The sequence below is a fragment of the Aphelocoma coerulescens genome, chromosome 1 (genome assembly GCF_041296385.1).
Source record: "Aphelocoma coerulescens isolate FSJ_1873_10779 chromosome 1, UR_Acoe_1.0, whole genome shotgun sequence".
In the NCBI taxonomy this organism is placed as follows: Eukaryota; Metazoa; Chordata; class Aves; order Passeriformes; family Corvidae; genus Aphelocoma; species Aphelocoma coerulescens.
The window spans coordinates 111956695-112100873 of NC_091013.1; positions in this window are offsets into that span (position 1 = coordinate 111956695).

The window sequence follows — 144179 nt, forward strand, 5'->3', positions numbered from 1 at the left end:
CCTGCTGCTTTTTTGAGAAAATTGATTAAATCTTACTGAGTTAAAGCACTCAGAAAAAAAAAAAAAAAAAAAAAAAAAAATTAAAAGGCACCTCAACTTTTCAGACAGATCTGTTAATAAATAACCTGAATTGCATTGGAAGTGGTTTTTATTCTCATGTAAATAGCAGTGAACAGTCTTTTTCAGAGAAAAAAGACTCTTATGAATAAAGGACTCTCTAAGATCCTGCAAACCAAAATAAGTGTGAAATTAGCATTATAGCAGCCTTTCAGGACCTAAAGGGGGCCTACAAGATGGAGGGAGACTTTTTCCAGGGGCAAGTAGGGACTGGACAAGAGGGGATGACTTTAAGCTGAAGGAGGGTATGTTTAAATTAGATATCAGGAAGAAATTCTTTACTGTGAGGGTGGTGAGATACTGGAACAAGATGCCAAGGGAAGTCATGGATGCCTCATCCCTGGAAGTGTTCAAGGCCAGGTTGGATGGGTCTTTGAGCAACCTGGGCTAGTGGAAGGTGTCCCTGCCCATGGCAGGGCATTGGAATGAGATGAGTCTTTATTTACAGTCCCTTCCAAACCAGACCACTCTATGATTCTATGATTCTGACATGACCAATTAAGTTTAACTTTTAGTCTAACTTTTTCCTTTTGCCAAAAGCTTTGCTAACAAAATGAACCCACCATTGCCAACATCCTCTGAATTACTGTAGGTAGTGTACACATATACTTGCACACTTCTACACTTGGATATTTTCAATTACCCGATCTGTACTTCAGCTTTTTGACACACCTACCTTATTTTTCATGGATAAAAATAATTATGAAATTATTAAGAGAGCTCACACAGAAAGGACTGCCAATCAAAATGTAACATATTGAAAAGGTCAAGTACTTCACTTTAATACATTCAGAGTCAGAGCTCTCTTTGTTCTTCAGTTTCTTCAATGCTACAATTAATTCAATTAAAGTAACTTTAAAGCTAAGAAGTGTTGTCATAGATCATAACCTTTAGAAATGTCTGCATTCTTTCTTACACGTTTATCTTACTTAGCATATTTTAATGATATCTCAAGGAAGAGCTGTGTTAAGTGCTCCTGGCTTCTAAAATAAAAAGGTAAAATTAATAAATAAGGAAGCTGTCAAAAGCATACAGAAAGATTTAGAGGTATTATATTTAAAGATCAATACCCATTCGTACAGTGAACTGGACACAGAAAGATAGAGAGATAGGAAAAAATACAGTATTGGGAAAAAATTAATACAGTAAAATGTTTACTATATCTTCCATCAGCATCCCTGCACTTTCTGTCAAGAGAGGATGATGGCTGTAGGGTGGGTTAAAGGAGATAACAGGATGAAAAGAAGGGAGGAGGAAGCATACACCTGGAAATTTGGGTGACTGCCCTATGTGAGGAGCTGAGCAGCTGACCTCCTAACTTTGGTCTGGGTGATCTGTCAAAACATCTGAGGAAAATAACGTTGGGTCGTTCCATCATTTTGAACAAGACTGGCATGGGAATGTTGTATGACAATCAGCACCAAAAAAAGTGGTAGAATACCCTGTTAGGCAGGCAATGTGTCTGTCCTGATCCCTTTACCCTTATGGAGCTATCTCAGGAAACAGGAATTCAGCTGCCATCCACTCTGCAGGAGGACCAAACTGGTTCCAATGGATCAAACCATCTCCAACTGGCCTAAACCAGATCAAATCAGTCCCAACCTGTTCCAACAGGTTCAAACACATTTAAAACAGATCAAATCAAATAAAACCAGTTCAAATGTTCCCAACTGGTTCAAACCATTTGAAACTGGTTCCAACCAGAACAGGCCAGTTTAAAATGGACTAAATTCATTCCAACTGGATAAGCCAGTTTCAACCAGCTTAAACCAAATACAACCAGTTTCAACTGGATTAAACCAGTTCAGATGGGTTCCAACCAGTCCTAACTCATTTAAACCAGATTAAACTGGTTCCAACCAGTTCCAGCCGGTTCAAACTGGATCAAATAATCTACAACCAGTTTTAACTGGTTTAAAACATTTCTAACCAGTTGAAACTGGATTAACCTGGTTCCAACTGAATCAAACAGGTTCCAAACAGTTTAAATCCGATAAAACCAGTTCAAACCTGTTCCAAACTGTTGTAACCGGTTTAAAAAGGGCTAAAATGTTTCCAACCAGTTCTGCTTTAAACTAGATCAAAACAGTTCTAGCCAAATTAAACCAGACTAAACTGGCTCTGACTGGTTCAAACCAATTTCAACCAGATCAAATCAGATAAAACTGGTTCAAACCAGTTCCATTCAGTTCAAGCCATGCTACACTTGACTAAACTGGTTCCAACCATCCACCTTGGTGACCTCCAAATCTGGGAAGCAAAAAAAACCTAAACCAGCCAGAAAAGCCAACCCCCTCTACCTCCTGTCACTAAAACCAAGCTACTTCCAGGAATCCAAGGCTGTTACCCGTGAAAGAATTTTCAGCCAGGAAACAGTCACTGCTTTCCTCAGCTCCCTTGAATGAACAGAACAACTGGAAACAGATGCAACATTTTCCAGCCTTTTATCATCCCCTTGATCCCTCAGAGGGGATGGCAATTTCCAGACTGAAAAACACTGGTCCAAAGAATTTTTTTTTCAGATTATTTGCAAGAAGAACTTAAGAATGACAGTCAAATACTTTATAAACCAGGGTTCATCTGCCTCTTTTTTGACCCCACACATTACTGGCTTGTGCTAAACAAGAAGGTAGAAGGTAAAAAAACTCTCTTCTCATATGTGGACTCCTCCAATCAAGTATTACTTGGTAGGTTATGTTCTGCAGGTTAGGAAATGCAAGTATAAAACAAAGTGGATTTTTATGTTCCTTGTACCATCCTGGGACAGTCTTCCCTGCCATGTTGAAAGGAGTGGAATAAAAAGACCCACCTCAAAAAGGAGTCATTCCTTTCACCAAAGTACTGATGCATTTCTTAGGCAAGAATTACACCCAGTTGTATTTAGATAGAGAAATACTTTTCCCTTCCCTCCTCTGTGTCAAAGTCTATAACACCCCTGAATACCAAAATAAAACAGCAAAACAAAATATGGATTATTTGTGTTCACACTCTCTATTGTTTAGAAGCAAAAGTATTTTTCTGCGGACCCTTTTTTTTGGTGCAATTACTAATAAAATTTGCAATTTACACAAATATACTACTGTTTGTTCAAACAGGGCATCTCTGGAAGGCATTAGTTCAAAGACACTGTATTGATTTAAATTGAAATTAATTACCTTTCAGGGAAAATGCATTAACTTCAGTGGAGAGACATGGCAGTGAATATAAATGAAAAAAAAATTATTTCACTAGACTATTTTGGCCTCTGTTCACATGATTTTTTCTTCTTTTTTTTTTTTTTTTCCTTTAGAAAAATAAATTGAATCCAAATCAACACTAGCTTGTGACATTGTATATGTATGACTTTCAACAAGGATGAAAAAAAGATGGAGAAATAGAAGAGGTATGAAATATGAATCAGATGGCCTTAAGGTCCTTCATTTCCCCAAGGATTTTGCTTACCTACCCTTATTTATTGTCTGATTTAATAGACACTTGAGGAATTTTATTTTATTATTTTGGGGGAGGGAAGAGTAAATCAATTTAAGCACTTAATGGGATTTCTGCTTTAAATAGTCCTGTGAGCAGACTGATTAATGTATTTTATTTTGTGTATCTTCCAGAGCAATGAAGCCATGTGATTTTTGTCCCACATTGCTTCTCATACATAATATTTTTATGAGAGTCCCTTCTAAAGAATATATACTTCAAGTCAGAATTTTTCTCTACTTCCTGAAATTGAATTTGCATCTTAATCTTGCAAATAAGACTTGGTGTACCAGAGCTAATAATTTGTATTCTGAGGATCACATAACAAGAAGATGAACAACAACCACAAAAAAAGTATGTAAGTGTGCATGTATATATATATATACCTATATGTATTTATATAATCGTTTTAGGTAAATCTGTTTTACTCACAAATGTGAAGTTATTATAATACATGGGAAAATGTGTACTAGTCAAGTAAGATGTCAGCATTAAAAGCTTTCATCAAACTGAAGGGAGGAGCTGACATCTTTTCTACAACTCAGGTCAGTATTATACAGCCCCTGCATTAAACTGCACTTGTATTAAATTGTGACTTTAACTGGAATTTTTGTATCAGTATATTTAAATTCAAACAAACTCCATTCATTATTCCCTCTGTGCTTCTCGGCTACCATTTTGGCAATATTGTGATGAGTTGGAATTCTGTGGTTCCTCTTTGGTCAACAGTAACTTACTTTTTTATTGATTTCATTTTGAGTCTTTATTCTCCAGCTAATCTTTCTTGGAGGTCATCCCAACAAGTGGACTCAAGCCTTGAAGCAGGGAACAAGCTCTGCTGTGACATGGGAAAAGGACAGTGAGTGATTGCGTTAGTTTTGAGAGTCCAAGGGTAGCAAAGTGAAGGAAGAGCTGACTGTAGGAAAGACAGTGGAGAAGCCATCCCATTAGGAAAGTGAATGTAAAAACAAGCTGGTAAAGAAAATGCAGTCACTGGAGATTCTTAAAGTGTATGTCTTCATACTCATGAACCAGTCATGGTATGGAAAGGGTTGAAAGTGGAAATTCTGACAGCAGAGAATTTTGAAGAAACCAGCCTACTGTAGAACAAACTGAACTTCATTTGTTACCTTGATGAGGCTGTGTCCATTAAACCAGAAGATGCAATTAAAGCTGTAGGTATTAACTTGTTAACTCAATCACAAAAATCCTATCAGAAGATAATTCTGAGCCTCTCTATTTTCCTAATGAGTGCACAGCCGCTGACTGAGTCACCCAGAAATGTTTTAGCACAAGGTAAAAGAGAAGAGTTTGGGTGATTTTGTATTGAGCACTGTTTTTCGTCTCAGCATCAGTCTCTTGCCTTTGAACTCTGTCTCAAGAATGAAATACAATGGTTTGATTTTCATTAATGGCATTTAATGATACACACCCTGATGATACACCTAAAATTAAGATTTCAACCCATCACATGGAACTAACTGGAAGTTCACTCATATTTCAAAGAGGGGAAATTACTTAATGGTAGTTCCCCATTGGTTTCTTCTCCAATGTCTGGAGCATATATCCATATATTTGTAAGGATCGTATAGCCAGCCACTTGATGTCACCATAACTCCACAGAAATAGTGCTCTTCATGCACTAACAGGGTGCAAATAAGTGGCTGAAATAGAAATGTGCTGGGAATTAATGTTTCTGTCACTAGACATATGAGGTAGATAGACGATGTGCATCGCCACATTTATTCTCCTCTGCACAAAGAGAAAGGGTAGCTAAAGAAAAACTCCTTTTTGTGTTTGCACTAAAGATTACTTCTAATTAGGAAACTTGTCTGAGAGGAATTAGATTTTTTTTTTTTTTTAAAGAATGAAAATTATTGGTGAGGAAAGAATACTGGCAAAACCAGTAACACTGTAATAAACTGAAAAAGTTAAGAGTCTTCTTTGGGTCAGAAATATTTGTTGTTGCTGAGTACAATTTTTCTTTGTTGTTATTAGAGACTGAAAAAAATATATTTTGGACTTTTCTGGAAATCCTTTGTATATGTGAAAAACCCCAGGTTTTTGAATCCAATGTCAGGATTCAGTTTAGCAAAATGATTTATGCCTTTAAGTATTGCAACAAAGGCCAGAATCATACCTTACTTGAAAATTGCATTTATTAAAAATGTGATTTTTCATGGGTTTTATTCAGTTTATGATGCAAAAGTGCAACTGATGCACTCAAGATAATTCATCTTTAGGTCCTTTATAAAGGAAAAGTAAAAGGCAGTCTTTTAACCTGAAATTTTAATAAATTAAGGGTAAGCAGTGGATGTGCTTGGTAATATCCAGCCATCTACCATAAAATAAAGTCAATTTGAGCCATATCAGTTTCTACTCAGCTGGTAACTTGCTTTTCTCTCCAATATTTATGTTATGTTTCTACAAACAATATATTTAAGCAATAAAAGCAGAGGAACAGAGCTTTTTCTGAGAATTAACAACCTCCTGGGAGCCAATGATCCACAACCCTGGAGAGTGTCATTAAACCCCAAAGAAATGTTCAGTGCTGAAGTTGTTATTGATATGAGCTGAAAATGTGTGTATTTATCTGCAGAAAAGAACAGGGCAGGCAGAGTATTTGGAATTTATATTTCTACATGTGACAATGTCTTTAGCAAACCAAGTAAATTATGCTACTATAATAAGACGAATGTCATTGGTAACTGTCCATTCCAGAAATTTCAGTCCTTGGTTGAGCATGATGAAATGTATTTGGTTATGTGGTTCTTGGAAGAGTCTACTAACATGACACTCAGAAAAGACTGATAAATTGTTCTGAGGGAAGAGAATAAACAAGCAAAACCAAAAGGATTATAAAGCTGCCTGATAAACTGAGGAGTCAAGGGCAGAAGAAAAAAGAATCAGGGGAAGAATAAATTAGAGGCAGCAAAAAAGTTGGAGAACAGGAATAAAATAAATCTGGTTTCACATTTTGGTAGTTTTCTCTATAGATTTGTGTGCAAAACTAGAACTACTCTAACACCAAGATATAGAATTGCCTAATGGATATATTTCAGATGAAGTTTCTTTTTGGATGACTGACTCTATTCCAACATTATCCATGTGGATAAATTTAATATGTTGTTTATTTATTTATTTTCCCCCAAGAGTGGTGTTCTATCTTGGATAAGCAGAAATTCAGCAATTTCTACAAGAAATTGGAAACTACGTTAGACTTCATGGATCATTGACTTGAAGAGGCTAAGCAGAGTAACAATATGCTTTGTAAAGGACAGGGCACTTTCAGAGGTATGGTTTTCCTTCTTTTTCTGATTTATGTCTCTTCTCCCAGCATCTGAGGGGCTTTTTAGGCATTCAGCTGCAACTACTTTCTCTCTACATCGGATAACTGGGTTTTGGAATTTAAAAAGTACTAAACTTGTTTTCTAAACAGAAGTTATGTCTTGAAAAAAGGATTTAATTTTAATTGTTGATAATATTAAATCTCTTGACAGAGATCATGACAGGATATTCTGGTGCAGAATAAGGAGCTAACATGGTTTTATTAATTAAATCTCCCTTGGCAGCTATGGGGTACTGCTTCACCTATCCAGACCAGATTTAACTTCTTTGAGGACTTCTTTAACTTCTTTAGGGCTTTCTTTCAAATATTACTGAACTTCAAATCTTAGGAGCTTGGGTCTTCTCTAGTCTTGAAGTATATCAGGTACTGGATGCCAAGGCAAGCTACCCAATATTAGAGAAAAGCCTGACCTTGGATTTTTCATTCAGCCTAGGGCTATCTGAAGGTGGAAAAGAAGGCTCTGAGACTAGATGGAGATGTAACAGAAGCTGTTAAAAAAAACCCTGGCAAAACATTATGTTCAATATTCTGAAATCCAAGTCCTTAACATAAAGCTTGAAAAAGATGCAGCAGGGAAGAAGCTATACAAATGGCAAATGTATTCCTCTATACATCAGAAATATGGGCATTGAAAGTGACTGGTTTTTTATGCATTCTATGCACTACTGTAGCAAAACATATGATATTGGGGTAACATATTTTACAGTCAAATCTTTTTCATTCAGCCTCATACAGGGTTATGACCATCAGTACACATATATATGGCTATAAAAGTGTCCTGTAAATAAATTGTAGTTTTAATTTCTATTCATGGTAAGAGCAACATATATTTTAACTAATATATAAAATACCAAGCCTTGGAGACACTATAAAGGACGTTAGAAAAAGATAAGCTGTTCAAAATCCTGAGTTTTTTATGGTTAATCATAAACCATGAATAAGTGCATTCATGTATATTTCACATTGCTTATTGCTGCCTCACTACTGTTATCAGTTAAAGTTTCATATCAGCAAAACCATAAACATAATTCAAAAAGAATAATCAGGAATTTATTGCCACCAATAAAAAAAATTCAAAACAGAAAATGCAATTTTCTATGATGTCTCACAGTGCTTATAATTAATTTGAGATAGAAATTAAAATTAAATTACACATTATATGCAATAGAGGCTTTTTGGGGAACCCATCAATAGGTCATTTTTCTGAAGGGTATGTTTACAATTGCACGTTGATGAAACACATGCATTAGAATGCAAATGCAAGGAAGAGAGTCTGGAAAAACATGCAAGGGCCATGTTCCCCTCATGGTAAGAGTACTCTGAATTTTGTGCATATTTTTAATCTTTCTGGCATCTCCTTCCTGAAAACATAATTCCACGTGCATTAAAGCTCTTGGCAAGATTATAATTACCATCAATGGTTTTCAAGAAGGCCCCCAGATACTAATAGATTCTTCTATTAGCAGGTGTGAACGACTCTTCCCATCCTATTTGCTCTAATTTTACAGAATAGTTAATAACTTGAGGCATAATCAAATATAATTTTTCCTGATTTTACACTTGAATCTAATCCCACTGACTTGAGTGGAGCAGATCCTGATCTATGCTCCTGTGAAGGAAGTTATCAAAATCAGGTTCCAACCTTTTTGATAAGGTTTTTGCTTATGTCTCTACTACCAATTACCTTCTAGTTTTTCTTACCATATATTTTTCATTTCACAGTTGTACTAAAATTATCTAGTAAAATATTTACATTTATGAGAATATTAATTATGATCTTGTACTTTATTATTTTTAGAAGATACAAACACCCTTACGCTAATGTTTGTATTTTCTTTCTAAATAGAAATGCTTTCTTAAATATCATTCTTTAAGAAGTCTTTAAATTAGATTAGAGTCTACTCTTTTTAAAAAAGATTTAAAAAAAATGTTCAGAACTAAGGTTTTCTGAATTGCAAATTAGGGTCAGAACATTATAAATAACTGAGGTAGTATCTGTTTCAGTAGGTCTCCATGCTTTCTGTGCTGGAATTGCAGTGTACTCATCCCGGAAATTCTCACTTGTGTACCATCAATCTGCATAGTTCAGTCTGTTTTGAGAAATGGAGTCTCTACCGGTCCATCCATGTGTGTGTGTACTTTTATCTTCTGCAAGGAGACGTCTTGAGTGCCATGTAATCCTGATGCCTTTTCCTGGTCATAAAATCAAGAGTCAAACATGGTTAGAAGGGAAAAAGGGATTTCACCTTGGTATTTATTTTAGGTGCACACATCCAGGTTGAATGTGCCTCAATGCCCACCGCAATCCCACCCCCAAAAGATCTGGTATAACATTATAGGTTTTACTAATTAGCAGATCTATCAAAGATTCCCCAATGAGAGGTTCAAGTGAGCCCCCCCTCCCCAAGGAACCTTCCCCTGGATGGTTCTATCTTAGTTTACAGAATGTGTTCTGGAGAGGACCTTGGGGTCTGAGGCACACTAACCCCTACCTATGAAGTTTCTAAAATGTTTAGTCTCCTAGCTGAACAAACAAGTCCAAGAATGTAGGGAAAAAGCACTAAGAATACAGAAGTTATAAAAAGGTATAACAGGGGTATAAAAGAAAAGGCAAATAATCTTCATGGCATCAGTCCCACAAAAGTTAATTTTATGGTTCAATAAATTCTCAGGCCACATTCTTCCAGCCCTGCGAATAGCAGCTGGCCTGTTTGCATGAGCAGGAATTGTGCTTTCTAGAAAGGAAGTAGGTTTTTCATGACCAATTTAATCCCTCAATTTGGGGGAAATTGGGCCAAATTGACAGCTCTCCAAATTTCTGAGATTCTGAAGAGTTACAGAACTGCTGATTACTGCAGATCAAGTAACTTTCTTTAGCAGAGAAACTTCAATGGTCCATTCTGCCCCTGTGATTTTCTTCTAGTATTCCTTACCCACAGTCATCTGCTTGGCATTTCTTCTAGTTTTTTTACTGCTTATGTGCCTTTTCTCCTCATAGGAATAGCATCTTCACTTTTTCTGTTTAATGCCATTCTCATTACTAATCTAGCATCCTGGTTTGGAGGTCTTGCACATGATTAGATTTGGTGAGTAGGCACTTTACAAAAACGCTGTCCAAGTTCTGATAACATGAATCTCTTAAAATGTAACAGATTAAAAAGCATGCACTCCTACTCATTAATATAATGCTATTCCAGCAGAAAAGCTCTAAATTAACATTTTCTTAGGTTGTGCTAATCTGTGTAGTTTCAATGAAACTAATTCAATTACACCCTATGAGTATTTAATGGAATCTATTTTTCTAACATTCTTTTTATATTTTCCTCACTACTGCAGGTGTTAAGAAGACCTTAATATTTTTAAATATTTTTAAGAACGGATAAGTACTTTATTATGTGTGATGAGTACTACCTTTTCAACATGGGCATCTTTTAGGACATTTGTAGTGACAAATGCCACTTTCTGACAAATGTCAGAAATAGGAATAACAGCACTGTGGCTATTACCAACTCATACATGTAATGATAACATGCACAGAGATCCACAGAACAGCTTTTTCCTTCCTTCTAACTAACATTTATATAAAGGAGATAAAGACCTCCCTCAGGTCTCATTTTTCTCTTGAACACCTCCAAACTTCCAGTATTTAATTTTAAGCCATATTTTCTTGATCACTGATCAGCCTTTTTGCTATTCTCCTATCACTGACTGGCAGGTCCGAATTTTTATTCCAGTGCAGTCGCAGAGCCAAGGGCAGACAATTTATGATCTGCGTGGTGGAAAGGTTATGCTCCATGTTTTACTGACAAACTCACACTTTCTATCCCAGTAGCGTGCCAGTCTTTCTGAAAACAACATGACATTGTCACACTGAGTTTTCAATATATTCCCTTCCTACAGGTCTTTTGTGGACAGCCAGTAATTTTGAGGTGGTGCCCATTCACAATGTAAGAATTCAATACATGCCTACAAAAGGGGAGACTTTTTAAAATCGAACCATGTGCTTCTGGTTTTCTTTTTTTGACTAATTTCTCCAGACTCTCAGAATCATTTTACATTTGAACCAATCTCCTAAAGGACTGCCAGCTTTCCAGAATGGGTGGCATCTCTAAAGTGAATGTTCCTACTCTCTTCTACTGGTTGGCTCATTAAAAGAAAATAGTACAAGGCTCAGAACAAACTTTTCAGGAATTATTAACATATTATTCCAGTTTGGTAATGCATAATATTAAGTACCCCTTGAGTATGCTTTTCCATCTGTTTATTTTAGTACTTTCTACCTATTCTTTTTTTACCTATTTCCACACCTCACACTTTTCCCCTTTCTTGGTGTTGATAGTGTGCCTGACACAGAGGTGACCACTGAAGAAGTGTGATTCATTTTTGATTGATAATCTAATTTTCTGTTTATATTTTCTAGACAAAACTAATATGTTTATGAGATTGTTGATTTTAACTTTTACCCATAAATTTTAATGATTAAATAAATAGGACCACTGTACATATGGCATGATTTAATGTCAATTTTTGCTACTTAAAATATCAGAATGTTCTCCTAATTTAAACTTAATGAATGAGGAAAATCACACTTTTTGGACAAATGCAATTATTATTATTACTTTAATATGAATCACTTTTGAGACTAGCTTTTGGATATAATCTTTGGTTACTTAACAACTCTTTTTCAGTTCCAGCAGATATGGAAAGGTATTCTCCACTTATCTGCATCTAATATGGGTCTTAATACATTTTATTAAACCACCAGAAAGAAGAATCACACCAGTCCTCTTATCTGACTAAAATATTCTGCATCTACTTTGGCTGCTACTGCTAACAAAGATACAGTGGAGAATTTTCCATCCTTTTTTGTTCAAGCAGCACACAAAATTTGTAAACAATAAAACATGATTTAAACCTGAATTTTTTCCCCAGTTCTGCAATTCTACCAGAAAATATTTTATTAATCTATTTACCCTCTTTTTTCAGCCTCTTCTCAGCTTTCTCTTATTCTCTCATTTCTACTATGTCAATGTACTCCACCCTTGATAACAACTTTTTTTAAAAAATTCTGGTAACTTTTGATGAACTCACTGGAATGAAGTATTCATGTATTCAAGAAGGTGTCCTCCAAAATAAAAGATGCTCTGGTTTTGGTAAAAATAATTTCTGGTCCAGTAAAGACAATTTGATCTATTGTGCTTAATTTTTCATTCTAACCATAGAATCGCCTGGATTGGAAGGGACCATAAAGATCATCCAGTCCCAACCCCCCACCATGGGCAGGGACACCTTGTGCACTGTTCAGAGCTGCATCTGACCTAGCCTTGGACACTTCCAGGGATGGGGCATCTACAGCTTCTCTGGGAAACCTGTGCCAGGGCCTCATCACCCTCTTAGTAAAGAATTTTTTCCTAATATCTAATCTAAACCTACTCTCAGTTTGAAGCCATTCCCCATTGTCCTGTCACTCCAGGGCCTTGTAAATAACCTCTCTCAATCTCTCTTGTGGGCTCCCCTCAGGTACTGGAACGCTGCAATTAGGTCATTCTAAAGTCTTCTCTTTTCCAGGCTGAACAATCTCATTTTTCTCAGCCTTTCTTTGTAGGAAAGGTGCTCCATCTGCCCAATCAACTTGGGGCCTCCCCTGGGCTGGCTCCAGCAGGTCCCTGTGCTTCCTGTGCTGGGACCCCAGAGCTGGATGCAGCACTGCAGGTGGGGTCTCAGCAGAGCGGGGCAGAGGGGCAAAACCAGCTCCCTCGACCTGCTATTAATAATATGTCTTTTTAAAATTTAAATGTGGCAAATTGTATTCTCTTTCTTCCCACAACAATCACATTTATATTTTTTTTCTTCTACAAGTTATTCTAGCAGTGAAACATGATAACTTATCACTATTTCCTATGAAACTATATGGAATGGAAAGATACACCCACACTGCTACAAAGCTGCTGCAGAGCATGGGTGGCTCTCTGAGAAGTACCAGGCATGCAAATAGAACTGTTCATTTTTGGTTTGGATTACTGTAAGCCTTCCCAGACTCCAATAAAATGCCTTGAGGCAATTCTTTAGAAAACAGAATGGAAAAGACAAAAAAAAAAAAAAAAATTATAAAATATTTCCACAAATGTTGGAAAGTGAAATAAACTTGTCCAGCAAAAGCACTGAACAAACTCTGGACTGATCCACCACAGATCAGAAAACAAGAAGTCTGCCTCTCCCTCTCTCTGGTGCAGCCTAAATTTAAACTTGATAAAACTCTACTGAGGGTAGTAGCATTAAAGCAGAAATTTGTTCCAGTACTTTCAGTCTCCTTGAGAGAGAGGAACATTTCTCAAATGGCCAATCTATTTGAATTAAATTAGGTGAACTTAACATTCATTTCAAAACCTTTTGTTCCTCCTCTTGTCAGCCTTGCAACGCAGGGAGCATAACTCCTGTCTTTGGGGAGCTGTTGCTACCAATGTAATTTAGATCAGCCTAGGTGACTGCTGTTAAGATGCATAAATGAAGCTCAGCCAGCCCCAGGAATAAGGAATCAGACTGCTCCTTTCAGCACTTTGCCTCTTCTTCCTCCCTTATTATATTCTAAAATCCAATTTTAAAACACCAGATGCAGTAACTTTTATCATTTCTGGGGTTTTTATGACTATTCTACAGCCTCCATAGGCTTTCATTCTCAATTTTATGTATTTTCATAAATCCTCCTTTCCTCTGCTGTTTATGCTTTCAAGTCATTCACAAAACAGTCTCCTTCCATTTTGTTTCAAGTCCCTTCAAACACTGAATTTAAAGGTTCCTTCATCATCCTAGCCCCATTTTTACCCTTGGAAGCCTGTATGTAGTTTGCAGTTATGACAAGTGGCTCACTGTATGCATCATAATTTATTGTGAGTCACTTATATTGGATTTCAGAGTATTATTATACAATAAATTACAGGAAGTTCACAGACTGCTTGCAGAGGCAGGTGAGCTGTGGGCAGAAGGTCTCTCCTACCAGTTCTGCCACCAGCATGGTAATCTCCAGTGGAGCAGACTGATAGATATTTACCCTTAGCAGCTGGACCCAGATGCCCTGGAATTAATTTGTCAGAGTCCAGTTCTACATGAAAAGAACAAGATTTATACTGTGGGCTTCTGTGTGTAACAAATGGGAGGAGAGTTTCTGCAGTGTTCTGGAGAACTGGTTAATGATGACAAACAGAAAACAAAATGTCACCAAAGCACTATGCACAGAATTTTTCACCAATGTAGAAATGGTTCTGGATGTAGAAAACTATCTGGAATAAAGCAAAGTCTTTAATTTATCTGAGCAGTTAATTTAAGCTGTCATAATTAACACCTATTGTGTCTGAGAAATTTCTTTGCTCAGGGAGTCATACTTAAAAGTGCTTAGACAGCACAAGTTTAAAAGAGGAAAATTTGCTTGAAAAGATTTAGAGCTAGCTCTTTAGTTGTGACAGACTGGAACAGTTCCATTATTGCCTGTGGAGTTAGCTGGATTTATACCTGGCAAGGTTAGGGCTGACAGTGTCTAACACATCATTTTCCAAGACAAAATTGTGAATTGTGATCCCTGTCTTTTCCCACATTCCTTTTTCAATATCAGTCGTTTATTATTTCAAACTGCTATTTATTTTAATTGGCTTATGAGCTGCTTTTTTCTAAATCAATGCATTATTGTTACATTTTAAAAATCTTTTCAGAATATCTGTCATATGCAATTGCTTATCAAATCCATCCAAATACTCTAAAGCCAAATCAACTTGATGACTTAGATGAGTAGAAATAACCTGAATCATTTCCACAGCTACAAAGCTAGCACTTGAAGAAAACACCAAACCAATATTAGAAATAATTTATTTAAATATAAATTTTAATCACAAATGTTTTAGAAAGAATATTTGCATGTGTGTTTTCATACACATATAGGTAACTTCTATGCAACAAACAGGGAGGGGAATTTCACTGGCTTATTGATTTTAGCTCCATGGGACTCTGTTTGCTAAATGGATAGTTCTAATTAACTCCCATGCAAACATTACCTGTGGATGCTAACATAATCTTATAGATCAAAGTACATATTTAATCTTTATAGTGTCATATTTTATGCTATACCATAGATCCTGTTTCTTTATGGAAAATGTCCACAATATCCTCTACTTCAGCTTAAAGTTCAAAATCATTTAGTAGAAATCCTTCATAATAATCTGAGAGGAGTCCAAAGAGTGAATGAGTACAATCTTCAGGAAAGTCTTTGTGGTGAAAAGATAACTAATACTTTAAAAAAACATGTAAATCTGTTTCCTTTTTTAACAATGAAAAGTTTTAATGCGTTTTTAACTTATTTTTATTAGTTGAAGTCTAACATCATCATTACACTTTCTCTACTACAATAAAAACTTCCCTCCTGGTCCACAAGACACTGAAATGATTTTAACACTAAAAACATTGGGATACCATCAGCTTTGGCAAAGTGTTTTGCTAGAATGGCAAAGCTTTTTAAGGAAAAGGTAGAATTACTATGTGCTGTGCTACCATATCTAAAATGTTCATTGTAATTTTCTCAATTATGAAAGTAATTTCCCTTCCATGATGTGTTAGGTCTACAGATCTATCAGTTCAGGTGGAACAGAGAAAATCAGGCTAAAGACAAACCCAGATTTTATTTATAAACCCTAAGAGTGCTTTTCTCTTTCCCATACTTTAAGAAATGCAAACAATAGAGACCAGTAATTGCAAAAAAAGCCCCTAAAAACCCAAACAAAATGAAACAAAAACCCTCTCCTCTTGTCTGCCATTATATGCAAGAAACATCATCAAGCATTTTTTTTAAAATTATACCATTTTATGATATTGAATTTAGTTTAGGTTCTCCACTGAAAATCAGTGCCATCATATTGGTCATAATTTTTAACTGCTCTGATTCCTGTCATTTTAGACGGAGAACTGTTTAGAGAGAGAAAGCTGTTCCAGATGTAGCAGAACTTCAAGGTGAGGTTAGGCTAATTAATGACTAGTTTATTCATACACAGAAAGAAAAAAAAAGCCTAGATCTCAGATCTTGTATAAATATTTAAACATATGAACTAAATGGGTTTTTTTGCTTCTGATGTATTTATGTGTATGCATCGCATTTCGATATAGTTTGAAGTATACACAGCTTAATTTCCATTTTAAATGTCTGAAATATTCTGTGGTGGAAAATTTCAATATTGGAAATAATGTTTACCTTAAGTAGTTTCTTCCTGTACTGAGAGACAAAGAACTTCTTATTGATATGAACTTTACTTGTATAAACAAACCAAGAAAAATAATTAAAAGCCATATTGCAAGTACTGGACCAATACTGCCACACCATTTACTTCCCAAGGTTTTGCAAACCAAAATATGGTGTGCATGAGAAAGAATGTAAAAGAAATAATTAGATGCAAAGAAATAAATTGACCTGCTAAAAAAATGAGTGCCTAGCATATAAATACAAACCTCAGGAGTATATAATGGTCTTTCTTTCTTTTATTCTTTCTTTCCTGCAACAATCAAAAAGAATGTCATCATCTTAAATAAATTAAGCAAATGTTTTTAATGATATAGCTGTGCCTGAGAATGCTGAAATATATGGATAAAAAGATTCTATTCTAGTTTCTGAAAGGCCTGACATGAACTACCTTTAGGAACTACCTTTAAGTAGTAAGTCTGTTTATAACAGCCAGCAGGAGATAGAAAATTGATTAAATACATTTCAGGGCTTCAGTGATTCTTTATCTGCCTCAGCTGAGTTTAAATGTGTCTGTTTATAGAGAGAAGTGTCGTAAGTGACTATTTTTTTTTTGTTTTCTTTAGTTTTGCTTCTCTTTTAGCAGACCAATTATCTGAGAGATAATTATGCAATTTACAATCTGCGAGTTGCCTGTTTTCCCCACAGAAAAATCAATTTCACTGAACTCTATTGTTCAGGCAGCAATTTAAGTCTTATTCCACTGCTTCATAATCAAACATATTTATTGTCATATTCAAGTCAGAGGAATGTTAGACATTCATCCTTCTTGCCTCCAGCTCATCAGTAATAAGTTTTGGTCTTACAGCTATTTCTGGTAATGGTGCTTATTTCTTTTAAAGCTCCAGGTACGCTCTGCTATAAAAATCTCCTTATCACTGGCAAGTCTTGGAGTTTCTTATTTTTTTGAATACACATGTCAAATTGGATTCCTGACCTTGGGAGACATCCTCTCCAGCAGAGACCATCCAATATGTGCTACAATAAAAAAAAAAAAAAAAAAAAAAAAAAAAAGATGTGACCATGGTCCTCTCCTCACTTACAGGGTAAATTTTTAATAAGCTTTTCCAGCAAATCCCTGGGAACATCTTAGCATGTAATTGCCAGGTGGGCCAGCTGGCTGGAGGTAGGGAAGCTGCATCCACTTGGCTGCCAGCAAGATCTCTGGAGAAAAGTGCAAGCCAATTTTTCCACATGAAAATTCAGGCAACTTTTGTGGCTCATCCCTGGATATGAAACCAGCAAGTGGAGACTGCACAGCACTGCTGGCAAATCAGTGTGTTCTGCCAGATTTTAACTGAATTTAGGGATGCTTTTTGGATTGAGAATCTGAAACAAACCTCAAAGAGGAACTACTCCACATGGACCAATTTCTGTTTTTCTGCTTTCCTCTGAGTGACAGCTTATATATAATCCATGTAAATAAAAGAGTGAAAAAAAAATCTTGTTTCTTTACTAATTTCCTTCATTACTGTTTAGCCAATAAGTGGATAACTGACACAGACAGATTTTACTCTCATCTTCCCAGATGCAGGATAGACTGTTACTGAATCCAATGGAAAAGAACTTGTCCTTTAGGTTTAGCATTGCAGTTTCTGACTCTACTCTCAGGTAAGATATTAATCAAATATCAGTTTTGAGTGACTAGGGAAAAATCTGCAATGTGTAATTTGAAGAAACTAGCAGATCTTCTTCTAGCACTGTTTTACTTAATTAGAATATCTAGTTGGAGTTGATAACAGAAGTAAGGACACTTCCAATGAAATTCTATGTTTATAATCCTTTAAAAATACCAAAATTCAGAGGAACTTTCAATAGAAAAGGAGAAGAAGAGTTAAGATCTGTAACTGATGTACTAAATTCCAGAAGATGCTTCTCAAAAAGGTGCTTGCAATCCCATTCTCTGTATTCCTGACTGTAGAATAATCCAAGAAAACAGATTTGGAAATAACAAATAAACAACTTCCATAACGCAAGTGTAAAAAATTGCGCTTTTAGAAACCGGAATAACCACATTAATTGAACACCCAGAATTTGAAAATCACTTTTAGATTTGATGGGCAATTTGAACAGCACTGTTGACTCCTTATCCTTTAGTGAGTTCACATTATGAACAATTCATACAAGCCAAAAAATGTGGGCTGAGGCTCCTGGCTGAAACACTGTTGCAGTCAAGATTTCCTTTCTTATTCCCTCTGTCCTGAATTTCTTTCCCTATTGCACAAATTTTCCATGTTCCCCAAGATGCAGACAAAGCTTTGCACAGTTAAAGGGTCCATTACAATCCTGAGATGTTTGGGCCCATCAGTACTAAGGATTACACTTATACAGGGCTATGTCAGCATCACAAAAAGTAAGATTTGAAATAACTGGATGTGTTTCTCAAAAGTATTTATATAGGAACACAAGAAAATATCAACAAAAATTAGCAGAATTCTGTAGATTTGGAGGATGCTAAGTAAGAAAACAAATAGCCTTGAAAAGTTTCTGCTAAGGAATACAGATCCTTACTTTCTAGGGAGTTTTCTAATGAAATTTCTAAAGTCAGGTTATCCCTAAAAAAAGAAAAAATGAATCTTTTTAGCTACAACTGAAGAATTTATTCAGAGGATTTGGTCTCTTCAGGAATCTTATCAGGAAATAATGAGATGTAATACCTCATAAATTATAAAACAAGCATGTATTTTGAAGGGATGTGACTTTTGAAATGCTTGTAAGCTGTCAAAAAACCTTCCTAATTCTAATCATTTACAAGAAAAAAAAAAAAAAACAACCAAACCAAAACAAAACAACCCCAAAAAACTTAAACAAACAAAAAACCCACAAAAACCCACAAAAAAAACCCACCAAGGACCAAACTCACACTTCAGGAATCATTTATGAATAGAACATTTTTGTCCTGCGTGGAGGCACAGAGTTTTGCAGATCCAGGCAAAGACTAAGGGTGCTGTAGCTCTCAGCTATTAACATAATACTCCAGCCCTTTAGTCCAAAATTTCCAGATGTTCAGAAAGACTCTCAGGCTGCTCAAAGCCCTTCTGTCCTGAACAGATGGCAGAGTTTAAGTGCCCAGGGTATGCACAGAGACGTGCCAGAGTGCTCCCACTCCCCCGTGCAGCAGGGAGTGGCTCAGTGTATGATGGAGCCCCTTGAGTTGCACTGAAGATTACTTGTAGAGTCAATCTAAGATCAGGATGTGTCAGAGTCGCTGTGTTTGTGCTGGCTGCTTGCCCTGCACAGCTCTGGTATGTCTCTCCATGCCAGAGTGTGCTGGATTTCCCAAATGTGCAGGGTGGAAGCTGTCACCACACAGCCCCTCCAGCAAATCACGTGGCACTGGGGTTTTGTGCCACTGTTCAGGGCAGGGGTTGTCTGTGCCTTAGTATTTTCACTTTCATCTCTTCTGCCTCTGAATATAGAACCCTGAGGACTTCATCCATCTAGAGATAAGTGGATATTTTATTGCTACTTATTTATTGCTATCCTTTGACAGAGTAGTGCTAATTATGAAGGTATGTCAAGCTTAGAATAAGTAAAAGAAAATCCAAAAGCAATGGGCTAAATTAATATGGAAGTGAGGGCCATGGAGTTTATTTAACTTTTATGGACAATTAAGGACACGCCATTTTGAGCTGAGATCTGAGTAGAAAATCAAGCTTACAGCCAGGCTAACAAAAGAGCACAGTAAGATGAAAGAGGCCATGCTGCAACCACAGAAGAAATCTGAGGACCACTTGCAGTGTTTTAAAACTGCATCCAGGGATAGTGCCTTAAGAGTCAATTGATACCTGGAAAGATAAATATTGCCTTAGGTCAGTTATGTTTTGACTGTTCCTGCTAAAATGCTTTCAAATGAAATACTGATGCTTGTGTCCTGAGTAAATGAGTACATCATCCACTGCTCAGAGTTGCCAGTTCCATTTCCCTGTCTTGGAAAACTTTCTGTTTTGTTCAGCTTTCAGCTCATGAGAAAAGTTGAATTTTGGGCCTATAATGGAGCACACAGCCATGACAATGTGTGAATTTTCCAGATGTGGCACACACAGATAGCAAGTACACATGGGACATAACGGGCCTGCTTCTTTGTATAATGGTGTTTATGAAAAAAACTCCAACAATTAACATGCATGCTACTAAAACAACTTCAATGCCAACTCTGCAAGGTGAAGAAAGACCAAGACAAAAAGACCTGGAAGTTCTACAGATTAGATTGTCTAAGACTGAGCTGTTATTTGAACTGTAGTCTCCAGATACATAGAAACAATCTTTGTGTGCCTATTTTCTCTAAATAAATTAAGAAATTATTTTTTCAGAGCTTCTGTCCCAGGTTCTATAAGAGAAGGCTGCTAAAGCATGTGGTATCACGTGTATTTATCATACAGACAGAAAAATATGAATACTCATTTCTTATTGCAAAACTGCTAAATTTGTTTCCATAGTTTCTCAGTATAGAAATTGCATTGTTGTCTTGATGTTTGTTTTAAGTATGACCATTTCCTTTAGGAAAATCCCTATATGAAACTGTGTTTGTTTCTTTTTTCAGCCTTTTTTTTCTTCTCAAGCTTGTTTCCAAGCTACAGTTCAACAGACTATTCAGGAAAATATAGCCCACGCTACTAAAACTTATTGATTGATGCATCAATTATAAACTTACAGTCAGTTATCTGGTCTAACAGATTTCTCTTTTCCCTACCAGCTCAAGAAACACTAGGAAAAATACCATGTCTAGACTGTGTGGATCTCTGTGAGAGTGGGGTTTAATTTGGCAGAAGCTAAGTGTATGTGAAAGTACCATCTACAAGTAGAGAAAGAATAGTCTGCCCATGCATAATAAAGTTGGTCACCCAGATCCTATAGGGCAGCAAATATTTGTACCTCTGAAGAAGTAAATAGGGCTGAAAAAGCTTCTGAGAGAGGTTCCCTTGAATGGCACAATTATTTCTTCTTGCTCCTGTTTGTTCTGCATCCAAACCATACTTGGATTTTTGCACTCACTAGATGCTCAGCTGGTGTAGGTTCATCCCCTCAGTAGAATATTTGCATGTTGCATGCCCTCACTTTTCTGGCTTGTTTTTACTGCAGTGAAGCTGCATCTGATTTACAGTGTATGAGAGAAGGCAAAACAAGCACAGCACACACAACTTACTAAATGATTCATAATCACATGGCAGTGTTTTCTGCGTACGTAATACTGCTCTTTCAGAGTGCTCCATTCCAAGCAGAAAGAAAGAATTTATCTTCAGAAAGACACTCAATAGAACATGGTTTGCTCATTTGCCAGCAAGACTCTGGGCTGATCATGTACACAGACCTTCAAGTAATTTAATAGGAAGAGGGAAGACCTAAAACATGTTTTTTCCCCTTTGATTTCAGCAGCAGTTCAAGCAATATATAAATCAAGATTTGCTTTAGCCAGTTCCTGTTTGCTTTCTATTCTCTCTCTGAAAATTACTTTTTAGCTGTATATGTCCCTTTGGGTTCCGTTGTCAAAGTATGTCATTACAAAGGAAGAAATGCAACCAGTGGAAGGAAATACTCAGATGGCAAAATGATTTTGAAAGCACAGATTCAATATATGTAAACACAAATAGAAAATATTCCCCTGAATATCCCCCTGGAAACCTCCTGGAATTGGAGGCCAATCACCTGCTGGAACTGGAGCCTTGCAATGCTGTCATATCACAGAAAACAAACAAAAGAATAACCTACTCCCCAGTCTCTGAGACAAAACACAACTTAACAGAAAACTGTGTAAATATCTGGTGAAACTTTGCAGTCTTTTTCTCAATTTTCTATAAAGCTTCTTGACCTGCTAAATTGAGCCATAGGATTAAATGCATAACTGAATAAACACAGAAGAAAAGGGTCCACAAAGAAAAACAGAACTACTGTAGAATTCAACCTATTACTTTAAATGGCTCACTCTCCAATCTCAGATTAGCAGTTCTTTCATTGTGACATCTGTAATTTGCAACACTGGATCTGCAGAAGCAATGCTATAAGTTTTTAAAGAAATATTAGCAAATCTGAGCCAGACAGAGACTTTCTTTCCTTAAACAAGGGCTGCTTGGGTGCTATGGATTATCTGCTAACCCGAGGGTGCAACCAAAGGTGTTCAGGGTGCCTCAGGTGTGCTCAGTGTGGGACATGAGATCCCCATGTCCCTGGACTCTTGGAGAAGAGCCACCAAGGGCTGCTCTCCTTACACTGCTCCTGGGATGACTGCTGTGTGCCCATGGAAAACCTTGACCACTTTAACTCAACATCACCAAACTGCCAGGGGCCTAATGAGAGAAAAAGCTCACATGGTCAGAGGTAGGATATTTTTTCCAGCGGTTATTTTTGGAGCTGGGTATATCCCACATTCAAGATGCCCTTTGCCACTAACCCCAGGAACAGTCCTCTAATATTGCTTTAAGTAGAAAAAGGCACTGTGTCAGTGCATGTGCATCAAATAACACCCTGTTCTCATCACTCAAAAGGTGTGTATTACACCATAAAACGGCTGCAATACAGCATGAGAGTTCACAGCCACACACTGGTACTCTGTGTGGCAGTTTGTACTGCAGTTACTCAATTTATACATGATTCCACACAGTGCTAGCATCAGTCATTTCCTCCAACAATCACTAGCATAGGCTAGGAAGAATAATTCTTACCTCTCTGGAGATTCAAAATCTGAACTAGAATTGGTGGAGTGCCAGTGCCAAGAGAAAGCCTGACATTTGTTTATTCCATGTTATATTGGTTATATTGCATCTCACTACCTGTTCTAATTATTGTTCTATTGTGTGTTAATCCATTACTACTACTACTATTATTATTATTATTATTATTATTATTATTATTATTATATACTACATCTATTTTTATTATAGAATTTAGATTCCAATATATGTTTCAAGACACAGGTAAGTACTGCTAAGATGAAATAGGAAACAATCCTTCAATTATTAAAATGGGTACAATTACCTTATAAAAGATCATTATTTCACTATTTCACTGTCTTGGAGAATCTCCCCATGTTTTATACTTTGCTGGGGTTTTTTTTTTTTGCTTTTTTGTTTTGTTTTGCATTACTTTTTCTGCGTTACTGGTTTTATTACCAAAGTCTCTCATAAATTCTACTTTCCCATGGGCTTTTGAAGGTCCAGGTCAGTACTTCAAATTCTAAACCTGGTTAGATCAGGGTTATGTTAAGGGCATTGAACCATTCATTCCAACAGGATTAGGAAATGATTGCATATTTATGTAGAGGCCTAAACCAGGGCCTGTTAGCTTGAGTTGAAGTGCAACTGGTTATGGACATAATCCAGTGCTGTGCTGAACTGGGACTTTGTCAACTTCAATGATCAGAGGAGAAATGAAAACCAGAAAAAATGAAAACAGTGAATGATAACAATTATGTTGGGAATGTACCGTTAAGGAACTTGGAGTTATGCTCATCACAGAATACAGTATTTCTTATGAGAGTTAATTAGAGGTTGATCTGTAATTCTTCAAATCTCTCAAAATGTTAATATTTTATAGGGTTCTTTCCTACTGAAATGCCACAAACCCTTTTCACTATTATGCAAATTAAGAATATACAGATTTTCAGCAAGGAGGCAGCATACTGACTTTCATTCTGTGAGTCTATGGGGAAATAAAACCCCCAAATAATTATGTTGTGTATGGAAAAGAGGGTAAGCACAGAAACAAGCAAAAAAAAAAAAAAAAAAAACCAAAACAAAAAAAAACCAGCAAGGAAAATACCACTGGGTACTAAATAATTCCTTTTAACACTTTTATTTCTTAGAGAAAAAACTAACAGACTTAAACATTCACCCAACTGCAAGATGCACCTGATTTCTGCAAACACCTAAAAGCTAATACATTTCAGGTGAACATACTTATAAAGTACAAACACAACAAACAAAAATCAGATCCATACTCACAAGCTACTGCTAATATGCAAGCTGTTTGATCATATATTTCACTCAGGTCTTTGAGGCTTTACCTTTGCACAAGCAAGAGTTGTTGTCTTGACTTTAAAGCGACGATATGTTTAATCATGTTTACCTTGGTCTTTCTCCTGTTGTTTGTCCCTCCACCCATGCCCAGGACTGGCACCGTGATCTAACAGCCTTTTGGGGTTGAAAACCAAAATTGTAGCTTTCCAGCTGCACATGGAAGACCTGACTCCAGCCATTTTTCCAACAGTTATCAAATAACTGTGTGGTGCATGGCAGAAGGATAGAACTTCCAGGAAGGACAAATCTCTGTACCCACAGAGAAAAGAACAGTTTTCCCTTGTGCTGAGGGCTTAATGGTGCTTTTACTGCTACTTCCCATACATCTTTAGACTGCAGAATCACTCATCTGTATGAATAGATGATTTATTAAGACTGGGTTTTTTTGTTTTTGTTTTTTTTTTTTTTTTTACCAAGAAGCAACTTCTGCATTTACAAATGGTCTGAAAATATAGGTTATTTGAAAAACAAAAAATGTATTAAATTTCAGTGGTGACATAATGCACTGTAGAGTAATTCAAAAGATGTCTTACCTACAATGTGCAGGTAATAATGTCTGTACCACAGACGGAACCAGTCTGGATGTTCTTGAATGCACAGGGCATTGACCTTGACTCAGAAAATTACTTCAGTACATGCAGAACTAAACCACATGAATAAAACCTCTAGGAAACTAATCATAACTTTGAAATTAGACATCTATTTAAACTGCTAGTTGAGTCTCCCTAGAGAATTAAAAAAAAGGTTTTTTTCATCACTGCTTTTCTTATGTAATTACTGCACTTACAGAACAGGACATGAGTCTTTTAAGAATGATAATGTTTAAAAAAGTCTCTCTCCTTGCTTCTTTATTGTACAGTATAGATGCCAACATATTTAGTAAATTGAGATTAAAATCAAAACTCCTGGTGTTTCCATAACTATGTCTACCAGTATTTACCAGAATTTCTGTGCTTTTGCTAATGTTATGAAGCAGAATAATGGACAAGGATGTGGAATCAATTCTTTCTGAGCTGCAGCAGTGTGTATCTACTGAATAATTTGTTTAGGCCAGCTTTACTGGCAAGTCCTTCTCATTCTGCTCTTCATCCCCAAGGAAAATGAAACTGTTTCCACTTCAAAAAACTATGGAAGTCACTCCTGGTTTTGTAATTAATTTCTGGGTTTTGTTACACAAATCCCAAACTTTTTACCAGCTTTTCAAAAGCCAGATGTTCCTGGCAAAGGAGTGTGTTCTCTGAGCCCACAGCTGATTGAAGGCATGCCGGGATGTTATGATCCTGTTCTGGCTTGCTTTCCTAGCCAAAAGAACCCCAGAGTCACTAATTGTCCTGATAAATAGCTCTTCTGAAACTTTTATTATGAAAGCAAATAATAAATAAAAAATGACCTACCATCCTAAAGCATAAAACAATGTGCAATAGTGCTACTGCTCATTAAAATTCACTTTGGCTTAGATCAAATGATTAATCATTAAATACAGTTATATGACTGCATATAGATAAACAAAGTAAAGTTTGGAAAATACAGGGGGGAAACACTTTATTCTTAAAAACTAAAAGTGCAAGACTAAACCATTATCCAAGTAATACAGCAACTATAAACTTGCTCACCATAGATCTCTTCTGAAGACTTACATGGACAAAATATTTTTCATAGTATAGACACATTTACAGCCTAAAACAGGAATTGAAAATAATAGTTATCAAAAAGAAATATATCTTTTATAAAAAGTAGAAGCACATCTACTCTCTCATCAGGGATAGCATATCATGTATGTTGTTTTATGTGCACCTATTTCACTTGTAATTATAACTCACAGGTCTGCTTTCCCATTCATTTTGTATTGCTGCAGCTAAAGGTTCAGCCAGCCTGAATGTAAGTAAATAGAATTTATGCATATCTAATCTGGGTGATAACCGATTTTTCACTGGGGTGAATATCACACAGGTAAGTGCACCCACTTCTTTCTTTACCACTGTGTCAGTGGATATGACTATCAATTTAAATATTAATGAAATGAAAAAATAAAATGTATATAGTGAATAATGATTTTGTTAGTTTAGCAGTCTAACAGATCTGTGAAGCCGTAGGTGCCTTAAAGACACATAGATGTCTTAAAATGAGACAGTTCTCATGTATCAAATTAGTTGTGTCATGTCCTTGGCACTTCAAAAATCTTGGGATAGGGCTGCTGTCCTACAAATGCCAATGCAATAAGGGTAGCACTGACCTTCTGCATAAACCACGTCAGCAGAAGCGCGACGGCTTCGCGAGCGAACCCCGGGAGAGCCCTCCAGGGGTGATTAATACTGAGTCAGGAGCCATAACTCTGATGAGCCTTTAATACAGTAAACCAACAGAAGCAGTTAAGGGCATTGTCTGGGAGAAACAGAGAGGAATTTAATCAAGTTGCTAATATACTTTGACCAGGACTCTCAGGTGCTCTTAAATGGAAAGACAGTCTTAAAGGGATTGAGACATTTCAGCTCATGGCTCTTAGGGGGCCAGTTTCTCTTACAGCCCTGCTGAAAACAGAGAGCAGTGCCTCGGTAAGCATCCATCACTTCTGCAAGGCAAAATGATATTTTGCATTCACGTTATTCAGTTTGGGTTACATGGTGTGATCTGATGAAGGACAGAGGGCAGAAAGGCTGTATTCAGAAGACTAATGTAGTTTAGCAAAGTAAATTTCCCCTCCTACAGTCAGTATTCCCTGGAGAATCCTGTCCAGGGAATATTCAAGTTACAGCTTCCAGTCCCTATTGTTAAAAAATATTTTGCAACTGAACAAAAAATACCAAGAGGGACTGTGCAGGCAAAGCATTGCCTCCAACACTGAAAGCACTGGAATCCTGAAATGTGACAGCACTGCAAATCCAGAGCCCTGGCACTCATCTGGGTTGCCAAAAGCTTATGGGCTAAGATAATAGCTGCATCCATTTATACTTATTAACTAATTGTACTTGGATCTTAATGCCCAAAGATGAAATACTCTGATATTATTTCATGCTGGCAACAGCATAGTGGCACAGGAAAGGATTCAGATCTGTCAGGAGCACTGAATTACATTAAAACAGACATATTTTGTAAATCTACTGACATCTCTGCACTAATTCAATGAGAAAATGTACTCAGACATGCAAAAGCAGCCAGCAGTCATTCACTGATACTGGAAATATATGAACAACAGGCAAACCTAGAGACACTTTCTAGAGCATTCTATGCCTTTTTTAGAAGATGTTATTGATCTCAATGGACTGTAAATGAGAAGGGGATTTAAAAACAGTTCTATTTCTGTTCTTGGAGTAATTTGCTAATTAAATTGGTATGTCTTTAAAAAATTCTTTCATCCTCTTCTCCAACGAACACCCTGTTGGTATCCTTGGAGTGCCAGTGACTCACTTCTTTCTGAAGACAGCATTGTCTCAAAAAATAACTTTGCATATTGCACTACGAAAAATGTAATGAAGTCAGTAAGTCTTAAAGTCATTGGCAAAATTTTCCACTAAGATCTACATTAATTGAGCTCTGTGCAAGCAGTGACTTCCAAAATATTCCAATATTATTATAGAAAGAGCTAGACATTTGAAGTTACATGTGTGCTCAATACAGAGCTTTTCAATATGCAATTAATAGTGAAGAACTAACATTTGTAGTATTTTCCTAGTGAAGTAAACTGTATTCTGCACTATTCCATGGGAAATTTCTCGTCTTTCCTGAGGAGGATTTCCAGTTCTCAGTTGCAAGGAGATGAAGCTTAGCACTGCAAGAAGAAATAGTCTGGGACTGTGATGGATGACCTATTGAAACATCGGCAGATAATGGGTTTGTTCACCATGTAAGTCCAAGTCCTGAAAGCATTATATGAATATACAACTTCTCTAACACAGGCAGCCTCAGCTGCTGTAAAACAGGTGTTCACTGAGGTAAATCTAGACAGAGATAGAAATACTCGGGTGATTACACTCTGACAGACATGCTAAGTTTTGATGAATGTTTTCCATAGATGTGCCAGTGTAATAGATGTCTGTGTTGGCTCTAATGAGTGCTGACTTTTCAGTTTCAAATAGTTTTTAATGATATTTTATTTTTATGTTGAGCAATATGATGCATAAAATCAAAGTATCTGTGAGTGATTTCCTCTCATTTTGCATTAGGAAAGGGAGAGAAAGTATAGATCAGGTTGATAGGACCAGTAGTTTCTGTTCTGCAAAAAATGAATTAAAAATTGTTGAAATGAATTTTGGATTAAGTTCAGTGACTCCATAAACCATCAAAATGGCATGCAGCATCAGCAAGAATGATTTCTGCTGAGCAGACTGCTAAGAAATTAGCAGAGATTCTAGAACTATTTCTTTTCAAATATACCAAGATTAGAATGAAATCTGATTCCAGCTGCCTCTGTGCAGAAACAAAAGAGATTCTCTTTTCAACTCCATTAAATAAATAAGTCCATGAAAAATAATTTAGTTTGAATGCTTATCTTCCCACTGTCCACACAAATATTATCTACTTTGATTTTTAGAGGTAACAGGCTATCAGATTGTGTTTAAAGCATACGATTATTGCGAGGAAAAGCTAGACTGCAGCCAAAATGAATCATCTCTTAATCACACCTATCCAGGGGTATACAAATCATTTGCACATGGGTTCCTTGTTCTCAACACTGGAACCTGAGAGTAACATTATACATAATGGTATGCATCATATTTCTGTATGGGATTTCAGTTTCCTGAATTCCTTGATCACTTAAAATTTTGGTCCCACATCTGACTGTCCATCTGATTCCTTCTGTCACAGAAATGTATCATCATGCCCTATCTGAAGAAGCCCTGTACATCAGAGGAAAATAAAGAAGCCTCTAGAAGAACTCTGGTCTGAAAAGTAAGGAAGTCTAAGGACTGCAGCCACTGGTTTTGAAGTAGATAAATCCTAAGAGTGTGGTCTATGTCCTGAAGTTTGCTAAGACATGAACTTGAATGCAGTGGGACTCTCCAGTTGCTGGAGATGGATCTGCAATCCCTGCATCATCTGGAATGATTTAATGTGCTGCCTGGCCAGCCACTGTGGATCCTGCTGTGGCAGCAGCTGCTCACTCTTGTTGAGCAGGTTCTGCAGCCATGTCTAGGGGAATGCTGATCATGACAGCTCTGTCCCTGATGCCTGCCTGACCTCCTGCCTCTGGATTTTCCCTTCCTGGTCAATCCCATCACATTACTGCTCCACATCCCTGCATTCCCGTTGGACACCCATGAGGTTCTGGACTAATACTTCCTTAAGTCTTTGGGAAGACTGATTGGAAGCAAGTGAATGGAGAGTTCAACCATCTTTGATTATCCAAAGCAACTGGTGTTACTCAGTACTGCCAACATGGATTGGGATGTTTGTGTGGCCGGGTAGACAAACAGAAAGTTCACCATCATGTCAGTTTGATAAAATGGACAGCAATGTCCTTACAGCTCTTCCACTGTACTACATATGCTCTGCAAAAGGGAATCAGCATTCCCACGACCAGAAGAATAAAGGAAATGGATTAAAAGAGAAAAAAAAAACCCCTCAAACCTTCAATAAATATGGCCCATCATGAGGTTATAAATTCACAAGCATGCTAGCAATGCTCTTAGCATGCTCTGGAGCACTGACCTACAGCTTGCCTTCCCTCTAGTTTATTTTACCTAGATATTCAAAAGAATATCAATGTCTGGAAGCAAAAAATATATGAACCTGAAGAAAGTTATAGTATTCTGCTTAGCACAACACTCATGTTATGCTTAGTATGCAGATTAAAATAAATCTGCTCTTCAGTTTTATCAGTCACTTCAGGCATGACTTGTGTGAGAAACTCACTGAAATCAAACATAACATTTCATTATTTTTCAGCTGGCTGTGGTTAGGGAGTAATTCAAACATCACTAAAGACCTAAACAAAAAACCCCCCTTCAAACCAGCCAACCAATCAAATAAAGAAAAAAACCCCATACCCACCACATCCACCTACATGTTTATATGTATCCATATTTACATGTATGTATGGCTGTGTATTCAGAACCATGTCTATGAAACTAGATTTAAAATAAATATTTCCTCAGGCTATTGGAATCTGTAGCAATTAATTAGCTATAAAGCTCTCTAATCTTGCACAAAACAGGAAAAAATTATGAGCCAAGATGATTTGGACAACTAAGCCAAAAGAGACAGGGAGAAGAGAAATGCAATTGGCAGGACCTACATTTTAATTTTCTTGATACCATGAGTGAAATTTCCGCTCTAAAAAAAGAAAATAATTTTTTAAATGAGCTATTTAAATTAAAACACGGCTTGGTCAAGTACCAGTAACTAAATGAAAAATTAAGTGTGAGGGATCTGAGGAAAAGCCGTTTAAGTGACACAGTCTTGTTTCCTTATCACTTTTCCGGGCTGATAAAGGCACTGAGCATTTCAGACATTACAGAGCTTTTCCTTTTTGGTGAAGCTTTTGGGCACAGCTGCTGTCAGGTGCAATTTCCCTAACCCTTCAAACCTAAAATAGAAAATAATTACATAAAGAATGGAAATTAATTTCTGTCTTAAGTGCAAGTTTCTGCAGAATACTGAGCTCAGTTAGATTCTCACTGACCACGAGCATGAGCCATGAGGAACACAAGTAGTACAGAGACTGAAAACAGCATAACCAATATAGTGCATAGTGTGACAGATGTGGTTTGGACTTTTACTTTCCTAAACCACACGTGCATGCAAGTACAGGCATTTTTAATGAAGCAACACTTAAATGTCTAAAATACAGACATATATATATATATATATTTAGTTATATATATACATAAGATTCTTAATGTATTTACCTGTTAAAAATGGCTTTCAAGTTAACTATTAGTACTTAACTTCCACATATACACCTACTGATTTTGTAACTTTTTCACTCATTCATGTACTTATATTAACACTTCACATTTTCCGCCCCCCCCCCCCCCCCCCCATGCATTGGAGTGTTGTGACTTGAATACAAATCTTACCTTATCTTTGAAACAAAACAAGGATATTGTTCTTCTGACACTTCGATCATAATATTTCTCAGACTGGAGACACATATCTTTCCATATGATTAAAGATATGTGAACAACATTTATTTAAATGTTATCACTACATTAGGCTGACATCAGGATGATAGTTAGGTCTGATTTACAGAAGCATGACATACAACCTTTTTCAGGAAGAACTTTTCTCAGCAATACCATACAATACATCATTTTAATGCGTACAGTTCAGTATATCTATATATATCTATCCACCAACACCTTGATACTCTAGGTAGCTTATTGCTATTAATTCTACCTATTGTTAGGAACGATCATTAACTAATTTGCAACTTTCAGCTACTCAAATCTATTTTTATGTAACTCTTGTTACAGTATGAATAAAAAATTAAGCTGGATTCATGTAAAAATTTGCATAGAAAAAAGAGGAACAAAATTAACATCTAATTAAGGTAGACTTCTGAAGGAAAGAATGCCAACGTTTATACTTTAGTTTATTCTGAAGTCTTAATCTGTGCTCTAAGGCTGCTCTGAGGTCAGTAAATATACTTCCCTGTGTGTCCCAGTAATTGAATCCCCAGTTGTTTGGACAGGTGATATGGTGAGAGGTAGCTTTTTTCTCATCATTGAAAAAATGGGTGCTCTTCCATCAGCCACATTGGATATGACCCAAACAGTATCAGAGACCAAGCTGGTACTGCTCAATCAGAAGAAATAAATGCTTTATCCGTGTAGAAAGTAATAAATATTTTTCCTCTAGGTACTTTGGCAGTATTTCCTGGTTTTTCAGTTGGCTTATCTTCTATTCAAGCAATAATATTTGCAATCTTTATTTGTACAATGCCTGCTTAACACAGTGAAACGTTGCCCTTGGTTCTTCTGTCAGCAAAAAAAAAAAAAAACCAACATGATAATGGTGAACAATAATGAAATAATTAGCTTGTCTCTTGAATTGCAAGATAAAATACAGATGTGCCTCTCTTATTCCATCAGGACAAAGTTCAGAAAGATGTTTGGAAGTAAAAGGAACCAAGCTTTTTATTGTGTCTGTCTGATTAGAGACAGAAAAGTGAGAAGCTTCTGCAGTGAATCTTTACTAAGGAAGAGCCTGTCCTTTCTCCTTCCCCCTCCATCTACTGTCTAGGTGCAGGTTGGATAACATTAACATAGAAATCCAAAAGTCCACTTTCACTTCAATACAGGTGACTGGAAAAAGTTATGCTAGCCAGCAGAGCCGTGACAATGTGCTGCGCACAGAACATCTTCACAGAAGAAGAGAAAATTTGAATGTTCACTGCTGAGATGACTTAAGGAATACCTGAAAACACAAAGATGCTACTGGAAATTGCTTTTAGGCCTGTGGTTCCCAAAGTGGAAATGTATAAAAATAATATGAAGAAAATGAAGAATGTGAAGGAACAAGGAGATGAAACTGTGTCTGCTTACCCCCCACCAAAAAACCCCCAAACAGATTCGAAGTAAACGGCATGGCAACACTTGGCAGAAATATGGTTTAAGCACAACCCATATTCTGATAGGAACTAGAAACCCTGACTTTGCCTCTCATTCATGCAGAGAATGAATTCTGATGACTGACTGGTTTTTTGCGTTCCATTGATCATTTCAGGTCCATCTGTCTTTTCCCTCTCATCTGTGCAAAGCAGGGATTTTGCCATGCTTAGCAATTTCTTTAGTATACATTTACAAAGGCAGTGAGGGACTTCCCTACTGCCTGCCACTACACATCACTGACTTTTATCAGTCACATAAGCTTATTATCATCTTTGCCATTTTTTTTTCATAAAATGGAGCCTTCTCTGCAGCAGCATTCAAAGTGAATATTTGGTAGTTTATCATTTACTCCAAAATTTCCAGTTTTTATTTCTGGGGCAGCATCAGGCTATCCAAGCACTACTGCATATAACTTTTGCTCCTCAGACCAGATGGGCTTCTAATTAGGAGTCAGAAATTGCATTTTACCCATATTTCATATTCAGGTACATGGGAAGACTGTCTGCCATGTGAAGGACCCCAAACTGGAGCTGTAGGAAGGAGTGGCAGAGAGAAAGCATCATGAACTGACCTCCAGCCCCATTCCTCACACCTCTGTGCCTCTCAGAGGGGAGGAGGAAGAAGAATAGTAAGTGAAGTTGAGACTGAGAAGGAGCAGGGCTGGGGAGAAGGTGCTTTTAGCTTTGTTTTTATTTCTCACTCTTGCACCCTGTTATAAATTGGCAATGAATTAATTTTCCCAAATTGAATCTGTTTTGCCTGTGATGGTAGTTGGTAAGTGATCTCCCCGTTCTTGCTTTTATCCTTGAGGTTTTCCATCATATTTCTTCCCCATCTTGATGATGAGAGGGTGAGAAAGTCTTTGGCAGCCAGCTAAGGTCAAGTTGCCACAGCTGAGAAACATCAGGATCTGATTACAGTAAATGAAATTTCTGGAGACACCTAAACTTATGGTTGATGGAAAAACTGAGATCTGATGAGAAAAAAGTGTCTGAAAACTGTGTGAGAAAGCTTAGGTAAATTTGAGAATTGCTACTAGAATTTGCAAACAGGATGTCATAGAGAAGGAGTTTCCAAAATGGATTGTGAGGTTAGACTTTCTTCCTTCTTCTAAGGGGAAAACTGAGTAAATGCTGCAAATTCCCTGACTACCTCTTCAATTTGCAGTGTTTAAATGTGTAAGTTTTGCATGTCTGCTGCACTAGCCGGGTGGCTTTAATTGTAAAGGAAAGCTGACAGATATTTGCCACTCAGTCAAGGGGCTGTAAGGGCAGCAGGTATAAGCACACCACATTTCCAAACAAAGGAGTGACCGCAGATTTAACGGCTGAAATTCCTCAACTTCCCACTCGTGTCACTAATTTCTTTAAAATACAACCTTTACATGTTTAACAGTGTGATATTTGGGGTTTGCAAAGGAGTTTTCCACAACTTAAGCAATTCGCCGTTAATTCAGCAAGAGCAAGAGGTGCGCAGCATCCTCAGGATTTCACATTTCTTGGACTGGACTGTGGGGATTTGAGGCCCTGGATGGTCAGCTGTGGTCAAAAAAAAAAAGCTTTTTCCTGGTTGGCCAGTGAAATAAGGATCTGATTCAGCTGTAGGGAGAGCCCCTGGCTGGCTGGCTGGATGGTGACAGAAATGCACTAGACTATTTTTAGGAAAGGAAACCTGTTTCTTTAGCATTAACAGAAGCTCAGCTCATGCTATTTGACTTGTGCTGGTCTATGCCACATGTAAATGATTACATTTTATTCTTCAGAAGAAAATCCTAGAGAACTCTGAATACCACAAAATTTTAAAGCCTAGAAGGAATACACATGGTGCTTATGGACCATCCCATGGTTGATCGTGACTTACACACATTTTGAATTGTGAAGACTTTAGTCTTGCAGGTTGGGAGTGTCCCTTAAAATTAAACAAGAGTTGTATAGAACATTGTGGAATTCTTTAGACATTAGAGCAAGTACCTATAGATTATTTTGGTGGTTCTTGAGCTATTTTATGCCACTCAGTTTAAGATACAGGGAGCTATAACCTCAAACCTAATAAGGTCACTCGTATTGGTGGAAAAGCAGAGCTTCAATCTTGTATTTCATGAGAAGACAAATTCACCTCTGTGTGATAACAAGCCTGGTGGGCAAATTAGCTGATTGACCCTAAGTCACTTCTGACTTCTGTAAGAGTTAAAGACAGTGATCTCTCTCTTGAAGCCAACATTCAAAAATTTTCTTCTTTAATGTTTTTTTTTTCCTAGTAAAAATAGCTGTGACATGAGTCTTGTGTGTTGCAGATAAGCTGTGCTAAATACCAAATCCAAGTATGATGAAACAACATAGAAGAATCTTGTTTGCTTTAAGATTTATCAAAACAGGAACTTAAAATTGAGTTTAGTAAAAGCACCACCTAATTTTCAGTATTAAAAGGAGAAATCTTAGAGGCACACTAATTAGGCTTTAAGTCTCATCATATTATTCTTTAAAAACCCCCTATGCAAATAGACTGCTTTTTTCATCACCAGACATGCTACTGATTAAAACCAGGAATAGCACAGGAAGTACTATGTAAAAGCCTCTATTTCTCTGTAAGGCAACAGAAGTCTCTGGTCTGTCATAACTCAGAATATACAAATGTGAGCACTTGCAGCAAAGAACCTATTAACTGGCTTGAATTTCACCACAAAATTTGCTCAGCATTTAGGGGAGACTCTGAGATTTGGTTTTTTTCTCATCTACTCTCCCTTCCCCAATTTTAAAGAGATTAGCCAAAGGGTGGCATTTTACAATGGCAGTATTGACAAAGGTTGACTGTCTTGCTTTAGAACTCTTTAAATTTCTGTAATCTGTTTTTAAACAGTGGTTAAATAGGCAAGAATTTTAGTACAGATCTCCAGATATTTGATCATGCTTAAAGCCAATTAAACTGCACACTCAAGATATAAAACAGAAGTAATGTCATTAAATTCAAAGGGGAAAAAAATCTGATCTGCTCATCCCTGAATTGGTGAGACAGTTAGATTAGGTGACTACTGTAGGTCTTGTCCAGCCAAACTATCCTATCCTATCCTATCCTATCCTATCCTATCCTATCCTATCCTATCCTATCCTATCCTATCCTAATCCTCTCCCATCCTCTCCCTTCCTATCCTATCCTATCCTATCCTATCCTATCCTATCCTATCCTATCCTATCCTATCCTATCCTATCCTATCCTATCCTATCCTATCCTATCCTGTCCTGTCCTGTCCTGTCCTGTCCTGTCCTGTCCTGTCCTGTCCTGTCCTGTCCTATCCTATCCTATCTCACATAAAAGGTATGGTGGATTTTCACAAGTCTACATAAAATATCCTCATTGCAAATCTTTCCTAAAAAAAGTATTTCTATGATTAGTAAATTGCTGTTACAATTTTCAATTATACTACTGGAGTTTTGAATCATAAAATTAAGGCTGTTGTCTTCTCAAATGCATCAAGGTCAAGCATTATTTAAGAGTTTCAAAGAAGCTGCTACTCTAGGGGGGCAGTGCATAAAGAGATTCTGTAAGGTGTCAGACTACTTTTGTGAAGTCAGAAAACAATAATGGAATTTGTACTCTCTGTAAGGGCAATACAACTAAACTTTCTGAAAGTGTATCATTAAGAGTTTTGGACAATCATTCCAAATTGACTTTGACAACCTAAATAAGGCAACTTCATCTTTTAAAAGATTTCTAAATTGAGACCTACTTTTGTCTGCCTCCCTTTATTCATTAATTAAATGGTCTTGTATTTGATCTCAGGCCAGCTTAGCTGCTGTACCCAGTTTCCACAAAATGATGCTGAAATTTTATTTCTTTATTAATTTTATTGCTTAATGTGAGAACTTGCAACATGAAAACTTCTCTGCCTGAGACCTCAAGCAGCCACATTACTGTGGGGTGAGAAGTTACCATGTGCTGGCAAATCCACAATAAATATCTATTTGAATGCTCTTAGCCTGTGGCAAATGCAGTGTAATTTAAGTTAGCATGAAAGAAGGCTAAGCAAACTCAATTTATTTTACATTTGCCATGGGCAAAACGAATTCACAGTGGACAGTTGCTGTAGATCAGCTGTGGTATTTATGAAAGCAATTCTTTTGTCAGTAAGACTGGTGTGAAATCAGGGAACAATCAGGATAGAAACCTGTAATTCTGGTATTGCAGAATACAAGTATCCAGGTAGTCTATGAAGTCATCATTCCCTCAGTGTGAAATACTAGAACAAGTATATTTGATGGGAAGAAGGAGAGTTTTGGAGAAGTGGTGTTTGTGACAGGTATCATAAGGTTTTTAACTGGAGCCAGAATAGTTCTTTCATTGCCAAGCAGACATCAGAAAAAGAAAACCAAAACCAGAGACATCACTTTTGTCATTTCAAGTAAAATTACAGATTTAAAAGTATAATGAATGGAATTGTACAAAATACCAACTTTTCCTTCCTGGAAATGAATGGAAATGTGCCAGTGATTTTACTGGGAGCAAAGGTGTGTTCTGTTCTGTGTCTGTTTCTTGGCTTCTGTTAGCTTTGCTCAGTACTGTACAGCCACTCATTTTAAACATTGAAGCTGTAGCCTCCTGAAGTGTAAAAGTAGGACTGTCACCTTTCTTGCTGTCATGTAAACACCTTCTTAATGAACAGATTAGATAGACTATTCTGTAGAAAAATTCTACAATGTGAGGCAATGTAATTTTGTTTGTAGGAGGCCATGAAAATGCTCAGAGGGCTGGAGCACCTCTCCTGTGAGGACAGGCTGAGAGAGCTGGGATTGTTCAGCCTGGAAAGAAGAACATTCTGGAGAGATATTATGATGCCTTCCAGTACCTAAAGCAGGCCTACAAGAGAGCTGGAGAGGGATTTACTACAAGGGCATGTAGTCATAGGACAAGGGCTAACAGCTTTAATCTGAATGAGCAGATTTAGGTTAGTTATGAGGAAGAAATTCTTTGCTGTGAGGATGGTGAGGCCCTGGCACAGGTTGCCCAGAGATGTTGTGGGTGCCCCACCACTGGAAGTGTTCAAGGCCAGGTCGGATGGAGCTCTGAGCAACCTGGTCTAGTGAAAGGTGTCCATGCCCATGGCTGGGGGCTTGGAACTAGAGGATCTTTAAGGTCCCTTTAAACCCAAACCATTCAGTGGTTCTGTGATTCTACGATAATGAAAGAGATTTTGGTAAAAACCCCTTTGGCTTAACAGTTTTTCTCCTCATGTTTTTCATCTCCTTTCTCTAGTGTACTTGCAGTGAAACTTTCTCTGCTGCTTAAATGTGGATTGAATTTTCAAATTAACTGATAATGTTCATCTATCACAGCAGGCACATGCAACCCTTAGGTGTTGGTCTCCTTTATTGCCTCTATTGGAAATAGAGCATATTGTATACATACACTAGAAATTTAAGGAGGTTTTTACTATGAACAAAGAGCTGGTAGGGTTAGAGAGACAGATAGGTTAAGAACACGAGAGATGTCCCCCACTTTCTGCAAAGCTGGTAGGCAAATTCCTGCTGGACACCCCCACACACTGTTGTCTGTAAATTATGTTTGGATCAAAGGCATTTAAACTTCATCCAGCTTAGGGAGTGGGCAAAATCAGTTCAAACATCTGCATCTAGGATTTGTATCTACAGCATACTACTAATCTCTCTGTCTTTCAGTTTCCTACTCTGTAAAAAGATGGTATTACTTTCATTTAAAAAAAAAACAAAACAGAATATTTGCTATGAAAGAGCAAAATGTTCAATGAAAAAAGATGATCCTATTCAAGAATGAGAAGATAACTGCTAGGCTGTAGAGAAACAGTCATTTTTCTGTCTTTTTCTCCAGCTATTTATCATTCAGTGTGTGACAGCTTCAGCAGGACGTAGACAGTGCCCTCAAACTGCAACATCCATAAATGAATGTTTGCAGTACTTTCCTGGATACAAAGATTATCCTCGAGCAAGGAGAAATGATGACTGAGATAGCTCACCTCCCGATGTGAGTAAATAAGCTATTTGTCACTTGAAGCAAGGACTGGTTGGGAACATAATACAACAGCAGGGCTGGGGGTTGGGAATAGAGGGAAATGCCTTGCTACAATTAAATTACAAGTCCACAGAGCAGGGAAAAATCAAGTAAACCTGCCCATTTCAAATCTTCTCTTGGAAACCAGGAGGCTGTTTTCACCTGCTGCAGGTTGTATTTTGCAAATTCCTACTTCTTTACCTAAATCTTTTAAAATAGTCTTTAAAGGACTCATGGCATAAGTTTAGACATAGGATTTGAAGATAAGTTTGAGGACAGTCTAACTACCAGTTAATCATGATGATGTGGTGGCTGGAAAGTAGGAGAATATCTAAGCATTTGATATGTTTTACATGTATTTCTTCTGGTACAGCTTGCTAAAAGGCACTGGCAAAACCAGGATATTGGAAAAGATGATATTCAAGCTTGATTTTTTCTGTTTTTTCCCCACAGACTTCTCCAACATGAGTCCTTCCCACAGGCTACAGTTCTTCACAAACTGCTGTGATATACATCCTTTTCCTTGGGCCCCAGTCCTTCAGGAACACTCTGCTCCAGCATGGGTCTCCCATTTTTTCTGCCAGAAAACTTGCTCCTGTGTGGGCTCCTCTCCATGGGGTCCCCCTCAGGCTGCATCGTCCCTCAGTGCACATCCACCGTCTCTGGTGTGGGACCCACCAAAGGCTGTTTTATGGATATCTGCTCCACTGTGGTCCTCCACAGGCTGCAGGGAAGTGCCTTCTCCATCATGGTCTTCTCCTGGAGCCGCAGGGGAGCCCCTACTCTGGCACCTGGATCACCTTCTCTGTGTCCAGCACAGGTCAGCTCCGGCCACTTCTCAGAGACTGCCCGGCAGCCCCCACCAGACCCTGAGCACCTCACCCAGTACTCTGCCGTCCAATGATGCCCTGCCTTAACAGGTCGTCTGATTGAAAACCATGGAATACTTCTGAAATAGGTTTGGGTCTGCATTTCCAAATATATTTATACAGTAGATAATATAAATTCCACTCTTGAGAGTAACAGAGAAGAGCACTTTGCTGCAAGATAAATATCACTTAAGCCAATGTGATTATATTTTAAGATGAATAAAAGCAGCGAAATGTGGCCCTATACTAAATGAACAATTCTCTTGGATAAAACTATAAATATATTCTAGGGACAAATCTAGAAAACTCTTCACATTTTTCATCCTCCCCCACCTCAAGGCACAATCTACCTTTGGTGATCCTCACATGTTTATTGCACCTGATAGCGGTTCACTAAAAAGAAGATGATCATCTCTTTGGGACATGTGCCAGACTAGCAATATCCCAAAAACTTTAGTCCATAAGCTTTAAGAAGTGTTGCTGGCACTGGTGGCTGAGGCACTTAATTTAATGAGATGGGCTTGCCATTGCTGAAACTGCTAAATGTGTTTTCAGCAGAGCCAAGGAAAAATCTAATTCATTAGACCTCTGACTGTGTTCAACTATTGTCATTGTGCTGCAACATTTTGAATATAAATACAAAAGGCCCACAGAAAGCAGTATTTCACTGCTTGAATTTGCACATATTGCTGAAGGCCATTTCAGTTCTCCTGCTGATGTGTTGCATTGCCTTCCTGGCTGCCACAGCATAGCATATGATTATATACCTGATGCCTATAAAACTATGACAAAACACACAGTTGTTGGAGCATGTAACTATTGTCCTCTGTAATGACTAATGACAGCACACTTTTGCAGTAGGGTGGCTTGTCTCTGCTAATACAGACACTAACACAGTTATAAGAAAAAGAAAAGCAAAAATAATAGTGCCATCATTAATAATTGAGTCTGAAATAGGCAGAAAATTAGATCAGAGAACTTGCAAAAAAATTGTCAGTCCCCTAGCATGTTTTGCCTTTATTTCTTTCATAAGAATAAACAGATGTGAAGGAAAATTATGACTAAGACAATGAGGAATTAAAATCTGAATATTTCTGCTATTGAATATTAGCCTATAACACTTCTTGGTTAAGATATGGCATTTCTTAATATAGCAGTATAGCATTTCTCAAATAAAGTGAAGTGAAAATATGTATCTAGATTGAATTTCAGTAAAAAAAATGACATTTCTTACAGAATCCCGTAGCATCCCAGTCATAACTGATCATACCACCACCAACTTTACAGTAGTGAACTCTACCAGAAAAGAAGACGAATCATGTGAACTGTACCTGCAGCTTTCTCAGTTTCTGTCACATTCCAGTTTGTTATTCATTTGCATTTTATCTTTAGAAAGCTAAAGGTCAAAAGTTCAACATCTTGTATAAGGGGATGCAAGAGGTGTGCAGCTAGATTTCAGTAAAATCCAACCCCAGACCTCCTCCTTCTTCAGTGCTGGCAAAACTCCCATTCCTGCCCCTCTAACCTCTCTGATCTTGATTCTTTTCCTCCCTTGCACAAATGGTCCTTACCATAGCAGACACTTGACAGCTCTCTGGAAAGAGGCATCCCAGGATGCCTCCCAGAAGTTGTCACAAAACTCCAGATTATTGTGCAGCACCAAAATGTCGTAGTTATTGGAGCTCATTTCATTATTAACTGTGGGGAGAAATTGGTTGTTTCTTCCTTAAAATCCTCACGAATGGCTCATTTTCAAAACTGCATCTCTGCAAGCATTACAAACTTTGTATTTATAAGCTAAATTCTCACTTCTGTCTCAGACTATATGCAGGCTATGGTATATGTATATCATATAAAGCTTACTGTACTCTTTATTTCCTGTCCAGCTAAACTATTTAGAATAAAAATACAGAAAATAATAATAAAAAAAATTAATTTCCACGTTTCTGAGATCCTGTTACTGACACCCAACTTCATTTCTCTATGCTTGGTGATGTCTTTATTTTAACAGAGGCTATGGCACTGACTGTGGATGCCAGAAGTGGAACTGCATAATGTCTTTATGTTTCAGTGTGAATGGCCTTGTTAAAGAGTCCTATCAGTAACAGCCTTGTGATTTTTCCAGTGCATTATTTGCACAAAGTCCTCAAACAAATTCCCCAAAGGAGGTGCACTGTTCTTGAAGAGTTCCTGCCTTGTGTCTTCCCTTACTGCTTAGCTGCTTAAAAGCCAGTCCTACCTGGAAAGAATATCCTTTTCCCATTGCCACTGGAATCAGAGATCTCCTACAGATGCCACAAAGCTCTGAGAATTCTCTTATAATATCACCAGTGAGTAACACTGCAGAAGACACTTTGTGGCAACTTCTATGATTTTTCTCCCATTTTTGACATCTGCATTGTACTGTCTGTAATGTTGCCTTGAAATCTTAAAAGCTCCCTGATAGTTTTATTTTTCAAACCTCTCAGTCCAAATATATGTACATGCAAATCCAAAAGGTTTAAGCTCAGAACACTACATAGAAAGACCTTCAGATCTGGTTCGATGGTGAAACTCCTGACACTCCCACAATACTGAAATGATTACTTTCTCACTACTATACCATGGTGGTTTGTAGCTATTAAATATCTTCCTTGGAATGAACCTTTGAGATTCATACTCCCTCTCAGTCCCTGATTTAAAATATCATTGAGTTTCACTGTAATTTTTGAGATACACTAAAATGTTCTGCAGCAATTATGAGGGGCCAGAGTTGAACAAACCCATGGAATTTTAATGAGTTTCAGTGGTAATTATTTTTAATTGACTTCCATCTCATTAGAGTACCAGGTGGCAGCTATGTAACCTCACCATGGATGCTGATTGTCTACATGGCCACATATTTCTCTGCAGACACTAATGAACAGACATGTCCACAGCCTCTGTAGTGGTCTGCTAACAGCAATTTCCCTGCTCCTTTGAACAAGAGGAGTCTGACTCTGACCTCACCCACACTAAAATTAGCTGCAAGGATATAACTGCTTCATACAGCTTCCAGTACACCTTTTTTAACAACAATCAAAAATAACATACACAGGTGCAAATATATTAAGTTCTGTTTCTACTGTGAACTGATTAAACTTTTACTTACCACTTTAGAAACAGAGAATCATCCCAGTTTCCTGTTAATACAGCAATATAGCAAAAAAAAAGGAATGTTCCTCTACATTTCCCTCCCTTCTACAAGAAGTTTTTATTAAAATTATTAATTATTAATGACGGCTTTAAAAAAGAGTCAATTTATCATGTGATCAGAAGAGAGAATTTCAAATAGAAAAAAGCAATAACAACTGAGGTTTGCCCTATGTGTCTGTTGATTGCCAGAGGAATTCATATTTTGTTATTTACTGAGGAAAAAAACCCAAACCCAAGAGAAACCAAAACCAAACAACCTAGCTTTGGTTTAAGAAAGAAACATAACACTGTGAATTTAATTCCATAGTTATAGAAAAAGGTTCATCTTTGTAGGATCAGTACTTTTTAATATATGCAGATTAGAGACTTGCATGTAAAAGCATACACTACAGGAAAAAAAAATCTAATCTATAAAGTAACCTCTTCTTCTTACTTCTGTAACAAAATGATTGTTCCACCCTGTTATTAAGGCTGTTGAAGAGTTCTGGTGTTCCAGATGCCTGAAATCAAAATGATTTCTATTTAAATGACACATTACCAATGACAAAGTTCTAGCTGCTATCTAATAACTTTGCAATGTCTAACAGCCCGTGGTGAAATACATATAAAGTTTTTTAACTGCTGTTAAAAACTGCTATTAAAATCTGCTGGTTTTTAATAGAAAGAAGCTCTAGGAGGTAAGACATGTAATGAAGTATCATTAGGTTCTCTTCTTTCTGTCCAGACAAATGGTGACTTCTTTATACTTTCTCTTTTTTAAGAACTAAATTCTACAGAATAACTGATCAATGTATTTCATGTGTCTTTTTTCCTTACCTGTATATTTTACCTTCTTCTCAGGTATTTATTTCAGACCCTTCCACTAGAGAGTTAGAAAATGTATGCATTTTATGTTTCATATTAATAATACACATATATCTGGTGTTGGTTTTCTGCTCCTAATTGAGCCTTAAAGCCACTGTTTCTTTTAATTAAAATACCTTCTTCCTTTGGCACAAGGCAGTGAATAGCCCAAAGCATTGTCATCTCAGAAAATGTCTCTTACCCTAGATGTCATTAAGAAAATATGGATTTTATCATGACCTGGAGCATTTTGTCAGGCTCTAAACTGGTTATCTTTAACTATATTCTTTAGCCAAAAGTTCCTTCTGCCTTCGAGTTCCTGCACTATGACATGACAAAATAACCAATGGTCTTACTAAACCTACAAACCATGCTTCTGGAAATCAAGGTGTTGCAAGCTGGGTCTGTTACTGCTTGAAAACCTTGGATTAGAAAACTTGTTTTTTCTTTTTTCATATTGAAATTGTACAATTTTTACTCAAAAACCCTTTTAATTTCTGTATATGCTGGATTTTTTTTCACAACAGTCCTATTAGACAACTAACCATAATAAACTTTCTTGGTGCTTGACAACCATTCATGAGAGAGAACAGTTACGTTTTTTCCTTTTTACCCAAGAGCATAAAATAAGTACTGTGGATTAGATTAGTGCTCACAGCAACAATTTTTCCATTCATTTCTGAGGAGTTGGGATAATTAAGAGAAAAGAAGAGCAATAGGTGTCTGAACTACTGTTGGAGTCAAAGACAGACTATACAAGAAAGAGTCAGAAATGGATATTGCCTAAAAAATGCTAATGAATTCAACATCATGTCCTCTTTCCCCCATGTAACATGAGTGGATGACATTTAGTTGGTGTCTTCATGGTTTAGGAGAACAGCCTGGTCTATTCTTATGACCTACATCATCATCCAAACATAATTTATCAAAATCATTCATTTGCAGATACAGATCACAAATAACTCCAAACTCAAAGAAATGTTGCACTGCTCTTCAAGCCATACAAGCAAAAAAAAAAAGTAAATTTAGAAATAATCTCACTTTAAGTAAAACTGATTTTTATATGCATAAGGAGACTTAAAGCTTGCCCTGGAATAGTCTACGAAAGAAGTGTGGAAAATGCAGTAAAGCTTCTACATGAGAGGCTGCAGGTGAGTTTGCATTAATCAGGGAAGGTTTTGCAGTTCAAGCAGCACTCTCTCCTTTGCAAATGTGTATTTCTTCTGCTATTACCTTACAATTGTGTCAGGACTTTGTGTATCAGCACAGCTTGAACTCATCAGTAGCTAAGCTTGTTACGGATAATCTTATTTATTCTACCACCTCTCTGCAAGATAATCACATTATGGTTCTCTCAAGGGCTTATCACCTTGAATACACCCAGGACCTGAAACATGCACACAGAGGGAGAAAGAGATGCACAGATGAAAAACCCAGCTAAATGTCTTTTCTCTGCAGTGTTTGGAATGATTACATCCAGACTGAAAATTATTACTGCTACTATTAAGTCTTTCTGAAGAACAGAATTAATTGACATAAAAATGAAATATAAATGTTATGAATGACACTTTTGATAAGGAATGAACATTTACATTTTCTATTAAAAGTATAGAGAGCCTACTATATTAAAAAATGCTCTTATCTGTAATGATTTAACAATAATCCCAAAGACTACAGATATGATTTCTCTAAGAAGACCAAGATAATATTTGCCATTCAATAAGGCACTGTATAAAAGGGACACTTTCCTCCAACCTTTTAATAAAGGTATGAAAAAGTGCAATACATTTGTTGAGTAACTGAAAACTGGACATTGAAAGGAACTTAATGAAATTCTGCTAGACATTTTGCTCAATGCCCAAATATTTGAGGAGACAGAATTGCCTGTTATTTCATCACTTGGTGTTCTAATCTAGATTGGATTAAATGCTATTATGTATTGTGCTTAAATCGATCTTCCACTGGCAAAGAGATGTATTAGTATGTTCCTTTTTATAGAATCCAATATTATGCACAAAAATATAAGGATAATTGTTATGAATGTAACAGCTTTTTTTTCCAAAAGCATACCAAATAAAGGGATCAGAGCCTGTCCTTTAATATGCTTGGAAAACACTTCACAAACCAATTCATCCAGGGAATTCATATTATCCATTAGGACTTCCCTTTGAAGATGGACTTTGACCCTTTGAGTTGTTTGATCCTATTTGATCCAATATGATGACTAAATCAGTAAAATTAAGCAGCAACTCCGTGTCTTCATTGTGTTCTCAGACCAATTTTCCTCTCACTTGTGTCTATTAAGACTCTCTTAAATACATGAGTCTCGCTGCACACAGCTCAATATGTCCCCATTTTCATATGTTGCCAGTCAGCAGAAGTTCTGTGAAATATGGAACCAACTTCTGTCTCCAGAAGCACTTGTGTATTAGTAGAAATTTGGTGTCCCTGTGGGCAGAACATAACCCTAAATGCCAGGAGCTTTTTATTTGGCTGTAGTCTTGTGTGGCTCACGTGGGTATTAGTTTGTATTAGTAAACATCAAATACTTCATTCCCATCTATATAACTGCTCCTTACATAAGCACAAACGTTAGCACACCCTGTGCAGTGTGGAGGGTGATTAATTGTGAAGTGCTATTTTGAATTTCAAGTGGATCCTTCTGAATGAAGTACAACATGCTGTGCAAAGTAAAAAGATCCAAGTGTTTGATTGGGTCTTCCTTTCTTTTCTCCATAGAGAAGAATTCTCTGTGTTGGGAAAAGAAGACACTGACATGTCTTAAACCAGAAACAAAACCAAGCCACCGATTTTTTCAAAAGATATTTTGTGATTTAGATGTAATTCTTTTAAATGTTTGTTTGCACAGTAATGTTTTGTGACATAACTCTGCTGTGATACACAGCAGAAAAAACGTATGGCAATGAAATGAGATTGTTATGATCTACGTTTTTTCTAAATATTTTCCAAACATAGAAAAATATATCTAAAAATTCACCAAAAAATATAGTTTATTGAGGAAGATAAAGACACTTATTCACCGAAGCTAACAGGAGTAGTACCAGAAAAAAATCATGTTACAGTCAAGGAGCCAAAATGAGTCAAAGTTATGAGATTCCAGTATAACTTTACTTCACCCTCCTCATGGTCAAACATTATTAGACTTTATTTTCATAGGTAGAGTTCCATATTGTATTTTCCACATAACCCACCCTTCATTCACAATTTGGAAGGGGTTTTAAACACTGGCAAAGGGGATGGTCTAGGGACCAGGTCCTATTCATAAGGAAATTTAATATGTCTCTCCTGAAATTCCTAGAAGAGAATTACACAATGTTTCGTTCTCTAAATAACCTTTCTGGATCAGAAAGCTAAGTAGGACAAATGATGGCTTACTGGACAGCTAACAATCAAGCAAATTAGTTTTTTGTTTGCTTTATTTGTATGAGCTTGCTTTTAACCTCATTATAAATACCTGGGGTAGTGGTGAATGATGATAAAAGGAAAAATGCTAGAGACTGGGGGGAATATGGGAAGTGGGAGCCAGAGAAAGTACAACCATTTAGGCTGGAAAAGACCTCTGAGATCTTTAAGTCCAACTATTAACCCAGCACCACCATGTTCACCATGAGAGCTAGGGGTTATGAGGAAATCGATAAAGAATATTTTGGGCTTTGTTCTTATATTTTACCTATAATTCAATCATTCATAGATGCTTTAGCTGGGTCATTCACCGACTGTGCTATGGAAACCACCCAGAATGTCAGAGTGCTCAGCATGCTCAGTCCCACAGGACTGGCAACAGACCTGAGCTGGCTGCCTCAAGCATGGCATGGAGCAGTATTCCTGAACTGAAGCTTTCTAATTAATTTTTAATGGTCCCTGTGCATCTCACCTTACCCTCATCAAGGGCTTTTTTACTTGGTGTACCCCTGCTCCTTGTTAGTCCAAGAAGAGGAGGGCTGACCCATCATCAAATATTTATGTTTACAATCAGATGGTCAACAGCTTATTCGAGAAAAATGTCACTGACCCCTCTGCCCCTCCTGTGTGTACAGAAATCAGCGATCCCACACGCAGGTTACTGAACTTTTAAAGTGTGGCTGGTGACTTGCACATAGCACAACCTGTGAGAAGGTAGGAACTTAGCATCTTTTAGAAGACACATCTTGGCTTTTCATTGCAGAAGAGAGATTTCCTTTCTAGACTTCACTACTGAGAAATGAAAAGAGCAAATCTCATTCTCCAATTTCTCTCCCTGTGGCAGTATCTCACCAATTTTCCTGGATGAACTAGAAAGTCTTAGATGACTTCTAGGATTTCTAAGGAACCTTCTATTTTGTGTGCAGTGTAGTCACCTTTTTTCTAGATTTCAACTTTTTGCTTAGAAATAAGAATCCCAGAAATAATTCTAGTAAAGAAAGTGTGTTATTCATCAAACCATCAGTACAGCTCAAAACTAAACACAAATTGTTTTCTTTGCTTGGATCTCTCTGCTCACTGATTTAAACTGACCAGTTAAAACCAAGAGGTGTTTCAGGCCCTTGGTTCTTCAGTATTTAAGAATGTTGCTTCCTGTTGCTAATCTGTATATCCTGTAGCTTCTTTTAGTTACTGATCCCCTGTATCTGTAGCAAATGCAAAAGTTAATAAAATATTGCAGACAGATTTGCCTTGTAGCAAAGTCTGGACTGCTTATTTTGAATCCAACATTCTCACAAACTCAAACTTTTTATTTAGTGGCCATTTTTTATTTTTTTCCATACTGCAATCTTTATTAACACAAATCTCAAATATTGCCACTAAGTATACTTTGCTTATATGCTGATACACATTTCTGAAGAGAATACACAAAGATCAATAATTAAAAATAAAATGGTCTATTTTAACTTACAATACTCAAACTAAAAAGAAATTTATAAAATAAAAAGGGCAATTTTTACAGAGATTTTAACATATGGCATTCTATGATTTCAGATCTTTTACTTGAATATGCACTTTTGTATTTTAAAGGCCAGAACTTCTGCCAGTGTGAATAATAATAGTTCCCATACTTTGGGCATATGGTTTATTGGAATTAAGAGTCTGTGCTTATAAATTAAAATGATTCTTTAATGAAATTCAAAAGACTTATTTTTTCTTGGGTTTTTGTTTGTTTGTTTGCTTCTTTTTGTTTCGTTTTTTCTTTTTTTTTTTTTTAGTTCAGGTACACATGTGGCTGAAACATCTCTGCAAATATACATACACATCAGTGTTTACAGGCAATCCCAGGGAAGACCACTTAAAGAAATATCACTCTGTTAAGCCCCAGTTTCTGACACCCACAACTGAAAGTCTCCAAGAAGTAGCTCTCTGACAACCCCAGGAAACAACTGCAGTTGCTGCACTGTAATACACTCAAGCAAAATCAGTTAGAAGCTTCAAATATTTCTGTTCTCTCCTACAGATAGGAGAGCCTCCTGGCCCCTTCATGCAAACACTTTCACATAAAAACAAGCAATAGGGGTCACAGTTTAGTCTAGAAGCTGTGGATTTCTGATGGATTCTGGCTAAGAGAGACCAAACTCTCCTTTGCTTCCCTCTTCCCTTCAGACACCTTTGGATATCAGCTCTAAGGCTTGTCTCGTCCAGCCTTGTAAGGGTAGATATCCAGGTTCCAATTGATCAATCATCCCACATACTCCTGTAAATTCTGTGTCACCAGAATAACCACTACCTAAATAAAACAAATGAAATTCCCAGACTGTTGTTAAGGGGAACCTTCCTCTGGAGCTGCCCCTATGTACTGGTGGAGTCTCTGTGACTCTTAGACTCTCTTAAGGAAGGAATTGTGTCTTTCCTTTGCATCTTTATACAGCACTTAATACCCTATCAATGCTTGCTATGTAATTAATAGAAACATCAACTAATTAAATATCTTGATTGAATTTGTTATGCTAAATACATGGATAGAATGCTTTAACTGGTCACGCTGGATGGACGATGGGTGAGTGAATTTCCTACTTCGCAAGTTTCCACTTTGTCAAGACTGACAACAGTTTTTCTTGTCTTCAGAATTGAAGGTACTTAGAGAAGAAGTGCACTAAAGGCTGATATAGTAAATTCATTAAATTTATTATATCAATAATTTCAGTAGAAAACATTCATGAAAAATATATATTTTTCATACATTTATTCTTAACTGCACCACTCTGTCTCACCAATGAAAATTTTGCTGGGTAAATAATCACATTGTTTCTATGTGCCTGTATGCAAGTTACTCAGAGCATTATTTACAAATACTGAATGGTTTAAATAAAAAAGGCAAATCAAAGCCTACCAAAAAAAATCCAGGAGAAGAGACCAAGCTTTAAAATATCCCTTAAAATTCCACCCAGTAGGAGGCTGAAATTTCCACCTAGTATCAATGCTTCCATGCACATGTCTACATGTGTCAAAGCATACCAGAATGAAACATAAGAATGAAACATCCCTCAAGAGCAGTGCAGCCCTGAAATCCAGGGACAGATGCAGAAGAAAACAGAGTAATTCTGGCTGTGATCCTTGCTTCTCTGGGAAAATATTCCAGAGTCTCCTCTCTTGTTCCACTGCTCACTGCTGTCATGGAGGTAAACAAAAATGACTCCATGCAGATAACAAACTCAGACAAACTGTAATTCACATCCAAAACAAAAAGCAAAAATTAACAAACAGTGGGTTAACCACGGCAATGCTCCAGTGACATTTTATAGGATATAGGTCCACTGTTGCCAGTCAGGGACGTTATTCTGTTTGCTTCACCCAAAAGATTGAAGGATCACCCCAGGATGTCCAGCACAAAAATAGTCACTCACCTGAGCATGGGGGAATGGGAGGGTGGGGGGCACTCAGGCACAGGAAGTGTCCTTGGGGAGAATCCCAATTCCACGGGAGAGCTCCCAATCACAGAGCCACTGCTTCGAGGAAAACCACTTCAGGGGGTTTCTGCCAGGGGCATTGTGGTGTGCACGCCACAGCCAAGGTGAGACAATAAGGATGTGAAAGGCTGGTGGGCACCACGACTCTATAAGCTCCACAGTGGCCTGAAGGAAATAGTGCATGAATAAACTATTTAAAACTAATAATCAAATATTATTTAGATTGCTTTACAAATGTTGCAGTAAATGAAAGACCAGAATCCGTCAGAATTTGATAACAGTCTCAAAACTAGATCCACTATAGTCAAAAATTATGAAAGTCTTTAGTATGCACTAAAGGGTTTACCATCATGGATTATACCTCTTTTTTCCACTTTGATCCATTAGTAGTTTATTGTATCTGATCTTTTCATTCTCTGTGTTTTAGCTCTCCATGAATCTGCTGCTCAGGTCTGCTGGATGGCTGGGCTAACAAAGACTACAGGTATCAGTGTGTGAATTCCTAGCCTAGTTTCTAAAGGCATATTGCAAGACAAAATTTTAAATATTGTCTGTTTTGCAATTTCTTTGTTAGAGACATTTTTATACTATAGGCACCCATATACAAATGCATTAAAAATTTAATCTTTCATGAAATATTTTTTAAAGATAACTTCATGTTACAATATAATTAAATGCAGTTTTATAGAAGATAAACTGTATACAAACTGCTGCTTTTATGATTCTGTGACCTAGGACATAATCCAAGTTGCTTATTAAAGGGTGCTTATTGAAGCCTGAGCATTTATGTTGCCAATCTGCAGTTATTTCTTTATATTGTTAGTGAGAGAAAACTTGAAGATTGAAGAGGAACTGCAAACAAACAGGCAAACTAATAACAAATTGCAACTTAGGCTAAGCCTAAAAGGTTTGAAAGCTTTCAGTAACTTTTTTCGACAAACCCTACTGAGTCACAACCACCTACCCAAAGAATCCAAAATCTTTCACTAGAGCAGAAAAATATATCAACCAAAATTTTATTGCTGTTTATGACAATGGCTCACAGATTGAAGTAGTAACAATGAAAAAGAAACCTGAAGTGGTTACTTGCACAGCCTCCTAGGATAGATCCCTAACTAATATAAGCCAACATAAAACTGCTCACCAAAACAGGAACAGGCTGCTAGAGATCAGCCTCTGAGCTCAAAAGATTAGGGATTTTTTTTCTATATCTGTGATTTTTTTGGTACTGCTTACAAGCAAGCTTTGCACTTGTGAGGAAAAGTCTTGTAACTTGCACTTTATTGCTGTTTCTGCCAGGATGGGAATTTTGTAAAAGTCATTTGTACAGAGCCCTAACAGAAAAACCCATGCATCATTCAGCTTGCCTCATTCACAGAAGTAGTGCATTTACTATATTAAGATAACCTTTTAAGGAACGAACTAATTAAAAAAATTGAATGAAGGCAAAACAAATCACTGGCACTTTAATCTAATTGTAACAGAAAACACTGTGTTAACTGCTGATCCTCAGAGAAAACCAAAACCAGCAAGAGGAAAATATTACCACTCAATAAAAGTCTTGGCAACTTCCCACTGAGAACTGAAATACAATATATACACATCAAACACTCACCAACTTATTGGATCATTAGGTAAAAGCCAGAGTCGACTGAATAGAGCGCTGCTGTCTTTAAAGCTGAAATATTTCCTGGTACAATAAATAAAGCAGGCACAAATAACTCCACATAATGGGAATCATTAGGAATAACAAATATTAGAAAGGAATGTGCTAAACAATCTCGCTTTGGAAAGTGTCACTGTGAAGTTAACTTTTCTTTGTCATAATGTTCAAGAAATAATAGCAGTCCAAACAATGTTACTTTACTTCTGTAAACACAGAAACCAGAAGGTCAAGGACATGAAATTCAAATGTTTCTCAGTGGAACTGGAAGAATGCAGATGGAAAGGAAAATGGCATCTGAAAATGTTATGGCAAGTAACTCCCATTGCTTAAATGTAGAAATAATGGCAATAGTTTTTCTTAACATTCTGTTCTTTGAAAAATATTTTTTATCCCTCCCCTTAAACTATCTATCTATCTATCTATCTATCTATCTATCTATCTGTCTACCTATGTATCTTCCAGAAATCCTTCTGATTTTGCTCCATCCATACCTTCCAGAGCCCCTTGTTCTTACTTCCCTTCCCCTTTATAACAATTTAGCACATCTCACAGCAATTCTGTTTCTGCCTCCTTTAGGGAGCCCTCTCTTCGCACTTCACCATCAAACCGCCTTCCCTGACTAATCCCTCAGCTCTATTTCATGATCCTCTTCTCATGCCTCGTTTCTCAAGTCTCCTTTTCCCTCTTTTCCACATCCACCCTTCCTTTTCTCCTTGCTGTTTGTGACTGGGAGGTGAAGACAACCTCTGCACTGACCTAATGAAAATAACTCCTGAAGATCCTCTCCAAGAAGATGGGTATATTCCAACAAAGCAAATACTATCTCAATGGAGACAAATGCCCTTTTCCATTGCATTCACTTATTTTTTTTTCCCTTAAACTCTTTTAATGTTCCTGCTGGATATTTGCAAAAAAAAAAAAAAAACAAACCACAAACATTCTTGGAAAATTGTAAGAACTAGATTAATCAACTATTAGTGACTGAGAGTGAGTGAGGAGGTGTGAATTCCCCTGACTTCTGCAATGCACTGTCTAGGTCAGCTGCTATCAACAGCTGTAGATCTGTTGACAGGCAGGGACTTAGGAGGATTTATGCCATTTAGAGAACTACTCCAGAATTTGGAATGCAAGAAAAATTGTGAGCCCACCTGAGTCCTGTGTGGAGCCAAAGTCAAACAATTTATTTTCAAGCATTTGCTCATGACAAACCAGGAAAACAGACTTTTTTAGCAGCAATCAATTACATTTTATTTACAATCAAATACATTTTATTATTTTTTTTTCTTCTTATACAACAACCGAATGTGGTAAAGTTACATAGCTTTCATTTAACCGTTGTTTTTAAAAAGTACTTGAATAGTTTAAAATAGAATAAAAAGACACAATGAAAATACCATCTTGCATACATTTACTTTCTTTTGATAACAAAACCTATTTGTTGTTCAACCCTCTCTCACTGTTAAACTTGAAAGCCATAAGGCACAGGTGGCAGACAAGCTCTAATATTACAGCATTTGTAATTAATTAGATTTGCAGGACTTGGAAACAAAACAATAAAAGAAATGTGCAATATTGTCATTAACTATTAACTGGACTGTCTTTATGTACAACTGTGAGTATAGTTCTTTTCTGCTTTGTGTTCTGTCTTTTACATGAAGCCCTATTCAACAAAACCTCTGTCACGTACAAATGATGAAAAACAGTTTTCTTGCACTCAGTATTGTAGAAAATGTGTTCATCTTCTCATCCAGAATGAAAGTGTTGATGGGACATGAGGAAAAAATAATAGACTGCTTGGAAAAAAAAAAAATTTGTGGGAAATTTTCTTATCTAAGTTACAGTGGTTGTGTTCATGAGCTCCAGAGGGGGGGGCGGAATTCAGAGATAAGGAAAAGAGATTTGAGCAAGGTGACTTCTTGTATCTTTGAAGCCTGTAATATGCACAGCTCAAACTCAGAGACAGCAATGATTTTTGGATGGGAAATACTCTTTTTTTTTACAAATTGTTGTTTAGTTCAAGAAATCAGAGAGTAGCCTCTTGAAATAACTTAGGAAATATTGACTTCACGTCTTTATCCAGAATATACTACCAAAAAAATTATTTTAAAAAGTTAAGTACACTTGGAGACAAGATTTCAAGATAACACATTATGTTTCAGAAATCTGCTTTTCCACAAAAAAAAAAAAGAAAAACAAACAAAAAAGAGAAAACAAACAAAAAAACCCCAAACAACCAAAAAACAACCCCAAAACCCCAACAACCATGCTACTCAAAATCAACAGTCTCCTACATTTCAAAGGCTAAGCAGGGGTGGAAACATCCAAGCTTTAAGGTACCTTTTCTTAATAGGCAAAGTGTAGTTTTCTGTTCCATTTCTGCCTGTTTTCACCTGCTTGTAGGGCAATACTGTCTTTGTAACACAGTCAATTACACTCTGTAAGCATTCTCTGGGTGTTTCAGCCCAAATTCTTTTTGTTAAAAATGTGTTGTAGCGTTTCAGTGTCCCAGCACCTCCTGTAGGTGTTCAGGGTGGCAAGGATGGTTAGTATCCAGCAGAGCTACATAAAGGAAATTTCTCTGGAATGCTCTGGTTCTGGGTCTCCAGCAAGGAGATCAATAGACACAAACATTGCAGCCTCCTTGCCTTGGGGAAAAGGAAAAAATTCACATAAGCAGAATCAATGGCAATGTAATATGGATGGACAAGGATAAGATCAGAATACTTATGAAAGCTCACAGCCAAATGGATTTTGTTTATTCCTCCCACAATACAACATCACTCCCATTTTTACTGTGCAAAGTTATGGTTTTGATAAAATTTTCCTCCCCTCACCTAACAATCCAAAGAAAATCTATCTTCCTTATCAAACATTGGCATGTCAAAATCCTTATAAATTTATGGGTTATAAAACATGGATGTAAATTCATAGTTCAGAAAAATCAGACATTCCCAGAATGCTTTCTAGTTCCCCATCTGCAATATAAAGTCAGACTGATCTTTCTAAATCAAAATTGCATTTTTCTGACACTTCATCTCTTTGTCATGTTTTCTCCTCACAATATCTGTGCTACAAAACTCCCTTTCTTTATCCATTTATAGCATCGTAGGACACACATCAATTTTACAGGTAACAAGACTGATATATATGAAAAAAATCTTATAAATCACATTTGTGGAGAGGAAAACTGTGTTAAACACCACAGTCATTTAAAGAAAACCAATTTGTTTTACAATTTTTTTCAGCGGATGTGTAATATTTTGAAATCAGGCTCTGTCAGACATACTTATTGTGATGTTGTATATGATGTGCAATGCACATAAAGATGTGATAGGGTGTATTTTTCCTCAGGAAGGTAAACAGCCTGGCTATTCCAAAGTGCTGAAATACCTCTAAGTATTTTTCTTCTCTCTCATTATAAATTTTCTTACATGTTAAGCAACTGATTTGTCCCCTCTGACAACAGACAAAGGGTGAGTATCTTGCAATTCTGACAACTGCTTTCCTCCTCCAGTGAATTTGGTCCCAACAACCTTCCTAACTGGGCATAACATCATGAGTGAATGGGTCGCTCCAAACACACTCTGATCTCTTCCTGCTTTCTGCTAAACAACAAATGCTAGTTGTCTCTACATATCTCTACTGAATTTTAATAATCCAAAGGCAATAGTTTCAATGATTTTGAGAACTGTTCATTCAGAAAAATTTTCACCCCTCAGAAATGTTTGCTTGTACCATTATCATAAACAAACACATAAAATGGATTGTGGCAAAAAAAAAGGCTGGGGGTAAAATTAAAGAAAAATGGCAAGTTACAGACACAGTTATAACAGTACAGAAATTGTAGTGGGAAATGTGGTTGCTACTTCCTGGATGGAAAGTGTTCAGCATGACCAACTTCCCCACACAACACGAGTTAAGGGGGAATGAAGCAGAGGGGTGGAGCAGAGTGGAGACACTGTGGCCAGGCTCTGTTGAAATCCTTGCAGAGAACTCAGTGCTACCTTTTAGCTGACAAGCCACAGAGCGGCTGTGAACCAAGGGAGATAAAAGAAGATCAGCAAACGAGGCAAAATCACTCTCCTGGGATGTAATACTGATGCACATCTCCATCCCAAGGTTACCTGCCTCCAAGGGACAATCACACCTCACTGAGCATTATGTGTGACTAGAGTCACTCAAGCTCCACCTAATCTTAAAGAAACACTATAAAAGTAAGTTAAGAATGGAGAGGAGTCAGAGTAGACTCCTTCATAACTTCTGGGATCAAGCTGAATATGTCTTCTCCCTAATAATAGGGTTGCCTGTTGGGTAAGAACCATCCTCTATGAGCACTCAATGATTACCTGGAGCTAGATTTTGTTAGGGATTAGAGCTGGTCTGTGTGTTGCTTTGAATACATTTTTGCAATCAGATACCACCAGCAATCCTCAAACCTCAACCTGTCACAATGTTATTAATAAAGATCGCTCTTTCATGAGCCGTGAGTCCTTCAAGGGAGTTAGCACTTGTTGGCAGCTGGGAACATACACAAATAAAAATATGGAGAGAGAAGGGGGCCGCTTTAATGCTCTGTGTGTGTCCCTGAATAAGTCAGTGAAACTGCCCTCCTACTCAGTGGGCTGCTCAGTGAAGGGTCCCCAAAAGGGGACGCTGACAAGCTGATTGGCCACAAGGGGCTTGGCTTTCCTGGGGTGCTGACAGACTGATCAAACACAAAAGGTTTGGGGATCAAAATTTGCACTGTGTCTCGTTTATTTGTATGCTTAACTATATCCACAGAGATGACTGTGAGGTGGAGTTAGCATACAAAACAATCCATCCCTATTTCCAGAATATTTCAATTAGCTAAACTGTTTCATGTACTCAAGTGGTAGTTCCATCTGGATAATGATTCCACAGAATTAAGTATATTTTTAGATAAGTCCCTGGATTAATAAGAATGGGGAATAAAAACAACCCTTGACTATCAGCAGCCCATCCCAGATGAGAAAAGACAATTCTGTCCCTTTACATTTCAACAAAGCTTGATAGACTTGCATCTTGAAACATTTCATTATTCTTTTCAGGAGAAGCAATATCTTTGATTCCTTATTCAGTTTGACACTCAGCCTTTCATCCCTTATTCCCCAAGGCTTGCCTCAGAAAGATGAAGAGAATATTTTCCCATTCCAGTAATGACCAGCATAGTGTTAGACAAAATTCTCAGCAACAATTAAAGGAATATCAGGCTGGGGCTCGGGGTCTAGTAAATTCACCTGTTTCATTTCATTGTACCTAAGGTACCTCCTGCTTCTTTAACAACATTGCTTTGCATGAATCACAGATTTTTTAGGACTGAGAAGAACCTCTGGAGAACATCTGGTCCAACCCTTCTGCCAAGGCAGTCGCCCAGAGCAGGTGACACAGGAACGTGTCCAGGTGGGTTTGAATGTCTCCAGAGAGGGAGAATCCATGACCTCCCTGGGCAGCTGTTCCAATTCTCTGCCACCCTCAATGCAAAGAAGTTCTTCCTCTTGTTGAGGTGGAACGTCTTGTGTTTTATTTTATGCCATTGCCCCTCATCCTGTCACTGAGCACCACTTAAAAGAGTCTGGCACCATGCTCCTGACAACCACCTTTGGGGCATTTATATGCATTGATGAGACCCCCTCTCAGGCTTCTCTTCTCTAGATTAAACAAAAAAATATATATATAATGAAAGTATACGTGCTTTTTTAATCCCTGCTATTGCACCTCTGGAAATCCTACGCTGATATCAATCAGCAAAATGAGCAATTAAATTCTGTTATTAAGTAATTTCAGAAGCTGAGGATCTGTCTTTCTGAAGTGAGGGTGCTGCTGGTCTGGAGTTTTAACAAGAGTTTGCACTAACATGCAAGAAGTATGTCAGAACATTAATTTTAAAATGATGAAAACCCATAAAGGCTATTGAAAATGGAAATTTTATTCACACTCAAAGTCAATTTATGCTCTGAGTTAATAATGAAATCCAAAACCTGAAGAGTCTTCTGATGTTATAAGTACCCTTTAGATCTTTTTGTATAGCTGTTACATCCTGTGGAGGGGAAAACTATTTATTTTGATATAGGTGCACAGCAAAATAACACAGTTAACACAGTGCAGGAGTGGTACAGGGTCTTCTGAGTGATTCTCCACCCTTCTCAGACCAGCCTAACGCTATTGACATGCAGGTCATTAAAGTAAAATTCACACCCCTGCTCTCGGCGTGCACAGGCCTATGCATCACTTAAATCCCTCTTCAACTCCATAAATGGGGCTTTAAAAGGATTTATGGGGTGTGCAGCCTTAGGAGCCTTCCAGGCTGGCAGGTGAACGTCACCACTAATTTGCTTCACCTCTGCAAATGCTTGAAACAAAGTTTCAGCAACTTCCTTTGTTGTGTTCCCTGAAACAGGTTCAGCAAATCTTGGCAGGACTCTTTTGCTCCTGTCTGTGCTTGATCTCATTTCTGGATCCGGGCATGAAACTATGGTTCAGGCTTTATAAAAATTGCGAAAAATCAAGACCTAAAAGAGGTACAGGTCATTTTTAAACTTAAATAAATTAATTAAAAAGTCATTTGTGGATACTTATTTTACTACCATGCTCTTCAGCTTCTGAAGAAGAACTCTCCCAAATATTCTTAAAGATTACTAATTAGATTATACAGCATCATGCTTTTTTATTGTTTAGTCAGAATTTGTGGAATGCAGTAGCTTATGTAGTCTTTGCCAGTGGATGATGGTTTGGCCCTTTCTTTACATTTGCAAAGCTTGCAATCTTCCAAACTCATTTTATCGTGCTTTTCAGATTTTACATTGTTCTATGAACTTTTTGTTTAAATGCATCATTATCCTTGGATTCTGTCTTCCTTATTTCATACAAGACATGAACAGTCTGATGGGCAGTCATATCCTGTTTTGCAAGGGTAAGATAGACAAATATTTTTGAAATCTGCCTTGCCTAATTTAGTTTGTCTCATCTTGAATGTGACCTGACCCTATGCAACTAAATACCAATATTTAACACCTGTTTGAGTCATGCAATTTTGAATTGGCATATTTTGATCTGGCAAACTGTGAACTTTTATCCACAAGATTGTCAATTAACTTTTCCCTTTAGCAAATTATAAATTTTTAAAAAAAGTCCAAATAGTTCTTTCATAGGAAAACTTCAAAAAAAGAAAAAAATTAACCATTGGAGTGTCAGGTCAGATCATGACCCTTTATGCTGAGGAGCTGTTCTGCACCTTAGGTGCAGTTCCTAGAGGTCATTAGATCAATCTGTCAGTGCAGTTGTTATCAGTAACATGAATCAGAACCTGGCACTATCTAAGTGTGTCTATCTTTCTATACAGTATTTTGTGTGGACCTCTCTGCAGAAAATCAACCTCCACTGATAACTGAGTTTCCACTCTTTTCTGTATTCAGTCTTTCAAGAGTGTGATGCCACTAATCACTGGTTTCCAATAAAACTTAACGTCTAACCACTCTACTATTTACTTCCACCTCTTTTTAATGAAATGGCATCTGCAACAAGAAAGAGGATATTTCAGAGCTCGTTCTCTGAAAATATGATATTTATCAAGTGACAGATTAAAAAAGCTAATTTCATTCCTTCTTTTTTAATCACTGCTACTGGGACTCTGGACCATATCAAGAGGGATTCTGACAGCTTAGTATTAGTGGGAGAAGGAAGGAGAAAAATCTATCAGCAGTGAATGATTGTATTTAAGGTTGACAATGATGAAATAGTAGAGGCCATGCTACAATTTCTGCTCCTTCATTTGTCTTTGTTGATAAAATGAGCACTGTCAGAGGCTCAAGCTCACAACAAATTTAACGTGACTCTGTTTATTCCCGCGCTAAACAAGGTTTTCACATGATGAGATGATAAATGCAAAGCTCTGGGATAACCCTTCCTTCTGTTTAACAGAGACATGCAATTTTCTGACTTTATTTTTTTTCCCATTAAAGGAATGAAGATGGAAAATAGCTAAGTAGATTTTTTTCAGCAAGATATTTCATAAAATAGCATAAATTCTCTAAAAGTAATACTACTGTATAATATAGCCAGTCTTTGAACACCACTTTTCCAGAACAGTTTTCTGCCCTTGTTAAAAAAAAAAATATTCATTATTAATTCCTACTGTTTGATAGACTTCTCACCTTGTATTTCAAAGGTGCCTCTTCAAACTACAGGTTGAAAGAAGTTTGCTGAGAAAAATGAGAATGATAAATTGAGATGGAGCTGAAATAATGCAAGCCTGTTGAAACCACTTATGGGATTGAACTCAGGACAGCTTCCTCATCATACAATTAGCTTTTGTCCTGTGCAAAACTGATTTGCCAAATACCATTCTATACAAAAATACATCATACCTAAAAGATACACACCAAAAGGGCTGAAACACCAACCCACGTTCTATAAAACACATATATAAGAGCACACAGGGGATGCTATCCAGTTTCATTTTAAAAATAAGGATATAAACCTGATATATAGTCCTTATCAGATCTCTATGATATTCTGCAAACCTTCCTAGCTTTATGCTGATCAAACCATAGCATGAAGGTGACTTGACAGACTATTCAATAACCTCAAATCCATATTTCATACACTCAATGTCATTTTTTCCCAGCATTTTTCAATACCAGAACATGGTAAGAACTTTGCATCTGTCTCTCAGGTGATTTCTGGATATTATTTCAGTCAGCAACTGGTTTCCATGTAGTAGCAGTAGTAGTAGTAGTTCACTCATTGAAACTCCTCTGAACTCAAAGTCTCTTTTCTGCCTTTCAAGAGGGGTGTGATAACACGGGATTTAAAGTGGGGAAGTTCCTTGGTAAAAATTATTTAATATAGACCATTGCTTTTTATGATCAAAATTCCATTATATAAATTATTTACTTTCACAGTTTCATTCTGGGTGGAATTTCTGTAAGAACTTCTGAATTTGTACAGAGGTACAGGTGAGAAAAGAAGAATGAGAGAAAGTGCACTATGGTGTTTCTTTTTATCACGTTACATTGATGACAGGGGCCAGGGGATGAGGGAGCTGGGGAATAAAATTTGTATTTTCAGAAACTTTATTTTCTCACACACAATAAACTTTATATTAATATTTAAAGCAAGCCTGACAAAAATTGTGTTATGCATTATCTACCCTTTGTGGGAAGCTTAATTTTTTAACAAGGAACAATGCCCATTCTAGGTTGCCATTGAAAACATGACACGTTTCTAATTTTTTTATCTGATTATCTACTTCTTATAAATATTATCAAGTGTCTTGCTAAGGATTAAACATTGTCTTAAGTAGAAACAGAGTCCTTTTTGATGAACAGCAGTTTTCTAGCTATGTTTCTGAGCTGTGCTTTCTAGCCCCATAACCACACTCATAAAATACCTCAGGTTAAATTAATCTGTCGTTACCTTTTCTTTTTAGTGGATGTGTGGGCCAATCTATTTTTGGAGGTATTAAATTAAATATCAAATCTGACTAATCTGCATCCCTTTAAAAATATCCAGTACAAGTAGTTCATAAAGGAGTCTTTATAACTCTCTTTTTTTTTAAAAAAAAAAGTAATATTAAATTTAAAAAAAACCAGATAAGTAGTGTTTTGATGATGAGGGAAACATATTTACCCTCCAAACCGGTAAAACCACCACACTAATCTTTATCAGGAAGATGAAAACCAAACACCTAACCAAATAAAGAAACACCACTAAACAAACAAACAAACCACCATCAATTTATTACTCTTATTACTTCCAGTACCCTCTCAGCAATATTATTCCTGATGCAAGAAATAAAATTACTGTACGGCTTAGCTGGGCAAGTTTATTGGGAGATGCAAGTTTGAACAGAATAAAAATGTATACCCAACCACTGTGCTTCAATGACATTCTACCTACCAGTTTGGGCTGTGTGAGCCACCTTCCACAACCCATCCCAGCTCACCAGGCCTTTCACTGTGGGCAGCTGGTCTGTGCTAAGTCGGGTTGACTCCAACACTGAGCTGAGATACATCAATGATGAAGTTTGCCTGTGTTCTTCAAAGCCAGAAGCTGTTTCACCGTTCATTCACCATTTACTTTGTTGTGAAAAACACAGTTAATTGGGGGTGTGTGTGTTTATAATTACATATAGCAATACTCCTTTGATTTATAGGATTTATAGAGGCACATTTGAAGATGGGGATGAATTAAAGGACATATATAAACCATACATGTGTCCTTTGATTCATCTCCATCTGCAAATGTGCCTCTATATGTATGTATATATATACTGGGTTTGTAAGACAAAGCAATAAGTTGATCTCCCAGTTAAAGCTAACTTCCTAGGGTGACACACTGAGCACTGGAAATAAAACTAAAAAGAGAAGGGAAGCTCAGGACAGCTTCAATGGATGAAATTAAAGGAGGAATTCCAGGCATTTTCCTAACTAGGTGGGTGTTACAAACAGCACCCAAGGAAGGCTCCCGAGGGTGGATCCGTTCCTGGATTGCCACCCGGCATTCCCACCCGGACCCCTCCCACGATTCCCGTCCGGATCCCCCCCGGGATTCCCGCCCGGACACCTCCTGCGATTCCCGCCCGAATACCCCCCGCGATTCCCGCCCGGACCATTCCCGCGATTCCCGCCCGGATCCCCCCTGGAATTCCCGTCCGGATCCATCCCGGGATTCCCGTCCGGATCCATCCCGCGATTCACACCCGGACCCCTCCCGGGATTCCCGCCCGGATGTCCCCCGGGATTCCCTCCCGGACCCATTCCGGGATTCCCGTCCGGATCCATGCCGCAATTCCCGGCCGGATCCATCCCGGGATTCCCGTCCGGATCCATGCCGCGATTCCCGGCCGGATCCATGCCGCGATTCCCGGCCGGATCCATCCCGGGATTCCCGTCCGGATCCATGCCGCGATTCCCGGCCGGATCCATCCCGCGATTCCCGGCCGGATCCATCCCGGGATTCCCGCCCGCTCCCGCGGCGCCGCCGGCGCGAGCGCACAGCGCCACCTGGCGGGGCCCTCGGGCCCTTCCCGCCGCGAGTGTTTCTCGGGATAATTATTTTGTCTAAAATACCGATCTTCGGGCTGAGGAATATTTCTGCTCTTGGAGATGCCGTAGTTTTCCTGCTTTTTATGGGTGATACGTGTCTGTGCCAGCAAAGCCGACGAATGGAGTCATTTACTTCCTGAAGTTTTATCCGTGTAACACTGAAGGAAGGCTCATTACCTGCCTTTTCTGTTCTCTTAGAAAATTTAAAGAAGTCAAAAGGGCTCCCAGTTCACATAAAATGGTTTTGTGCACCCAAATGTTTTGGGCAAAGCAGGACCCAGCAGCAGCTCCATCCCTGGATGATGAGCAGGATTTGCTCCTGGAAAAAAAACATGTTTCTTTTGCTATACATCACCTTACCTATATGTTAATATTGCTTAGAGACCACAGAAAAATATCCAGCATAATTAAAGCTCACCTGTCAACTTTAAACTCTGGAAATTATCGCATTTCATTTCCAGCGTAATCAAAGGGATTTTTTTCCCAGGGTGAGTTGTCTGAGTTTTTGGTACTGCAGACAACTTTTGATTATGAGGGTAGCACGGTGTTTGAATTTAAAAAGCAAACACGAGATACAATCTGTGTTAAGCAACATCCTCTAAAGCAAATACAAACCAACCAGAACAAACAGCTTCAGGCAAATTAGCAAAGTAAACAACAGGAAGCAAAGAGAACAAGAGAAGACCAGAGAGAGGCTGTGTTGCACTTTCTTTGGAGGTCTTAAAGGGTTTCAGCAACTCCCAGCTCCATCTGTCTGCAGAAAATCAGGTTTTTGCCACTGGCACGAGTATTAAAATTCTGCCATGGGACTGGGAGAGATGATGCTCATGGTGCTTTGTAACTCCCTAATTAGTTTCTCTCCTGCCAAAGAACACAACATCAGCATATTTTAGTACAATAACTAGTCTCAGACAATTTCTCAATCACTCCTCAGGATGTGACTCTAACATGTAATCCACTGACACCAGCTCCTGAACTGTTGATTTCACTAGAGCTCCACGAGTGCAGAAATCATCATTCATTGATAGCTTTGCACAGCCAGAGTGTTCTGTCTAGACTTTGCTGTGCAGCCTTAATATTCCACAAAGTAATTTAACTCCTTCCACAGATATATTAGTATTGGTCTTATGTGCTTACCTAGCACTTACCTATCTATTAGTTAGATTTTTTATTGAGGCTCTGAATTATCAATTTTTACTTCATTATTGTCTTTTTTTTTTTTTTTGTCCAAATAAAAATTTAAGCCAAGATGAAAAGCTTTTTCAAAAGGTGAACTGCCTTGCTAATTACTTACAAGTACATACTGTTAAAGCACAGTTGTGAGTTAAACTGGATAATTCATGGGGGTTTTTTTTGTCTCTGAACACACTACTTCAGTTGTGAAGAATTGAGGGAGTAAGACACACTACCTCAATTCCCAAGAAATTTTGATGTAGGACCATTAGCTTTTTTAAAAAAAATCTTTAACAGGTACTGAAGAAAATGCTACTGACTGTACAAATTATATTTTAACAGAAGAATTGTAAGATGTAATTTTCTATGTGTGTTAATCTGAGTGATACTACAGGTAAGGATGCAATGTTCTTTAGTTCCAAGAGACACTCAGCATCTTTTAGAAACACAACCAATCCTGTAACAAAAGGCTCCATTATTTTTCTACTTTATGTATTTTCCTTTCAAATCTAATGATTTTCAGAAGTTGTTAGGGTTATGGGGTCAATAGACAGTGTAAGAGTCCATTAGGTGTATGAGAAAGCAGAGCTATGAAAAGCAGTCATGAGGAAGAGCATAAAAAACAATTGCCCAACAAATGTTGGAACTATAGTTATGTGTGGTTGTTGTTTCATAAAACAGGGCACTCAGACAAGGAAAAGCATCCTCAGGCTCTGCAATGGCCAGTCAGGACAATGTTTGTCCCTTTTAGGGCTGTGGGAGAAAGCTCAGTGCATGAATACCAAAGAAATCTCTTTACAATCAAAATTCAGAAGGTTTGTGAGAGCAGAACTAGGCTACAGCCGCTATTTCATATTGCTATTTTCTCTGGGCTCTGCAACCTGGCTTTAGAGCTTGCTTCTGTGATGGAGGTGCTTGGTGCTCTTCCTCACACCTGCAAATTGTTCTAGCTCTTTCCTATAGCTACGCACTATCCTTTACAATTAGAATTACAAATTATTTCCTCAGTGGAGGTGGGTTGTTCTTGGCCAGCTGCCAACTGCCCACCCAGTCACTTTCTCACCCCACTCCTCAACAGGATGGGGCAAAGGGGAGTAAGACTGACAAGCTCATGGGTCAAGATGAAGGCAGGGTGGTCACTGTCACAGACAAAGGCAGACTTGGCTTGAGGAAAAATAATTAATTTTATTGGTGGTTAAAATAGATTTCGATGGTGAGAAAAAAAGACAGAACTAAAACTCCTCAACTGCTTTCTCCCAGCCTCACCTTCATTCCTTCGTCACTGATCCTCAGCCTGTCTCACTGTGAGTGGTGTTGGGAGGACAGGGAATGAAGGCTATGACCAGTCCATGACAGCTCCTGTCCCGGTTTGAGACAAATCCAGAGGAACATCCGAAATGAAAGCCCGAAATGAACGTCCTCTGATAGAAGGCAGGTTACAGCCACCCCTCCCCCACCAGATTCAGAAAGAATCTTCATCAGAGGAAAGTGAAAAACGAGGTATTTCTTTCACAAGCAGAGTGCACGGTGGCACGGAAAAAGAATAATGCTAAGTAATAAAACCTCTCACTATGGAGAGAACCAGGGTAGATTTCAGAGTTCTTTGTGGGTGTGGCTTTCTCCTCTCCAGAGCTGGTGTTTGGTGTGGGCCCCTCTGGGCCAGTATGTAAGGCCTCCCAATGATGTTCTGGTGTTGCTGAACAATAGAGAAGAGAAGAAGAAGAAGAAGCCAAAGGTCCAGGGAAAATCTCTCTTGCCTCAGCTAGCAGACTAGCATAAAAGCAAAGGAGTTTAACTCTCCGTCTCTCTCCTGAGAAAAGGAGCCAAGAGCTGGCTAAAAGCTTCCTCTGCTCTGTAGCAGCAGGAATGCAGGTGGGTGTATATCTGTGTCCTTGAACACAAAACCACTCATTTGGGATTTTTTTTCTCCCTTTCTCTCAGACTCAGCCTAAAGACACAGGAAGGCACAGGATTCATGTCTGGCATAGGGCAGACAATAGGGAATGGAGTATCATACAGTCACCCCAAGACACGCCTCTCTGCCACTCCTTTCTCCTCGCACTTTTCTCCTGCTCCAACCTGGGTGCAGTGGGGATACCTGCTCGACCATGGTCTCTCCAGGGGCTGCAGGGTAACCCCTGCTCTGGGACCTGGATCACCTCCTCCTCCAGCTCACCCTGCTTCCTTGGGGCCCACAGGGATGTTTCTCACACCTTTCCCCTTGTTACCACACAGCATTTCTCTCCCCACACCTTCCCTGAGGTGTCACCGTCCTGGCTGTGGGGCTCAGTATTTCTCAACAGAAAGTGGTCAGAAATATTTCAAAGATGGTAAATCAGAATCAAAAAAGGCTGCACTTTAATAGTCTTTTCAGCAAGATGAACTGCATCAGTCAGATCACTTTTTTTATGGGACCAGCTTTAGACATTTCCAAACCTTTGAGCAGAGGGACTTGAGCAGGAATCCAAAGACTTGAGCAGTTTTCAACATACTTCCACCTCTGGAGCTGCCTGTGAGCTGAACCGAGGAGCTGGACAACTGGTGAGGAGAATTACTGGGGAGGAGAAATGTGTGGCCTTTTGGAGGTGACAAGGATTCTTGAGCTGCTTTTGCTGCAAAAGCCACTGATGTCTGAATCTTACAAATAATTTCAAGAAGAGTTTCCTAAAAATTATTCCTGGCCTAATGGGAAAGGACACAAAGCCATGGGGAGCCATTCGATGGCTCACTGCTGCTACTGGCTCCTCCCCTCTTCTTTTGCTCTCCTTGCTCTGGCCACTGCTCCTCCACATCCCTTGCCAGAGTTCTTCCCAAGCTGATTTGGATCATTGAAGATTGCAAAAAATTGTTTGAAAATTAGGCTGCTTTAATTTACTAGTTCAGAATAAAGACATCAGTTTATAGTATGGATGAAGGGAACATCAGATGCAGAGGAAAAAATGGGACAGGACTGCTACCAAAAATTTAGAAAATTACCTAAATTAGAATTGAGAGAAAGGCACAAAATGAAGGGAGAGAGCCTCCCCTTCTGGGGAGGAAGAGCCATTAGGCTGCCCATGCTGTCCAGAGATCACTTTTCTACTGTTCCTTGAGTTGGCAGCTGGATTTTAAAAATGCTTAGTCATTGCCAGCTTTGCAAATATATCACTTAATCCTTTTGTACACTAGACAGAAATTACTTCCCTGTAAAGAGACATTAAGATCTGTCTTCACTCACCAAGTCAGGTATCAGTAGCTGAAAAAGACAAGTTTTGCTTGGAATTTTCTCTTTTTCCTGTTTCAAGAAGTGCTGTTTTGTATTGATTTTGTGAAAAACAAGGTAGCATTCATTCAAAACAATGACTTGTCAAATAAATCTGAAATCACAGCAGCACACTTCTCAGACTGTCCTCTTCAGATTTCTACTCACACATTTGTGAACTTTGGTCATCCTGGAAATGCTGGAAAGTCAAACCCTAGACACAGTGCAGCTCCTGCTGGTGGCCCTGCCATTGTTAGCACTTCTGCACATACCTTGCACTGCTGTCTGTCAAAAGACAAGAGGCATATAAAGACATCAGATAAACAAGATGTTCAGCTTACCAGATGTAAATTCTATGTAAAAAAATAATTAGAAAAATAAAAACAAAAGCCAAATTCGAAATCTTTCTCTTCTTTTTTTGGCCATTTGTTATAATTTAAGTGAGATCTTTCTTTTTGTGAACTGATTACTGCTTTCCTGTACAATCCTCTCATGCCAAAATGACAACCAAGGATGGATGAATCCAAAGCAGTCATATTTTTTACATGCTTTAGCTTCAACAGGGCCAGATTTCTGAACATTAGGAATAAAAAATGAGAAGAGAAAAACAGACTTTTTCATTTTTGATAAATTATCAAAATGGACATCTGAGACAGTCCATTCATTCTAAAAATTCATTACCAAGTACTAAATTAATTCTCACTTAGAACTGAGAGGACCAATGCACACCAAACTCTCACCTGAATTTAAAGCTCTTTTTTTTTTTTAAAAATGCTCACCCTTTATTTTTCATTTCACTCGTGCTAGTTTTGCAGTGCTTAAAGCTCCTGGTGGCTCTGGAGCCTGAACACTGAAATACCATTGAGCAAATGGGTTTTTTTGTCTTTCTGGGCAGCTGGATGTAGGATTCACCTGAACAAATTCCTATAAAATACTGTATGTCCCAGGAGATTTATGTAGATTGGATAAGCTTCAGGTAAACTTTTGAACCAAATTTTAGGTCTTTAGAGGATTACCTGTAAGCTATTTTTAATTATTTCAGTGACATTATTATTAATGCATTTCATAACACAGTTAAGTTCTTTTGTACTTTTATAATGAAAAATGCCACAAATTGCTTCAGTTTTGGGGAATGTTGTGATTAACACAGAAGTATATATAGAAGAAAAAGTAGTATGCATTGCTATTTAAAACTGGCTCAACTATCAAACAATGGTATTTCAGATCACAGAATCAGACATTTCCCAAGCTTGGAAAATTTGAAATCTCAAATATTGACATTACTCTGATGTTCTCAAAAATTAAATAACAGGTTTCTCTTTCATTCCACTTTACTATTTTCTGCAAGTAATTAATATTCCAGGTAACTTCTGTCATGGGAAAGGTAGTAAGACCTTATGTTTCACCGTTATTGTGATGAAATTAATTTGAACAAGAGATGTCTTCAATGCTTGTGGTAAGGGTGACCATGGCATTTTAAATGCTTTGTGTGGCAGAAGAGAGGGTCCCAGCCTGTGGAATGAAGGTATATGTAAGAAACTGTAGTAATTCCTTATTAACCCCAGTGTTATTCTTGAAACTTGGAAAAGCCCAGATATTTCATCTGAAATTCTCTCTACTCAGTCTGTTTTCTGATCTACAAAAGAACAAACACTTTCTGACGAAGGGGGTTATGCACTTACATGTCACAGAGCATCTGCACCATGTTGCTGTGTCCAGAGCAGTGAGACAAACAGGTAAAAAAATCAGTGATGACCTTGGTTTTAGGGAATCTTGGCCAAGGGTATAAGGTGATTTCAATCATAGATTTCAGTATCTGAAGCACAAAAGGAGAAACTATGTAATATGCTAAAATGCCTGGATATTAGTCATGTCACACAGTTGAAAATCTCTGTCTTAACAACTCACTTCAATATGGGTAGTTAATTAGGTCAACAGTGTACTGTGTTTTCAAGTTAAGCACTTTGTAACTGGATAAAAAGGTGGCTTTGCCTGTGGGTTATGTTAGTTCCTGTTGCTATTCTAGAAAATAGTTAGATCAGAAAGCTGAATGCTTATCAGGCAGGATGCAATGTAGCCAGTTCAGCTCAGCTCAGCACCCAAAATATAAGGGCTGAATTTGAACAGTGTTTTACCCTTGAGAGCTTACAGCAGCAAAAGACAAGCAGCAAATGTCATCTTCCCACAGCAGCAAATATTTTCAAAAGGTCTTGTTCTAATTTTGATGACAAACCCTCTTTGAAAGCCCTGTTTCTTCGAAAAGTAGGTGCACTGAAGTAGGTTGATTTTTTTTTTTTCTCCCCTGAGCCAACAGCCAGAACATTCACACAAAAAAAGTTGGTCCAGATGTATTAGACATGTTTTTAGTCTGTTATACCTGCACAAAGATTTAAAGGAAGATGCTATTGTACTGTAAAAGAACTAGAGGGTAGCATTGTATAGTGTAGTGGAAGCTATCCTAACTAGAATGCTTCACATCCACTTATAGAGCTGCTGAACTTCAAAGAAATCAATTACAAGCCCAGGATTCCCATGGAAACCTAATGAAAACAAACACAAGATACAAAAGAAAATTAGGCTTGGAGGGATCAAAAGGAGAGCTCTAGTTATAAAAGCAACACGTCATTGGAGGGAGATGTTAAACTGTATAAAGAGTCAGCACCCACCTCGCGTGTCTCATGAAATGCTGCATTCTAAGGGGGAAGTTCAACAGTCAAACCTGCAGATGTGTGTCTCTAACAAGTGATTTAAGTAAAGCTCCTTGTGGTCTCTGAAACATTAAATGTATTCTCTTCGGGAATCTTTTAGGCTCCCAAGCATACTTACCTCCAGACACAGTATTCAGCTGGTGTGTCCTGGAGAGAGTGGAATTTGAGTTAAAAGTGTTATTTTAGCACGATTCTTCTTATTTTCCCCATCTGATCTCTTCCTCCCTTCACCTCTCCTGCTGTTCTTGCAGGAATAAAAGGAAGTGCAATAAACCAGGCTCCGTACTGGAGCAGCAATCCTATTGTGCTTTGGTTTTTAAAGCAGTTATATCCTGATATAACAGGAAAACCAGAGGGATACCAGAAGATGGAGATATATCATTTTAATGTAGAGAGAAACAAGAAGCGACATGATTTTACCAGATTTTAACAAAGACTCTCTCATTATAATGCTGAGAGATATTGGTTGTTTAGAATAAATCAGTTTTAAGTTGAAAGAGTTACACTGAATTATAATGCTGTGTGATATAGAATGTAGTAGCTAAAACTTCAGGCTGCAAGCTGAGAACTTACACCTAGGTATGTTTTCAGATAGAATAGAGTTAATTTTCTCAGTAGTTTTCCTAGAAGCTGGTGTAATGCTGTGTTTTGTCTTTAGTATGAGAAGAATATTGACAACACACTGATGTTTTTGTTGTTGCTAACATTTATCCTAAGCGTAGGGCTTCTTTAGTTTCCCGTGCTCTGCCGGCGGGCAGGTGCACTGGAACCACAGAGCAGAATAAAAGGAGGATACAGTTGTCAGCAGAAGTTGCAACTTGACAAGGTAATTACAATTAACGGCCAGCCTGCATGGACACAGAGAAAGAACCCAGTAAGGTGTTAGAAGATCTGAGGCTAAAAATTACCTCTGTGCCAAGAGGCACTTGAAGAGTGTGTGAGGGGCAGGTGTAGAAGTTTTAAGGGTATAATCGCCTAGGGATTTCTTTGTTCTGGGTCTCCCTCCAGAGGGACCCAGCTCAAGCTGATCTGCTGGTTGGAACAGTTTTGAACCAGTTGGAGCCAGTTGGAATCAGGCTGAACTGGTCAGAACTGGTCTAAATTGGTTTGATCCAATTTAATTCTGCGGTGAGCCAAGGACAGGTAGCAGAAACACGAGCACTCTTGGCAAGGGTGAGTGCACAAGGAGCAGATTGAGTATCTGATGTGTGCAGCACATCTGGGAAGAGGGGAATGAGTCAGAGAGACCTTGGCAAATTAGAGGGATGCTGTGGCCCTGAGGGGTGGCCAGAGTGAAAGGCCAGATTTGATGGACCCTAAAACTATGTGTGAGAAGGACTGCTCACCAGAGGTAAAGGGACAATGGGAAAAGTGAGAGGAAACTCAAAATAGTGATGGAATATAAACAACTGGGGGAAAGCCAATTCTGCCAAAGAATATTTAGCAATTTATGCCCCCAAAAAGGGAATGATAAACTGTTGCCCAAAATGCCAGAAGTTACCAAGTATCAGACTGAGCTCAGAGTTAGGAGGATGGCCAGGGACCTACTTCCCTTTTCAGTGACTGTACACAAACTCTGCAGACGTGCTACCTATGGCTGGGTTCAAACATTTACTGGTGATAGTAGAGCAGCTGTCAGGCTGGCTGAAGCCTTTCTAACAAGGAGGGCTGACACAAAAGCAATAGTAAAAGCCTTGCTAAAGGAATTCATACCTAGACATGAGGTTCCAGAGTCAACTGAATCAAACAGAGGCACTCATTTTGGAGGGAATATAATTGATTAGGTGTATAAGTTTTTGGGGACAGAGGAGCTCTTCAGAAGGCACCTACCAGGAACTTATATCCCAACTGAGGCCAGCTTATTGGATGGAGTTGAATGCTTGACCCACTATGAGTAGTGAATAACCAATAAGTTTGTAGTCACTTGTAGATACAAAAATGCTGCTAGCAAGGATTTTCTTGTTATTTTCTAAGTCCGTGAGAGACTTTTCTCTCTCGCAGAAGAGGTAGCAGGGAATGTAAACAACCAAGCCACCTGCAACCTTGAAGTCTTGTTTATGGTATAGTAGAAAAATATTTTGACAATGGATGTTTTAGGATTTTAGCCAATAACCCCCAAGGGGTGGCTGGTCCTTTGTCCAATTAGGCTATGAAGAAAAAAGTCTATAAAAGAGGTTGTAAAATAATTAAATAAACCAATCTTGCTGCACAATTCCTGCCTGCTGGATCATCTCTCCTCCTCCTCCCTATGGCTGTGGGACACGGTGATATACCCTAGGGCCCAGGCCTGCAGTAATATTTGGTGCTGCCTGACGTGATCTGCACTCTCTGGCGTGTCCTGCACGCTGCGAGCCAAGCCGAATTCCTCTAGAGGTACGCTGTTCCCCTTCCCCCCCAGGACTGGGAAGTCTGACAGGATTGAGAAATGGTGAACAGCGGCTCACAGAACGACGCTGTGGTACTGGTCTGGAAAGGCGTGTGGTGGCAGCTGCAGAGCGGTGCCCGCGGAGCGCGGCGCCGAACGTGGCCGGGGAGCGCGAAACAGGAGCAGTGACGAGCACGTCACCGAGCACGGCCGCGGAGCAAGAGACAAGTGCGGCGCCGAGCGCGGCCGTAGCCCCAGAGACAGTGGCAGCAGTTTCAGTACTGGCTCGGTCGGAACTGGCCGAGATGGCACCCTGTAAAGAAGCTGCTGTCCAAACTGCAGCGCAGACAGCTGCAGTCTGTGCTGTCTGTTCTGCCTCTAGCAAACTTAGCCAAAGTGCCACTCCCCGTCCATTTCTGTTCGCTCCCAGCACCTCAGAGTTGCCTTTGCCTGATGATTCCACGTCACGCAGTGAGGCAGATGAGGTTCTGGCCCCAGGTCGTCAGGCAGCTGTAGCCGCGCGGCGAAGAAAATGGCTGCGCCGGTCTCGCCCCTGGACCTTTCAGGACTGCACGGTAACAGTGCGTCCGACCCACTACAGCTGCTTCTTAGAGTCAGTTAAGATGTGAGCATTGGAGGAGGGTGACTGGAGGTTACTGGAAACACTTGGAATGCCAAATAGATCTGAGGATTCTGAGCGTAACCGTGAAGCTGTTAATCCACAGGTTCTGCCAGAAGTTCAGGATGGTAGTGACTCCCCAAATAGGGAGATCCAAGCTTTCCCAGTGTATAAGGCTCTCCCAAATTCAGGCGAGCATGATAAGCATGAGGTAATTGCTTGGAAAGTTGCCCAGGACCTCCAATCCAAGGTGGCACAATATGAGCTAGGTTCTGCTGAGGTTATGCAGATAATAAGGGTGATAAATACAGATTTGCTTTCTCCATTTTGTGAGAAATGAGACAACTCTTAGTTAAAATAAAAATTTAAATAATTTATTGAAAACAGAAAAGTGAAAAAATTACAGAAATTAGAAATATATAAAAATTTGAGATCCTATGGCTCGATAGATGGTATGCCCCAGGAGCGCAGGGATTTTAGATCTTCTGGCTGAAACAGCACTGTACCTCAGGTAGAGAAAAAGGACTTACAGTGCTAGGCTGGCTTTTGGCTGGTCCAAAAGCAAAAAAAATATTTCTAAAGGCTCCTTAAGAGGAGTAGGTTTTCCCAGCACTGACCTCCACCTCAGCAAGGCTGGAGGGAGAAAAGGGGCGTGTCCCTCACTGCCTCATTGTTTTATAGTGCCTTTGCTCTGCCCACAGCCCGCCCACAGCCCGCCCCTTCGGTTTGAAGTGATTGGTGCTTTCCCTTTGAGGGATTATCCCTGTCCACCAATAGCTCGTCGTTGTCAGGGGGGTAGTAACAGCTGAAGTAAGGGTGGTAACATGTCCTTATTAAGATTCAGGTTGCCATGGAGCTTGCCTGCAGAATAACAGCTATGGGGCTAAAAATAGCTGCTGGCTGTTAGAAACTGGAGTTTTGAAGTTGTTCCTGAGGCTAAAGTGCAAAGTAGAACCTTAAAAAAAGTATTAAAATACATCTAATACCTCTTAAAACACTTATAAAAGTAGACAATGAACATAGGAGAAACAACTCTTACAGTGTACAGTGGTTTAAAGTATGAAAAGGGATTTTTTAACTGGGGAACTTTTAACTGGGGGATTTTAGCTGGGACTGGTGCAAATAAACTGCTTTGAACAAGTGAAAACCATAATAATAAAACTTGATTTGTGTACCTGGGCTGATGGGTTAACTTTAGCACTCAATTAAAAAAATTGTTTAACTCAAAATTAACTAATTAAAGCACTTAACATGCAAAGACCAAGCTAATTAGGGATTTCATGTATGACACATTTGATATCAGACACTTAGGTCAAATTCTATTTCAACCTGTACAATTTACAGTTTTTGAGAAAACCTGGAGAAAGCTGGCCGACAAGGCTGCATTAGTGAATATGCAGCTCCCTGCTGCTGATCCTAGACGGGCAGCAGGAATGGATGCTTTGATGGGGACTGGTCCCTTCTCTGATCCCAGTCTACAGGGTAACTTGTCCTCTAGCGTCCTGCAGCAAGCTCAACAGGTCGGCATGGCTGCCCTGTTAAAAACCATAGAGTTGTCTGTGCCCAGAAAGCGATATACTGAAATAGTTCAAGGGAAATCAAAGTCATTCCTCTCTTTTGTAGAGAAAGTCGCTGCTTCTCTCGAGAAGCAGGTTGAGGATGACGGGTTAAGACAGATGTTGTTAAGGCAGTTAGTGAGAGATAACGCAAATGAAGAGTGCAGAAAAATCATAGATGCCTTACCAGAGGATCCTGAGGTAACAGACATGGTCGAGGCCTGTGCTAAGGTGGGATCTGGGAACCAGAAAAGGTCTGCTTTGGCTGCGTTCCTGCAGCCTGTTCACACATCTTCTGATCATGAACCAAAGCAACCAAAACAGGTGAAGAAACGGAAGTGGCCTAAGCCGAGCCAAAAAGAGAACACACCAATCCCCCAGTGCAAGAGGTGTGGCAGGCCAGGGCATTGCTCGGACTACTGTAGATCCCAGACTCATGCCGATGGTCGACCGTTGTCGGGAAACTTCCGCCGGGGTGCAAGGAGGGGGAATTGCTGTCCGATGCAGTCACTCCCCCAGAGAGTGGCACAGGTACAGGCACAGGCCTACCCAGCCACCCTAGAGACAGCACCCAGGGATCAGACGGCACCCAGGGATCAGACGGTTTTGATGGCCACACCAATTTACCCGGTTTTCGAACTGAAGGCAATGCCAGGGCTGACATGCTGGCCAACCCTGCGTGGGTAGGGCCCCAGCCTGACAAAATTGCACAAGCCAAGACATCGCATGGTTTCTTCCATCAAAGTGCACATACCCTGCTGAAGCAGTTTCATTTAACGCCAACCAAAGCACGCGACATTGTCAGCGCTTGTGCTGACTGTCATGGACTCGCTGCGCCTTTGCCAGAGGGGGTAAACCCCAGAGGGCTAAAAGCCTTGCAGATTTGGCAAACGGATGTAACTCATATCCCTGAATTTGATCAGCTAAAATATGTGCACGTGTCTATTGACACTTTCTCCTCGGCTATGTGGGCTACTGCTCACACTGGAGAGAAGAGCCGTGATGTCATTGCCCATTGGAAATTGGCTTTCTCAGTCCTGGGCGTGCCAGCTTCTGTGAAAACCGATAATGGTCCTGCCTACGCCTCGGAGAAGACACGGCAGTTTTTACACCTATGGGGTGTAGACCATACCTTTGGTATCCCACATTCTCCTACTGGCCAAGCCATTGTTGAACGTGCTCATGGTACCTTGAAGCGTGTTTTGGACAAACAGAAAAGGGGAATGCATGGAGAAACCCCACAGAGCTGACTAGCAAAAGCTTTGTATACAATTAATCACCTTACAGTACCACAAAATTCAAATAATCCTGTTATTCTGAATTATTTTCTCTCATTGCAGTCTGCAGGCGAGGCACAACTGCCCTGGGCAAAAGTCTGGGTGCGGAATTTACTCACAAACCAGTGGGAAGGCCTACATGAGCTCATCATTTGGGGTCGTGGGTATGCTTGCGTTTCCACAGATACTGGGGTACCGTGGCTACCTGCAAAATGCGTTCGCCCTGACCTACGGCACCAGAGGCAGAACAGGCAACCTCCAAATGATGACCAGAACGCCAATCATCCAAATGGCAACCAGAATGTAGATCATCAGCCTAATGACTCTTCTGATGATGACCAGGATGTCAACCATCAGGCAGATGGTCCTTCTACAAGCAGAGACTGGGATGGTCCTTCCACAAGCAGAGACTGAACTTTAAAATTCTTGTTATGGAGTCAGATAGTTAAAGCCTTAAGGACATATTTAGAATTAATAACTGAAGTAAATTTCTATTTAGGATTAACAATAGAGTTGTTATCTTATAAAACAAAAAGGGGGAATTGTAGATACAAAAATGCTGCTAGCAAGGATTTTCTTGCTATTTTCTAAGCCTGTGAGAGACTTTTCTCTCTCACAGAAGAGGTAGCAGAGTTATGTAAACAACCAAGCCACCTGCAACCTTGAAAAGTCTTGTTTATAGTACAGTAGAAAAATATTTTGACAATGGATGTTTTAGGATTTTAGCCAATCACCCCCAAGGGGTGGCTGGTCCTTTGTCCAATTAGGCTATGAAGAAAAAAGTCTATAAAAGAGTTTGTAAAATAATTAAATAAACCAATCTTGCTGCACAATTCCTGCCTGCTGGATCATCTCTCCTCCTCCTCCCTATGGCTGCGGGACACGGTGATATACCCTAGGAACCAGGCCTGCGGTAATAGTTACTGACTTGAGAATCCTTTGTGATTTTACATTGATAATAATTTCCCTCCCTTGACTATCTTGTTAGCCTTAATTCTGGAATAGTTTATTACTTGTAATAATGTATGTAAGGGAAGTGGTGAAATGCCTTGAAAAGTTTCTGTTTTCCCTTTTAGTGTGTTAGCAGGTGTGCTCAGTTAAAACAAAGGGAGAACTGTTGAACATTCGGTGCAGGTAGCTGGGGTAGCTGCAGATCAGACTGGGTGGGGGCCTGAGAAAAGAGGCTGTGAACCACCAACACTATGCATAGCAAAGGGCCTGGGAACAGGGGGACAGAGGGACACTGAGAGGCATGGCAGAAGCCAACTGTCCCCAAACTTTTGCACACTGAGGCCGTGAGGATTTAAAAGCCCAGAAGTTCTTTTGTTCCTTTGTTCAGGGTCCCTTTTCAGAGTCACCCAGCTCAGGTGGTATGGGTGTGACTGCCAGAGTGGCTCCAGCATGGTCGGATAGGGAAGTTTCCTTAACATAAAAAAAGATAAAAATTCTTTGAGTATATTATTCCCTACCTGTTATTCACTCAGTTTCACTTAATCATCCAGCCTCTGTAGGTGTCCAAGGCAACCCTTCAAAATTTGATTTATTTTTGGTCTCATTTAGAGGTTGTCATGCAGTTGAAATGTGTTAGTTCCAAATAGCAAGAGTTCCAGAAATGCACAGAACATAACGTATCAATTCAGTTGCTCTCTACTGGAAGAATAAAATACTCTAAAATGATATATTGTGATATGTTTGAAACATGAAAGACTGAACATGCTGGAAATAAATTAAATTCTTTAAAATATTCCTACTGTTCCAGCTCTCCAGTTCTTCTCTGATTCCCTGCATTTAGTCTTGTTAGGCATGAATGAGAATTCTTAAAATACCTAAGAATTTTAGTTCACTAAAGAAAGAGGTGTTTTTCCCCTTCATTGCTAAACTCTGTCCAAAATAATACTTTCAAACTTTTCCTCAGATGGAACAGCAACCCCATTTCAATGATACATAGAGGTTTTTTTTCAGTTTCTTCTCCCTTCTATCATCTCCACAACTTTTCATGCTACACTTATTAGCTGGAGTCACAGACCAGAGACAAGTAATTTAGGAAACACAGAGGGTCAGGATGTACCAATTGGACTGGGAGAATTCGGTCTAATGGGTGCAAATTTGCTTAAGCAACAAGGTCAGCAGATCTGATTTTTTTCCTGGGTTTTTGTGGGGTTTGTTTTTGTTTTTTTTTTTTTTTTTTTTTTTTTTTTTTTTTGTTGGTTTTTTTTTTTTTTTTTTTTTTTTTTCCCTTGCTGATTTATTTTATCTTTGTAAGTTTTATCTGAGTTCCAGACTTTGTCTTTTCCTCTGGGTTGCTATACAGGCTGTATCCCTGATTGAATGAGTTCTAGAAATCTCAGTCCAATACTCACCAGGCTTGTAAAGATCGTGTGTCTCTGCAAGTGCAGATCTTCTCCCTGGGCTTCTGCTCTTGTGCAGTGGCTCTAATCTGTCTGGGAAGCTATGAACAAATTGCACATGTATCACACAGCTGGCTTGCACATGAGCTACAGCCCTGATATGTTTGGAATGGATCAGATAATGCATTAGCACATTGAAATTCAGTAGAGAAATATGGAAAATATCAATTACTTTCCTTCTTTTCCCTCAGTAGATTAAACTCATATATTGCCTTTCCAGGAAAACACCTTTACCATGCAGTCTTGTATTGGAAAGGAGGGCAGAGAGCAACCCTTTCATCTAGTCTGCTATATTTTTTAATTGCCCTTTTCTAATGGATTATGTGCAGGATGTAGAGCTGCAGAGAGATGAAGCTTGCCTAAAACAAGTATTTTTCCCCTGAAGATAGTGGAATGATAGCATTAATCTAAGGGGATGAAGTCTGCTATACCCAATGAAAGGGCTTTACTTTTCAACAAAAGGCTGAAACTCACACCCTGAACGGTCCCCAGCCAGAACTGCTTTGTGCTGCATGATTTACTCCCACATCACTTACTCCAGTGAGCAGGATATTCACTTGAGAAGCAAGTTACAATTACCAGTTACAGGGGATTCCAGTTTATGTTCCCTGTGAGCACTTGTGCTACAGAACAAACCAGTGCCAGCTGGAGAAATTTATGTTGGCTGGATGAGAGTAGCTGGGATGTCAGTGGCCAAGGGAGCAGCCACGAGCAGGAGTGGGAGAAGAGGACTTTTTAAAACCCCTCAGGCAGAAGCTGGAAGCTACTTTCACTTCCAGGGCTGGTGGGAGAGGCCACAGTCCTTTTTGTCTCACTTGAGCTTTAGATTTCAGAGGGAGGGAAGGAAAATAAAGATATTAGGAATTTACCCCCTCAGAAAAGAGCTAAAATTACTCTTTTTTATGTAGGGGAGAAAAAAAAAAAAAAAAAAAAAGAACAACAGCACTTCAGGTTTTTGTTTAGGGGGAGAAGGAGAAGAGGTAAATTCTATTTATATTAAACCATGCTGGAATGTTTTTCCAGTGTCTGAGTTCAGCTACCAACCCATTGCTTATTTGCCTGTTACTGGGGTTTCCTGACTTAGGACTAAACAAACTGTGTGAAAAAAAGAACATAAAATCTAGTTAATTCCATTAGCAGCACGGAATATTGCAACTTTGACTTCTTTTATGGCACGGCCCCAAATATTTCAAAATTGCTACTGGTATTTGATGAGAATAGAACATACACCTGACTAAATAATGAAAAAGGGTGTAAAGCTGACAAACTGTAAGCTATAGCTCTTAGCACAACAAACAGAGCTATAAAGTAGTGGGAGATCAAATGCAATAAGCCACAAAGCTGTTCTTACTGGTTCTGAATGTGACATGCATAAGGTCCCTGAGAAAGAGATGTATGTTTGCAAAAATCTTACACTAGGGACTTTAAGTACTGGAAATCACCTTCTGTGAGCCAAACTTGCCTGGCTGTGACAAAAGGGGTTTCAAATGCCTTCTATCATCCGTGAAAGAGCCAGCATAGCTGGTAAGGTGAAGGCAAACCCCTGAACTCAGCCCAGTCCCACTGCCTCAAAGCAGGAGTCTGATTCTCTGGTGAACTTCCTGGCCTTGCTTATGCCAGCTCAAATTTGCATTAAGTAATTTTACACTCAGTTTATTATCTGCATCAGGAGCTGAACAAACTTTCCCCATCGCATATCCCAGATACATCAGCTCACTGTGTGATGTATCAAAAAACCCCCCAAAAAAACAATCAAATAAGTGAAATATGTTTACATGGTGGTCAGAAAGAGTCCATTTCAGAGATGAATTTCATGCCACTTCAGGCAAGGGAAAACAAATTGTGATTGGGAAGCCACTTCTTGGCCAAACCAAGCTTCTTTTGAGGCTTGACCATCTGCAGCAATAATGGAGATCTGGAACAAAGTAGATTTTAGAATGTGGAAACAAGCCAATAGAGAGTCAATTATACATTCTGGCCCATAAAATATGTACTTTAAATTAATTTTAAGAAAGCAGCATGTGTGTTTTTGACAGTGGCAAATTGCCCATATGTGTTAACATTTGGGTGCTACTGAAGCACCTTGAGCTTTAGCAAACTTGAAAAGTTTGGACTATTTGCTAATACTTAGGAAATTTCTCTCCTTCTCACTGGACCTTCATTTTTGAAAGATAAGATTTAAGTTGTTCTCCATTTCTTCAGTTTGAGAAGATGCATGACACTTAGTTTCAACACAGGGAAACATATCAGAAAAAAATATGGCTGATGTAATGATGTGATTTCAAGTAATTTCAGTTATTTCTTAACAAAGAAAATACTTTTTGGGAGGGAGATGAAAAGGAGTCTAAAAAAGGAACACATCCTTCTCATGTGAGTATTGAGGATTTTTGCCCTTTTCAATTTTTGAGTCATTCAGAGGAGAAATATGCCCAGCTAGACCTGCCACAGTAAATTTTCTAAAACTGTTAAGTTAAAACCAGGCCTGCTACTCTCATATTTATTCTGTAACATTGTGCCTATAGGGACAATGGCATACCGTTTTATCTGCAATATTATTTTTCTGGCATTTGTGACAAACTATAAACTATAGGACTGAATTTTTAAATGGAGATTTTTCCCATTATTAATCAAGTGAAAGTAGGATTTGGCTATTGTAAACTAGCAGCATGCTTGCTCTCAAGCCATATTTCCAGTAGCTCTCATTTTGCTGCAGATGTAAATTCAGAGGGATATATGTTTCTCTCATCCCAGTGCTACCACTGAATTAAAATATCAGCAATATCTATGAATTAAATGAGCCTCATCAACACTTTTTACAGCAGTTGAGATAGCATTTTATATTTTTTGTTTACAAACAGCAATAAATATAGTCATCTATTGATCTTTATTATTGTTAAGATTTATCAAGCAGCACTTATGCTCCTGGCCTTGCACAAAAGGTAAAACAAGAAAAAAACCTATGAATCCTCTACATGCAGTTTCTACAAAATAGACTATCTAACAAATTATTAAAAAGGAAGAGTCAAGAAATCAGCCCAAATCAGAATTTAAACATGTAGCCCATAATTATATTTTATTTCCTTCTTTCCCTCTTCCCTGCCACCATGTGGAATTTACTCACACCCGCCTCAAAGTCTGGCAGCATTAAATTGAAGATCTATCTACATGTAAAAAACCTAAAGCCTTCCCTCATCACCTGTCATCTGGATGAAGTCACACCTCAAAAAGAGCAGTGCTTTTCTGAAAGTCAAAGCTTTGGCTGAGGGTTGTTTTTCCAGATGTAGCACAATCCTACTAATTTTAATGGAGCATGACAAGTAACTGGAGGCAGAGTCTGATCATTAATTTGGGGTTAGAACCACTTTATTCTTACATTTAAGCATTTTATTCAGTGTTTCCTGTCCAAAACATTATACCTGCCCAAATTAAATTGGTTCAAGATTAATTTAGTTAAAGTGGTGTGAAACTCCTGTGTAGACACTCTTAAATTGTTTAAACCTGAAACATCAACCTTGGTTAAATTGATTTCTCACAAGATTAAGCAAAATCAATATATCACCCATTTTTAACTTGTTTAGGAGCATCCACTAAGTAAATTAGTTTAAAAACCTAATAATTTAAAAACATGTGCTGAGACCAGTATTTATCATGATGATCACTATTGTATTCTTGTTTCCTTTGAAGCTGGTAACTCAGATCTTGTACCCAATCTAGCATAGTGTTGTCATTGAGGCACTCCTGGATACAGTCACAGGGATTGTAGCATTAGAACAGAGCAAGTCTGCATGAAAGTGTGGCCTTACTTTGAATTAACAGTCCTAAATAGTGGATTGACAGCGTTTGGGATTTTCTGTGCATAAATGCTAAACTTCCATTTTTCATTAAAATGGTCCATTTACACTGAGCACCTTTTTGAAATGGGAACAGTGAAAACATTTCCAGGGGAAAAGGAGGTTCGAAGAGACTATGCTACAACTACTTGAAAGGAGATGGTAGCCAGGTGGGGTTGATCTCTTCTCCCAGGGAATCAGCAGCAGGATGGGAGGAAATGGCCTCAAGCTGCATCAGGGGAGGTTTAGGTTGGACAAATTCTTGTCAAAATTATTTTTAAATTGCTGTCCCTAAGGTACTAACCCATATATGGTGAAATGACAAAGGGGAAAATAAAAGGATACAAGAATCAAGATGAAGACTTGAGCTTCTAATGGATTGAAACAAACAAAATTAGGAAAAGCAAAAATATCACCAATACCAAGTGCCTTATGTGCAGAGATAATGAAATTATAAGTAGCTGATACACAACTTCAAACAGAGCAGCATCTTCCCAGTGAGGTGCAGGAAAACACGTTTCTTTTAGCTGATTCTCAAGGTCTCATTCCTTGGCAAGTGCAAAGCCACACCACACCAGACAGCTCCTGTGGAAAGGAGCCATGTGAGTTTGACAGCTCCACTAAAGAAAGAGAAAATCTCTTTCTGGGTACCATGTTATAGCCAATATATGGCACAAGCTTGAGAAGGGAAAAAGTAATTAAATTCTTATGAGAAAATCTAAATTTGATTTTACTGTGGAATAGGTTGTGATTTAATTGATCTAATCTTTACAATACCACTGTAAGCAATGAGTTATATCTTACTTATTTCATATTTTTGCAATCAAGAAGCCTTTTGAAGATGTGCACCTGTAATTTTCAATATTGAATTAGGAAGCTCTTGTCTTTGATAGCCACATAATGCATGAAGGATAGTGAATCCTTTTCCAAAAGGATAGTGAATCCTTTTCCAAGTTTTATTCCAGTAAAAATCTACCAGTCCCCAAGAAATTCATAGCATCAAAGATTTATTTTGTGTTAAGATTTAAAAATGACCAGAATCTTTAAGGAAAATGGCAGGACATTAAAATAGGAGGAGGAAAACAGGATTTCCCAGCTAAGTAAATCTGTACTTCTTGTAAACATTATGCAGATTTTGCATGAAGATGTCTCCTGTCATAGTACAGTATGATTGATAAAAATGATCCAGCATCCAGACAGAAGAGCATAGAGTAAAAAAACATTGGGGCGGGGGACAGGCAGAGGGCAGGAATCCTTTTAGATTGACCTTTAGCTGATAAATTGGTGATGTCCTCATTAGCAGCAACCCTGCTGCTTGCCCTCAATAAAAGATAATGTCCTGTTGTTAACACTATTCCCGTTTCTGTGATTTAGAGCTGCTATTACAGTGCAGATTCCATTTAAATGGATTAAGGTTTAAATGAAGACAAAATATTTTTGGGTCTGCAGTGTTTGTCTCTGAACCAAGTGGTTCACTTTCATTGCCTGTGACTGGAAATTGGCAAGCTATGGGGGAATTTACCAGATCACATTAGAGCCAAGGTTTTCACAAAGTATTACCTATACAAAACCCAGTTTAGTTAGTATGCTCTCAGTAATATTTCACAGTCAGTTAGTCTGCTTATGATAAACTTTTTAATGCACATAATAATAACCCACATCATTATCCTTCCTAAGGAAAAAAAAAAACAACCTTTACTAGAATTCCAGTATTATCTTAGTATGCAAAATTTGTGACATTCAGAATGTAGCAAGGTAATGAATCAGATTAACTACTACAAGCAACAGATACATGATGCTAAAAATGCAGAAAGAGATGCCAGTACTGATCTGTGACTTGACTGGGCAAGTCTTTTGTTGCTTTCTGAAGAATTGTTTTAAACAAAGAAGCTTAAGCCTTTCAGTTTGCTCCCCAGATGTGCTTACATTTCAATACTGTACCCTGGGAGTCAATTTGTATTTTCAAGATAAATGACTGAACTTCTACAGAACAAAGATGCATAGCACTCTCTCTCATCAACTGTAATTATAGAGTTATTTTAAATACACACTGAGATAGATTATAGGGTCCTTTATTAACAATAGCTCTTAGCATAACAAAATTCTTCATGTTAGTTGAAATCTAATAAATAATGTGGGAAGTATCATGACACAACAGAAATCAATGTTGTCACAGGAAAGAGCAGATGATTTTAAAAATCTGATCTATTATTTCTGTGTTCTTTGCCCTTTTCACTTGTATGTATGATCCACTGCACAGTCCTCCACTCAGCTTTGATCAAATGCACACCAACTAGCTGAAACCATCCCAAGAGCAACCTTCCATTGCAGGGATGTTCCTACACATAAAAATCTATTTCCAATTCAAGAAAATAAATATGAAAATATTTTTGTTTCCAGATAGGTGAAAGCAAATGGACATTGTCCTGATCTGGTGAGACCCAGTAATCATCAGTGTGATCCTTTGGAACTGCTGGGACCTGAGCCCACCTGTGGGAATTACACTGGGGGTAGGCAGGAGGCAGATTTCCTCTTTTCACTGCCTGGAGGTTGAAGATGGGAGAAGAGGCTGAAACAGCACAACTCCATCATCTTCCCTCACTCTTTGGAGCAGGGCTGCACGCAGGCAGCAGCACCCCCAGCCCAGAAAATACAGTACTGGAGGAGACCAGATCAACCACCTCCAGAATTCTGTTGTGCACTCGCTCTTCAAATCCCAAATCTCTCAAATGGGGGACTCCCATTCCCCTCAGCTTTCTGCATCTTCCAGAAGAAAGAACAAGTAATCTCCACTCTCTCTTCAGGCATGTTTTCTGCAGCTTTTTGAGCTCTCAGTCCCCCAGGTAATCAGTTCTCACATGTGCCATTTCTCTTTCACTATGCTAAATAGGGCTTTAATTAAAAGGTTTGCTGTTTCATCCTGGATTGTTTTTCCAGAAAAAAAAAAAGCACACAATTGCAAGAAGCAGCTGTCACTCCACAGGAAGATATGCATGTAACAGACGGGTGGACTTGAATAACAATATCCAAAAGACTTGAAAAATGTGAAATTATTCAAAGCGACTTGCAATTGGAACTCGTTTCCTTTGAGAAATTTGGTTGGAGAGGCAGGTGTGAGGAACGGTCCCCTTTGACATAAATTAGTTTAAATAATGCTTTAAATTCATTTAAATAGTGCTTTCTTCTAGTGGTTTCTATCTGACAGTAGAAAAAATCCCATCTCTGTTACCCTGGCGAAAGCACAACCTCGATTTGTTGTCCCAAATATGGGCTGTTTTGCCTGGTTTGCAAGAAGCCAATCCACACACAGAGTCAAGATATTTATTTCATGTCTGTGCTGAGCTGGGTGCTAGGTGGTAAATCCACGCAGCTAGCACAGCCTCACTGTGCCAGCTACTTGCTTTTGTAGGCTTCCAACAGGGAAGGTTCAACATTTCCCACATATGCAACAAACTAAAGCTCTGAGCAATGGTTACAGTTTCCTTTGTTTCCATTTCATTATCCTGATTATTAAAATCCTCAAGTATTTTGCTGTGCATCCGCTATGGGGAAGGAGTTTATGTGAGATGGGGGATTCTACAGATGGGTATTTCAATGTGCTAATGACTAAATGTTAGCACAAAGCTCAAGTAAAACTCTTCTTTGGCTCTATCAGCAGCTTGTTAGGGTGTTATCTCCTTTCTTGATTAGATTTCTGATGTGATCCTATTATTGCTTTTCAAGTCTCGGCTCCTAGTTCCTACTTGCAGAGATAAGGTGTATTATGTATGCAACAGATTTGCTAGAAGCTCTTCACAAGATTTTGCAGGATTCCTACTCATATCCAGAGCTTCTGGAACTTTGTTAAACTCCATTTTCCCACTTTCTGGGGAGTATCATATCTGCATTAAATGGTCCAGCACTGCTGCTAGATGTAGGATAAATTTATCAGGAGAAATGACTGTCTGTCCCTCGGTGCTGAAAACCTGAAACTCAGAATCTGCACAACTTCAATTATTCAAAGTTATCATTGAATAGTCCTGCCTTAGTTTTGTGGTTGTTTTTTTGCACTTTAAGTATACTTAGATGAGGACAGAATTTTATCTTTATGTAATTTCATAGAAATTAGATTTAAAAAAAAAAAAAATTATTTCATGATGATCACAGCCCTTACAACAACATAGTCCCTGTCATGTATTCACATTTAAAGACAAAAATATTTCTACTTGTGACATCCCACCCTTAGGGGGAAGGAAGCACTCAAGATTCATAAATGCTCGTGGTTGAAAGGAGTGGCAAAAGTAAGAGAATCCACAAAAAATCCCAAAGTTTTATTAGTAAATTGCACATTTGGCATGAAAATTTATATGTTAGTCCCTGACCTACTCCATAAACACATGGCAGTGGATTTTGGATAAAAGGGAAGAGAGAAAGGAAGAGAGTAATGAGAGAGAGAGATTGAGAGGTTTTTTTTTTTTAACTTCCCCTCCAAAAAATTAAAGATCACTGTTTGATAAGGTGCCCTTTGAAGACATAATTCAGTGGATTAAAGATGCACTTACAATTATTCATTTATATATATGTGATTTCTTTCTCTCTGTATTTAACACTAGGAAGTTACTTTATAATTTTATGAATTTAGCAGGAGTGAGAAAAAATCTCTTTAAATTAATCATGTAATTACTTCTACTGTCCTATTCCTGTAGTTACCCTTGTTATTTTGATTACCAAAAAATAGCTTTAAAAATGCAAATGTTTTGGAGTTACCTTCATAGAAGCAACAGAACTATGTTGGAAAAACTGAAATGCAATATAAATGTCAAATGCTATCAAAAATTAGAAGTTTTAAAAGGCTCTGTAAAACAAGTTTTCAGTGTTAACCTGAACCTCAAAGGAATATTTTAGGGGTGGATATTTTTTTTTTTTTGAAGTTGATCAATATTGTCATTAGTGATAATTTTGGAATATTGCATGAAAAAATCAACTAGTGTCAGTTAAATTAATAATAATTTCTATCTCTAAGCTTTTCAGGAAGTATTTTTGCCTTCAGCATATTCAGGAATTAAAGAATGCCTAAACTTTTTATGAAGATCAGAGGTATGTCCTGGCTCTACAGAAACCACTGGCAATATTCCCACTGCCTCTGGGTATGTTTTCCTTTATTTCCCTAATTGTTCTTCTGGTGTTGGCAGTTTCTCACTCGAAGTATTCCTCTTGATCTCTCAAGAAGAGTTGGATGTAATCTAGATTTTTCTTAATATTTGGTTAACAGCATCATCTACACACACTGACACTCTAGAAGCCATGAATAGGACTAGACCCAATGCAGAATTATGGGTTGGGAACATGGCACCAGAGCTACTGAAAGTCTTCAAATACTGTGATGTACTTTTTGTCAAACTGTTTCTAAAAAATAGTGTCAGATAATTTGGAGACTGAGAGCACAGTGGCTGCTTGTACTACTAAGTGACATAGAAAGGGGAAAGGGGAAGGCCAAGTCATTCCTACTAGCATCTGACACCCTGCCTGTTATGATCTGGTTTAAACCCAGAAAAGCAAAACAAGCTAAGTCTCTGTGCATAAACCAGAAAGAACTTAGAAGGTTCAAAATATTCCCAGAAACGAGATTTAAGCCAAATGAGGTTAGGTGTTGATGCCAAAAAATGGATGTATTTTATTTAATAGTAGAGACGCAAAGAGGCAAAGAGAGAGAGAAAGAGAGAAAGAGAGAAAGAAAGAGAGAGAGAAAGAGAGAGAGAAAGAGAGAAAAAGAAAGAAAGAAAGAAAGAAAGAAAGAAAGAAAGAAAGAAAGAAAGAAAGAAAGAAAGAAAGAAAGAAAGAAAGAAAGAAAGAAAGAAAGAAAGAAAGAAGAAAGAAAGAGAAAGAAGAAAGAAAGAAAGGAAAGAAAGAAGAAGAAAGAAGAAAGAAAGAAGAAAGAAAGAAAGAAAGAAAGAAAGAAAGAAAGAAAGACAGAAAAAGAAGAAAGACAGAAAGAAAGAAAGAAAGAAAGAAAGAAAGAAAGAAAGAAAGAAAGAAAGAAAGAAAGAAAGAGAAAGAAAGAAAGAAAGAAAGAAAGAAAGAAAGAAAGGAAAAGAAGGAAGGGAAGGAAGGGAAGAAGGAAGGAAGAAGGAAGGAAGGAAGGAAGGAAGGAAGGAAGAAGGAAGGAAGGAAGGAAGGAAGGAAGGAAGGGAAGGAAGGAAGGAAGGAATGGAAGGAAGGAAGGAAGGGAAGGAAGGAAGAAGGAAGGAAGAAGAAGGAAGGAAAGAAGAAGGAAGGAAAGAAAGAAAGAAAGAAAGAAAAGAAAGAAGAAAGAAAGAAAGGAAAGAAAGAGAAAGAAAGAAAGAAAGAAAGAAAGAAAGAAAGAAAGAAAGAAAGAAAAGAAAGAAAGAAAGAAAGAAAGAAAGAAAGAAAAGAAAGAAAGAAAGAAAGAAGAGAAAGAAAGAAAGAAAGAAAGAAAGAAAGAAAGAAAAGAAAGAAAGAAAGAAAGAAAGAAAGAAAGAAAGAAAGAAAGAAAGAAAGAAAGAAGAAAGAAAGAGAAGAAAGAAAGAAAGAAAGAAAGAAAGAAAGAAAGAAAGAAAGAAAGAAAGAAAGAAAGAAAGAAGAGAAAGAAAGAAAGAAAGAAAGAAAGAAAGAAAAAGAAAGAAAGAAAGAAAGAAAGAAAGAAAGAAGAAAGAAAGAAAGAAAGAAAGAAGAAAGAAAGAAAGAAAGAAAGAAAGAAAGAAAGAAAGGAAGGAAGGAAGGAAGGAAGGAAGGAAGGAAGGAAGGAAGGAAGGAAGGAAGGAAAGAAGAAAGAAAGAAAGAAAGAAAGAAGAAAGAAAGAAAGAAGAAAGAAAGAAAGAAAGAAAGAAAGAAAGAAAGAAAGAAAGAAAGAAAGAAAGAAAGAAAGAAAGAAAAAGAAAGAAGAAGGAAAGAAAGAAAGGAAAGAAAGGAAGGAAGGTGTGCATGGGGGGTGGGGGAACAGGGAGAGGTGACAGGGGTTAGGTGGAAGCAGATCACCCATCTGAGGGTCCCAACAACATCTCTGCTCCCCTCCATCTGCTCTGCTGGTGGTGAGGGTCCCAGTGGAGGATGGGAGTCACTGTGCCTCTGAGCAGAGGCTTTTCCCAGATACCCAAAGCCTCTCCTCCCTCCACCCCTTGCTACCCCAGGTCTGTTCAAGCCTGGCAGCTGATAGCCCTGGGGCTGTGGTCTCCACCTTGGAGGTGTTAAGCCTGTGCTTTGTGAATGTCCCCAGTCCTGAGCTGTTACTTTATCTTCATCAGTGAGCCCTGTAAGGCCTCAGTCAGGGCCTCATTCAGGGTGTGGTAGTCTTCTCTGCAGCTTTTGTAATACAGTTTTAAAAGTCCTTTAAGAAAATGTTTAAGTCATAAATTATAATATTTCAGTCTCTGACACTGTCCCCAGATGATTATGGCATGTCCTTGGCACCACCTGCATGCATAATAAAACAGAACTCTGCAAAACCATCTCAACAGAGCAAAACACTAAGAAAATACCAAACAACGCTCCCCCAAACAAACAAAACCCCAAACCAAACAAACAACAAACCCCACAACAAAAAGACACTCCCACCCAAAAAGTAAATAGTTCTTGCAGGTCCCTTTTCTCCCTCAACCACTTTTCTAATAAGAGGCCGTTTAATTACCAGCTTAATTTCAACAAACCAGGTTGTTTAAAATAGTTAAAGAATAAATTATAGATTTTTTCTGGCAATTGATCTCATTTTAGACCATAGGCTCATTTTTCCCTTTTTTCTTCTCCTCCAACTATTTGCTGCTGATATGCAAGCTGAATTATGCAACTTAGGAGTTTTTACTTCTTTTCTTTTTCTTTTTTTTTTTCCCTGTTAAAGAAATTTGGGGTGTGGCAGTTAGTGTTGGGTTCTGTTGACCTTTGTCTGCAAATAAATATCTTGAATCCTTTCTGGATTTCTCCACTGGCATTAGTCTACTAATTGCAGCACTTGAGTTTCTGTTGTGGTGAATCTTTAAAAAATCGGTTTTACATGTATGCATGTATTTCATAGACAATACGTGGAAAAGCAGCAGTGTAATAAAGCTGAAAACCAGAAGTTTAGTTTTTGGACTACGAAAAAAAATAAAGTGGAAAAGTGGAGAAAAATCACCTGTGGGTTTGGGAGGTATTTGTTTGTTTGTTTTGTTTTTCAAACAAAAAGAAGTGTTGTTCTCAACTTCAGCAGAATCATGAGAGACATAGGGTCTTCTGGTAGTGTTACACAAGTGCAGGTAAGAGCTGAACAAGAAAGAGCAAGCATTTCTGGAGCTGTAAAGGTGCTTGATTCTTTCTCTCAAGTTAGTCTTGAAGGTTTAATTCTGAAGTGTTTTAAAGGTCACAACACTGTAACAAAAAGCAGCAATCCACATGCAGCTTTTTCCTAGCACTTGCAGTGAAAGTCTAACCTGTGATTCACACAGGATTGTGAACACTCATGGAAAACCCCTTGCCTCGTATGTGAGCAGCTCCTGAGGGAGAATTAGTCATTTCACACAGCACTAATGATAGCTTGCCAGTGGTAAATTAATGGCATCCTTGGGGAAAAAGGTAATAACGTTTTTTCTTATTAACCTAACTGGCTGCAGGACTCTGCTCTAGTTCTGTTCAAATTCATCAGCAAAACCATTTTTTGTACATTGCCTTGAGTTGGAAATTTTGATTCTCAGAGCTGAGAGGGCAAAAGGCAGTTTCTGGTGTTCTGCTGGTTTCTGTAATTACCTGTGATCACAAACTACATTTATTCTCCTAAGATGTAGCTTTAATATAGAATCCAATGATATTCCATAAATCCTCAAAATAAATTTTTCCATCAACAAATCATTCACTTAGCTTTTTAAAGTCAATCATTCATCTCCATTATGAAAAACACTGTAGAAACCAAAGCTGAGTTAGGATAATGAATCATAAAGGAGCATCTACAGGTTAGAACAACACAGTTCTCCAGATAAAGTCTTTATAGGCTTATGCATTTAATATGCACTGCCTTTTCAGCCATGGAGAACAATACTTTGCCTCAAAAGATTGAGTCCTATGAGAAGAAATTGAATTGAACAGAAAAGAAAATGAGAGTATGGACGTTTTCTTTTAGAAAACTTTGTTCATTATACAGTACTATGCTACATTCACACTATTAGAAAGGAGTAGGAAAATGTTCCTGGGAAATTCTGTGCAATATGGTGTCAAAATTCAGTGAAATTGAAAGAAATTTATGCTACCTACCAAAAAAATGCACCTAGGTTTCCAGAATAGAGAAAGGACACATTTAGTCTTGCTTTCTCTAAAGAATCTCTGTAGTACAGTTCTTTAACACTATCAACTAAATTTTGATGTGTTACTAATAAACTTGCAAGTGTTGAAGTTTGTTATCTGTAGCATTCTGAAATTGCTGCCTCATATGAAATATGAATTTTACCAACAAACAGCAATGCTACCTGTCAGACAAAGGAAGTGAACTTCATACAAAAGTTAAATCCTGTCTATTTTTCTCCTGAGGATGGATCCTCTGGGCCACATCCTGACTCTTTTCATTTGTGTTTGAGATTGTAAGGCTTTGCCTATGTGAAGGTGAAATCACAAGCTTTAGGAGTCAGTCCACTTGTTTCAGTAATTGCTGTAATTGAGCTAAGATGAGCAATTCTTGGTCCCCACTTAAAAGCTGAGGGAAAATTTGCCTTGGTGAATTGCAGCACCACTACTCAGGCTGCAATTTGACGATAAGAGTGTCATGAGGGTAGGAGTGTCAGCTCTGTAGAGCAACATCAACTGTGAGAACAGAAATTAAACTAGAATGGTATTGCAAACTAACTCTGGAGAGGTGTATTTAGAAAATTAATTCTCTTATTAAGCTAATTCTCTGCTAAAGCACCTCGCATTTTTCTTTATAAGTCAATACGAATCACTTCACATCCTAATACCCATGAGAACTTTAGAAAACTCCATTTAAAATTCATGTGAGACTATTATCTAATGATTCATTTCATTAATAACTCATCTCCCTGGTTTCTAGGCCACAAATGCTCCAGACTCTGCAAGCTTATCCCAGTTGTTCATAAGAACATTTTAATTGCCTTGTTTTTGGCAAACATGGAAGGCTGGATTAGTCTATGAAATGCATGACAGTAGTGCCACAGGAAGCTTTAAGCACATACAAAGGGAATCCACATGTAATGATGATGTAGCATAGCTCCTGCTGCTATCCACAGGAAAGCAACCTCTATTTTAACCATCTCACTTTTTGAATATATAGTAAGAAATCTAGCAACAAAAAATGTATAGCCACTACTATGACAAAATAAAAGCTGATAACTATTTAAAGGATGATAAAAAAGGAGGCCAAAGACAAACTGAAGAAAACCTTAATTCTCAAATTTCTTCTTAGGTATGTACTTCTAAAAGCAAAGCTCTTAAATGCATCAGGAACTTGGTATTACTTACGACTGTTCTGAGTAAAATCTCATGTAAGGAGTTGATACGTCATGGCCACTGCACGCACTTAGTACTTTCAGCAAGAAAGCTCCAAGTGTTTGACAATGCCTCCTCCTGCAGATGGATAATTCCATAAAACACACAGTGCTCTTCCAACCCTCTCCTCAGGGAATTCTGTGAGTGGCAGGAGTGGCTCCCAACTGCAGAACTGGCTTGGGTCTGCAAATACTTATGTGGGTGAGGTGCAGGTAAGGACATTGCTTTTTTTAGTAGATGTTTAAATTCCTTTCTATACCAAGGGTAGCTCTCCTGCTTTCTCTGCAAGGAACGATAACATTCAAAGGTTTTTAAAAGATAAAGGTACTGAAAGCAAAGTTCAGTCATACTGAGAAAAAATCTCATATTTGAAGTTCCACTGATAGCTGGATGTAGAATTGCTTCTCCCCTGCACACACAGACACACTTAATGGAAGCCCAGTCTCTTTTGAGCTCATCCAGGGACTGCTGCAGCACATTTAACATCTCATAAACCCCAGTTTGTCAAGCTGCCAGAAGAATGGACAGATCTCCTGGTGGCATCCAATGGATGCTCAAATACAGATGAGGAACACAGAACTGGTTTCTATCCATTCCTCCTTTCCATCCTTGTACTCGTTTTAAAAATATGACAAGGTCCATTTGAGGCTTTATCCATGAAGCTTTATGTCTCAGAAATTGATTGAATAGGGAGTGATGTAATTTTTTCAAGTGCGTGCCATTCAGATTTTCATTGGTGTTGAATGGAGCCCCAGCATTTTGTGCTTGGTCAAGAGTTAGATGTGCTCTGCAGACTCCTCCTCCTGTCTCATTCCACATAAGTTTCTGCAGAAGATTATCTAACTCAATATGAAAGTTGTTCAGGGAAAAGCAGTTGTTACATTTCTGTTGTGAAAACAGCCTGAATAAAAAGCCTTACATGGTAAATGCACCTGAATGACCTGGGAACAGCATGAGGAGCATTCAGTTGCATCTTACATATTTAATTGAAGCATCTCATAGTGCTTTGGACCTCTGTAGTAATTCAAAAGTGAGCTAAACCCAAGGAATTACTGTATTTCTAAACAAATCATTTTGAAGTAGACAGTGTTGTAACCAGAGGAGAGTCATTAAGTTGAAAATCCATGCTGAGCTGTAAAGAGTATTATATATTCCTTGATATATTACCAGAAAAATACTTATTAAAGCAAAGTAGGGTAGAATATTCAATTAACTCTACACCCATACAAATTGATTTTCTACTGATATTGAATATTTAGAAACATTTTCAAATATATTTAAAAGGCTTAATATTAAAAAAAAAGTAACCCCAAAATCCCAAGACCAAAAACCAAAATACAACAACAAACCACAGAAAGTGATTGTATATTTTTAAATGCAATACAGGCTTTGTTAGGTCCCCCCAAATCTCACAAAGAAAATAGAAAGTGTTGGTTTCTAGTGGTACTTCACAGAAACTGATGGACTGTTTTACAGCAGGATCTTATTATTTATTGATTTTTCATTTAATTAATGTATTTAGTTTAAAAAAACCCCAAGTGATTTAGGTAAAATAAGATAAAAAGAGAAAAAAGAGAAAATGTTTATTCTGGCTTCCATAGTTTGCATCTCAAATATATTCTTCTAATAAATTAATCATACGAGTCCCAGTGCAATATTACCTCACCTGAAACTGTTGAAATATGAATAAAAACATTTCCATTGTCACCTGCTGGAAAGAAGAAAATGTCTTTAATTTTTCACCCCCCTGTTGAGCTGTGTCCACCTATTAACTGAAAGTAACACTAAAAGATACAAGTATCAGGTATGTATTTCTTTTAAAATAAATTGCAGTAACAAAATTACATCTAACTTTTATATTTTCCCTAAACCAAAGAAGTATTGTTCACTAAAACTTTTCCTGTGGGAAGAAGCCAGTGGCCTTTGCAATCCCCTTCAAGTCCCAACGACCATTTGAGACTTTTAAATGGTTTTAAATGATAGCTTAGAAACCATGTGCTGTGAAAAGCATAAACCTGTGTTGTTGCTTTGGGTTTTTTCCAAATTTTAAAAACTTGTTTCCAATTCCTAATTAAAGATCTAAATTTTTATTTCATTAGAATGGATGGGGGTTTTTATGGTGTTGAAGAGTTTATCAGATCTGGCTACGGAATCCAAAGTTCACTTATGTGGGGTTTGCAGATTCAATTGCAACATTGGGTGCTGTAACCTTCTTTAAGACTAAAGTGCCTGTGTAAGCTGCAATGTAAATACATACATTTTCAGATATATATTTTGAAATAAAATTAATTGAAAAGTGAAGAGTTAGAAATCCAAATCCAAGTGTCTAAACTTCATTTAAAGATATTACCTTTGAATTATTTTGCATTTCTGTTTAAAGAAAACTGCCTAACATTGCCATCAAAGCTGGTGAGATAGCTACATAAGAGAATCCTAATAGTAATTTGGAAACACCCAGTTCTATAAAGAATTTAACTTCAGTGAGCAGAATTCTTCTAGCCCATGCGTGCAGATCTGAAGCCACCCTTTTACCCCCAGCAGCAGACAGGGCACACAGAGCTGCCTCTACACCAGCAGCAAAGAGGCTGCTGAGCTATTCCTCTTTATCCCATAGAGCAGGGGTCAGGAACATCAGCACAGACACTCCTCCATTTCACAGGTCTTCACTCTCACCTGAAATTTACAGAGCACTTAATTGTTTCTTAATTTGCACCCTTTTCCCTGACTCATTTTGTACGTTTTCCTGAAATGCATTTTCTATACATGGCTATAATTTGGAGTCTTTTATCTCCTAGCACTTAAGGTGCATTAAGATTTATTTAAAAAACCAGAATAAATACGTAGAACAATTAAAAGAGGCTTGGGAAGGAGGCAAAGTGAAAGGAAAAAGACAAACTTGTCATTTCAGGGATTAGTTTTGATTTAGAGTATGAAGAAAAAATGAGTAAATACATGCCTTTGTTTTGGAACGTTGACATGGAATTGTAGAGGCGAATTTTCAACAAGCAATCCCTAAGTCATCCCTCAGTCCTGGCTCAATCCTCAGTCACCTGGATAGGTATTGTTATTCATAAAGAATAAGCACAAACAATGAATTATCTGAAGCTCGAACAATGGGAATTTTGGTGAAAATATTTATAAAAAAGACTACATTTTTATTTTCATGGGTCAGAAGGTAAAGTCTGACTTTTTTTAATATAAGATTATAAATGTGAGTGGCAAATAGACGTGAAAATTGTAACACAATTCACTAAACAATTTCAAAAAGCATCTAAGGTCTTCAGAATATTTTTTACCTGGTGGAATTTTTCCCTGTTAAACAAAGTAAAATTTCTCCATCAGTTCAGCATTACATAATCAATGTGGTAGAGTTTGTGCTGAGATGCTCTCTGGATATTATCTGAGGGAGGAAAAGTCAGGGTCCACCTTTCAAGCTTTAGCAACCAAAAGAATTACAAAAATTGCAAGTTTGCCTGTATCTCACCTACCCTGGTTCGTTTACTGTATCACATTTCTTCACCTTTGGGGCTGATAAGGATTAAGCATTTAAGGTAAAAAAAATCAAAGGGCCTCAGATTAAAAAACATTTAGTGGCACACTGAGACCACCTCATCCGTTAAGTCTGTGTAAATCCAACAATATTTTTCCATCCATGTTCACTTCTGTCTAATTAAAGAAAATCTCACCTTGTTCAAGTGCAGTAAATACCAATTTAGAATTCTTTGCTTGTTTGAAGTCCCAGGCTAGCACAGGTATGCAACAAATCACATGATTGGACTGTGTTGGATTGCAAAAACTAATCACAAGATTCTGCCTCCTTTTATTGTCAGTGTTAATAAAGGGCACAGGGAAAAGCACACTAGAGAAAAATAGTTAAGAAGAACAGAGAAGCATAAAGGGCTTGTGTTCAACTCTTCTTTACCATTTGCAATTAGCCTGAAAATATTGGTGTTCCCCAGGACTTTAATGCTAAAGATGACACAGATAAGAAAGCAAAAAAACTTTAACAAGCTAGAATTTAGTATTGGAATTTTTTGTATGTTTATTTATATGTTGTAAAGAGCTTGGAGAAAATCTTAGAGTCTACAGAATGACTGGTTTCTACTGAGAAATAAGTACTCCTGTTCCCCATCAAGTGACACAAAAGATATTCATGTTATTTGTACAAGGTGTAGAGCGGAGCTTTATGGTGTTAGGGGAGACAGAGCAATTGAAAGCAACTAAGATAATTAGATTTCACCTCTCTACAGTGGCTGTATAGAAAGTAAACATTAATTCCATACAAATAGGTGGTACTACCATGTCCCACAGCTGCAAAAAACACACTGATAGTTCATTTGGACTGAAGAGTCTTCAAATCACCAGGTGGTTTAAAAGATGCTGTTAAAGCTGCCTATGATGAAACATTTTTCTTCAGTTTCCCAAACTACAGAATAAGTAACCACCAAAAGTTGTGACAGTAGAACAAATATGTATTCCAAATAAACATTTCTCTTCTCTTCTCTTCTCTTCTCTTCTCTTCTCTTCTCTTCTCTTCTCTTCTCTTCTCTTCTCTTCTCTTCTCTTCTCTTCTCTTCTCTTCTCTTCTCTTGAAAAGAGTATAAATATCATTGCAGGCATGTCACTATGAGAAAAATATTTAGGAAATGCTTTCTGTCAGCTCTGTGCTAGGCCTAGTATTAAGTGTTTGGGGTTATAAATACCTGTGATGAGATTCTTTCATGGAGGAGGTAGCTGCATTTAAAAAAAAAGGCTATTTATCAATAAGTAAGAGGAAAATAAATAAACATTTACTCTTTCCATAGGAAGTGAATAGCAATTTTACTGAACACCAGAGTTACAGAAAATATAATAAAATGAAAGAAAACAAATTAACATAATATGTATTCCAAATCTAGCCAAGCTCAGAAGAGAATAGGAAGTAATTATTTTCAGATTGCGTAGCTGATGTGGAAAATTTCAAATGCAATTGTTTATTAGTTATTTATAAGATCAAGGAACTGCAACTTCATCTGGTTTAGGAAGAAAATCTACCTTCATTATCACATTTTTCTTTTTGTGAAATTTTTCTAGCATCCTGCATATTTATATTCATCACATTTGTATTGATGTCTTTATTTGTAAGGGAGAGTAATGGAATTTTTTAATATATTTTTGTCTCATACATTGAATGCAACATATTTAAATTGTTGTGCTTCTAGAGAATATTTTATTATACACATTAATTTCAGTAGTGTCTTCATGCAAAACCTACTTAAATTTGTCATAAATTAAAATAATAACAAAACTTATTTAAAACTAAAAAGGTTACAGCTGTTCTTGAAAGAGCAATGATTATTAGTTTCAAACATATGATTTCCATCACAAGATTAAACCTATGCAAAATACCTGAAAACATACTTCAGCTGCTAATAAATAACAGATCAATCAAAAAGCAATATAACTGAGTGATCAAGCTGTAAAAAAATCCAAAACAAGAGAATGTGTATGCCACTTTTTCTAGCTCATATTTTTTAAAAAACATTAATTTCTTAAATGGAAGAGCTGACCATTTAATCTACTTTTTCTGTAACTGGGGAGGTTTGACTATTAGAACCCTTTTTTCAATAACAACCTTGAGATGAGACAGTGCTTTAATGGTCTCTTAATACATTTGCCTGAGAGAAACACCATAATGGGATCTGAAATAACCAGTATAAAAAAATAAATAGATATTCTTAGGGAAGCACAAACCCAACTGTCCAAGAACATATTTCAGGGGGCTAAAAGACTTCTCCACACTAAAATCTCCTAAGGAGTGTGAAGGTGTATTATGAAGTGTGAGGGAGAATTGATTTTCCTTTTTGTAGCTGTATAACACAGAAGGCCAGTCATTTAATTTGTTACCAGAAAGTCAATAAGCCCTGGTTTTGAACCAAGAGTAATGCTGGAGAATACACAAACAGCTGCAGAGGAATGAGACAGTGAGGAAGAATATTCCTGGTGAAAAAACTTTAGTTTAAATATAATCAATATCTTTATTCTTTTAATTTATAGGCTTTTATTTCTAATAAAGGCTCATGGTGGTAGGAGCACTGGTAGCTTCAGAAGGTTCCATCAAGCCCTTGCTGTACTATTATTATTTCATCCAAAAAAGCAGAATATTGACAGGAATTTGCTAGACACTGTGCTAAGCAGCCTTGATTAAGCATTTGATTAATATTTCCTGTTCCTACTAAAGTTGTGGATTTTTAGATGAGTGGAAAATTGTCAAAGACAGTGCATGCAATTGCTGAAGTAAAGAAGGAGAGAGGAAGCAGGAAGAGGTTAGTCTCCCATCTTAGGGCAAAATTAATCAAAATGAGAAAAGTAAACTGCACAAATTATGTGTATTAAAGTACAGTAAGTAAAATATAAGTTTGGAGTTTCTTTTAAGTGCCCCTACTGAAATTAAGCAGTCTGACCAGAAAGAGTGCTACCAAACATCAGCCAGGGCTCACATGGGCTCAAAATACCTTTCAAAGAAGAGCAAAGTAAACTTTACCTTTTCATGCAGGAGTTCCTAATCAATGCTATTACAGGTCGTTTTGCAATAGCATGAAGACAGAAGAAGATTAGAATTGAATGGTATTATTTTTTTTTAAAGCCCAATCCCTGCTATAAGCATTTAAAAAGCTGCTAAATTGATGAGGAATAATCTTCTCAACAATCTCCAAGGATGCAGAGATTGCAAAAGAGCTGTGGCTTTTTTCCTTAAAGAAAGAAAAACCCCCAGACTTGCCCTAATGACACAAATTATCTAATTAGCAGATCTCTTTTAAAACCGGGGGGGTAAAAATGCAAGAGTGCTTCGTATTGTTTTACAATAGCTGTGGAAAGACCAATGAAAACTCCAATATATAGTCTTCTGACAAAGAAAATTAATGATTAGCAGCATTTACTATTGATGACACCCACTGCTTGCCTGGGCAACCAAAGTCACAATTATTTGACCCTTTGGTTTTGTAATACTGCCTTCTCTTGTCTCTTTTTCCTCATAGACCTCTTCCTTCTGAGTCAAAGACCAGAAAATATTGTATATAGTGTGTTAGCACAAATGAAATCAGTTAAAAAATCCCAATTATGAGAGGTTTTCCATTGCCCCTCAGACATCAGAGATTAACTACAAGGTTCATAGGTCATTTCAATCCTTTCCAAATGTGTCATGGCTTTAATCATCTTCCCCAGTGTCCCGAGGAGGAGGATGAGGGATGGATAATGATATAGCAAGGGATTAGCTTGTTGCTCAGTTTATGCTTCAAATTGTGTGGTTGAATTCACGGTGTCACAGACTGGGTCAGCAATAATTAGCAGTATTTTCATAGTGCTCACTAACAAAAAAGAAAAAATGGTCCTTGGAGCATTGCCCTTATGGAGGCACAAAGGGCATGTGCTCTGGTTATGCTTTTGGTGACAGGTCACATGTACTGCAGACAGCAGAGACATTTTTTGTTTTAGGGGAAAACAAGATAATAATTTATCAGGCAGGAAGATATTAACTGCAGTATAACAAGAAAATTATATTTCCCACCTTTATATTTAATTGCATTAATTTAAAACCTGGGCTAGACTATACGAGCCACTGAATCTGTTGTCATATTAAAAAATAAAAATTAAAATAAAATAAAGACTGGATTTTGAGAGATATATGGTCTAGAGAAACAAGTCAAATTATATTTACACAAATGACAAAGAGCAAAACAACAAAGTATTTTTAAATGCTCAATATGCCAGAAAGCACTTTTAAAAATAAGCTGCTTAGATAAACCTGCAGGCAAGCAAAATATAAAAAACAATAAAGTGATGTTCCAATAAGAATTTTTACAGATTTCCCTATCAATAAAATAGTAATTCTGTGATTGTTTTCTCCTTATAGTTTTTTACATGAGTACTCAAGCAAATTATTTTATTCACAAACATTCCAGAAAAACTTTATTACATTCATCAAGCAATTTTCAGTCTGTTTTAAACATCTAATTGTGAGTATATTTATCAAAGAGCTGAGCTATCTGCTTACAAGAAAAGAAAAAAGACAGTTCCTTGCACTGAATTCATCCAGCAGCACATCTCAGGTTCTGATTTTCAGACAAAGAGCTTGAAGTGCAGCTGGTATGATTAGACATTGTCATGCCAATTACTCACATGGAAAGTTCAGCACAAAAACATTGGAAAGCAAAAATTCTGCTTCACTTTCTCAGTTTTATCACCATGTCAACTTTGTCTCCACCACACCAAAGTAACTTCTGCTACTTTCCTTCCTACTGCACCCCTCAGTCTTCCTCTGGGAGGACTCTGGGGCAGGAATTATTCACCGCTGTGCAGCTCAGGGCTCTTTCTACCTCTGGACTTTGCTTTAGCACAGCAGAACCCTGAAGTCTTCCATAAGCCAATGTAGTGAAGAAAAAAAGGAAAAAACCACAGGTGTATGAAAAGGATAAAAGCAAATAAACAAACAGAAATCTAAGGTCTGCTTGGGAAGTATTCAGTATAATATTTTAAATTTGTCTCATCTTTCAAATGTGCACTAGGGAAATAAAATATTTCTTCCTGGCTCCATGTATTTTGTCCAGCTACCTTGAATCACGTTATTTTGTGAATCCTTTCAGTGAAACTTGAACTTGCAGCAAACCATTTTATGGGCACTCTGGATTTTCTCATTACTGAGTGTAGGATTGTAGATTTTCTTTTACCTGGGGTAAAGTATTGTTGGCAAATTGGACTAGGAAATATATTCTGTGTTCCTTCTAGACCTCCTCACCTTCTTGCCCCCAGCAGAGCTCAGGTGGCTTTGAGTCCCACTGAAAAAAGCCCACAATCAATGTGAGTGATGGCTCAATGCAGAAACTTTCAGGGCATTTGAACAAAAGAAAAAGGAAAGATCATGCTTTGGGCACTTTCAAAACCTTTGAGCAAACAAACATCACAACTTCCCCTTTCTCAAATTACATTTTACTTTCAATTCTACCGACATAAAAAACCCCCCACTGAGATGATCATAAATTTTGAATTAAGAATTGATTACTATTGACCTAAAAAAAGAAAGGCAAAATTTAATTTGCAGTACCAAAAATTGTCAAGGAAAAAAAAAAATTTCCAAAAAACCAAAAGGCATTTAAGCTGCTTTTGATCTTATTGTCATAGATTAATGAACAATGACAGTCTAAAAAGCAAAAAAGGTATCATTAGAAAAAAAAAATCAGATTATTCCATGGACTTTCTTTCATGCTCAATTGTTAATGCATATTGTGGGTGTTGAAGGACACACTAACCTTATGCAAAAATGTTTAATTAAACTGTCTTTATGGTATGTTTTCTGCAGGTTTTTTTTTTTTTGATAGCTCAATTATATTTTTCTAAATAATTTCAAGAAGGCAGGGAATGGTTATTAAAGAACAGCTGTGGCAAAGTGATTGGTTGATGATAGGAGCAACCACAACAGATTAAAATAAAAGTACTATTAACGCACACAAAAGACCATTTAGATCTTTGCATGCAGGAATATTTTACATACCAACTATGAATAAAGTATTCTGGTGAAAGGACAGAACATCCTACACTTGAATCTCTGTGGGATTTACTGAAGAATTTACTTTGAAATGGCAATGGTAGAAAACCTGAAAATAAAGTTTCCTCAATATCATGTTGCTGCTCATCTTCCTTTTTGCATTAATGGTCAGCTACACCTGTTTTCTTCAATAGTATTGGCATCAGCAATGGGTTAACCTATGTTGTGGAAGAGAACCTCAGGTGAAGACCATAAAATTTAGGCTGCAGTTCCTTGTACTTCTGGAATTAGGAGAAAATAAAAATGAACCTATTTTTTTGGCATACAAAATTTTTGGAATTCTACCCCAGAACATGGTAATTATATTTCTATTTTGGAGCACCCTGTTTCACAAAATCTGTGTTCCAGAGTTTTGGTCTTCCAGTATTTTCTACAGAAAGATAAAATGGCTATGGCTTACTTTTCATATATCTTTCTGTAAAAAAAAAGTTACCCATGCAAAATTCAACAAAAAAAAAATAATTAAAGAGAGTGCAATGGATGTTCTGCTTCATTACACTTGTAACAAATCATTATCATATAAAAATGAGGAAAAGCAAATTGCATTAAGAAATCAGAAAGATTAAGACACCAGTGATTTTAATCAGTTTTACAACTTTTCATGTCACTTGTAGACAATTCAAACTGTCAAGCATATCCCAATAAAGAAAATCTAAAATGGCAAATTACCTTTTAAGATAGAATTTATTACTAAGAAAGCATAATCACATAATATTACTCTCTGTTATATTAAAAAATTAATTGAGAAATGATTCATTTGTTGCAAGTGTAACACATGCTCAAAATCCAAAATTAAATATAGCTTTAATTTATTACAGTTGAAATTAACTATTTAGGTTATATGATGGAATAAATAATAGTGGTGAATTCTTAACTTATGAAATTATATGTTCAATTCTACATTGAAAGAGCTATGAGGAGTGAAAATCTTCAATATTAATGCAGTTAAAAGTAATTAACTGACCGTAGGTTTTATCTTAACCTTCTCTATTGTATATACACAGTTTGGGCTTGTGTGGGAGTATACAGAAAACAGCTATTCTTGTCTCTTTTACCTATTTTGAGTTCTCCTTGTTGAAGAGAATTAAGCATAGGAGTCAGTTGATTTTGATTATTCTTTAATGTATTTGCACAGTTCAAAACATGATTTTCTCTCCCAGTGTTGCCCATGCTACACATATCCAAGAGAAGTAGAAACTTCAGTAGTGCTCCATATCATGTCTCCATTTAATGACTACTCTTTTTTTAGATCTCACCTATCAGTAGAGATTTATTTACCATGGATAGGAATAATTCTGTTCACTAATTCCCAACACAACTGGAGGATTAATTTTTATTTGCTGATTTTTATGGATACATGACAGAAAACTGTAGAGGTAATGTAGCTGTTAATCTGGTTATATCTTCAGCTTCTACAACTTAGACATGAATTGCAACAGAAAAAAACCCAAACAAACAAACAAGCAGAAAGAACTGAAGCATTACTGACACTGAACTGCACACAATGGAATTGTGCTTTACAAGCAATTACCTCAATAAGTATTTAGTAAGAGTTTTCAATCAATAAATAATTGTGGAAATGTTGAGATCTTGAAATTTCCTAAGTTCTCCGCAAATTATTTGTTCTTCCTATTCCACACTCAAAGGAAAATAAAATTAAAATGAAGCATTTTTAACTATATAAACTAGTTTACAGATTAAAGACTTTTAAAATAAAAGATACCTAAAATAAGACATGAAGAGGTCAGCAGCTCTGTAATTGATTCAGTATTTGCACCAGTTTAGTAAAATGGAAGTATTTTAAAAACATTTGATTAAAGTTAAATATTAAAACAGCCATAGGGGAAACCAAATCATTTGGAATTTATGTAAAGCACATGGTTCTGAGAGGTATTTTTTCTGACTAGCAGCACTCTATTAAGGCTAATTTCCTTTACAAGAGGGCTGAAACCCAAGAGAAACAGTCCCTGACACCTTTTATCTGTTGCCACTTGCTCTCATGACCTTTTTATCCCCCCCTTCTTGTTCAGCAGAAGTGTCTGGGTGGACATGGGGTAATGTGAATGCAAGTTAAAACTAGCCCAGAAATAAATAAATAGAAAGAAATAAAAATTCAGAATTGCTTTTTCAGTAATGATAGTACTAGCAAAAGGTTCATGAAAGCTATCCTGCACGCCTTACAGCTTCTTTACTAATTTTTCTTGCTTTGGTCTTCTTATTGTTCTGTTAAATGTTTAAATCCTTATTTAAGCAGATAAGCTTAAGTGAGACTGACAGGCCTGTAGTTTCTGGGGTCCTCCTTCTTTGGGACAGCATGAACCAGCTTCCAGTCCCAGATGGGACCTCTGTGGTTCTCAGGACTTCTCAAAAGTCATTGAGTCCTCAAAGATCATCTTCATCATCTTTCTGTATCTATATGTAGCACAGTTGCTTATCTTCTTGAAGACAATCAAGAATAGATGGATTTGGGAAGTTGCTCTGGTCTGGCCATAGTGGACCAGAAATTGCATTTGAGCAAGAGGCAATGGTTTGAAATCAGAGTTCCCTATGCACAACCTTGTGCACCTCTTTTTCTAGAGAAATGAGGAATTAATGTGAGCAGAGAGACTGAGAATGAGGGTGCTGAGCAAAGACTTAACAGCTGTGTGTTCACAGCTCAAAAACAGCCCCCAAAAAACCTCTTACCTTGAATGACTTGATTTTGTAGTCTTTGCAGAACTCATTTGGAGGAGAAAGGCAGAAAAAGGTGCTTTCCATTGTCATCCCTGCAGAAAGCAGGCTACAGAGGACAAGGATTGGCTGCTCACAGAAGAAGAATGAAAAGAGTTTGATGATACATTTAGCAGAACACTGATGTTCTGAGTTAGTGCTACCATGGCCAAACTTTTGTTTCTTTTTATTCAGATTTTTTTTTCTTCTTTCCAGCTAAGAGTTATATCCAGAAATTAAAAACAGGTGGTTTTTGAGGTTCTGAGGGAGGATGGTGACCTCCACTGTCTGTGGCACCTTGAGGATCACACAGATACTGACAACCAGATCAGTATTAGGTTCTGGCATGAAATATCTCAGCAGACAACCTTGAGCTGAGCAGTGAGTGGATGGCTTATGTCTGACACAAGAGCTGAAGGCTCTAAGGTGGGAAGGGGTTTGGAATTGATACTTTGAAAGCAACTTCCCCCAGGAAGCTTGTCTTGATTAGAACCAGATGGCAGTCAAGCCTTGGCCCAGATGAGAAGAACTCTGGAAGGGTCTCCAACTAGAACTTGTAAATGTGACAAAGAAATATTGATAAGGGTGACAGGGAATTGTGAGGATTAATTCTGCAGAGCCCTTTAGAGGGGCTTGTGTGTTTCAGGAGTGCCTGGAAACCTCAGAGAACTGCTGAAAGGAAGGATGGAAGCAGCTCTTTGGAATTACTGACTCACCTGGACACCTTCATCCAAAACATTGCTTTGGAAGTGGGCCACATCCTGTCCCCTTCCACATCCTCATTTGCTGTGAGAAATGCAGTAAAAGCCACAAACAGAGCTCTCACTACTCTCCCCTTAAAATTTGATTTCTGAAGTATTTAAGCAGTGACTAGGAAGTGGATTAAGTATATCACTTTAACAACTTGTGTCCAAGTAAATATAGACTTAGTATCACAAATACCTTTCTCTTGTCTACCTCTACCTTGCCCTAAAAACCCATGAAGCAGTGTAAAACAAATTTAAAAAAAAATGCAACAAACCCAATTTTATCATCTTTCTTTCACTTAATGAACATGTCTTACATAGTTCTTATGGTTTTTTTTTCTCATTAATTAATTGCTCCAGAGTCAGGGTTTTTTTGCTTTTGTTTTTGGTTTTTTTGCTTTTGTTTTTGTTTTTTTCACTTTCCTGCAAATAGGAAAACAAGCAGTCTCCTGTTACTGCAAGACAGCATCACTGTGAAGGGTTTCTGGAAGCACAACCTGCACTGAATTAAGATTGAAGGGGAATTTCACCAGAAACAGGCTGCTCTCTGGGATTAATAAAAGCTCAGCCCCTGTTCTGTGGTATACAACAGTCTTATTCAACAGCAGTGTTTTGAATTATTATTCACTATTTTGAAGACTGAATCGAAGTCCCTCTGACCCAAACCGAACATTTCCTTTCACTGGAGTTTAGCTCAGAAATGAAAAGTTCCATTTCAACACTGAATTTCAGGCTCTCTGAATATGTTTTTTGCCAATACTAATGATTTTCATACTTTCAAAAGTGATACAGCAGTTTCTTCTGCTAAAGCTGCTCCAGCAGAATTGCCTTTGACATGTCATCTTAAAGTACATATTGTAAATAGAAGAATTGCTAAACAAAGCCACAGCAGCTCTGTTTGAGAGCATAAAATCTGCACGAAGCTGTACATTTCATACCAGGAATCTTTACTATGGGAGTTGCAGCTCCTCGACTAATTCAATTTGTGAGCATAATATTGAATATTAACGTGAAGCTAAAACATTGTTCTGGTGCATCCTAGAGCTTTATAGTTCAAAAAAGCTTCAAAATATTCAAGTGAAACCAAATCAAACTGTCATTTTAGAATGTATAGCTGAATAATATCCATAATGAAATGAATTGTATTAAATAAAAAGCACCCTTATTTCTCTATTGGCAACATAGAAGTTAACTTGAGGGAAGCGAGCTATAGTATTTATATGCAGCTGTAGTAGTGATTTTACTTTACATTTGCATATTAAAACCTGCATTCCAGCAAAGCAAATGACTTTGATAAATTGCCTTACATGTAATTATTGAATATTCTTATGCATCTTAAAAGACTTCAAACACTTTTAAAATTAATCTGAAATTTCACACAAGGATAATTTTTATACCCTTTAATTTTTTTTAAGCATTTCTGTTTTCTCAGAGAGAATTGTTAATGAATCTTGTCATATACTTTTAAATTAAAAAGTGTATGAAATGAAAATTTGGTTTAATTGTTTTTTCAGTCTGTTGTTCCTTCTTATTATTGACTGATATGCCTTCAAAACTTATTTTTATACATTTTCAAGAATGGTGATTCCTGAAATAGCAGTATTTTACAGTCCTAGGCTTTTGGTACTTTTTTCTTCCCTTGAACACTGGAAGCTTAGGTTCTGTATTATTTTTCAGACTAGCCATGTACAGATGTATGTCATGGGAGTATTTCTGGTATTATCACAGAAAATTTCTTCCATATTATTTGCTATTTCTGGGAATATGAACAAAAAACGCTCTCTATCCTCATGCTAGGAGAGAAAATAAATACCATCACCATCCCTCTGATGGTTTTATAAATGAAGACATCAAATATCTGCCTTCATGTGATTTATATGGACTTTTTATCGCATTTTGTATAATTTTCTTTTTTCCAGCCGTCAATATCCTAGTCAAAGTAGTCAACCCTCCTGGAGAAGCTGCTCCCTGCCTTTTGCCCTTTCTATTTTAGCAGCTCTGAATGGGGAAATCAGAACTACATATGCAGAATGGCCAAGATATGGGGACACCATGGATTTATGTAGTGTCCTAATCATGTCCTCATTTGTTACTTATTCCTTTACATCCTAAAAAACTGTCATTTATTGTGCTTTCTTGGCCCTTACTGAGGGCAGACATTTGTCTCTTGGTTTACATGGGTGTTACTAAAGGCACTGCACAGCTCCTCCATGATCACCTTTCCTTGTCCCAATCCCCTTTAGAAAGTGGCCCACAGCAGAACAGATACCAGCTGGGTCTAGCACACAGAAACTACATGCTGTGCTGATATTGTTGAGTAATTACTTGCCTTTGTGGGAAGAATTTTATACCAAAATGCACAGTTCTTGCATAAAGATCAACCTTTGGAAAGCTGCCTCTGCTGTGCCCAAACAAGGCACACTTCCTGTGCCTCCATGAAGCTCAGCCAAAAATTCCTCACCAGAAACCATTTGCTCTTTCATGTATCCTCTCTACATGATGGAAATACATGAGAGTTGGGAAAACTTGGCAATAGTTGAAAACAGGACTTGTCTTATTTTGATATTCTTTCCAATGGAGTGACAATATCTCAAAGCTGAGCCAATTTCCCAAATCTGGTATTAATCTCCATTGTAAAAAAATGAAACATTTATTCAGTGAGAAATTTAAGCCTGGCCTATGTCATACTCAGGGAGACTTTGCTGTCCTACATGTCAGTAATGAGGAAAAGAAAAGAAAAAATAAAAAAAAAAAAATTCCCCTGAATATTCTGGAGTGATGATGGAGGTTTTGCACAAACTGGCACTGCTTCTGAGGAAAAGTCTTTAAGGTGAAGTTCCTGTTGTATATCACTGTAAATATCTTTCTTTTTCTTTTTTAGTCCCTCTTGGTTCTCTGTCTCAGCTGACTACTTTGTTTTTTTCCTATGGTCTATGGATGTCAAGAATTATTTTTTTTTCTTTTATCGTTACTACAACCCTGTGTCTTAAATACACTGAGCATAAATGGATTCTGTTGAGTCTAAACACAAGACAAATCTAAGTGGGAATATAAATGAATACAAGGCAAGGACATTTAGAGAAGTCTTTTAAAATAAAAAATAATGTTTTGAACTAAATGCCTCATGCAACAGAATTATTTTGCTCTGAATGCCAATTAATCTTCAGAGGGTTTTTTTCTGGTTTTGTTGTTTTTTTGTTGGTTTTTTTTTTTTTTTTTTTTTTTTTTAATTAACTTGTCAACTTGATATTTATTTAAGCTTTCATTCTTTTTAGGTTTTGACTATGTAGTCAAAACTGCTGCCAGTAGTAATTGTAGGTCCTTCCTTATTGATACCCAATAAATCACTAACATCGTCTCTCCTTGCTGAATATTAAAAGGTTGTTGCCAGTATGGTAACAGATTAGCATTTCAGATATCTGTTTAAAACAGTCACCAAAATACAAAATTTTATGATGTCAAACCCACGACTTTCTGGCTGCTTTGTCTATAGCAAGCTGAAACTCTTAGCCATTTTAGAGTGGTATCATTTTCTTCTGAAGGTCAGATATGTATTAATCTTCTAAAGGATGATTTTTAAGTCTTGATTGTTGTAAAGGATTTTTTTATTAAATTCTTTCATAGGCTTTGTTTGACTGAATCTGACAAATGTGTCTAATGCAAAAGCTAGTACATTCTCACACAAAAAAATGCTTAGGCCACAGTTCTTCTTGAAACAAAAAGCATAAAAAAGTTTATTTTCCAATAATAAATAATAATTCTAGGGTATAATTTTTCATTAAAAGAGGCGCCCATAGACAATTTCGTGCTTGCAGAATAATTTTTAAAGAAAATAAAAGTGAACTAAATGGTGTCAGTTTTTCAACTTTGCTGATTTATTTCTCCTGTTTCTCCCAGAAACTTGTTTTCATTCTTCTTGTAAACTCTCCCAAGACCAAGAATAAGCTATTCTGTATTGCTCATTAGACTTACCAGCTTTCCCAACAGATAACCGGGAAAGTCCTCTCCCTTTTTAGAAAAACCATCTACGCCCTAACAAAATCAGTCAATGCAACAGCCATTCTCCTCTCCTCTATCATCACAATATATATTATTGTCTATAGTCTAAAAGTAGATATCCATCCTTAATTTTAGCAAATAAATCAGTTCTGAGTAGAAGAACAGGGAGAAGAATGAAAAAAAATGCAACAGATGTGTGCCTCTGGTTTATAACAGAAGCACTGGCAGTTTGTTAATTTGCATTGATTAAAGTGTCTGTTAAATATCCCATGAAGCAATTTAGAGAAGTCCATGAACTAATTTAAGTGATATAAATTAATTTTGAATAGAACTTGATGCAGATGTCAAGATAGAAGAGAGGTTGGAATGAGATGGTCTTTATGGTCCCTCCCAACCCAAACCGTACTAAGATTCCATGGTCTTGTTCCCTCTACTGAACTTTCCCACACCTGGGACCCATGGTCATGCTCCTAGGACATGATTGCTGTAGGACATATTCTGAATAGCTGCCCACTAGGGAATATGTCCTCATCTTCTAATAATGCAGAGGATTTTCCTATGCAAAGAATTTAATCCCTAATTTGTTGTAAATGCTCTAGAAATTAGAGGCTTTCACACATGTGCTAACGAAGGCCTGTGTCCTGAGAATAAAAAGAAAACTGAGTCTTCTTATACAAGAACAACAAAATTTACCATCATTTGCCATCTTCACCTCAATCAAGCTCTGCTCCACTGAAGAAGCTCCAATAAAGACTTCTGATACTGGCTGTGTCACCACAGGGCAAGGTTTACATGGCTTTGGAATTCTGTAGAAAGACTTAATCAGAATGAAAACATATTTGGTCAACACCCACCAAACAACTCCATGATCTGGAAGGGAAGGAGAGAGGTGGTTTGCTGTCAATGCTTTCTCTGCTTCTTGTGGAGGTTGGGACAGAGATGCTGGCAAGCCTTGGTGTTTCTGGGACAGGCATCAGACCTAAGGGGAGGAGAGAACAGCACTGGAACAGAGGGTTGGCTCCTCTCCACAAGCAAGGATATACAATTACCTCAGAATAGCGAAGAAGAGATTAATTAGTGTATCAGCACTATTCCCAAAAAAGGGACATTTTTCCTAGTGTAATGACATTTCCTCCTCAGCATCTTGGGTGCCATTTCTCATGGTGACCTTCACGAGGAGCAAAAATCTACAAACTCAAGGTTTTCAGCAAACATTTCAGCAAAGTTCCCCTTCAAAAGATATAATACACCCCATATATTCATTTCTTTCTTTGAATATGCATAACTCTTGCTTGCCTCCATTAGGAAGACTCCTTCATAGTCAATGCTATTTATGCAATGTATATGTTTATGCAAATAAGAAGAAAGTGCTTTTTCACAGAAGAAAGTAGACTTAATGAAATGTAAATCAAACCCACAAAGATAAGATACAGTTCAAGTCTCACTGCAGAAATACTGATGGCAGAAGCACAATGATCCCAGGCTTTATTGCTGTTATTTTCTCTGTGAGCAACACGTTATTGTTGTAACATGAGGATGGGCTATGGTAGTGCAAAGAAGTCAACATTCAGTGTTTGCATTTAGAGTACAACATTAAAATGCAGGAGAAAAATCAAGTATTTTATCATCAGGGTGAAGATTTGAGGTGTTTTTTCCTGCTCTGCTTTTGAATAAGAAGGATGATGGTATGGACACCAGACGTGGGGGGATGGGGAGTGGGGAGGGAGAAGCTTATACTTACGGATTATATGTGACAACCAGATAATCACAGAATTATTCAGGTTTGAAAAGACCTTTAAGGTCATTGAGTCCAACTGCAAACCCAGCTCTGCCAAGCCCACCACTAAACCATCTCCCTAAGCAGCGCATCCACACATCTTTCAAATGCCTCCAGGGATGGTGGCTCCACCACTTCCTTGGGCAGCCTATTCCAATGCCTGTGAATTCAGTGAAGAATTCTTTCCTGATATCCAATCTAAACCCCCCGTGGCACAACTTGAGGCCGTGTCCTCTTGTGCTAAAGTAATTCTGGGGGTTTTTTTTTGAGGGGGAGACTTCCTTTGAATCCATTATGTAGTCTGACCCATTTATGACACAAGAATTCTCTTTGGACCTATGACAGGACCATACCTTATGGAAACAGGGAAAAGAACAGCACAGCCTAACTAGTAAAAAAACCCAAAAAACAGAACACCACATTGGTAAGATCTTTATATTATTAACAAAATATATTACATGCATCAGGTAGGCCACAGCTTTACCTTCCACAAAGTTAAACATTTTATTGGAAAGAGTTTTCTCCAGTTGTTGTTGATCAGACATTTAAGTGTGCATCCTGGATGCAACCCTGATATTTTTAGTTCCTTTTCATTTTAAAATCAGTAAGAAAAATAGAAAAATTCTTTTAATGAACCCAGTGATTCCATGGATCTTTTCTAGGCTGTAGGATGGCTGAACTCCAGTTCCCAAGATAAACTACAGAATAATTTTTTTCAAGAAAATTATGATTTTCTGTAAATCACAGTTCCCTTCAAAAGCCAATCTGACAAAATCAGCTTTTGATGAGCTCTGAGCACCATTTCTTCTTAGCCTACTCTTTCTTTGTTCCTCCCTGCTGTCTGTTCTGTGAAATCATGCCTGAAAGCTGTAACTGTAATACACTTACCAGTCATACAATTTTAAACAGAGTTGTGCTATCTAACAGCTTTGTGAGCTTGGAGTGTGCCCATGACTCCGGAGATACACAGAGCAAGAGACCTAAACTGTGCCCTTATCTTTGCATGACTGTTATTTCTTACTAAGGTAGGTACTTGAAAAGAAAACTAATCTGGTGATAGTTCTGATACCTATTTCTGATTGTTTCTGATAATAGTAACTCTTTTACCCAATAGTAATTTATAATTTTATTCTCTGGCATGTGGACAAATATTTCTCTTCTTAAAAAGTTGTTTTTTTTTTTTTTCTCTTTTTTGTCCAAGACCTAAAACTAACCAAACCAGTCTTCTCAATCATAGTGCATTTTGCCTGTCACAGAGAGTGAATTTAATTGTGCTAATTAAAGCTGAAAATCAAACACAGATCTGACCATATAAAGGCAAACCCATTCTTGTTAAAACTGACAAAACGTGAAGGTCACAACTTACATATTAATATATTCTTCCATGTGACCTTCAGTTGTAAACAAAGAATATTAAGTGCTGTTATTCATCTTCTGCTAATGAACATATATTACTCTGGAGTCTAATGAATAGATAAAGCATCTCCGTTCATCAAATATTTATAAAAGTAATATTTTCTGTGCTTACCAATTAAAAGGGTATTTTATTACAAATTTAGAGCACGCCAGCTTCAAAGTCCTTGGAGACTAGGTGCTTGAGAGTGGCAGGAAATGAAGACTGGTCTTCAAGTCATTATCTTCACATGGCTATTTTCAATAAACAAATAAGAAAATGTAATAATAAATATAATATTAAGCCAAATGAATAATCAATGGGTTTACTTATTCCTCACTCAGTCCCTGGTCTGGCAGTAGCTGATGATTTCATTATTCTCTGAAGATGTCTAAATAGTAATCTACATCAAAGGTATTTGCAAAGAATTTGCCCCTACTCTCATTCCATTAGAGATATTTAGATCACCATCATCAAGATAAACACAATACATTAATTTTAAAGTATATAAATATGTATCTCTACACCTATAAGTAGTATTTAATATCATGAAAGCATACAATATAATATTTACATAGAACAAATAAAAATATTCACATGCCTGCGTAGCTTGCAGAGGCCATCCCAATCCTCGTACCTGAAAAAAGTGGAATATCTCAGGGGCACGAGGTCTCCACAGCAAGCTGAAATACTTATGCTAGGTGCTATTCAAGCAGGCATATTAATACAAAATAAGTGCAATGAATAATCTGTGTGGATCTTAACGTTTGTAAACATGTCACCTTCAGTTTATGGACATGCCAGGAACTTCTGCATAGATTTCAGCAGCCTAATATTTTTTCTTCTGTTTCTGTTAGCTTGCATGAAAATAACTGTCACATAAATCACAATTTACCCAGTCTTTGAAACTTTTACATTACTAATATATAGGGCACAGAATATTTTATCTGTGCAATAAATACTTTTCTTGGAAGGTGAAAGGCTAAAAATTCCCAAGCAACAAGCTTTTATGATTAGATTACCTTCAGCAAATGTGTGAGCAATAAATTTCATAAACACCAGTTTGGACATTTTTCTTGTTTGTGTCTGGCTTCAGATGGTGGAAGCTGCCTTTCCGTCACAAGCACATACCTGGAACACCCAAAAGAGTCAGCCCTAGGAATCTTTTAAAATTGACATATTGCTTCGGCTTTGTTGCATTAAGCTGGTAAGAGCAAACAAGGATTTATTGGGCAATTTACAAGGGAAAAAAAAAGGTCATTTTCCTCCAGTGCAGGCCACTGGTGCCCTCTGCTGTCACTCTGCCGAGTATCACGGGTTCGCTGTGTTTCTCTCCAGTCCCACTCAAATTGTTTCCAAACCTCTGTTATTCTTTCACAAATACGCTTGGAAGTTACGGTGCAAATGTAAAAATTAGTGACTTCTTTTTCCCTTTCAGCTTGTGCTGCCTCCATCAAAAAATAAATGCTCCAGGCAATGAGTTTCATAATTTATCTGCCCTCTGTGGTTACTGAGCATTGCACCCACACACTGCAAATAGCTGAACACAGAGTCTGGAGTTTTTCTCTGTGTCCTGAGGTTTTTCTGTAGCCTTAATAAATCAGTTGGCATCCTTTTCAAAACTTTCCCAGTTTGCATTCCCAATAAGACAACGAAAGCATTTTTAATGACCTTAACACACTCTGCAGCTGCCTCAAAAGCCACTGCTGTCTTATGGCTGTCTGCCCATATATTTACACATCTATGGTTAAAACTAAAAGCCTTCAAATCTTATGGCAGCCCCAATGCTGGATAACTCCTCAGGACGAAAGACGTGCATAGCAATGAACAGCTTTATCCAGAAGTCTTTAACTTCAGAGGAAATTTAAGTAAACTTCCCCATCCACATCAAAATTCAGAGGTGGCTACAGGCCGCAGCTGCCACCTCAGTAAAAGCTTTTCTCTGATAACGAAGCTGATCTATACTGGTGCTCAGACAGCATGATGATGATGAATGTGTCAAAGAGTTCAGGTCCCATTATCAGCAAGGTAAGAAGAGTTAAGAAATAGGCACAAAAGTTTTGCTGATGCTTTGAAGGCAGCATGTTACACCTGATAGTGTTCACTACATCTGCTTGTCCATGGCACTGAGTTTCTCCAAGATCTGAAAGCACAGCTAATCCCATTCTTGAAGAAAATTATGCAGGAGGGTGAGAATCAGAAGGATGATCTGAGTCCAGGTGTGCATATTTAACTTTTAGCCCACAGAGATTTTTGAAAAATGGAGGAGATTAACAGAGATCGCTTCTCTATGAAATGCAAAACTGTATTATTGAGAGCTTGTATTACTTCCTTTTTACTGTGTGGAGTTCTCCCACTCTTTGTTTGACTAGAAATAAAGACCATTGACCAGGAACAGTGTGTCAGAGGCACTGAGGGTTTTGGCTTTCAGAATATATTTACAGTCTACAGGCAAAAAATCAAAAGGGAGTAACTTCTTGAGTCATGAATATATATGACCCTTGTTGTGGCACAGCCAGTTGTTTTTTATTTGTCTCAAAGAAGAACATACTGGATCTTTTGCATAACTAGAATTAAATGAAAGGAATAACAAATACAGAAATAGACTTCTTAAATTTTTGAACATTTTTTATACATTTCGTTTGAAAGTATCTTTTAAAGGCTTTTCTGAGTTCATATTTATCCTGAGACATGTTTTCACATGAACCCTTCTTTTCACCTAAATTCGGAGATCTTCCCGTCCTTTATACTTCATTCCATTTATATTTTAATATATTTATGATTAAAAAGCAAAGTCTATTCAAGAAGAGCTTCTACCTTTAACCACCTTACCTCAGAATCCTCACTTTTTCTGCAGAGTGCAAACATCCATAGTATGTCTCTCCATATGAAGAGGCAAGGATCTTGAATTCAAAATGCCTGAAAGAAAGGACAAACTAAATAAAACCATCCTCATGTCTCAGCAAAACTAATTTAAATTTCCTAATATAACAAAGCAGCTGTGAATCTCCTGCCTGGAGGCACAGGCACTGTGCACACTTAACAAATGGCCGAGCAGATGCCCCTCTTTGGATCCTCAAGAGACAGGAGGTGTTGTTTTTTTGTGCAACACATTGCTACCTTTGGTGCCTCAGAAAATTACTACTGAGATCCCTCTGCATAATAGCCAGAGCTGCTTAGGTATTCACACAAAGAGCTACAAAGTTTTATGTATTCCAGTCTGGAGTACAGCTGCCTACTTTTCATAGCATCCACCCTTTCTGTGAGTCTTAAATCACCCCAAAATTGCTACTTACTTCAGGATTTGCCATTCCTGTGGCTTCAATCTAATTTCCTCCCAGTATCAGAACAGGTAGCCATCTGAAATGGCTGGAGCACTTGTTGGGCTGGCTAAAAATATTTTCATAGGTGTGATATTTCCTGCTCCAGAAGCTTAAAGCATCTTAATGCTGGAGGAGTGCTGGGGGGGAGTTCTCACTGGCAGCTTCCCTGGTGCCATTTTGAGAAGATCTCTGTGATCTCTTTTCTAAGAAAAGTTGGTTCTTACTCACAGCATGAGAGAGTGACCATTTTTTTACTGCCAGGTCAATAAGAAAGGTAAAGTCCATTATCACATCTAACAGAAAGGTTTAGGGGAAACATAGCTCACCACAATGGACTTCCTCTGTAAACTTGGTAGGAGCATTTCATGTCCTGTTCAGTGAATTTATGAGCAGTGTGACCAAATAAACATGCAGAACACATTTATAACTCCCTCATTGGTGCACTGTTTCCTCTCTCATATATGTATATATATATATACACATGTATATATATATGTATATATGTATATATATGTATATATATGTATATGCCCACATTAGTCCATATTCCATGTTCTAGAAGAAATGTAAGACTTTGTTCTGTTGATAAATCACTGTCCACTTTTGTCTGCATTATTTTTCCACCCTTTTTCACAAAATGCTCCCTATCTTAAATACACCTTCCAGGGCTATATATGCAGTTCACATTTATTACTCAGAATCCTGCTTAACCATTATTGGACACGTGGACTGAACCATTTCTCCTTTAGAGACTGAAATATATTCCTTTCCACCATTGCTGTTCTTGAGAGCTACAGTTATTGGATGTGGGGCTTTGTGGTTTGGGCGAATTATTGACTCATTTATTACTGCATCATAAAATCTGTAACTACACTTTCCTAAATGCTCTCACGTCTCTCTCACTGCCCAAACAACTAAAATACATGAGGCAATCTGTGATGAGAGAAAAAGAGGTGTGTGAAGGACCAGAACTAGAAATCTCATTAGGTGTTCTGTAGTTCAGGGACACAGCACACAGTTTATGTTTTCTTTCAGAACACAAAATTCGAGATACAGTGTTCCTTCTGAATAGAAATGAGGTATTTTAAAGTTCTAGGAGGCTTAGGGGAAGGGGGTTGTTTTTGTGGGTGTTTTTTGGGGGCAGGGAACAACATAATGTAAGACAATTTCAGCCTGTTGTATCTTTAATAAGCAAGAAAGTCAGTGAATTTTGGATCATTACAGAGAACCACTATGCACTTTTGTTTTGCAAGCTGAGATTGCATTCTTGTCCTGTAGCTCATTAAAATGATGAAAAATCAAACTATTCAAGGGAAAAAAAACTAGAAAAAAAACAAGAAAAAAGGAAAAGCAAATTTTCTGCTGTACCAGCTCACATAGGGACTAGGTAATAACAGGAATTAATCTAAGACTGAGGGTGAGACCAGAGGGTGAAATGTTCCATGATAGTGTCAGCGAGCAGTTAGATCATCTCATCTCAGCTGTGAAACCTCACCTGGGAAAAAAACCCACAACACAAACAGAAGTCCTGCCAAAAAAAAAAAAAAAAAAAAAAAAATAGCATTTTACAAAGAAGCAATGGAGCAGTGGATAAGAAAGAAACAAAAGTTTAAACTTTTCATTTCAATCTTCCCTGCCCAGAGCTTCTGATCATCTGCATGTTAACAAAACTCCCTTAAGAGATCAAAAGTCCTTTTGTATGTCTTTCTATTCTCATGTAAAAAGAAAAAAAAAGAAAAAAAAAAAAAAGTGTGCTAGATTTTTAGGAAATGGATAGTGGAATTTTGTGGATGCTTCCTCAATTAACATTGAGTAAAATGTATGGATGATTTATCCAGGCAGGTACAGCCACGCTGTGGAAGTTCCAATGTATATTGCAATGTATAATTGCAATCAGTCTCCTTCAGCATCCTCAAAATGAAATTATATTTTTGAGTTTAAAATAGTACACATCTCTAAAAATTAAGGTTCTATGGAAATATTATAAAGATTGTGTTGGATCTTGCTAGATCATGGCTGAAAGTTTCTGAACTTGCAGATTTAGATTTACAATTGTTAAGCAGATGAGATCAGCACATTGGCACAAAGGCACAAAGCACTTTTCAAGAAGCTGATTTAATCTGAACAATGTTTGGTACAACCAGATCTATGCTTTATTATGCTAAACTTAATTCTTGTAGCAGAATGCCTGATGTCGATAAGAAGTCCTTTTCTTGAATACTATCAGTTTCTGTCTGCTTCAGACATTATGGCAAACTTGAATTCTCCTACTGCAAGAAAATAAAATGGAAGTGGAATTGTGGCATTTAATCCAGTTGGTTCCTGAAAGTTTAAGTCAACTTCAGAACTTCCTCAAGAAAAATTGTGTGGAATTTTCACCTGTTACTCTTCTGGCATGAGTTTAACATAAAGAATTTCCTTTTTGCAGCAATGGGAAACTAAGCAATAACTAGTGATAATTTAAGGTAGCATAAAACCAAAAGGTTTATCTGGTAATATGAAGAGTTCAGGGGAAAAAAAGCTGTCAGGATATTCCTACAATTTACTGAATGGGTTTAGAGGGAAAAAAGAAAAAAAGACAAATGCAATGATCAGAATAGCCGTGAGAATGTGAATTTTGAAGCAGAAAGGATATAAAATGTGCCAGACCTCAAGTTGAGAGACCTGACCTTATTTACTGATCAAGTTTTGTAAACCCAGCATGAAACCTGTGGATACAAATCAGTTTGGAGGAATTTGCCTTGCCACCCTACAGCTGGGGTGATGATGTGAGTGGCAAGCACACACTGCATTGCATGACAAACAAAATTTGTCTTTTTTGAAGCACACAGCCATGCTCAAATGTAATGAAACATCCAGGGCCAGATCTACTGAGATTAAAAGAGTGTGATACTTGCTATTAGACTAATTTATACAAGCCTCACACTGACCTTCAGAGGAACTTCTGTCTCAGAGGTAGCACAGCACACTCTGTGTTTCCTTGTCAAATACTTTTAGTAATGATGGTGATTTGAAAATATCTAACTTGTGGTATGGACTGAAAAATAACCTTTCTTTCAGAAGTAGCATATGAGTAATTGTACTCTGTGTGATATACCTAAGACTGTTTCTTTTGGAAGAAATTAGCTTTTCTTTAATTTTTCAGAGCTCAGCTAAGCAAACCCTCCAGTTAATATTCCTCCTCTTCCTCAAGATTTCATATCTTATGAAAAATGAAATTCTAGTATAAGACGTAATGAGTAAAAAACTAATTCTACTTTTTTAGTATGAATGTTTTTAAGGTTTGTCACAATTACTGCTGACATTAGGTGAAAGAAAATTGTCTGCATGCATCGTAGCCTACCCCAGTTCATCTCATAATCACCTTCAAGCAAGTGACTGAACATTTAATCCTAATAAACTGCTAGAGAGTGAGGTGGTAGAATCTTTTGGCTTCACTGCTCACAAGTGATCTCTGGGTAGCGAGGTTATTTCCAGCTATCCTGCTGTGAAATGTACTGCTATTAAATCTTGTGCATGAACATCAAGGGAAAACACAAAGAGTGGCGATGATTTTTCTTCGACATTTTTAAAACTTTGGGCTAGTTAAGACTTTTCCTTTTTTCTACTTATTACTTACTGTAGCTGCAAATATGTTCATAGTTTACAAAACAAATTAAAGGTCCTAGCTGCTTGCTTTGTCATAGTCCTGAATGACCATCAACCACTCAGCTCGTTTCTTCTCTTGTACAACGTTAATGATCTTCTTTCTCTCACAGAGCTGTCCCTTTACCTTTGTGCAGATAAAGAACCCCAAAACATAGAAATGTGCTTTTTCTCTTCCTTTATTACTCATATCTCCCTTCTACTGAGTGAAATCTAGTTCCCATCAAAAAAGTTCACATTAAAACAGCACAACCTCAGAGGAAAAACCTTTGAGGGCTGTTTTTATGTTCCAGATAAAGAGTTTTAAATGGTATGCTTTTATCCATACCACTCCAAACATCACTGAGAAAAGCTGCCAGGACTTAAGTATTTTATGATCTGTCTAGTTTAAACTAGGAAGTGAAAAAACATTGAAATTTATCACTGTTTTCAAAACTTCAGTTTTAGTTATTTTATGTCTCAAGCTTTGAGTGTTCTGAAGTCTGTATCAGTTTAATCACTTGTCAAAACTTCTCCTGAAAGTTTTTAAAAAGGGCAAGATACTGTAGAATTTGGCACTTTAGAAACTGTGCAACTTAGACAATTTGACAATTTTTAGCTCAAGCTTTCTGCTGAAGATACAGATGTAGCAGACACTTCAGAAGAAGATGTCTTACTGAAAAAAAGACAGATTTGCCACAAATAGTAAATTTTGCTGAACTATTTCACTTTGATTGTCTTCTTAGTTGCCCCACCATAAGTCAAAAGCAACCCTACTGAAATTCCTGTCTTTCAACAGAGAGAGGAGAATCAGCTCCAAACAGTAACTGGAGAGGTTGTAAACACAAAATCAATTGCTGTAGTAAATAATAAAATAATAAAAAAGAAAAATACACAAGAATTTCTGCAGAAAATGGAAGCTTTGCCATAGTAAAGTTTGGTCTTGGAAAAATTTGAGCAGAACCTTGTAAAAAAGTTACAATGATGTTTTCTTACTTTTCACATAATTGCTGAGTGACTGGTTGTCTTTTATCAAAAACAAAGGTCATTACAGATACTAGGAAAAAAAAAAAAGGCATCTTCTCACTTCAATTTTCCATGCAGAAATGTCCCTGTTTATAATTAGTGAAATGTGGAAAGGCAGATCTAGAGGAGAAAGAGGCACAGTGAAAGGATGGAAGTGGCATCAGCCCTAGAACTGAGGACATGCAAGTTTGGCAAAGGCACATCATCCCTACCATCAGAGGAATCCAGGAGATCCTAAAATCTAGAGCCTGTTGTTAAAAAAAAAGCAGTTTTCATTTGCAAGAAGGGAGAGGAACAACGTAACCAAACCTACAGTGCCAATATTCAAAACAGCAAATGTGTTACTAAGGGTGAGATTTAGAAGAACATTGTCAAATTAACTTTAACCATACAAACAGAGTGATGAGTTAATTTCACAAATTGTGGTGATTTTTTGTTTGTTTGTTCGGTTTGGGGGTTTTTTTATTATTTTTTTATTTTCTTTGGGTTTTAGTTTGGTTGGTTGGTTGGTTGGTTTCTGTGTTGGTTTTTTTGTTTTGTTTTGTTTTGTTTTGTTTTGTTTTGTTTTGTTTTGTTTTGTTGTTGTTGATGATGTTTTGTTGTTTTTTGGGGGGTTGGGCCTTTTTTTTTTTTGGTTGGCTGGCTTTTTGTTTTTTGGGGAGTGTCCTCTAGTAAGAAATTTTCTCAGTCTTAACAGCACATGATGTTAAACCAAAGCTTTACAGGCATTCACCTCACCAGGGCATTGGAGAAGATCTTGGATTTTGCCTGGAAGATTCCAGGGGCCAGGAAAAGACAGAGATAAAATTTTATGATCTGTATTTTAACAAATAGAGCAAGCTTCCACTGACACTTGGGATTTACAGTCCTTAGGACATGAGCATCTTTTCCTGTGCACTTTCAAAGAGAGGATATTAGATGGATTTTGCTGTGGGTACAGTTGAAAGAGAACAGCTCTGAAGGTCTGAGTCACACCACAAATGATGTAGAAGTCATTCCCAGCTGAGTAACTCTCTTCTCATGTGGGCACAAGCATTGATATACAATGCACATGAGTATGACTATTTAATTTAATACAAATATTGCATGCAGTATATTCAACCTTTTCAATTTTCTCATTTTCAGGCTCTGGCAGAATCACAGAAACATTTAGGTTGGAAAAAACCTCTAAGACCACTGAGTCCAAACTTTGAGCAATAAGTGGTTATCTAATTAGTCAGATATTCTTAAATAAGTATTTATGCTTCATTAAATTAAAACTAATTTATAAATAAACAAAGAGTTTATTTTTTTCCAAAAAAACCCATGCACTTAAAAAGGAACATTTCCAGTTTGGATGTCTTAATGCTCAATAGATGTGAAGGTTAAATTGTTTAATGCAAGAAGGCATTATCCTAAAACAGCAGATTAATTATTTTGTTAGGAAATCTACCGGGCAGAAAGGCTACTACTAAAAGTAAAAGTCAGAATTTCATGTAGATACTATGCAACAGATGGCTGAAACCCAGGCTAACTGAGGTAATTAGGAAAGGAGAAGATCTCAAGATTTTGGTAAATTGGCTCTTTTCTTCCTGTTGGATATACACCAGTTCTGATACTCTGGGAAACTGATGAGCACCTCCTACAATGAAGATGCTCAAAAGCGTCATTTTCTCTACTACTTCATGAGAGACTGAATTTTGTCTGTCTGGAACTGGCAGGTAGATACAAATGAAGCCATCAAACCCAGCCTGTGAGCTTGACCACACAACAATCAATCTGAATGTAAAGGTGAGCTGAAGTTAATATTGATTAACACGGGAGAAAAGCACTAAAAGAATAAAAAAAAGAAAGGATAATCCTATTTGGTTCCCATGTTACTGGTCATATGTTTTATTCTGTATGTATATTTTTACTTTAAAGATGTGGAAGGAGGAAAGAATGTAGGAAGTAGATAACAAACTGCAAACTAAAAAAGGAAATACACATGAATATAGATGAAAGATATCTGTAAAAACAAAGTGATAGGATCTAAACCTCATTATTTTGGAAAACACTTGCACATTTGGATCCCGAATATCATCTAAGCAGTTTATTAGAATATACATCTCCTTTCTGCATCTTGCTTTATCAAAATGCTTTATATACTGTTTTCTGGAGCAATTCATGGTTAGATATGTTTTGACTAGTTATTACTAGAAAAAAAGAAAGGAGAAATAATTGATTGTCAGAGTATTCAGAAAGTAATTTCTATGCTTATTGCAATAATACAAAATGCTCAGGTTAAAAATAAAAAGATGAAAAATAGACAATTTTTAAGCTGATAAACATTCTATATGATTCTGTAATTGTTTTTCTATCATGCAGTGTTTTGACAAATTATGATGGTTTCAGACTAGTACAGAGCAGTTAATGGAAACTTAGTTCTATCAGAAAGGCACAAGTACTCAATGTATTACTTAAAATGACAGTATTTCTTCAAGCAACTTGTAATGGAGGCTCAATTGCTAGTTTTCATATGTTCTTACTAATGAACAGATAGATGTATTCACATAATGTTTGCTCTGCTGCTGACATTTGTAATAATGCCCACTATTCTTCAAGCACATTTTTTAAAGCACCTCTTTGTATTTTGAAGCTTGCCGAGGACTGTGGTGTTTGTTTCCCCCAACCCAGAACACAAGGTTTTACTTGAAACAAGGTTTTGGTTCAAATGTTGAGATGCTCTTTTCACCATAAGTCTAATGAAGACAACTAACAAAGCAAAGCCTTGATATTTTGCAGCTAAAGCTAAAATGATCGAATGGCTTGTTGTCACTGAAAAAGTCCGTTTATGTCCTGGTATTTCTGCCATTTCCATTTCACCAGAGCTGTCCCTGAATGATATGATGCAGAGAATCGGTGCAGAGTGCACTTCTCATTTCTGTCATGTAAAATTGATTTTTGGCTTGCTTACCTCCCTGATTCAGTTCATCAGGGAGTCCGAGGAGCACCAGGGGTGGTTCAAAGTGCTGAGGGCTGCAATGACACCGCTTAAAAAAAAAATACAAATAAAAAATGAGATAAAGGATCAGTTTTAGAGTGGGCCAAGTAAAGCAGAATGTTTTGCCAATATTTCTTCATGAAAGATACTTGAAATCAGATTTTTTAAAAGTCAAACATTTGTTGTAACAGCAATCAAAGAAGCAAAAGGGGTAAGAAAAGTGTAACTTGCATGGAAAAAATTTACAGGAATGGTTTCTCAAGCAATGTGGTTTTGAACTGTCACATAAAAGAGCTTTTGGAGACTGAATTGCAAATGTGTTACTCTCTTTCTTTCTGCCCTTCATTTCCATCTTTACTAAGTCCCACTAAGCTATGTGCAGTTTTGTCTGGGTGAGAACTGCACAATAACAGAACCAGAAGCAACTTAAAACTGATCCATTCTATTTAAAATCCTTTACCAAGCCTGAGTTTACCTTTTGCAAGCTCCTGCTTCTGTTCCGGACACAAACCTGTTTCCTTATAATCCTAACTTCATTCATGGTGGCATAGGGAACAATTCAGTAGAGACAAACATTCATATATGAAGCACATAAAGAAGGAAATTTCTAGTAGTTTTAAGAATATGTTGGGAACTTAAGTTAATTCATTCCTGTATGCCAAGAGTTTTCTGTGGTCCTTATTACTTCAGAAACAATTTAAAATATATTTTGCTGGGAGGAGCCTTTTGGAATATGCCCTCTTTTAGCAGACGTATCATAAGCTTACAAAAGAATTCTGTGTAATGAGAAATTTGGTTGAACAAATCAAAATCTATTAAATTAACTACAATTAAGTGTGAACTCAGGTGTTTTCTGCTATTTTAATAAATCTTGCCATACTGGTGGCAAGAACTGAAAATCAGAGTCAGCAGAGTTAAACTGATGGAGCAGCTTTGACAGCAGCAGCAGGGTTAAAATAGAACCCTGTAGTCACAACATAGCTTTTACACATGGAAAAATCACAGTGGAGGAAGATTGATGGGAGGCCTGTGCAAGACTTTTATTCAAGGGATTGTTCATTTTCTGTGCAATGTAAAGTCACCTGAGGAAGAGAAAAGGTGAGGAATTTACTGAAGGAAAGGAATGAAATAAGACATGGAGAGATGTAAGGAAAAAAATTCTACTGGATCATAATGGGGTTAGAAATGAAAATAGTAGTTCATAAGTAAACCCCCATACCTCTAATGAGGGTTACTTTTTTCTAAATTATTTTAGATCTATAATTATATTTATATTAACTAACTGTGTGGGTTTTTATGAAGCTGTTTCAACTCAGGTCCTTCCTGCTCAGTGTTTGCACCATGTGTGGGCAGAAAACCAGTTATACATTTCTAGGTCTTTACTTTCAGGGTCTGCAGACCTGACTCCTCTCCACCATAAGATGAGGCCAGTCCCATTGGAATCAGCCAAAGAGCTGTATAGGATTAAAAGCTCCCTCTCTTTCCAGTCTGAAAGATCATTACACAAAGGACTGTGCACCATTGCCTCCCATCCTTTATCAGTTTGAGCACCCAAGAAAGCCAAGCACTCTTTTAGCAACAAAAAACCCAGATTTTGAAAAGTCTTTAGCTGAGCTGGGCTACACCTCAGCTTATGTTGGTTCTTGCAGCCTGTGGGATAAGCTTTGGTTTTCTCCTTATGAATCAAAGCTAAGGAGCAAGATTGTCCCAAGAGAAGTTTTCAGAAAAAAAAAAAAAATCATATGGTCTTCCTGTATTCCAAATCATGTTTAGATGTTAAACCATAACAATGGTAAATAGTTCCGTTCTTAAAAGTGCTAACCAAACATAAACTCATTTCTTCAAAAGTAGGAATTCATTGGCCATTGGGAAGTCATTGATTTATGATACTGTAGAAATTTCCAGTGTAAGGTTTGATTTTGTGCTCGCCTTTAAAAGCAAACAAACAAAGCAAAAAAACCCCAAAAAACCTTAAAGATTCAAGACTGTCAGAAGCCTCTTAAAATGGCTGTGTTTAATCTGTAATCAAAAATTAACTCACAATATATTTCTGTCGCTTCAACCTGCACGAAAAGTATCCAGCCATTCTACCTTCTCAGGAGTTTCTCATTTATTTCTCTGACTACAGATGAAAAGCTTTCTACAAAGTTTTTTCCCTTCTAAAAACATGTGTTTATGACTTCAGAATTAAATCAGATCTGAAAATCACCATGAAGGTAGAAGTGTATCTTAATAGATGGTTAAATACAGATATAATGCTCTTTTCTAGGATTTATTTTCATAGCAATTCAACAATCACATACCATACTCAGTCTCTCTGTGTGTCTTGAGACTATATTGTTCCTACTTAAATTGATTTTGAATCATTTCTTAGTCATTGTTTAGCCTGCCACTGGTAAATAAAGAGCCCAGAAATTACCATGGAAATTGTGACATCAGTTTGTGTATAAAATGCACAGGCCATCTTGCTCTCTTGCACTGCAAAGGAGGTGTTGATTTCTCTAATTCTCAGGAGGAAAGAGAACTAAGAGCTATGCAGGTGTTAAGTGGGAGTGACACAAACACTATGAGGAGTGGGGACAGTCAACTTGTACCTCACTGCCAACTGTCCTGTTCCATTACAGCCTGACAGCCTTTAATAAAGTCAGGTTCTTGCTGTATGGGTCTTAGCAGGTTCAAAGAAGTTGTGTAATTCTTTCTTGACAATGGCATTATAGGCACTTGTCTTTCCTCCTGCTGTGTCCCTGATGAAGTTTGATGTTGCCTCTAAACTGTGTCAAGCTATAAGATACTTCTCCCAGAGCTACAGCTACCTAATTCATCAGCCTGAGTTACATGTGTTGTGTCAGTAGAATTTAATTGCAAGTACTCCTTTTTAAGAATAGCTTTCCTAATGTATTTATACAGCGGCCATAATTTGGAAGTTTCTTCCATTAAAAAAAAAAAAAAAAACCAGAAACAAGCAAACCCATCCAGTCTGAAAGATGTTTCCATACTTTCCAAATATTTGTTTCGAATTCTAGTGGGGAAAACTACTGAAACTCATTATTTTGCAAGGAAGGAAGAAATGTCAAGGAAACATCTTTGTAGTTACCAAAAAAACCTACACTCCTCTATTAGTAATTACAACCACCAAACAATGATTTTGATAAATAAATAATGAAAAAGTGATTACTTTAAAATTGAATTCATTTACTTGACCCAGGTTGAGCTAGGCATCTACCCTGACTTTTATGTATCCAGCTTCACAAAAACAGGATGTAATTGCTGGAATTTATTGCAAATTTCTATCAAGGGAGCTCAAAAAAAGGACAAGAGGTTGGCTTATGAAACTGTCATGGGCAAGCTAATATGTCACAGAAAACATGTTTTCCAGGTAAGTTGAATATATGTAAAGCCATTCTTAATCCTTCAAAGTTTAGTTTTTTTAAAATCTAGTTTTTGTATTGCCTCTGGTTGATGTGTTGTTTTACCTTGGTAAAATCCTATCCCCAAAACATCACATCTGACTTGCAAGAGCATGAAAATAACAATCTTGGCAACTAGTTTGGAGACTGAAACCCTTCACAGCCTAACGCTCACTTAAGCAAGTGTTTCTTAGTTATTTGCTCACTAGTGCAAAACTGTTGATACTCAAGCTGCCTTTCCGCTTTTATCAGTACAAAACTAAAAACAATTTACTTCCAAAGGTGTGTATTTCATATAATTCCATGCCCATGTTGTACCACTTTGAAAACTTACATAAGAAAGCTGAAGTTATTGGCTACTGAAAATCCAAACCTCTTCTCTACAAGAAATTAACAAACCATTATCAGATATCTATCAGTAAAATATCAGTCATATAAAGCATGAATCATAAAATTCATGAAAGGTGCACAAATATCATAATTTGCTTTTTCTGTTAATTTTCATGGCTCATAACATCCCTTCAGCTTTCTGCAGATGCATGACTACATGCTAAGGACAATGACAGGAATCTGTAATTGTAGCTCCTCACAGTGTGCATGGCAAGGCCAACCAGAGATTTCAGCTTGCATGGAAAACAGAGGCATTTTTTTTCCAAAATATGCACTAGCAGTATCATTACAGTCTGGAATGGAAGTTATCTTGATTTCATGTGAGAAAAAATAAAGCTTTGAGGTTTTAGGCAGACTTTGGGAAAGGAAATATATTTTAAAGAGATGTTCTGCATCTCTGTGGAAAGAGGAGTGAGAGGAGGGAAGTGAAGCAGAGCCTGTGAAGAAGGGAAGTATGGGGGGAAGCTGTTCTATGATTTGGTTTTATGTCTCATTACTCTACTCTGATTTGGTTGGTAATTAAACTATTGCCTCCAAGTTGAGTCTGGTTTGTTGGTGACAGTAATTGCTGAGTGATCTCCCCCTGCCCTTATCCCGGCCCACCCACGAGGCTTTCATTGCATTCTCTCTGCCCTGTCCAGCTGAGGAGAGGAGTGACAGAGCAGCTTTGGTGGGCACCGTGGCATTCAGCCAGGTCAGTCCAACCCAACATTGCCTGCCCTTGAGAATCTCTTTTCTTCCCCAAGAAAAACAGAGAGTTTTCTGAAGAGGGGAGAGAGAAGGATGAAAAAGGGAAGGTAAAAATCTCTTTATTTCTTTTTCATGCACACACATTTAAAATCCATCACTTTTGAGTGTCAGAGGAGTGCTTGTCAGTAATAATCACTCTTATTTTTCTCTCTCCTCAGACACAAAATTCTTTGACTGTTGAGTTGTACTCTCTTTAAATCATAAACTGGAGCAAAGTTTGTTTTAATTCTTCAGTCATAAGAACCCTGAGGCACTTCTAGGCAATATTAGTAATCATTATTGACAATTTTCCTGAATTGATCAATAGAGAAATAGTCAACCATGTTCAGATTGACAGATCTAATATCAAACTAACCTGCTGATATTGGCAAGGAATTCTTGCAGCTTTTATTTCTGGCTGAAGATTTAGACTCAAATATCTGAACTCTATTTACATTTCATTTAGTAGTAAGAAAGAAGGCTCATAAAAATAATAAGGAAAGAAATTAATGGTTGCTTTGTTTTTGAAGGGAGAAATCTTAAATCTGGAAGGACAATTATACAGCTCATAGAGCTGAATGATCACACCACACAAAATGCATTATGTATTTTGCTCTGATGCCTTTTTTCAGAGCAAAAACTAAATTTGTTTCTCTGATGCCTCATGATTTAAGAGGGATGAAATCACAGAGTATGACAGTTTGCTACACACCAGGAGAAATCTTCTTAGACAATGCAAAAACTTACCAGCTTGAAAAGAACAAAGAGATTCTGCCTGCACAGGAAACACACTAAAACATTTATATTTGTCTCAATGCAAGGTAGCTTTTTTTCACCGTACTACAATTTAAAATTCAAACAGTCTTTGGCTCACTTGCTGAGAAGGTGCAAAGAGAAGAATATTATCCATAGGTTATCAAGCTGCTGCCCCTTGTCTGTGCCACGTTTACTGCCTCGTATATGCTTTTACCTTGTGGTAAATGCAAGTTCTATCATCACTACTTTGAACTGTAGTTTCATATACTTACATTGTGTTTCCAAAACCAAAAATGGCCTGTGCAACAATGGCAAATATTTCTTTTCTGAGGTATTCTTAGCATAAGTATGGTAACAAATAATTAACTCAAACTTTCAGATTGCAGGGAGATGAGAGCAAGGATGGTTTTCTTCCTTGTTTTGGGAAATACTTGGTAGGGTTACAAGTCACTGCTTCAGGGAATTTTTCACACTAGCAATCTTTATGCACCATTGAGTAGACTTCATTTTAGCACCTGTTTCAAGCCCAGGAAATACAACAGTAAGCCAAGTGTTTTAAAATACCTATTTTTATTATTATTTCAGATTTGTCATCATCCACGCTGAAGGTCTTTTAAAAATGGGGAAAAAAAGTAATTGAAATAGGTCATTTAGGGTGGTTGCAGGAAAAGCTATTCAGGGCTTATTGTGATTTGTTTAGGTTAGTTAGCTGATGGCAAAGCTCCTTGGGAATTAAGGAAGGAAAGAGAAAGTGAGAGAGAAAACCAGAAAAATGCTTGTTTTAAGACAAGGAAAAAACATTTAGGTACTATTCATTTTGTATTTACAGATTATACCTTTAGTACTCGGCCAGCTATCCTGTCAACTTGAGCTTTAGAACATAAATTCTGAGCTGAGATATTCAGAGAAGTAACTCAATATAATCAAACTGAACACATGAAATAATGAGACTAATTACTTCTTCCTGTGGGTGTAATTTATCATTTGTGTCTGGTCATGTCAGGTTGCATCAGTTTGACTGCTGGGATGCTCTGAAGTGTGTGGAGTTCACGTGCCACTCACACCAAACAGGCACCCACTAAGGTGTATTTGTCCAGAAGGGAACCACTGGTTCACCTCCAAAGAAATCAAGCAGTAGGAGAAAAATCGAGGGTGATGATGAGTAATCAAATCTCAATCCCAAACTGGGATTAGAAGACAGACACATCTGCTAATACAGATGTACACCTTCTTTCGAGGAGAGATAGCAGTTGAGGGATGATTTATGAATTGTCCATCAACTCTGAAAAGCAGATTTTATACTGTCCCTTAATAATCAAATGCATTAATATGCATATTTGAAGCAACATTTTGCTTTGGTTTAATGAACTGATAATAATAAATGCTGCAAAGCTCAGCCTCCATAGGTTGTTAGCACAGCCATATGTCAGTTTTGTACTAAAATTGAGATTTTAATGTCATAAACAATTTAAAATCTCTTGAACACCTAGAGTAAATGTACAGTGTTTGAAAGAAAGGGCCAAGGAATAAGTCTGAGGACTAAACTCATTACTATCCACTATGTTTCCTTGTTAGCTCAATTTCTCACACATTTTTGGACTCCTCTAACTAACTCTAAGACCAATTTCCTGCAGACAAAACTAGCCATAAACTGTCTGCAGACAACTAGCCCATGCTAATTATTTTCTTAACCAGTAACTGGTACCCTGAGCTTCCTTTCAAAAAAAAAATTATTTAAAACATACCAAACAAAAGACCATAAAGCCCCAACTTTGCACATGTATGTGTTTATACAGATATGTATTTTGCATATATATAATACAAGCATTTTCCTCTTTATGTATGCATGTTTTAATTTTAAAATAAAATAACTATTGCCAGTTCTACCTCTCTTTTATTTAACAATTATCAGAGATGCCAACGGTCTCACGCTGTAAAGTTTCAATTGCTTTTAAAGATGTTCTCTTCTTCTGGTTATACTGAGATTAAATGAAGTTAAAATATGACACACCTTGGAAAGCAAAAGCCTCAGAGGACTTTTTTTCCATCCCACTAATTTTTTTCTTTCAAAGGGTTTTTCCTTCTCTCTCATTTGCAATAAATGCCAAGCACTAAGGCCTGTAGCACTCATATACCTGCGCCACTACTCCTAAGCACTTCAGGAGGGTGACATGTTCTGCATACTGTCACATCAGTGGACTCTGTTAATTTTCAGCAGGACTAACTGGACTAATGGTTAAAGGGATAAATATGAGATACATTTGAGACTGATGCCTCAATAAGCAAGCTTTAGGAAAACTGCAAAGCCATGCAATACACTAATAAGAGGCCACCTGCCTGACTCCTGTGGGCCAGCTGCACGCTCCAGTGATTTTCCAGGGTGGGTATGATGTTAACTACATGGCAGAGAGCATGCTGGGGCCATCACACAGAGAGCAGTGATCCATGTCTCTGTTGTAGCAGGAGAAAAACAAAATAAGAAAAATGACATTTCAAGTCTGCGAGTGCCCATTCGCACCCTTGACACAGTGCTTGGTGCACTGTTCTAAATAGCATTTTAGAGCTAATGGAGTTCTCTGAATCCTATTTGCAAATTTACTTTAAGAAAGAAAAATTACAGGAGCCTGGTCATAGTTGGATGAGTGGGACAAACCAATACAGGATTCAGACAGCATTTTAATGCTTGAATTTCGTGCTTTTGAAGGTGTTAGACATCTGCTGCTGCACCAGTATTTTAAAATGCAAAGAAGGGGAAATAGTATTTTTTCTTCTGGCAAGCGGCTACTGATGTTGTTCATCTTAGTACCATTTTCTTCATTTGCATCAATAGATAATTATTTGAGGAATCATCTTTCTTATAATTCTCCTTTGAAAGCAAAACCTAGGCATTTACTTTCCAAACAAAACACAAAATGTTGTGTCATGTAGTTTGGTTGTAAAGTCTTACAGAGGAAGTAATTTGCACTAGAAGCAGGCTATTCAAGGCAGTTCTTGTTGGAATAAACTTTGGAAAATAACTGTTCTATACTTCGGGGGATCTGCTTCTAACAGATGGAAGGACGGTGTTTTGATGTTTCTGCTACCTCTGATGGAGGTGATGGAAATGTCCCAGAACCAGAGGTCTCCACAATGGATGTCCCCAGTGACAGCTGCTGGGAGAACCTCTGGAGGCCTGGAGGCTCTTCTCTCACCTCTGATCCTGGCAAATTGCTATAATCCTTTATAATCCCTCCTCACAATTTCCCCCTAACAGCAGAAGACAATAGGGAAGAATATTCCAGTAGCTAGAGTAGTTGTATTAGACCAACAAAAAATAACTTATACAGTAGTCTGAGCAGGGTGCTTACGGAGCATCCTTAAACTCCTCTGGCAGGTGGGGCCTTTGTGCAGATTGAAAATCTGTCCAATACTTAGTCATCTGGTAATCAGTTCATTACTAAAATGTGAGATGCCAGTAGGAGGATTATGGAAGTACTGGGATAGATTTGGACATCTGTACAAGGGACAAGTTGCCTGGAGAACAACCTCCATCTGGCTACAGACTCCTCTCAGGCAGCTGTACAAAGCAATAAGGTGTCTTCTGAGACTCTTTTTCCACAGGCTAAACACCCCCAGCTTCCTCAGCTGTTCCTCATGTTCCCAACAATTCACCAGCTCTGTTGCCCTCTCTGGACCTACTCCAGCACCTCAGTGTCTTTCCTAGGTTGAGGGGCCCAGAAATGGACACAGCACTAAAGGTGTGCCCTTCCCAGTGCCCAGCACAGGGGGACAATCACTGCCCTGGTCCTGCTGCCACATTATTGCTGATACAGGCCAGGTGCCATTGGCCTTCCTGGCCACCTGGGTGCTGCTGGCTCATGTTCAGCCACTGTCAATCAGCACCCACATTAATCAGTAGCATGCCCTCGTCCAACAGGTCATTCAACTATCTTCCCTCCTAAAAAACCAAACCAAACCAAACCAAAAACCACCAAAAAAAAACCCCCACCCTGCAACACGCGCACACACTGCCCTCCTCTACCTCTTTTGGCCTATCCTTTATGTGCAAAACCAAGTATTTTCATGAGATATGCCTAGAAGTCTTAGCCAAGTTAACACCCCTACCTGATAGGGCTTTCTCCCCACCCTTTTAGTGTAAGGAACAGTTTTTCCTCTTTGCAATTCATACGGATGAGATTGATAGATATGGAGGGGGAAATAAAGTGATATCTCTACAGACAGCAGAAACTTATGGAGATTTACTTCATGTTCACTATGACATCTGTTTGAGACATAAAAAACACTTACAGAGTTTCAATCCAGTGTTTTTAACATGGGATAATAAATTCTTGTTTGTGTAGGTTGTATTTTAAACCTTAAATATTTCAAATTCCAGCCCACTTCTTTCCAAGAGTGAGAAGTACTGAGCAAACTGCAAGAGCAGATATTTCAAAGATTTAGGGTACTTCAAATGTGATACATCCACTTTTACAGTAGTTTTTATAGCAATTAGCTTGACATTCAGCTGGGTTTAAAATACAGAAATTCAATTCAGGACACTTGTCAATACAAAACTGAAAGCTAAAGTGTAAGTGATGTTCTGCAAGATGATATAATGGAACCTTGCCTATCAAATCATCTGAACAGAGCAGATCTTTCTGCTATAGCTACAGTTTCTTCAAGGCCTTTGGCATAACACCATGATTCAGAACAAAGGGAACACATATAAAATTTGGCCACAACAGTAATGTAACCACTTATCAAGTCTAAACTTTAAAAGAAAAGGAAAAAAAAAAAGAGATATATGTTGAAGGGAGCTTCCTGCAGAACCCAGTCTGTTCACCAAATTTAAAGGAAAATTGAGAAATGATTGAGAGCTTAGCTGGAAGTCACCATTGGAATGAGATGGTAAAGTCAAGGAGAGAGTGTGCAGGAAAAGATGTTAAGATCTTTAAAACAAGACTTAAGATCTTCCTAAAACACTGAAATTGAAAGGTCATGGTTATGACTTGTGAATCCTCTGGGTCTATTTTTATTTCACATTGTCTGTACTATCTTCAGTATTAATACCTGTACTGTATGATAATATTTTAAATCTCATGTTTCTTGTTTTCAATTGGTTGATTTTACTCTTTTCTTGTGGTTGATCAGAAAAGGTTTTCAGTTAAACGAAAAAGCAAAACCCCAAAACAAAACCTTACCAAAGCACTTGCCATTAAAACAAGAGACTTTGGATATGAAATACCTCTAGGACAAATCCGTGCATTTAGTCTTCATTGATCATGAGATTCAGACCCAGCAGAGGTGAAGATTTATGGGGAGCAGCTGCAGTCACTTGGTCTGTTCAGCCTGGAGGAGACTGAGGGGAGACCTCATTGCAGTTACAAACTCCTCATGAGAGGAAGAGGAAGGGCAGGTACCAATCTCTTCTCTGTGGTGCCCAGTGACATGACCAGAGGGAATGGCCTGAACCTGTGTCAGGGGAGGTTTAGGTTGAATATCAGGAAAAGGTTTTTCAACCAGAGAGTGGTTGGGCACTGGAGGAGAGTCCCCAGGGCAGTGGTCACAGCACCAAACCTTCTGGAGTTTAAGAAGTGTTTGGAAAATACTCTTGGGCTCATTGTGTGACTCCTGAGGATGTTGTCTCCGGGGCCTGGTGTTGGACTCAATGATCCTTTTGGGTCCCCTCCAACTCTGGATATTCTGTGATTCTGTGAAAAGAGTCACTTAGTTTTCATGAGCACAACTTGAAGGGCTATGGTATGCATAGATTAAATTATCAGATTAAATGATCAAAAGGTCCCTTAAGATCTCTTAGTTCTTACATATTATTCAGTTACATACAAATGTAACTGAAAAAATCAAAGTCCAGGGCAATTTAAATGTTTTAAACATTCAGGTTCTGATTGACAGGCTTGCAACTGCCACTGATATTTAAAACTCAAGTAATATAGTTCATCACATCTGAAATTACACTCATGGATAAACCACATTTATAAAACTGATGAGCTAAATTATCAATTAACATCCAAAAACTACAGGATCTGAATGTCAAATGTACAATAGTAGAAGACTGTCACAGGACTAATGAGGGATAACTAATGGAAATATTTTGCAAGTCTTGGCTAACAGCTTTCCCTTCATATCTGTTTCAGGGCTAGGCATCATTGCACTGACACACTGACTTCTCCTTTGCCCAGATTCCACATCTCTCTGCATTGCCCAGTAAGTTTTAGAGATAATATTTAAAGGTTCATTCATTAAGCTTTCTTCCCTTAAGGGGTACAGACAATTTTTGCAAACTCCCAGGAGAGTTTAGTGGTGGTATTTTTTAGTTCTGTGATAAGGTAGGGTTAAACTGTTTGCCTCACTGCTGCTTCTCAGAGTGTATCTGCTTAAAGTGCACAGTAATAGAAAAAGGATTGTATTACTCAGACTAGGAAGAAGGCCACAGACATATCCATCATTCTTAAGCCAAAGGCTGAGAGACACAAGAATCAGTCCATCATTTTTTCCAGGGGTAGCAGGAAAGAAATAATGCTCAAGGTTTTTTTCCTTCTAAATTTGCAGGGAAATTTTCTATGAAGCTTCATTCAGAGTCTGCAAGTACGGACATGACACGGAGTGTCCCTTAATTTGAAATGGGATGCAACTCATACCAGCAGATCTTGACTGTGGAGAACAAGTCAAACATGCTCTACATACTGATATGTGGTGGGAGAAGAGGGGCCAGGCAGTGAATGGGGTAAGAATTTACACTGTGACAAACAGCCAGCAGCTCATTCTCTTCACATCTTGGTGAAACCATAGGCAGAGATGCACAGCACTGTTTACCTGTGACACCATTTGCTTTCTCCTTTCCACACAGAACAGGGCTTTTTCATTTTTAAGGCAAAAAAGCACATTTCAATTGGATCAAGAATAAAAGTGATTGACATTAATTTATTTTTAAAAAATGCAAAATAATTTAGGCTGCAAAGAGTGATTTCTTGATGTCTTGCTATTAACTTTGTGTGAGAAACAGTAGTACAGTCCAGGCAAAGCACCAAACTTAAATGGCAACATGTAGTAGTAATTTTTCCATTGGAAAAGGGGAAATCTATTGATTTGCCTATTTTTAAGAGTTTTCATTCTTCCCGTGAACATGGGGATAATCAACCAAGTCCATAAAGCTCCCTATGTTCTGAGCAAAATTAGGATGTGAAGAGATGGTCTCTCAGCAGATGTACAAAATGGAACACTTTCTAAAATAAAAACTAATAAAATTTAAGAAATATAAACATACTTCCCATTTCATAGCTTTGGAAAAAAGTGTGAACATTGTACATTTTAGCACCATGTAGGGAGATAAGATCAGTGCAGTAAATTAATTTTCTCTTTTTGTAGCAAAAAGAGCATAAACCCTGCAGAGAATGTTTGAGAGCTGATGTGATGGATCACAGTGCACTTGCTGTATTATGACTGTATTATGCAAATGTTTTTATGCAGCCTTTTAAAACGTATATGACAAAACCATTTCTGATGATGCACTGTACATAAAGACAGATTCTTGACTTCATTCAACTCCAATGACTTCTGTAAAAACATGTGGGTTTATTAAGTAAATAAATACTTCTAAATAATTCTATTATAAAAAGAGAATTGCCATTTGTAAAAATATAAGAAAAGGCAATCCAACAAAAAAACAGTAGATATTCTTGAACACTAATAGCAGTGTTTATGCTACGATTGCTCATTCTTATGTTTGCATAAGTAAATACAAAATTAGGAGTAAATAATGCAGAAATGGGATCAGCCACATACAGAATACAGCCACATCCAGAATTATCTTCAGATTGTGTCTCAACACAATCTCATGATCAGCAAAGCCCTTTTGAAAGACTGATCAGGTAACCCAATCCAAAATTAATTTGTCTCTCCCAGACTTAAATGTCCTCTGTTGGGAAGACAATAATTAAACACATAAACACATTCAAGGAAACTTCACTGGGAAAAAAAGTTGTATCAGTCCTAATTTGTATTATTACCTTTTCATCTCTCTCACCTAAGTTTGAGCATACCAAGTGCATTCTCAAAACTCAGAGCACCTTAAAAGTATTAGAGAAACAAATCTGGAATAAAAACACAAATCTCTTTGGAGAGATTCAAGGAAGAGAACTCTGTGCTTGACTACTGAACAAAGCTGATCAAAAGTTCTTCAAAATTTGAGGAAGTGTTGAAGGTCAAAATGCCAAAGTTGTATGAAATATATTAGAGGAAATAAAGGGAAGCAAAACTACTAAACCAGCTACGTGGTTGTACAAGAAACCGGATGGAAGAGAGGACTCAGCATTAATGCAGGAACCTTGAGAGCTCAGGGTGGTGATGGGCAGTGGCTCTTGCAAGGACCAAGTATCAGATTTTTCACTTGCTCCCTGAACCCAAACTAAATTGTAACTTCAGCCCTTTTAGCTGTGAAGGGCAATATTATGCAGGTCCTGCACAAGAGTGAGGGCAATCCCTAGCACAAGTACAGGCCTGGTGAAGAATTGGTTGAGAGCAGCCCTTAAGGAGAACTCGGGGCTGTTGGTGGAAGGGAAGCTTCACATGAGCTGACAGTGTGCACTTGCAGCCCAGAAAGTCAACTCTATCCTGGGCTACATCCAAAGCCCCGTGGGCAGCAGGGCAGGGAGGGGATCCTGCCCCTCTGCCCCCACCTGCAGTGCTGCATCCAGCTCTGGGGTCCCAGCACAGGAAGGACAGGGACCTGTTGGAGCCAGCCCAGAGGAAGCCACAAAGATGCTCAGAGGGCTGGAACACCTCTCCTATGAGGACAGGATGAGACAGCTGGGGCTGCTCATCCTGGAGAAGAGAAGGTTCTGGGGAGACCTTATAAAAGCTTTTCAGTACCTATAGGGAGCCTACAAGAAAGTAAGAAGGGGACTTTTTACAAGAGCATGATAAGGCAGAAGGGTTTTAAACTGAAACAGGGTAGGTTTAGAGTAGATATTAGAAGAAATTTTTTTACTGTGAGGGTGATGAAGCTCTGGAAGAGGTTACTCAAAGAAGTTGTGGTTGCCCCACCCCAAGGCCAGGCTGGGTGAGCTCTGAGCACCTTGGTCTAGTGAAATATGTCTGTGCCATGGCAGGGGGTTTGAAATTAGATGATCTTTTAGGTCTCTTCAAACCCAGACCATTTTATGATTCTATGATTATCTGTACTTCTTAGGTCCAACTCAGAACTGACATTGCCCAATTCCCAGACACTTAGGTGTTCCCTGAACTGAAAGGGCAGGAAAAATATCATCTTTAGTTAACATACTTTAAAGTTAGCCAAGTACTGGATAATCCTAAAAGAACTGAATTTAGTGAAACCTGTTTGAACTTCTGAATATGGTGCAGGAATAAAAACAAAGAGATCACCTTTTCCCCAAATATTTACACTTATTCACAATACAGGTGGTAATGAATTTTCTGTCACTATTAAACTGAAATAGATTTGAGTAGCTGAAGTGCTCCATATTCCATTACCAAGTCTTCCAGCCCCTTCTAAAAAGCAATCTGCCATGTACTAAATTGAAAATACTGTCTGATTTGCTGATACATCAAAACTTCACAATTCCAAAAAGTTCTCACAGTGACAGCTGTGATGAGTTGTTTGCTGCAGTGATATATTGCTGTAGAGAGCAGAGTGAGGAACAGGAAAAACAGGACAAAAAGAAGGTCACTAAGCCAGGAGCTAAAGAAGGTCACTAAGCCAGGAGCTAAAGAAGTATTTAGAAAAACAAAGATTTCCTTTTAAACTTCAGTTTACTGACACCAACTCTGACAGCAAATATTTAATAAGGCATGGCCACAATGCAGCTGGTCAGTCCTTCTATGCCCAAACAGTGTGTGCATAGGAGCATGTTGCCGTAAGCTGTTACATATAATTTCAGCTGAAAACTATGATTTTCTGACCATTTGCTGAAGAGAACTAACATATCTAAATTGCTGAGTCTAAGAGATGCATTCAAAAATCCCAGCTTGTTTTTTTTCACAATCAGAGGTGAACATTTTAGAAAGTGAACATGTAAATAAATATAAAACAGATGCACCTATTTGTACTTCCAGGAGCTAATTGAAGTACATTAACACTAGGCAGGATGCTCAATAGTACTAGACAGGATGAATTCTCAGCAGCAGAAAACACTCATCATGGGGCCTGGAAGCAGCAGCCTATTCAAACCCAAATTAGTGTTTGTTTATGTCTGAACCACTTAGGCACATTCCACCATCATTTATCTTCTTGCTTTCTTATTTAGAACGACGCCTACGTTTATCTGCAGGGCTCACTGGAGTGCTTATCTTTAAGAGGATAACCTATTCTTTCTTTTCGGTCTCTTCTGTTGTGTGGTGCCATTGCTCTGGGAGCAGAGGTGTGTGTTGTGGGCAGCCTTCTTGTTGAACAGACCCTTTATTCCTTCTCCAAAGTAAGCTGTAGCCTACTTCTGGAAAAGGTCTTTCAGAAGCAATGGATATCCCTTAATACTCTTTTGCCAGGCTGTGGTTACTTGATTTAAAAGTAAGGTACTGAAGAGTCAGAGAGATTATGCAGTTCACACAAGGTAACACATGGTGAGTTTGTGCTACAGAGAGAACTCAGGCGATTCTCCGGGTGGTGTGTGTTCAAGAACAGCTTCTAGCTCTCACACAAAACACAATTAAACACATCCCACACTGAGTCTGAGCTTTCTTTAAATTAGATGAGGAATTTCCAGGATATTTCTTCTGTGAAGCCCTATCCTAGACACAGAACAGGAAAACAATCCTTGGAGGGCATTTGGAGGCCTGTTGATCACACTGGGTGAAACAAAGATTGGTGTTTCAATCAAAAAGGTGGTGTGGGGTTTGTTTTGGGGTTTTTTGGTGGGCTGGGTTTTATTTGTTGGGTTTTGTTGGGTTTTTTCCCCCTCAATCTGGAATAAGTAAAGTCATGGAATTAGTTTTTATGTTTTAGATGATGTTGTCATGGAAACACAAAGAAAATAAACCATACCAAAAGAGTCAGAGAAACCTATTTAAGACACAAGAGGAAAATATCTTCCTCAACATTTGGGAGGATTTGCTAGTGAACAAGAAAACTGAGCAAAGAGGATTCTCTGTGAAGGGCAGGAGTAGTCAGCAGAGTGGCCTTTTAATGAGGTGTGAAAAAATAAGGAATGAGCTTCAGGGAGCTAGAGGAAGCATTTGGTACAGGTACTTGAAAATCCCTGGGAATGAGATCAGGGTTAGTTGTACATCTTCAGGCTGTATGTTGGCGTCTATGCCCTCATTTCTTCCTTTTATCCTTTCTTTCAGATTAGGAAGAAACTAAGGTTTCTACCCTTCTCCAGAAGAATAAGGAACCCTAAAAATGTACTAGGTTGTGTTTGTGTTCAGTACACAGAAATATACATCTGGCAGAGCAAGAATAAGAATTACTGCAGTATTTAACTGGAAGAGACTTGCATTGAAGGACAACCTTTCTCCCCACTTGACTTGGATTTTAATAATGTATGGTTAAACTTCAGTTTTGCTACCTGCCATTTCCTGCAGTATTATTGATGTTCAATATCATTGATACTGATATTTTCTGTCCCAGCAAGGTGTCATGACAGTAACTGTGATCTCTAGAATTGCCTGTTTTAGTCTGAGAGTGAGTTCAACAAAATAAAATATTATGCTGGATATATAATAAAAAAAATAAATTATCTCTTCCACTGTAAACTAGGCATCATTTTCCATTTTTCCTTCAGCTTCATAAAATCAAAAAATGGGCACACATTCTCATAAAAATGCCTCTGGAGGGAGACACAGCCCAAAAAGTAGCTTATAAAGAAGAATAGAATTAATGTGTTCACAAAATCTGAGGATATCTACTTTAAAATGTACATCAAAACATACACAATAATCTAGTCTGGCTGGGTCTGAATTCTGCAGAATTTCTTTAACTCTTTATCTTACACTTCATGAAAAACAACTTGCTGTACTGAGTTAGTTAAATGCTGCATTTAAAATAAGAATAATGATTAAAAGAATTAGGATGCTTCCGTTCTACTTTTCCAGCCTTTTGTTGTGTTCTCATAATGGGCTTTTGACATGCAAGAGATCCCTGTTTTGCTTGATTACCTTCATTTCTTTGAACCCTGATATTCACTCTGTATGAGACCAGCCTCTTACTGATACAAAGTCACTGAAGATCAGGCTCTTTTGCTATTTTCATTATCATACATGCTTTAAAATATAGTGAGTCAGCACATATTTTTGTGGGCACATGCAAATTACTGAACATGCTCATAAACTTTTTGCTGTGAAACAGGAAATCACTAGGTTTTGGGTTGGGGTTTTTTGGGGGGGGGGGGGCGGGGTTTGAGATAACTGTTTAGAGTTTTCCTACTATAATTAGAAGCTTTTTGTCCTATACCATGAATTTATACAATGACAATGTCAGGATTTTTCCTATCTCGTTAGGTACATTGTGTCCTTTCTGTCTGCATCAGCACAAGCATATATTGACTGGCAGAACAAAGACAGATAAACTCTAGACAGGCAACATTTCCTCAGCAAAAATAGCATGGAAAGGAGCAGTTTAGGGAGTGATTCATTGGATCTGGAAGAACTTATGTATTAACATTTTCACATATGTAGTAATTATCTAGATTTAACACTGAAGCTCCTCTTTTCCCCCTCAAACAACCAAGACCATATGCAAATAATTCCCACGTCATTTGGACAATCAGATACTGAAGCACAGTAATAGAGAGAATAGCAAAAAAGATCATGCAACTAAGGTGCATAAAGGTGTTTCCAAGACATCTATCTTGTGGTGAGTTCACTTTATCTGGCTGCCAAACCACCCAGCTGCTTTCCCACTCCCCCTCCTCAAAGGACAGGGAGGAGAAAAATAAGATTGAAAAGCTTGTCTTTGCAACAGACTTGACTTGAAGGCTGTGGTCAGTCCATGACAACTCCCATCTGCAGTTACTTCGTTCTCATAATTTTCCCCTACTGCAGTGTGGTTACAGATGAGCCATGGCCACCCCTCACAGCCCCTACCAGACCCTGGGCACCTACAATCAATACCTCAGATTTCCAGATTTTTCTGAGAGCCTTAAAATCAACCAAGATCAACTGTTTTTTAAAATGTCTTTATTTTTTCAAACCAGGATGATGGAAAAGGCAATACCTTCCTAGCTTAGAAAGATACATTCCCATTATATAAGCAATAAAGACAAAACATTCCTGAGAACTCAAGTCATTCACCCAGAAAGGAAAGGTGTTCTTGTGCAATGTACCCGAATTTGTGCTTTCCTACAGAGGTGTCCTACAAAGTAAGATGAGAGCACCATGTGTGAGGAAACATGGTATTTATGATTCTCTCAGAAAAAATACAGGATTCAGACTAAGATTCCAGTCCCACTGCCCTGCTCCTTTTTGTTGAAAGGTTAAACTTTTTCAACCTCTGCCTGTGGCTGAAGCGCACTGGGCACAGTGGCAGGGCACATCTGAACACATGTGAGCTGGAAACTCCTGTTAACTACAGTGATTTGCCCTTCTTGAAGACCCCTAGGAATGGGAACTGAGAGAACTGCCACAGTCCTCTGGACCAAAGCATTCCACAAAGCACACTTTCTCACTATGGAGGTGATGCTGGCATCCCATGGTACCCATACACCAAGATGAATTTCTCCTGCAAGTTTTCAGTTCCCCGTCAGTGTTCAGAGAGGCCATGATCATAAAAGCAAGAAATAACTATATAGTTCTATTTAATACACAGCACTGGGCTTCTTTGAGGGGGATTCATAGCTTGACTTCCTAAATGCAGAAATTATGCAGAACTAGTGAGTCCTGAAAAACAGAAGCTAAGTGGGCACTTTTAGACAGCTATGAAATAGGCACTGAATGATTCTACACACCACAAGGCAAAGGGCTGCTGATTTTTTATCACCATGTTTTGCAAAACAGGTGTAAAATGCTAATCCTTTATGTAATACTTCATTACACTTCCTTTGCAAAAATGAAATGGCTTCATAGCACACAAGGTTCATCTCATTAAAAAGAAAAAAAGAGGAAGATCTAAGATCAAAGGGATCGATTCCTCCCTATCTGTGTATAAATATTTAATCTGTTTATAGTAAAAGTGGGAAAAAATAAATTATTTCAAACCCTAGGAATAATGCATCACTGGTAGGCTGCACAAACTCAGAGTAAGAAAATTACAAGGCAACTCAGAGTAGGAAAATTACAAGGCAAAGGGCAGCAGAGCATCAAATGTATTCAAGAAAACAAAACCAAATGAATCAAACAAAAAACCCCAGCCAAAACCAAAACAACAAAACCAACCAAAACCCAAGATACCTACCCTCCAAAGCCCAAATACAGAGAGAAATTGAATTTTGACCTTGTAAATTTAGACCAGATTTCCTGGTATCGTGCTTAAAAAGTATGGACATTTACTCCCAATTCTCTGTCTAGGTTTGGGTTTTTTTTCAATTGCAGTTACTACACATCTCCCCACAGGAGCTGGAGTTTGTTGTAATATGTGGAAGGAGGTTCAGAAATAAAACCTACCACAGAGAACAATGTCTTTTTTGTATTCCAAAGAGTTTTCCAGGCAAGGATAACAGATTCAGTATCTGAAAAAATATTGCTTTTCAAGACAGTTGCATTTAGGAGAGGAAGGAGTAGGTAAATGCAAGCTACAATCAATATCCTCAAATATCCCAGGGAAATTTTCCTACTGCCACCAGCTCACCTGCAGCAGAGCAGCGCCTCTGAGCCTGTACCATGGGGCACACAGGATCACAGGGTTTGGAACTGAGTCCAATCCTTAACTCAGCACT